This window comes from Hyperoodon ampullatus (genome assembly GCF_949752795.1).
Source record: "Hyperoodon ampullatus genome assembly, chromosome: 1".
In the NCBI taxonomy this organism is placed as follows: Eukaryota; Metazoa; Chordata; class Mammalia; order Artiodactyla; family Ziphiidae; genus Hyperoodon; species Hyperoodon ampullatus.
Genome location: NC_136914.1, coordinates 154,958,950 through 155,087,679, shown reverse-complemented (window position 1 = coordinate 155,087,679; position 128,730 = coordinate 154,958,950). Strand labels below are relative to the sequence as shown.

The following is a 128,730-nucleotide window of genomic DNA, read 5'->3' as shown; positions in this document are numbered from 1 at the left end:
TAGGAGAGTGAGAGATCCGACTGACCAGTCAAGCAGCACCGAGGGCCCTTCTTGCGATGTGAGCCATGAACTTCAAGTGAACCCGGTTAGCATGCCTCTTCCTTCTAGCCACATTCACTGCCTGGTGGAAAGTTGGATTTAAGTTGGAACAGAAGAGCAAGGGAATTGAGGATGTATACAAGGAAGATACTCTGTCATTTAAGTGAAAGGGGTACATACTGAGTGATGGATAGAACAAGGTCATGGGCTTAGCAGTTTGGAGGTCCTGTTGAGGGCAGAGAGCTGTTAGGGTATGGATACCAGAGGGAATGAGCTGGAAAGATAGGAAGTGGTGGTCAGGATATGGGATGCTTGAAATTGAGATTTGAGGGAAGTTTCATCTGGATGTCTACAAATGAGGAGCAGAGGGATGCCTCCCTGGGGTTTGAGATCAGAAACAGCCACCTTGAAAGGCCTTGTCCTCTGAAGACGGCCAGACTCCAGTTAGAGAATGTGAAGACTGACATCAGCAAGAACATAGGCATGAGGAAATTGGTCCTCCTGGGGAGTAGACAGATAATCATCCTCATCACCTCCTGTGCAGCAAGTCTCTGGCCATTTGTTTTGTGAGGCAGGAAGTTGACAAGAGGAAGGGGCATGCTTACCAGGAGCTCTCGGAGCCCCTTTTCAACTAATTGAAACTGTCATTAAAGTCGGCAGTTTAAGAGTATCCCAGGTGATGTGAAAATCTCCTAATCCCTTACTAGAACCATTGTTTAATAGGAACATTCAATTTGATTTATAGTTTACATACTGCTCTTAAAGAATATATCCATAGCACAAATCAAGTGCATTGATGGAAAAAGAATTCTATTTTTTATTCATACATTAATATATATTTGTGTGCTAAAACCTATTTGAAAGCCATTTATAGCTTGAATCTGTTGTAGTCAACCCATGAGGCTATAAAATACACATATTAGCAAAGTGTTGTTAAGAAAACTATGAGTCCTCTATTCAAAGTAACTTTTGAAGACACTAAAAATTCTTATAAAGGTCAAAAGAAGATGAAAACTAACAAAGCTGAAAACAACACTGAAGATGTTTAGGTGGAATTGCTAATCACTGAAATAAGACAGTTTAAGATTTAAAAAAAAAAAACACCTTATTCTTTGGCACATGAAACAGAGACCTCCTGAAAAATAAAAATAGTAGGTAGATATTTTATGAATCACTCATCTTTTATCTCTAAACTCAGAGATGGAATCTGCATCAACCAAAAAATTGGGTATCCTCTTCCTCCTGCCTTCTTGTAATACCTATGAGCAGCAGAGAAGTTAGTCTCGATTAGGAGACACAGAGGCTGTTAACGCGTTGCCTTCTCATGGGTCATAAGCTGATCCAAAAATGAAAGCCCTTTCTTTAGTTCCCATTAGTAAACAATGCACAGTTTTGTAGATTTTCATGTCAATTTTGGGGCCAAAAAGCATTGCTTACCAGTAACCCACTAAATGAGTTGTTACAGATTGCTAAATTGGTAGTCACAAATGAAAATCACTGTTTTATTAAAGATCACTTGACACTCTACTTCTGTTCTCCTAAGAAACCTGGTTCCTGTGCAAGTTTGTAATTTTGCAAAAACTCCCCAAAGTGCGTGTGTACAGATAATTGGGTCGCCACCTCCTCGGGAGCTTCTTGGGTGAAATCTGAAACATGTCTCCACATATGCAGAGGGCAGGGAGAGGCCGAAGAAAGAGGCAGCCACTCCAGATTGGTAGGTGGCAGTTTTAATAAGCAAGGGAACTTACTTACAAGGCTTGCCTTGGGTGGCAGCAAAACCAGTAGGACTCCACACCTACCTGCCAGAATCTTAAAAGTTTATATAGAGACCTTAACTGGCTTCAGTCACGTACACGGTCCAGGGAGCCTCAACACCGCATTTGTGTTTCAAGACTGGATCCTTGGAGCAGCTGCTGGGAGCAGGGAAAGCAAGCAGAATACAGAATCCAAGGATAGGGGAGCTGGTGGGGAGCCTCCAGGTGCCAGGGTCAACTGGCAGTCACGTCTTTTTGATGGCCTCCTCCAGCGACAGGTGCTATGCCACAGACAGTCTGTCAGACAACGGACAGAAACTACCCTACAGCTGGTGATCAGTCAGTTTCTTATGAGTGCATCGTCGCTGCTCGGACATGTTCATGGTTTTTGTGACTATTTTTGTTTTTCAGGTACCTATTATTTTAGCTCAGTAGCCAATTAATTTGTTGATAATTTGATTAGGGTGTAGTGATGTATATGCTTATTTTTATACTATAATTGTCTAAAACTAGATTCTAAACTATACTTTCTGGTAGACGTAAAATGATTATACTCTCATTGTTAAAACAAATATGTATAACCTACCCTTCTACCTTGCTTATACACTCACTTTTAAAATATATATATATATATTTTATTTATTTATTTGGCTGCACCAGGTCTAAGTCACAGCACGTGGGCTCCTTAGTTGTGGCATGCAAACTCTTAGTTGTGGCATGCATGTGGGATCTAGTTACCCGACAAGGGATCGTACCTGGGCCCCTTGCAATGGGAGCGTGGTGCCTTATCCACTGCGCCACCAGGAAGCCCCTCTACCTTGCTTGTAACACTTTATTGATGATGTGGCTGGTTCATGTGTGCTAGTTTAAGTAATTTGTAAATATAATTATTAGGTTCTTTTAAAATTAATAGGCTATGGCTTTATAATATTAAATCATGGTTAAGCCTATTCTTTAGAAATAAATAAAAAGCAATTTGTATATGTTTCTCTCAATTCTTTATTACATTGAAATTTACTTTAGGTCAGGGATTTTACCTTGAGTCTTTTTATTACTTCTTGTCTCCCAACTCACATATCGCCAAGCTCCTGTCCTTATATAGCTACGTAATAGAAACACGTTAAGTTAGTTTAGTGGAAAACTTATTAGCCTTTCTTACAATGGAGTCATTTCAGAATGACCCTTGGGAAAGCTGTAAAACACTGTACTAGTTTGGAAAGCCTGTCCCATTTTTTAATGAAATTTTTATGGAATTTTTTCTATATTCCAATTTCTTTCAAATCCTGCTCTTTGGGGACTTAACGTTTTATGACTTGCAGAGTAACAATAGGAAAGACCTATTAATATGTGCGTCCTATTGAAACCTGAGTGATTTTACTAGAATGAAAGATACTGTGCCTCTAGACTATCTCTTATTATCAGAAACTGATAGGTAATTATTTGCAGAGTAAAGAATAACAGGGAGGCGGAGAGATGAAGGAATAAGATGTTTAAGCAAGAAAGGTCAAAGCTTAAAGCTGAGTTATTTAATTAGGACCCTGAGTACTGTGTCCCCAAGCAAATAAGGGGTCTGAAAAGGTGTTTTTCCCCCAAATCTAGTGAACCTAAGTTGTCTTCATAGAACTTACCACAATCTTTTGAGTGATAGTTTAGGAAGGAATGGGAACCAAAGTGGGATGAAGAATGGGTAGGAACCAGAAGGGTAACTGAAAGTAAAAGAAGATTGATTGTACGTCACTATAGGGGCTGCCCTTCTTCATGTCCAAGCTTTGCGTGTGCAGCTCCCCTTACTTGAAAACCTGTTCGATCCCTTCCTGGCTTCACTGACTGAACTCCACTCTTCCTTAGAACTCACCCTAAAGATCACCTCCTCCTGGCAGCCTTTCCTGACCACTACTCCCCCTCCTGTGTGTTTCCATAACACCTTCCGCTTTTCTCTGCCATAGCCCTTGTCAGCGTTACGTTGACATTCTCCTTTAACACAGGAACTATGTTCTCTCTTAAACTAAGGCAAGTGCCTCCCACCCCCATGCCTGGCACATAATAGACATTCAGCAAATGTTTGTTGATTCCGTTTTAAATGATTCTAAGTTAGAGATAAAATGAGTTGAAGATCTGGAAACAGAAGTAAAGAAACAGTCTCTTTTGGATGAAAGAAGAAACATACTATACCATGCTAGATGGAAATTGAAAGAAAACCAGATGGATGGAATGGGAATAGTGCCAGAAGGTGGATATAAACCCCATGAAAATTCAGTGGTTTCTGAAAATCCAGAAACCACCTCTCAGGTTTCTGGAGCTTCAGGCATCTGGAGCATGTTGCAAGATAGCCTCCAAAATGAAAGACAAGTCACTCCCCCCAGGTCACCTTCCACAACACCTCGCACAATGCTTGGTGACTTTTTGGGGTCTTAGAAGCTACATACGCCCCATTTCAATGTGCCACTCTGACCCATTTACCAAGTAACTGGTAAGGCTGCCAATTTGCAGTGCAGTTAGAGCAAGAGAAGGCTCTACAGCAAGGAAGGCTGTGGTGCAAACCGCTCTGCCCCTTGGGCTCTTTTGACCCAGCAAATCTAACTGGAGTGTCTGTGGCAAATGCGAATGCCATGTGGGGCTCAACTGGAAATTACAGACCTCTCTAGGGTTTGGGAGCACAGCCATATCTTCTTCAAAAAAAACTTTTATCTCTTTGAGAACAGCTCCTGGACTGCTACTGAGCTGTGCACTGCAAGACATTGGATGCCCGAAGCGAGTAATAAGATTGCGCATGCCCAGAAGCAGTCTATCACTAAATGTGAACAGGATATAAGGTACCAGACTCAGCTGTCCTGAAGCAAGTTGCATGAGCAGGTGGCTCAGATTCTTACGGCCACTCCTGCTGCATGGCCACCTTCCCTCAGTTCACATCCATGGCCTCATGAGCTATTTCCCTATGATCAGTTAAAGAAGGAAGAAAAAACCAGAGCCTGCTTTTAAGACAAAATTATGGCACCAACTGGACTGCTGTAGGACTAGTCTAGTGGTGAAGGGAAATCTTTGTGGGCAGAACTTCAAGCCATACATTTGTCTAGACAATGAGACTCCTAAGAGATATAGGCCTATACAGCTTCATAGGCAAGTAGCTAACGGCTAGTTAAATGACCAGGGACTTGGAAGGAAAAGGATTGGAAACTGGTGACAAAGGTTTAGAGAACAGGTATTCGGATGGATTTCACAGAGTGACACTGTGAAGATATTTGTATTCCATGTGAATGTACACCACAGGGCATCTGCAGTGAAAATTGTCCACCTGATTCAAGTGAGCCATCTGTGAATGTCAGCCTGTTTCCTTAGTCACCCCAGTGTTTGCTCAATGCCTGTGAACAGATGTGCTATACTTGCGAGGATAGAAGCTATGCTTGGGCTAAATACTATGGGCAACCCCTCGCCAAGGCTGAAATGGCTACACTACTGTATTCCTAACCTGTCCTCAGCTGAGACCTACTTTGATTTCTCAATATGGCATTATTCCTTGGGGAAACAAGGCGCCACATGATAGCAGGTTAATTACATTGGACCCTTCCATCATGGAGCAGTTTTTCCTCAGTGGAATAGACACACAGTCTGGGTATGGATTTGCCTACCCTGCCTGTAGCATTTCTGCTAACACCACCATCTATGGGCTTACAGAATTACCATGGGATTTCCACATTGTTTCTGATCAAATAACTCATTTCACGGCAAAAGAAGTGTGGCAGTGGGAATTCACTGGTCTTACCACGACCTGTCACCCCCAAAAGCAGCTGGCCTGACAGAAAGGTGAAGATACAGAGTGACTTTTGATGTACTGTCCTACAGGATGCAACATATGCTTTGATTCCGAAACCAGCATTTTTCTCCCATAGCCAAAGCACAGGCCTGAAAATCAAGATGGGATCAGCATTCCCTCTTAACCTATTCACAGAATTTTAGGGTCTTACTCCCCAAAGGAGCATGCTTCCACCGAGGGACACAATATTGTTCCTACTGAATTGGAAGTTATGACTACCAGCTGACTACTTGGGGCTCCTTACGCAAGAGTCAGAAAGGGATTTATCCTGAATGTGAATAGGAATTAATTTGCTGCTATATAATGGGGTAGGGAGGACTATATCTGGAACCTATAGAATTTTCCAGAGTGCCTCTTAATACGTCTACATTCAAAATTAATGGAATACTGGGAATTCCCTGGTGGTCCAGTGGTTAGGACTCCATGCTTCCACTGCAGGGGGCATGGGTTCGATCCCTGCTTGGGGAACTAAGATCCCACAAGCTGCACCATGTGGCCATAAATAAATAAATAAATAAAACAAGAAAAGAATGTCAACTTAAAAAAAAAAATTAACGAAATACTACAGGAACCCAGTAAAAGAAGTGGTCACTGATGACATGACTCAAACTCTTCAAAAAATTAAGATTTCTGTCTCCCACTAGGTAAAGAATGCCAACCAACATCCTGTACTGTGCTAAATAGAGATTGGTAAATGATCTGAGAGGTACAATGTGAACAAATTTGAGAGTGAAAAGGAAGAATTCGATTCTAGCCCTGTATCTGTCATGTTATATTAGACCAACTCCAGTAGAAAGAAGTGTTTGAGAGCCAAACAGAACACAATTTGAGCTCTAGTCCCTCTGCTAGCTGTGTGACCTGGGCCAAGTCCCTAAACTCTTCTGAGCCTTAACAGTCCTACTAGAGATGATAATTTTTTTTCTTTAATTAAAAAAAATATTTATTTATTAGGCTATGCTGGGTCTTAGTTGTGGTGCACGGGTTTAGTTGTGGTATGTGGGATCTTAGTTCCCTGACCAGGGATTGAACCTGAGCCCCCGGCATTGGGAGCTCGGAGTCTTAACCGCTGGACCACCAGGGAAGTCCCTAGAGATGATAGTTCTGTGGTAAGAGTTTTGTGAGAATTATATGGAACAAATGTCTAAAGTTGTACATGTAACAACTGACATAGAGTAAGTACTCAGTAAACGTCAGCCAATGTCTTGGCAGAATCGCAGCACAACAGTAATCGTAGCAATGATCTGCCCATGTTGAGCCTGCTCTCTGCCCTCGTATCACCAGTGTCAGTTTGCCTCATACCTACCAGTTTCTGCCTTCACTGAAATTCCTCCCTGCTTGAGACTAAGGACCAAAAGTTTTAGTGCTGGCTACTGCCACCTTAACTCCCTTTTTCCTAGGATTCATTTGTTAACCACACTTGTATTTGCTTCAGACCACCCAGTACTGCTGGATATACAGAAGCAAGCAGTCTTTGTCCATTACATCCATCTACCACCAGACTTCAAAATTTGATGCTCACCAGAGAACCAAAATTGTTATGCTGTTTTCTTTGATATCAAGTTTTAACTTTCTACCTGATAATCTCTTTATTAGGAGAGAGTTATGAATTCTTATGCCTCTGGGCCTTTGAACATGCCGGAGCCTCTGCTAGAAACACATCCTCACCGCTTCATTTGACTAGCTCCCATTCCTCTTCCCGTTATTCATGTGCACTGATGTCAGCCTGACCCCCACCCCGAGCCTACCTGGACCTCCCCGCTAATTGGGACCTTGGGCCCTGGTCTTTTTCCATTTATTGCGCTCTAATTTCTTGTTCTGTTAACTTCCCCACTATGTTCTATGTGGGCAGGAAACTCATCTTTTTCATTCATCACTCTATCATCAGAGCCTTGAACAATATCTGACACACCCTTGTGCACGTATAACCAGAAGTATGTGTGATTTTGTTCTTCTTAAAGTGGTTGAAGTTTTAAACTTACAAGTCCTGTTTTATTTTTCATCCTTTCATTCATTCATGAAATATTTAAGAACCTACTTTGTGACAGGCTCTGTTAGGTGATGAGTTTAGAGCAGTGAACAAAACAGACAAGGTCCCTTCCATCATGGAGCTTGCATTCTAGTTGGGGGAGACAGATAAAAAATAAATATAGGTGATGATGAAATGCTAAGAAGAAAAATAAAGCAGAGTGAGGGCTACAGGCAACGAGTAGGAGGTAGTGCGGCCAGACTTATCTTTTAGGGCCTCGCAGGCTATGGTGAAGCCTTTGGGTTTCATTCTGAAAGGTGTAATGCCTTCAAAGGGCTTTGAACAGAAGGGTGATGTGAACAGGAGACAGCCAGCCAGCCTACCGTAGGAGGCGGAAGAGAACAATTCATGAATAAAGCAGCCCCCAGCATAGTTCAGATGGGACGTGTTTGGATTAAGAGAATGTGAAATTTAGGAATTGACCCTGGCAGCTTGGATCAATTTTTACTTGATCATTCTTTTATTAAACTACTGGTTCCATTTGCTAACACTTCATTTAAGATCTGTTTCATTTACTTTATAAGTAAGATTGGTCTGTGACCTGCTTTTATCATGTTTACTTGTTTCATTTTGATATCAGCATTATGCTAGTTTTGTTAAATGAATTGGATAGCTTCCCATCTGTTTTGATGCTTTGGAACAATTCATATCAGTTAACTAAAGTTTAGGTATATAAGATAGGTATTATCTATTCTGGAAGTTTTGGTTGAACTGGCCCAGTAAGCTCTGGGCTTGGGACATTTTTCCAGGTAGATCATTAAACACTGTTTCAATCTATGACTACTGGTCTCTTCAGGTTCTCTTTGTTGAGCCAAGTTTGGTTTTTATAGTTTTAAATTGATTGATATAAGTAATTACTGGGGGTTAGTTTTTCTATCCTTTCTGTTATGTATATGTATTCCTTCTTTTTTCTTCATCATTCTTGTGTCAGGTTTGTCAGTCTTGGTGCCTTTAAAAAAAAAACAACTTTTGGTTTTATTGACTCAGTCTATTTTGGGGAGAGGTTGCTTTAGAAAAAAGGGCAGAGGAAGTCTGATTCATTTTCTGCTTTTACCTTTATCACTTTCTTCCCACTACATCCTTTAGGCTTATTTTTGCTATTTTTATAGCTTCTTAGATTGTAATCTTAGTTTACTTTCAGACTTTCTTGTTTTCTAATAAATGCATTTAAGACTATACATTTTCCTGAGTAGTGAACGTTTTGATATTAAGTGTTTTCATTGTTATGCAGTTTTAAAATAGTTCTCAATTTCCACTTATTTCCTACTTAATCCATGAATATTTTTAATAAGTGTGTTATTCAAATTCCAATAGTAGTGATGCTTTACCTTCTAATTTCATGAATAAATCTTATATGTTAGGAAGTTAAAAAACTATTTTTGACATTTCCTCTGAGGCCTGACATATGGTCATTATATTATGAATCTTCCCTACGAGTTTGAAAATAATATGTATTTTCATTTGGGTACTAAGTTCTTTATGACTCTGTTAAAAATGAAAGCCTAGGAATATTCTTCTCTAGTTACCTCTAGAATTCAATCAGTGTAGGGACCTCCAAGCAGGATGCTCGAGGGGACCCCTCAGCCAGTCTGCCTCTCCACTCTGCAATCCAGTGCTGCTGGCATCTGCAGAGGATATATGAGAAGTTGCTGGATTCAGATGATTTTACAAGTAAGACCAGGTGACGTAAATATAAAACTTTTTTCGTAAATAAACTTTCCTTCTACCTTGACTGAATCTAGCCCTGTTGCCAATGGTAGGCAAGTGATACCAATGGTAGATAATCCAGTATCGTTACTGGTCAGCCTATCTGTGAAAAACTAAGTTCTCAAATGATAGTTTGAAGACATAAGTGAATAACGTCTGCAAAGGCCAGTTGTATGAAAGTCAATTGGGAAATTTGGGGACCACCTTTATTAGAAGTTAAAGCACAAATCTGGATATTCATGTCCTCATTAAGGATCTGATGCCAGGCTAAAACTAGGGTGAGGCAACTGAGGTACTTGCCTTGGGCACCAAATTTAAAGGGGCACAAAAAAACTCAGTCATTGAGATAATATTTAAATGTAATATTTTTAAAAATCGAAATTAATGCAAAATATATATGATGAACAGAGTATCAAAATTGAAAATAAAGAAAGGATTTGACCCTGTAATTGATTCACCTCCCTTCACCACACCCTAATCCCAGCTGTGGCTATGAGAAGGTCAGGTGGTTAAGCGATGTCAGAAGAGACAGGCAATGTAAGGTCAAGGTTATCTTGGGCTCTTGGAGTTGAAAAATCTTGGCATCATAGTTATACAATTCCAGGCTTGAGTTCTGACTATATGACCTTAGATAAGTTACTTACTTAACCTACTAGTTTCTTCATCTGTGATAGGGAGCTAATAACACTAATTTGTAAGGTTTTTATAATAATTAAATAAAGTGCTTATGCCTGACCCACAGAGGCAGATCCAAGTTTCGTGGAGCCTGAGGTTATATAATTTGGGAGACCGTCTTTAAGAAAAATAATAAAAAATTAGGAATGCAAAATTGGCATGGTAATGAATATTTAGAGTGAGAAAATAAGTCATAAATAACAAAATTTTTTAAAGCACAAAACCCCCCAAAATAAAACATTAAAAAAAATTAGTTGCCCCTCACCTCACTGTCATACGTTTTTTCCCCCGACAGTTTTTTGGCTACATTCCTTTTGACTGCCTTTTCATAGGGCAGCAATTTTGCAATACTTTCTACAGAGAGAATAGGAAAGAGAATAGAAAAGATAATTTTCTCTCGCATGTTGTTTTGTTTCATATCATTATAGTTTAGAAAAGTGTCTCTAAGCTTTACAACTCACTATTGGCAATGTCTTGTCAATTCTTAAAGTGTTTTTCATATATGAGCTGTAATATTTGGAAGAATATGCCACAGACCAGCTGCTTGGCATTCATTTCACATGTCGCTTCTTTTTACTAGACCCACACTCTAGTAATTTGGGGGGTCAGCAAAGTGAGAGAGCTCTGGACACTGCAGATGGAAAGACTACTGGGGCTGCCCTGTCCACGTGGTGACTCAGCACACGTGGATCACTTTGGTGCACAACACACTTCACCACAATGTGTGGGAATCTTGGTGAGACAGAACAGTTACTCCGAGCTAGTTCATTAATATACTTACATATTAGAACCTCTTCACATTTGAATCTCTGCTTTCCCTTTTTCAGAAAAAACAAACAAACAAACCATAAACAGCTTTATTGGTGTCACTTATATACCACAAATTTCACTCAAAGTGTACAAATGATTTTTAGCAAATTTACAGACTTATGCAATAATCATCACAAATTTCACTCAAAATGTACAAATGATTTTCAGCAAATTTACAGACTTATGCAATAATCTCCACGATCCAGTCAATTTAGGATATTTCCATCACCCCAAAAAGGATTCCTCATGCTTGTTTGCCTCACTCCCAATTCCACCTCCAGCCCCAGGCAACTACTAATCTACTTTCCATCTCTATAGATTTGCCCTTTCTGGACATCTTATATAAATGGAATCACATTGGTTGTTTTAAAGGCCCTTCCTGTACCTGTTTTCCATCTCTTTAGTCCTGAGGTCTCTGATCCTTGTCCTCCAGCCCTGGTGGGGCTCTTCCTTCTCTACATATTGTTATCCTTCCCATCTGGAGCCACAGCTCCCAGAATTTTCTTCGGTCGCATTGGTTTTAAGTTGTTCTTGCAATATCTCTTCCTGTCTATTGGCATAGTTTCATCTATTCATTGTTGATGGAGTCTCTAATTTAAAGCAGGTCTTGTGCTAGGCACTCTGACACAGCACCTGCCCCTGAATTTATAATTGAGCTGGAGAGCCAGATATGAATGTAAATAAAAAGTGTGATAAGATCTACAAAATAGGCAGGCACTAAGTGTTATGGAATGGTTTGGAGTAATAGTAATAGCATGTATTGATGACTTAGGTGTCAGCAAATTTGATTTAGCTTAAGCTTTCAGGGGTCTTCACTTGCACAAGCCTTTCCCAAGGCACCTGGTGAGGCATTGGTCCCTAGCAATGCATTCACTTGGTGAGATGTTTTTGTAATATTTCTAAAAGTAAAATATTTTAACTGGAATCGATTAAGACCACTCACTGTCTCCTTCCTCTCCAACCACCCCTCTGTCACATGTCCCCTTGTGTCAGGTGGCTGAGTGGCCATGGCCTTTTCAAGATCCAACAAAAAGTAAGTTGAGTTGGAGATACATTTATTTCGGGTTTAGTGGGATAACTGTATGTGGCTCACAGTGATTTCCATGTATTATTAAGTATTGTTAACCATGTCCATGTAGGAATGACTTCCAAGAATACTCCTCTCACTTACTGCTGTGACAGAAGTGCAGGGCCAGAGATTGCACTGCAGTATGAATGTGCCCTGCACTGCCAAGTGACCAGAGTGTGTGGCTAGTAAACAGAAATGATGCCAAAAAAGCAAACAAAAATAACACACAAAAACAAAAAATCAAAAACAAAAAACCCCTAAAACAACAAAAAAGAAATGATGCTTGGAATGAATGACTCAGAAGCTACTTGTGGACTATTCTTCCAAATGTTACAGCTCAGGTAAGAAAAACACTTGATAGAACTTTTGCCAAATTTAAGAGCAATCATAAGAATTGACATGACATTACCAATAGTGAGTTTTAATGCTTAAAAACACTTTTCTAAACTCTCAATGATATGTAAAAACAAATCAGCATGCTAGAGAGAAGACATTAATTTTTTCTATTCTCTCCATAGAAAGTATTACAAAATTGTTGTCCTATGAAAAGGCAATTGAAGGGAATGTAGCTCCCAAAAAAACCTGTTGGAAAAAGAGTATTAGAGCGATATAGCAGCAGATTCTGTGCTCAAAATGGACATTTTCTCCTCCTGTTCTCCATTTCTCTCCAAATAAAACTTTTCTTTCTCCAACCCCCCTCCCAGCTCTATTGAGGTATAATTAACTGACATAAAAAGTGTATATATTTAAATGTACAATGCGATGGTTTGATATATGTATACATTGTGAATGAACACAATCAAGTTGATAAACACAACTATCACTCATAGAGTTACCTTTTTTTTTTTTTTTTGGTGTGGTTAGTCCAGTTAAGATCTACTCTCTTGGCAAATTTCAAGTGTATGATACAGTACTATTAACTATAGTCACCATGCTGTACATTAGGTTGTTAGAACTGATTCATCTTGTAACTGAAAGTTTGTACTTTTTGACCAACATCTCCCCATTTTCCCCACCTTCCTGCCCCTGGAAATCACTGTTCTACTCTCTGGTTCTATGGATTTGACTTTTTTAGCTTCCACATATAAGGGAGATCATATAGTATTTGTCTTTCTGACTTATTTCACTTAGCATAATGTCCTTCAGGTTTATCTATATTGTCAAAATGGCAGGGTTTCCTTCTATTTTATTGGTGAATAATATCCCATTATATATATAAACAACATCTATATATCATTTTTTTTGTCCATTCATCCTTTGATGACACTTGGGTTGTTTCCATATTATGGCTACCGGAGAAAAGGGGACTCTTTTACACTGTTGGTGGGAATGTAAATTGGTGCAGCCATTATGGAAAGCAGTATAATGGTTCCTCAAAAAATTAAAATAGAACTACCATATAGATCCAACAATCCCACTACTAGATATATATCCAAAAGAAATGAAATAAGTATCTCAAAAAGATACGTGCATTCCCATGTTTATTGCAGCTTTATTCACGGTAGACAAATCTCTTTCATTTGGAGCACTAGCAGATAGAAGGAAAGGACTCAGGTAAGGTAAATTACTTCCCATGTGGACTTAATGTTTAATGCGTCACTATCTGTGCAGGGCAACAGTATTTTGAAACACAGATGCTCATTAACACATATGAATCAGCCTTAAGAGGTGACAAAGTTTTTGCTATCATAGAAACTTACATCTTTTTTCCAATAAAGAAAGGAGATCATCATCAGGTGAGATTTGCCACTTGTTGCATTGTTTGCCAGCTTTGATTCATTAACTCAAGCCTCTTGCAGATTTAGCAAATAACAATATGGGATGCCCAGGTAAATGTGAATAACAGATAATCAATAAATAATTTAGTATAAGTATATCCCAAGTATTTCATAGAAAAGTATAAGTGTGACCCATGCAATATTTGGGACATACTTATGCTAAAAATATTATTTGTTGTTTATCTGAAAATCAAATTTAACTGGGCATTCTGTATTTTATCTAGCAACTCTGTTGTAAGTAAGCTATTTGAAAGTTGGACTAGGTTGCTCTTAAATGGTTTGTGTTTGTTTTCACAAACAATAAGTCTCCAAGACAAAACATTAGATTTCCCAGCTGTCGAGAAGACAGTTCCTGTTCCTTAGCTCCTTCAGTTAAAAACGTGCTTCAAAGGAGAAGCCAATTCGACTGTGGGAGAGATCGTCCCAAAGAGCTCTGGGTGGGTCACCGCAAATGTCTGGCAGAGGTAGGTCTGGGGTGACCGTCACAGCGCTCAACAATGAGCAGCGCAGCCCGCAGCCGGCACTGAGCCAACTGAGAGGTGGCGCCTTGGTGGACCTGCTTCTCTCCCTCCTTTCCTCTCAGTCCAGGAGGGAAACTTCCAGAGAGACCCTGCCTCTCTCCAGATGGCCACTCAGGCCCGCGCCTTCCTGCCGGCGGGGTGGAAGGCAGCAGACGGCCCCAAGGGCACTCAGTACCCAGAATTACTCGCGAGTTTTGAAATCAACAGCCCGCAAGGTGCGAGGGGCCCGCTCTCGTTCATTTCAGAAGGGGCTTACACTGGAAGAAGGGAGGCCGTCCCAGCGTCCGCGCTGCCCCTGGAAACCCGAGATGCGGAGGGCGGTTCCCCCGCGCTCTCTTTGGGTCCCCCTTCCCTTTTAAAATTTTGGTCGGAGGAAAGAAAACAGTCTGGCGCCCAGTTGCGTGCGAAGACGAGAAGAGAGTGACACACCCTCCCTTTAGCCCGCCCCGCGCTGCGCTGCGCTGGGAGGCGGGGTCCCGGCGAGGCTGCGCCCACCGGGAACGCCCTCTCCCAGTCGTCCGGCTCGGAGGATGGCCCGCTGACTGGGGCGGGAGCGCCGCGCCGGGCGGAATGATGCTCCGGAGGGGCCCCTGGCCCTGGCGCGCGCGGCTGCTGCAGACCCCAGGAACCCAAGGCCGAACGCATCCGCGACCGCCGATGCCCCAGGTTATGCCCGAACCCGGTGCCGTGGTCGTGGGGGGAGCTGGAGGGAGGCGGCTGGAAAAGTTTGCGTGGGGCAACTTCCGCGGGAGCGAAAGCCCAGCGGCCGGGACGTTCACTGCGTTTTGCTGGCTCCCCGGCTTCGCGCGCGGGAGGCCCCCGACAGGTGCTCGCCCGGGCCGCGGAAGTGGGCCCCGGGGCCACCCCCAGGGGCCGAGGGAAGGGAAAGGCCAGGAAGGAAAGGACGTTGCGCCGGCGCATCACCTCGGTTAAGTTGGGGTGCGGGAACCATGGGGCTGCGGCCCGGGGAGCAGCACAGTTACCCCGGCAGGCAGTTTCTCCGCGTCCAAACTACGGTCTTGAATAAGTTTTCAGAGCCGTTTTGCTGTCGGCTCGATCGTCGGTGCCGAAATGTCCGAAAAGGGCTAAGAAAACGGTAGCGCGAGCAGAGTGAGTGCCCCGAGTGTGCACTGTCGTAGGAGAGTGGAATTTCCATCCTGAAAACCGCGAGCACCTCCCTTTCAAAGAGGGAAGAAAAATTCGCGTTTTGTTCCGAGACTCGAGAGACGGGGGAATCATGAGTGTGTGCTGGTGAGTAACGGTTGGCCTGACACAGTTGTATTGTGGTCTGTGAAGAGCCGTCGCTTGGGAGGAGGGAGGAGAGTGGATGTGCACTAAAAAAGACACAGGAAGACGGGGGAAAGTACTGATTGTGACTGGGATTGTGATGGAGCCTGACAGGCGCCCAGGAGCCCTGACTCTGAGCCTGATGAGGAAAGACAGCCTTTAAACTAGAGCCTTCCAGGTGTGCGCGGTTGCGGAGGGCGTGTTTTGCGTTTTAGTTCCCAGCACCGGCTCCCCACCCTCATAAATCAGTTTCAGATTGTTAACCGGGAAAAGATTTATTTTTTCTTCTAGTTGTGCAGTTTGAAAGAAAAGCAGAAAGTAAGCGATGTCATTACCAGTATCTTGTCACTTTCACGTCCTGTTCATTTTTTCTCTTTTTTTTCCCCCTCCAGCTCTCTCAGGGCTTCAGAGTTTGGAATGGTGGAAGAAATGTTTAAGTGCATTTTTTAAATGCCTTCCCTGAATGTTAGAAAGGGGATGAGGAAGGGCATTTTGTTCCTTATAACTAGGACAGGGGCAAACTTCTTAAAATGTAAAAGGGTAGACTTAATAGACTAATGGGAGAGTGAGGCTTTTTTCATTTTGTGAAATTTGTGTTTTTATTATAAATGTTGCACTTTACAGCCAAAGATACACCAAACAGTAAAACAACCCAATACAAGGAACCCCCTTCACTGTACACCATTTAAACTTAAATGATTGATTCACTTTTCTGTTAAATCTATTTAACATTTTGAGTAGAATGTTTATGGATCCTAAGACTGGCTGCTCTTTCTCAGATTATCAACTCTAAACTCTTCTGCATGTTTCCCACCTGATGCTATCCAGGGTAGTGCCATTACATGCCCCAGCAGGAATTGGATACTCTTTTAAAAGAGGTCGAAAATGATACAGTGGGGCTTATTAGGCTTAATCATAGGGGAATCTTCTTAAGAAGCCTTATGTTTGACTGTTTCTAATTTGCAGATTTTTGTTTTAGGTCTTGACTGTCCATGCTATTAAGTCAATTTGCTGAACCTTAGAAATAGAAATGTTTCCATCATTTCACTTGTCTGATTAAAGACCCCCAAAGAATAAAGAGAAGCTTTGAGTGTGCTTCTTTATATGCTCTTTGAAATTGTACCATAAAGAAACTGACAGAAATATCCTGGCTGCCTAGGAGTTTTAGCTAGGGCTACTAAACCATTTTCTGCAAATCAAATTAACTGGTTGTAGGGACATCTTTCATTCTAAGGTCTCACTGTTTTGTGATTGCCCCATTTGATATGAAAAGTCCTGTGGCTAAAGACAGGTGTTATTTCCATACATTTTTGCTGTAAACATTCAGATCCCTAGAGCCTCTGAAAGCAGCAGGAAAACAAGAAGTGATACATGTGACCTGACAGCTCATAAAATCCTAGCTTGAAAGGACTTGTCATTAACAGTATCTCAAGTAAGCATTCCCAATTATATTTGGCCTCTTCTGAAAGTAGGAGTGTGCCTTACAGGAGCAATTAGTGATTTTGAAAAATAGACAGTTTTTATGCTTCACATGGTAGGTGAGTAATTGCCAGTGTTTTGGGGTAGAAAAGAAGTTTGTCAACATGGGTATGTTTACTATAGCAGAATTGCTTTTTTTTTCTCTTTTAATATTTATTTATTTATTTATTTATTATTTTTGGCTGTGTTGGGTCTTCGTTTCTGTGCGAGCGCTTTCTCTAGTTGCGGCGAGTGGGGGCCACTCTTCATTGTGGTGCGCGGGCCTCTCATTGTCACAGCCTCTCTTGTTGCGGAGCACAGGCTCCAGACGCGCAGGCTCAGTAGTTGTGGCTCACGGGTCCAGTTGCTCCGCCGCATGTGGGATCTTCCCAGACCAGGGCTCAAACCCGTGTCCCCTGCATTGGCAGGCAGATTCTCAACCACTGCGCCACAAGGGAAGCCCAGAATTGCTTTTTAAAGGACATATGTCTGAAGGATAAGTCTTAGTCTGAAGCATAAGAAAGCCAGAGCACGCCATATTACCTTTGGCCAAGGCATGGCCTGTTGTCCATGGTTACATTCCAGTCGCAGCATCTCTGCTTGTCCGCAGGGCTGTGGCTGAGTGGTTGTCCCAGCAATCCACAGCTCCTGCTGCCTGCCTTGTTCTCCAGGACGCAGCTTTGAGTGATCATGGTGCCTGATAAATTATCACTAAACAGAAAGCTCTTGCCTGGTTGTGCCTTTCTTAATTGGGTTCTTCTGCTACTTAGTTGGAGAGACTCCCTGATGTGATTTCAAGCCTCCAGTACAGTATTTGTGTCCCTACATTGGCTATGTTTAAAATTTTTTAAAAATCAGGTGTACTTTGCAGAGAAGTTTAAGTATTGAGTGTGCTTTTTTTTTTAAACTCATAGAAACAAAGCATATACATGTTATAATGCCACCACCAAATGTTAATTTAGAAGTTGTTTTCATCTTTTGAATTTAATAAACATGTCATCCTCGTTTGACACGTTCCTATGATTCTACCTCATGTGTTTGTAACTGGTACGTTGTATACTATAATCCTCGTTTCAGAGCTCTCTCCTGAGGACAGTGATTGTATTGGTGATTGTACTTACATTGTAGAAAAGACATGGATGCTTTGGTCTCAAAGTAATTTTAGACCGGTTTGTCTATTAAATGTTAAACATTACTACCTTCCCAGCAGGTAGGTATTGGGGCTGGGTTTTTTGTTTGCTTATTTTTGTTTTTGTTTTACTTTACTGTTTATTGCAATTTAACAGTATCCTGTTTTACAGCAAGCTCTAAGCTGGGAAATCATTTTGTGGCTTGGCAGATAAATATTTATTGAATGAGGTCCCTATGAAGCTACGGTAGAAAACCAGAGGCTAAATATTGGTTAATCTAATAGCTATATAAACCAGATGTATTTACTTCATAGAATAGAAATGAGCAGCTAATTCAGTTGGTATTAGGCAACTGGGACATCTGAGGGCTAACCCGGCCCTGCCACCACTTAGCTCCTGAACTTAGCCAAGTCATTCAGTCTACTTTGAGCCTGTTTTACTCCCTTTTAAAAACAAGATTTGTCTAAGTGGTCTCAAAAGCCCTTTCCATCTCTAAAATTGCCATTTTGTTATTTTACCGCGGGTTGTAAATATTATAAAATAATAAAATATTGTCAGTGTCAGAATGTTTGTCTTAATGGCTGAAAATCCTCTTTTATGATCTTAGGCAGCCAGTAAAGTGGCAGTTGTAACTAATGATTGTAATAACTTTTCCCCTTTAAAAAGAAATTGGAATTTATTTGACATGGAGCGAGCATGGCATAATAGTATTCTCTTAGGAATTATGCATTGTCTTGTTCTAATACTTAATTCTGTCATTGCCAGTGATTTCAACTGTGAATTGTCGCTTATTCAAGAGAATCTAGCATTAGAACTCTAAAGCCATTATATAGTAGACATCTTGGCCTAACGTATAGGCTATAAACCAATAGATAATAAAATAGCATTATCTTAGCTATATTCTAGAAGTATCTAATTTTTGATCCCATTTAACTTACCACAGTATTAATTGTCCTGGTTTTTAAAACAAATACCAACTCTGTTCTCTGAGCTAGGTATTTAGACTGTGTGGTATGGGATCCCTCACCCAAATGTTTTACTAAACTTTCCTCATTGGCATACCTTTTAAGAAACAGGCCTATGAAACTTGGTAGGCAGTTAAGAGGTACTCTTTACGAGGACCCATGAAAGAAACTGCTGTCTAGTCTTAGTCCTAGAATTGGGTTTCTCCTGAACTGATTTGGGGTTTATTATGCAGTGAGGTATACAGCCACGGGTGTTCTCTCTACGCACTGGCTGCCAGAAAGCTTACGGTCAGATTTTCAACCCACCTTCTAACAAATGTTTAAGACCTTGTGACATGCCTTTTATGTGTTTACCATACTTATGGTTTCATCCTCTCTGCCTTCATTTTTCCCTCCACTCATATCCTCACTCATTCTTCTGTGATCTCTTTTAATGGGAAAAAGTGGTGCATAAGTAAGATTTTATTAAATTTCAAAAATCAGCTCTTTGGTGTTCGAACAAATATGTTCTAAGTAGTTAATGGTGGAAGCGCGGCAAACCAGGCTTCTTGTTCATGGTATCCTTGGTGCTTCACTCACAGAAAGTGCTCCACACATACTGGCTGCACTGAATTGAGTTGCTCTAAGAATCTACTTTTGATGCTATGGTTCTCTTTTTGTTTTAATTGAGATTTAATTGACAAATATTGTTGTCTCTTAAAGGTGGTGGTTACTCTCCTCTCACCTTTTTTCTTCTTACCACCCTCACCTGTTCTAAATCTTCCTATTTCCTTGCTACCTCCACTTTCCTCACCTGGGTAAAAATCGAATTTGGGTCAACTACTAAGTCCTGTTAAATCTCTTAATTCTGAGTTTCCTATGTAAATTAACTCATAAATGATGTTATTTGATTTTACATCATTTTAACCTTAGTTTGCAGGAATGGAGAGCATGCAGTGCAGGTTTTTGTTTGGCAGCTCTTTTGAGGATAACTAGAGCTCAATGTAGGATTCACAATACTGGTGAGAAATGATATGTGAAATCTGCACTATCAACAAAGTCCATTGAAGAGAATATCTCTCATTTGAGGGCCAGAAATAGGGAGCAGTGAAAAGAGAGGCGAGAGATGGAGCTCGAGTTGAAATTGTTATAGCCTGTGAGCAGAAACAAGAAGTAACATAAAACATTGCACCTCATATTAAGAAACTGACAGGTGCACAAGGTTTTATTGTGGCAGACTTAGGGGAGGAAAAAGTCTTCAAGATTGACAAGGGTCACACCATGAATCTGGGTTCTGTCTGAGGGTCTTACGGTATTTACCAGGTTGAGAAGGCAGTTTGGTTTATAAAAGTGCTGTGGACACGGGTGGTAATCCTAAAATATTTAACTCCACTGGGAACTCTCAATTATTTTGCTGTAGTAGGAGTGTTTTTATAATGAATGCATTGCTCAAATCTCATTTCTGGGACCAAAAGATGGATTTGCTTATTTTCAACCTCTTAGGCATAATAATAAATAATAAATGCCCTGAACCTGTTTGGAGGAAAGAAGTTATCATTCTTCTTGATGAATTCTTGTTGTTTTTCTGACTGTGTGTGTGTTGGTGTGTGTGTGTGTTCATGTGTGGCTGTCCCTTTTGTTAAATATTTTGTTTTGGTATATGAGCTTCCCTAGTAAGGGAGTGGGCTATTTGAAGAGGGGATTTTAAAAGCTGTTGATGAATAACTGCTTTTTCCGCCAGTAATGCAACTGGAATACAAGTGTGCATTTTTATTAGAGAGACTGACAGTAATGTGGCCATAAACCTGAAAAAAAATTTTTTTTAGAAAATGTGTGCAAACAGATCAGCATAGCATTCATTGGCTGTCTAAGCCCTTGCTAGAGGATATTTGTTGTGACATTTTATAGTCTGATAACTCATTTCTGCAACTCTGCTTTGGGAATGTTTCAGATAACGCATCATGAAGCAATTTTCGTTTTTCAGGAGAAAGTATGGTTTCTTTTGACCTTGTAAATACGCTTTTGTGGGTTTGTTATTACCGAAACCAAGGTAAGCCAGCTGTAAAACATAAGCAACAGTTGATCCAGAAATCGTGTGGCTTCATCCCTCCAGTCCCACCTGCTACTCCATGCCCTGCTAGGCCCACATCTGGCCACGATGGACTAATACCTCTCCTTGTGGCTTGTCCCTGGTGGCGGTTATGATGTTCCCTGGGCAGCATTGCCCCCGCCCCCATCACCCTCCCTCTTCACCTTCCTGAATTCTCATCCCCAAGGCTGAGTTCCAATACCTACCCACCCCCACCTCACCCCAGTTTTTATGTGGTTTCTGCAGGTCTCTGCCTGCAGAATTAATTACACCTTCCTTTTCACTCCCACGGTAACTGCAGTACTTCATCTCACCCTGTATTATAGTTAGTTGGGTTCATATGATTTTCCCACCTGGATTCTCTCAGCCCTTTGGTTTTTTGTTTGTTTTTTAATTTTTATTTTATATTGGCATATAGTTGATTAACAATGTTGTGTTAGTTTCAGGTGTACAGCAAAGTGATTCAGTTATATATATACATGTATCTGTTCTTTTTCAAATTCTTTTCCCATTTAGGTTATTACAGAATATTGAGCAGAGTTCCCTGTGCTATACAGTAAGTCCTTGTTGGTTATCTATTTTAACTATAGCAGTGTACACATGTCAATCCCAAATTTCTCCTTATCTCTGATGGCTTCTGCCCCGTCACAGTAGGTGCGTAATAAATGCTTGTTGGGTAGAAGAATGAAGGAATAGATGATAAAGAGCTAAATATCATATAGACTCCTTAATGGTGTATTCTCTTCAGGTCTGAACTTCTCAATTTCCTCTTCCCCACTGACTCTAGCCAGGGAGGGCACCTAAATCGTTATTATTCACCTTTTGTGATATGAGGCTTGAATATTGAAGATTTTTTAAAGTTAATCAAAGTAATCTTTGTATGTATTGTATTTTCTAGTGAAAGAAAGCAGCAATCTTCAATTATATTTTGGTTAATTGTTTTGTTGTAGATATGCTTTCACATCAGGATTTTTAAAGGACATAATCAACATAGTTTAGTGAAACATAAATTCTGTAAGGACAACCTGGTGTATAAGTGTTTTCTTGGCTGTTCTGAAAGTGTGGTGGTGATTTAGCATGATTGTTTATATGTGGAGAAGGCAGCGCTTTTCTCCACTGACGAGGACTTTCCTAAATGGGATTCTCAGAGTGTTAGATCATATTGGGTTTTGTTTTGTGACATGCTGTTTTGTGATTGCCAAAAATTATGTGTTGGTACTAAAAGCTCAGTCATGAAAACGTAAATAATTTAGAATGGTAATTTTATTTTATTTATTTATTTATGGCTGTGTTGGGTCTTTGTCGCTGCGAGCAGGCTTTCTCCAGTTGCAGCGAGTGGGGGCTACTCTTCGTTGCTGTGCACGGGCTTCTCATTGTGGTGGCTTCTCTTGTTGTGGAGCACGGGCTCTAGGCACGTGGGCTTCAGTAGTTGTGGCCCGTGAGCTCAGTAGTTGTGGCTCGCGGGCGCCAGAGCACAGGCTCAGTAGTTGTAGTGCACGAGCTAGAATGGTAATTTTAAAATCAATTATAAAACTTTTTATTTGTAAGATACAATTTTATATTTTCCTGGGCAAAATATAAAATTAACCTTTTGGAAACCGCCCCCCACCAAAAAGAATATAATTTTTGACATTAAGAAACATGCAGACCTTTACCTATTACAAGGCCCCCATTACCACTGCAGAAGCGGGGCATGTTCCTCTAGAGCATGGAATTGCCATGAGTAAGATTATCATCCATTGGCCTTCCAGAACTTGGGGGCTGGTTAAGGGAGTGCCTTCAGGGTACATAGCAAAATGTATTGAATACTGTTGAATGTTCAAATATTGGATCAGTAAACCTGTATAGTGCTTGCCATTCATCTCTTTTACTGTACAGCCTAGAATCTGAGGTCTTTAAATAGGAACTTTTGATAAATCCAGAAGATTCATGCCACTGTCCCAGCATTTCTGGACTTTGGGGACAGAGGGGGTAAACAGGATGGCAGTGGAGGTTCCAGCTGCTACCTGAACTTGTGCTGCCGTCACCCTCACGAGCTCCAAGAGCTGGTTCTGGCTTGATTCCTCAAAATGTTTTAGCTGAAAGTTTGGCTTCTATTTCCCCCATCCTGGTGTTAGGTTCGTCTACTCTGAGATGTAGGTGCCACTTCTCATGCTTTTGGTCTTTCAGAGCCAAGCCCTGGTCTGTCGCATTTTAATTGCTCATATTTCCCTTGTGTCTAAAGTGGGTTTCGACTCTTATCTAAGCCCTGAGATCTCAGTGGAGGAGTTGCGGTGCTTCATGCTAGGTCTGAAAGCTTGCAGAGAAGATCCTTAAAAGTTATGTGGAAGACAAGACACGTAAAAGAGATACATACATGTTCATTCACCAGTTGGCTCATGAGAGTCAAATATCAGAGACAATAAATACTAAAAGAATTCAGAGAAGAAACATCATTAGAAATTGGAGAGATGAAAAGAGGTGAGATTTCGACTAAGCTCTGAGAGCAGGGTAAGGGAGGGTTTAGCAGACATATTTGGAGTAGGAAGAGTGGGCATAAGCACAGAGGGTGGAATCTGAAAAGAGTTGGGGGTCTAGTAAGCACTCTGATGAGGCAGCAGGAAGTGTTCTCTGGGAAGTATGGTCCTTGATTTAACTTGTATTAGAGTTTTAGACACCATATTAAAACCTTATAGGAATTATGTTTATTAAATTAAACTCTGTATCACAAACTGATATCCTGTAGGACATTGACTCCTAGGATGTTAATAGATGTTTCAGAAAAACAAATTCCCTGTTCTTATAAGTTTGAAGAATTCTGGGTTAAGCCATACCAAGTTAGATGTGTTCCTTTACTACATACTTTTGCTAATGGGCATTGGGACGATCTGAGAGCAGGAAGGAGGTTGATCACAGATCTCTATTACTCCACAGCATTCCTAGTAACTTCTCCCAAGAGAGTGGTCTACAGGATACAGTTTGGGGAGCACTGCATTAAAAAATTAGATTGGGGATGGATTATGTTGAAAAATACAAGAAATCCTCTTACTTCCGAGCCTATTTCCTCAGGTATAACTAATCTTGCCACTCCAGCTCTAGTGTATTGGACCATTCCTAGATACTACATTCTTCAGCCTTCTTTGCAGCTAGCATGTGACCAAGTTCTGGATATCTCATGTGACATAGAAGTGTAATTTCTCTTCACATCCTGAATTAGGAAACTGATTTCTCTCTTCTACCTTTTACTCTCTCCCATGGGCTGCATTGTAGATGTGGAAGGGGTGAGCCAGCCTGGACCCTGTGGAGGCATATAACCCTCTAGATGATGGTGGGACAACTAGATAGAAGGGACCTGCATCCCTGGATGGCATTAATGTCCTCTTACCCTCAACTGCCTACCTACCAGAAAAACAAAGATCTCTCTTGAGTCCCGTGTGCTTTTATGTCTCTTTGTTACACAAGCTTAGCTTGTGCCTCATCTTGTCCAGTGGAAGAGCAGCCCAACCAGAAGTCTCTGAATGGAAGGATTAAAGCAGAAGAGCAGGAAAAGAAAAAAAAAAAGGAGAAAAGCCAGAGGCATTATGAGACCGATGCTATTGGAGGCTCACAGAAAGCAGCACTACAAAAGCCCAAAGTATGGTTACTGATGGTTGAAACCTGAAGTTGAAAAACAACCAATTCGTGGATGGAATATGTTTTATAGAGCATAAATAACAGTTTACCTTGTGCTGTCTCCACCTGCCATGCCCATGTTCTATTCCTGGTTAGAAGTCTGACCTTGGCTTCACCATTTTCATAAATAAAACATGTCTTGATTACTAGATGGAAATCATCTTTCCTTCTTTTTTTTTTTTTGAAATTGAGATAGAATTGACATATAACATTACATTAGTTTTAGGTGTATAGTATAATAATTTGATATTTGTATGTGTTATGAAAAGATAATCACAATAAGTCCAGTTAACATCCATAACCATACATAGTTACAATTTTTTTCATGTGATAAGAATTTTTAGGATTTACTCTTAGCAACTTTCAAATATACAGTGCAGTATTATTAAGTATAGTCACCATGCTGTGTATTACATCCCCAGGACTTATTTATTTTATAACTACAAGTTTGTACCTTTTGACCTCCTTCATCCATTTCACCCACCCCTCAAATGGCAGGATTTCCTTCTTTTTATGGCTGAATAATATTCCACTGTGTATATGTACACCATATTTTCTCTATCCATTCATCCATTGATGGACACTAAGGTTGTTTTCATGTTTTGGCTATTGTAAATGATGCTGCAGTGAACATGGGGGTGCAGACATCTTTTCCAGTTAGTGTTTTCATTTCCACTTCCCAGAAATAGAATTACTGGATCATATGATAGTTCTATTTTTAATTTTTTGAGGAACCTCCATACTGTTCTCCATAGTGGCTGCACCAATTTACATTCCCACCAACAGTGCACAAGGGTTCCCTTTTCCCTACCTCCTCACCATCACTTGTTATTTCTTGTCTTTTTGAATGGAGCCATTCTAACAGGTATGAGGAGATACTTCATTGTGGTTTTGATTTTCATTTCTCTGACGATTAGTGATGCTGAGCACCTTTTCCTGTACATATTGCCATTTGTATATCTTCTTTGGAAAAATGTATACTCAGACCCTCTGCCCGTTTTCTTTTCTCGTCTTTCCTTCTTGTGTCTGCCTAGTTGACTCATTTTACTACTCGTTTGGTACTTGTACACTCCCTTACATCAGGGCTTTTTGTGTCTGTATCTTACCAGCACGCCTGCTCCCCCTCATGAATATTCTTTTTCTCTGTACACTAGTAATTGCTGAAGAGTAAGCACCATATCTTTTAAATTTTGGCACCATATATATATATTTATATATCTTGGTTTTTCTTATTCTGCTAGTACAGGTGCTTGTAGTGGTGCTAAATGAATGAGGTATAAGAAGATAGCTGCCATTGTCTTTCTGAGAAATGATGTTGGTCTATACCAGGTGTTGGTAAACGTTTCCTATAAAGGTCCAGATGGTAAACATTTTAGGCTTTGCAGCCTATGAGCTGTCACAGCTCCTCAGTGTTGCCGTTGCAGTGCACAAGCTGCCATGCAGGGCATGGCTGTGTTCCAATAAACTTTATTTACAAAAATGGCAACGGACCAGATTCAGCCCGTTTGCCAGCTGTAGTTTGCCAGCCCCTGATCTGTAGACTCTATACCAAGATTTTGGCAGTAGTAATAGAAATGTTATTTTAGAAGATGAATTTGGATTTAGTACTTCGGTGTATGTATAGTGGGATGAGGCAAGTGAGTACATTAATGAGGACCAGTCACGAAGTCATGGTCACTGTACATGGAGCTGAAATAACGGGAACTGGTACACTGGGCAAACAAGAGGAAGAATGTGAAGACGTGTAGGAATTCCAGCAGTTTTCCACTATTAGGCTTACATCTAACCGTGAGGCCACAGTGCCTGGCACGTGAGAGAAGGAAGAGAATGGACAGCTGGGACTAAGATAATGAGCTGCTGTCTGAAATCAGGGGGAGAGTCAGAGTCCCGTGGTGAGTTCTTATTCCTGTGGGAGAGGTGACGTGATGGGTGAAGAGGTGAAGACTTGGCTGAGCAATCTTCAAGAGGCCGTGCATTGGCCCAGGCATTTATTCCAGTAGGTTATTTCTCTTTGGAATTATTTAACCACGGGCACCGTTTGTCTTTCATGTGAACCCAGCATTAGAGGTTACAGTCATTATGTATGGTTTTCCTCCATTTTCTTTCCCCAAACCTTTTTTTTTTAAATGAGTTTTCTATTATCTCTGTTGATTAGCATAAGCTGTGCTGCTGAAACAAAAGACTCAATAGTACTTGAACTTCTGTATTCTTTAAGTCAGTTTTCTCTCTCAGGAAATGGTTCTGAGGTAGCTTTTCAGGTCAGCAGTAGGTCTGCTCCACAGTCATTCAGGGACCCTAAGCTGACCAGTTCCTCTGTCGTCTTCAACACATGGCTTCCAAACTCAAAAGAGCATGGAAGGGTTTTTTTAGCCTTGCAAGGGGTTTCGGGCTAGGCCTGGAGATGTCACATAACGCTTATGTTCATGTTCCATTGAATATTTCATTGAACGGGTCAGATGGCCATATTGAGCTGCAAGGGGGCTGAGAGATGTAGAATGTGGCTGGGAGCCACATTCCAGTGAACACTTGGTAACCATGGAAGAAGGGAGATAGGATTTTAGTGGACATTTAGATGTTCTGCTGCATTCCCCTTGACTAGAAACAGGACAGTTTTGCTTTTTGTGAGCACTGAATTTTCAAGGCTCTACTGTGCTTCGTTTGTATGAGTTCTTCAGCAGTAGATATTTACGGGGAAACTATTTCTCCCTGGAAAACTTAAAAAGGAAATGGTGGAAATTCAGCATTTTTAATTTAGGTTAGAACAGGAACATTTGACACTTCGTTGGCTTCATTATAAGCTGCCCTTGGGGCTGTAACTTAATAGGAAAGGGTGTAGTCTCACTTGTACACTCTAAGCTAAGGAAGAGAGAGAAATAAATTCTAATGGTTCAATTAGGATTTGAAGCCAGAATTCAAGTTTGTGTACTGACACCTGATAAGGAGGAAAAGAAGTATAGTTGAGAGAAGATGCTGACAATATAGTCTTAGGGAAGGACTTCCTTTAGAGGAATTGTGATTAATAGATAAAGGAGCAATAGTGAAAGTTATAAAAGATCATGCATATCTAGTATATGAATTTAGTGGCATTTTGTACGCTAGCCTGTTATAAATATGGTCTAAAAAAAGGGAAATCTTAAGCAGATGCTTAGGATGGTTGAAAGATGCTGAGTCTTTGAATTAAATGTATCTTAGTATATAACATAATAGTGAGACTAATCTACTATAGTTCAGGGCATATTCAGAAAGAGATTTATTAGTAGGACCTTGTATATTGTCTCCTCACCACATTATTTACTTAATCACATCTTTTTAATCACAGGCTTTTTAATTTTAATTTTTCAGGCTTGGATATCACTATTGATCAGTCTTAAATATGTAACTTTGACTTTGGAATATTAGAAACGTTTTCCTTTCTCATTGCTTTTCATGCACTTCAACATAGTTATTGTTTTATATAATGAAATGGCTAGATTGTCATAGATTCCTCTACATTTCTTGAACTTGGACACTATATTGTCTATGAAACATTAAATGAGCCTTCAATGAAAGAGTTGTCCAAAGGGCTGTGTGTGTGCGTGTGTGTATGTATATATATAATATTATGTAATATATATAAGATATATATAATTGGAAATATTATCACCAAAATGAACATATTACAATATTTTGAACTGTGCCTGGGCCTGGCCTGGCAGTATCCAAACATAAAAGATCATCCTAGGTCGTATGGAATTGTCTTTTACTGGAGGCTTCTTATTCTCATTCCATACTGCAGCAGATTAATCTGGGCTATTGCTTTAAGAATAGTAGGGAAAAAAACAATTTAGCAGTGCAAGAAGAAGGCAGTCTCTCTTGATGGAGGAAAAAAGTATAGGATGAGTAAATCCTGCTTGGTAGTTAGTTGTGTGCAGGGGATCTGGGAGTTTCAGTTCACCCACAAGCCACCTCTGAATGTTGAATTTCTAGAACTCTAGTTTGGCTCCTAACTGATTGAAGGGAGGTGCAGAGTCCTAATCATTACGTGAGCGATAGTCCCATTACATTGCACCAGGCTTGTCAGACTGCATCGGGGCCTTATGTTTTGTTACTGGGGCGGTGCTTTAGAAGGGACGCTGACAAGCTGGTGGGAGGGAAGTGCATCCAGAGGCAGTTAAGATGTTAAGGATTTATATCAGAGATGATTTCAGGGAATGGATATTTTTAATCTGGTGAAAAAGAAGGCAAAGAAGAAGGAAAATCTGTTTTCAAACATCTGAGAAGGTATTATGTGAAAGATTTGTCATTCTGTGTTGCTTCAGAGCAAGGAAATTACCCCTAAGATTGGACAGAATAGGAGGGCAGAGTTCAGCTTAGTTTAAGAAACTAGATATATTCTGCCTGTCCACCAATGCATAGAATGCTTTTTTTTTTTAATTGAGGTATAGTTGATTTACAGTCTTATATTAGTTTCAGGTTTACAACATAGTGATTTGATATTTTTATAGATTATACTCCATTTAAAGTTATTATAAAATATTGGGAAAAATAAAATGTATTCCCTGTTCTGTAGTTTACATCTTTGTATCTTGTTTTATTTTTTAAATAATTTATTTATATTTTACTTTTGGCTGCGTTGGATCTTCGTTGCTGCACGCGGGCTTTCTTTAGTTGTGGAGAGCGGGGGCTACTCTTTGTTGCAGTGCGCGGGCTTCTCATTGTGGTGGCTTCTCTTGTTGCGGAGCACGGGCTCTAGGTGAGTGGGCTTCAGTAGTTGCGGCACGTGGGCTCAGTAGTTGCAGCGTGTGGGCTCTAGGGTGTGCGGGCATCAGTAGTTGTGGCACATGGGCTCAGTAGCTGTGGCTCATGGCCTCTAGAGCGCAGGCTCAGTAGTTGTGGCGCACGGGCTTAGTTGCTCCACAGCATGTGGGCTCTTCCTGGACCAGGTCTCGAACCTGTGTCCCCTGCATTGACAGGTGGATTCTTAGCCACTGCACCACCAGGAGAGTCCGTGTTTCTTATTTTAGACCTACTAGTTTATACCTCTTAATCCCCTTTCCTTATCTTGCCCCTCTCCCAACCCCTCTCCCCACTGATAACCACTATTTTGTTCTCTGTATCTGCAAGTCTGTTTCAGTTTTGTTATATTCATTTGTTTGTTTTATTTTTTAGATTTCACATATAAGTGAAAAAGTACAGTATTTGTTTTTCTCTGTCTGACATAACTTCACTAAGCATAATACCCTCCAGGTCCATCCATCTTGTTGCAAGTGAAATTTTTCATTCTTTTTTATGGCAGAGTAATATTCCATTGTGTATATATATGCCAAATCTTCTTTATCCATTCATCTGTTGATGGACTCTTAGTTTGCTTCCATATCTTGGCAATTGTAAATAATGTTGCATGAACATTGGAGTGCATATGTTTTCGAATTAGTGTTTTCATTTTCTTCTGATTTATACCCAGGATTGGAATTGCTGGATCATGTGATAGTTCTATTTTTAATTTTTTGAAGACCTTCCATACTGTTTTCCATAGTGGCCGTACCAATTTACATTCTCACCAACAGTGTACTAGGGTTTCCTTTTTTCCATATTCTTGCCAACTTTTATTATTTGTTGTCTTTTTGATGATAGCCATTCTGACAGGCATGAGATGATAGCTCATTGTGGTTTTGATTTTCATTTCTCAGATGACTAGTGATGATGAACATCTTTTCATGTGCCTGTTGGCCATTTGTTTGTCTTCTTTGGAAAAATGTCCATTCAGGTCTTCTGCCCATTTTTTTAATCAGATTGTTTTTTTGATATTGAGTTGTATGAGCTCTTTGTATAGTTTAGATGTTAACCCCTTATCAGAAATATCATTTTCACATATCTTCTCCCATTCAGTAGGTTGTCTTTTCATTTTGCTGATGGTTTCCTTTGCTGTGCAAAAGCATTTATGTTTGATTAGGTCCCATTTGTTTATTTTTGCTTTTGTTTCCCTTGCTTGAAGAGACAGATCCAAAAAATACTGGTAAGACTTATGTCAAAGAATGTGCTGGGTACGTTTTCTTCTGAGAGTTTTATGGTTTCCCGTCTTACACTTAGGTCTTTAATCTATTTTGAGTTTATTTTTGTATATGGAATGAGAAAATTTCGTTCTTTTACATGTTCCAGTTTTCCCAGCATCTCTTATTGAAGAGACTGGATAGACTGTCCTTAAATACAGGACTCTTAAGTTACTAGAGGAACTCAAGCAGAAGCCAAAGAAGCACTGGAGAATCCTGTGGTGCTGCAGGAGCCTTCCCTGCTGCAGGAGCCTGCTCAGTGAGGACACCAGAAACAGGAAGCAAACCCCCTTTTCCTCCTTCAGTGTCTCTTCAGCACCCCTACGGACAAGACTTTAGTGCCAACCAGCAAGGGAAAAATATCTGAAGAACCCAGATTCATTTTCACAGAGCAGTGAAAAAGGGTGAATTTGGAGCTTACAGGCAGTAAGTTGATAAGCCTCACAGGAGGGGTGAGGTAACACCTGTGCAGTACTTGGAAGTGGCAGCTGCACTCACAGGTCAGGCCAAGGTGGGATGGGAGACAGAGGCCAGGCTGTGGTTGAGGCACTGGTAAAGGAGTGGTCATTTTGAATACAACGCTGTAGTCTAGACCAGGGATCAGGGAACTTGACTGTTCTAGGAACAGAGAATGCAACCCAAATGAGAACAGATAAAGCAGAGAGAGAGACTTAAAAAATGAAGTGTGAGACCTATAAGTGCATGAGGAAGTTAGACTGAGTAGATAGGATGGTGAGGCGTGGATTATCGAGAAGCCAAGAAGTAGGCTTAAGTAGGCGTGGTTGGAACCTGGGTGGGGTCCAGGTCAAAATGGGAGGGCAGCAGAGGTGAACTCTGAGGTTCCTTTCATCTCTATGAGGTCCCTCAGGTATACAGCCTTTGATATCCATCACAGAGTCAGAAACTGCTGCAGTCTGAGGATTGATACACCCAAACAGCTAGCTCAGAATTGATCCACTGCTGTACCTCCCTTGCTGACCACCTGTTACCGTCTGCCTTCCCCACCAAGAAAAGGCTTTGGATTGTTCATAGTGTATTAACTATTTAGGTGGGGTGGTTTGTGTTTTGGCCTTTTATTTGTATGATATTATCAATCTTTCTGTGAAGGTTTACAGGTTTAGAATGTTTGCTATGAGGTTTTGCCTGGAAGTGACCCAGGCGTGCTGCTCATAACTGGTGTCCATTTGAGCTTTAAGCACCAGTGCTCTTTTAATAGGCTGTAGCCCTTCTTCACATATGAAAGTCACTTTGTAATGAACCCAGGCAGTTTCATTTAAGTAGTTTATTTAGTGGGATTGTGCCTCCATTTAATTAGTGAAGTCTGAATTCGTGCCAGTGACTAAGTTTTGTAATCGACAGTTGTGATGCCTGCAATTATGTGGGAACATCCAAGTCTAACCTCTCTTACAGAGTAATTATATTACCTGAATGTACCTTTGTAACTGAATTAGAGTGAAATACCTTAATATTAATAATTATCCTGCTTACTTAAAGCTATAGGATCTTAGAAAAGGTCTTTGTAGGCACAGCAGTGACCATTAAAACTATTATTATTATAGTTTAGCATGGTAATGCTCTTGGTTTTGAAACTTTAGAAAACATCTTTGTGGTCTCTGCTAGTCCTCTTGCTTTCTCTGGAAACTTCTTTGCTCTTAAATACACAGTTATAACAGAATTGGCCATCTTAGTAGGACATGACTTTCATTCAACTGGTCACCTGACCGAGGAACTTGGAATTGGGTATAGGATTGCCATCTCTGCTGGCTGCCCTTTTGAATAGTGGAGTTATACACTTGGAGCTGTTGGGTAATGATCATTTTCTACCCCGTGGACCAGGAAGCAGTGCGAATCATTTTGTAGTGATAAAGCAGAATGACACTGACATGCAGAGAAAAGGAGAAATGAACTATGGATCAAGAGGACTTCCCAATCTGACTATGACCCTCCAGTCCCTAGTTCTAGTCCATTCCCAACACTCAGCTGAATCCTTCATTTAGGCTCCATGAGAGATACCCCTCTGTCCTTAAACTCCCATTCTTGCTTAAGCTAAGTCAAGTACATGTTTATTCCTTTCATCCAAATGACAGATATATTTGAAGATCATTCAAACTTATTAAAAAAAAATCTAAGATCTTATAGAGAAATGGGCAAAGGGCATAAGTGATTTTCAGAAAAAGGAAATTTAAAATGCCTAATAAGCATATGAAAAATAGTAAACATCACTGATAGTCAAAAAATACAAAAACAACAAATAGCAAAGAAAACCAAAGATAATACTCAAAGCATAAAGCATGTCATGATGTGGGAACTCCTCTGGACTGTTAGAGTGTGAAGCCATTGTATGATGCAGAGTCCCAACAGGAAACCGATGACCCAGTCAGATAAGGGTAATTAGAGGAGAGGTTATACGCAAAGGACTATTCACAGAGTTGTGGGTACAGGGGAACTGCCAGGGATGGTGCAGTAACCCTGCGCTGGTGGTGGCGAGTTGGGGTGAGACGGACCCAAGGCCACCTCGAGGGGAGTACTGGCCCTGAGTTGAAGGACCCGGCCAGATAGTCACTCAGAAATTATTTTCTTATTGTTCCTTTAAATATTAACATTCATTAAAACTGAAATTACAAAACTCGCAGTCTTACTGGTCCAGTTTAAGATTTCAGTTGCTTTATTAACTCATTTTTAATGAAGTTAATTTGTTCAAAGTCAGGCCTCTAGGTATTGTTTTCCCTCTTACACCAGCGGCAATTGAAGTCAGCACTGCTTTTGTTTGATTCATACTATACGTGATGCTAGCTCAGACAGAGCAGGGCCTGGACACTGACGTCAGCTCTCTCCCTGTGTTATCTCACAGCCCCCTCACCGAAGTCCTGGGAGACGGGTTCCCAGATTGCCCCCCATTTACTGATCATCTAAGGAAGCAACTAAGGCACCAACTCGGCTGGCCCCTCTCAGGCCTCCACTCCCAACAGCTAGTCTGCTTTATGGTTGCCAGTCTGCTTTACAGTGGCCTTATCTCCTCTCCTACTTTGAAAAAAAATTATAAAATGATATCTTTTCAGGCTTTGAGTATGCAGATTCATTTGAAGAAGAGCTTTCAACCCCACTAAAACTTGATTGTTTCATAGTCTGAAATGGATACTTGAGTTCTGTAAGAGCCATGGGATTAAATTTTAAAGTGTACCACAAAGATGACCTCGCTGTACCAGTTTCATGTGGAAATTTGTTTATGATGTAAAAGTATAGGTATAAAGTTTCCTAAAACCATTTAAAAATGTTTCTAAATAAGTAAATAAATTGTTGAATAAAGTTCCAAATAAACTTTTTCTCCCAAAGAAGCAGTTGGCTTTCAAAAGAGAAAATTAAGTTAATTAACATGAATTAATTAAAATAGAATTCTTTGCAGAGTCAGTCAGTGTCATGTGTGAATTCAGACAGTCCAAGAATATTGGGCAAGGAACTGCAAAAGACAGTTTGGGTCAGCATCATATTTTGTAGCAAGATTATAGCAAAATTATAGATAAACTAGCACATAGCCATCTCCTGTCACCTAAAATCAGTCATTCAATTAATCTCTTTCTCCCCCACCTTCTCCACGCTCTCTCTTGCTATCTCTCTCTCTCTCTCTCTCTCCCCCTCTCCCTCTCCCCCCACCCCGCTCTCGCTCTCTCTCTCCCTCTCCGCCTTCCCTCTCCCCCGCCACAAAGAAAGTAGTCCAGTGTCTTATATTTTTGACTTATTCTCTTAAGTGCTCATGAAGTAATACATAGTAATATAGTTCTTGAAATCTGAATTTCAAGACTGTTGATGGATGAAAATTTGATTACTCACTAAGAATAACTTACTACCTAAAAGTTTAAAAGATATTTTCTGTACACGTGATCTCAGATCTCATGTAACTTCTATACAGCCTTGTCATACAGGTATTACTCTTTTATAAATGGGAACACTGAGGCCCAGAAAGGTTAATTAAATTATTCACACAGTCATTGGTGGAGCCGAACTTAAATCCAGGTCCTCTGATGATGAATCCCACATAGACTTTCAGTAAACTACACTGCCCCAGTTTTCTCCTCTCCCTTTTGGGGCACAAAAATAATACCTAGACTTGGGCAAACCCCAGATTACCCATAAAGAGGAAATTATCTTAATTCCTGGATGATCAAAATGAGTAAGACAAGTAGCAAGAAAAAGCAGCTTGATGTTTGAAGGTGCCCTGACTTTCATATCCACTTCCATCTTTTTGATATCCGGGTCTTGCCCATTGGAGTCCCGCCTCCAACCTTCTGTTCTCTTCACACGCCTTAGCTCTGGGTGGTGGATTGCCACTGATGCTTGATTCCACTGTTTGTGTCGTCATTGAGTCTATTATACAGTGGGTTGATTTTCCCCATGTTTTGTACTTGTTAATTCAGTTAGCCTAGATGTTCTCTGAGATCAGGGACTGTATGTGAGACTTCTGTTTTGTACTTTGAAGTGTATAATTCAGCATATTTTATTGTTGGGACTCTGATTAAACCTCACATTTAAAGAAAAGCAGGACCACCATGTAAAGTTGTACAGGCTTTGTGTTACTCAAGGGCACACATCGAAGTGGGGACATTTTATCATAGACATTGTGGATAGGTCAGTTTATGATGCTTTTCTGATAAATGGCCATAAATGTATGTGAGGAAGGAGAGCTGACTTTTAAATTCATTCATAGGCAACTATGAGTCAGTGCAAAAGCCCTGACCACTGCCACGTAGAAGAGATTTATGTATTATAGTCAACTTGAAGTTTACCAAACTTATGGTTTCACAACTTTATAAATTTACTGCAAATCATTGATTGTTTCATACTTGAAATTAATGAATTTTATGGCATGTAAATTAAGCCTCAATAAAGCTGTTGAAAATTTTAAAAAAACAACAAAAAATAAACCCCAAACAAACAAAAAACTTTATCCAGAGATTGAGTCAAAACAAAAATATTTGAAGACTGGCTGAAAATGACAATTAGATGGGCAGAGAAATGACCAAATCCCTGTAACAGAACAAAAAACTTTTTTTTTTTTTTTTTAAATTTATTTATTTATTTTTGGCTGTGTTGGGTCTTCGTTTCTGTGCGAGGGCTTTCTCCAGTTGCCGCGAGCGGGGGCCACTCTTCATCGCGGTGCGTGGGCCTCTCACTGTCATGGCCTCTCCCGTTGCGGAGCACAGGCTCCAGACGCGCAGGCTCAGTAGTTGTGGCGCACGGGCTTAGTTGCTCCGCGACATGTGGGATCTTCCCAGACCAGGGCTCGAACCCGTGTCCCCTGCATTGGCAGGCAGATTCTTAACCACTGCGCCACCAGGGAAGCCCCAAAAAACTTTTGAAAATTACTTTCACAACAACCTTGAAACAAAAGTTTATGGAACTCAGCTTCTTCCTTTAAAAGATAGAGTTCTAGATTTTAGTAAGAAACAGTGACTAAATTACTAAATTTAAAGCTGTGTTTTAAGTATTGCATCATTATTGAGATCATAATGTTTTTCTAAAACTTAGGCACATATAAAAACACATATAAGCCTATGCTGGAAGCTTTATAAATGAATTAAATTCAGAAGTATTTATTTCTTTTCTCAGACATTATAAGTAGTAATTTTGCTGCCTTTGTTGTACTGGAAAATGAACACAGTAGAAATGAAAACTTGTTAGCTGTTTCAGTTGATATGTTTGAAATAGTTAGAAGCAAAATCCCAAGTGGTTAATGGCTATAATATGATCTAAAATACAGAAACTTTAAAGAGCTACATCCAGTATCTAAGGGACAGATCTGAAAAGGTTAATTTGTTTGTAATGTAAGAAGTTAGTTTTTCAAAACTAAGTTGAGCCGTAACCTTCACCTTATGGTCATAGAAGCCAAATCACAGCTTTCACCTTAATGCCCCAGCTGAAGGGCCAGGTAGAATTGTGATGGAACTGGTAAGAATACGTCTTGAAAAATGTATCACCTATTTCTCATCTTTAAAAATATTCATGCTAACAGGTGACATATCAAAGGGAGGGTGAAATTTTGCAGCCGATAGATGTGTGTTTGCTGTCTTGCTGTTGTGATGCAAACCGTCAGGTAACTTGTTCTGTTTCCTTGGGCAGCAGCCTAGAAATTGCGTGTGACTGCAGTGAGAATGAACTAAACATTTGAGTCAGTAAACTCAGTTGTGTTTTACTCCGTGACAGCTGAACTGACATTTCTGTTTTCTGCTGAGTTTTTGGTAGTTGCCTCTGATGCTGAAATCATAGCTTTTAGCAGCATTTGATGCTGGAAATGGCCAAGTGAAAGAAAATCTTGTTTTACCCTCACCCCCAAATTGAGGATTCCATCTGCTATTTTTATCCCTTAGGAAGGGTTACATTTCCTAGTTCAGGACTAGCAAAAATTCCTTTCCTGACAAACTGCTTCCTTTTCTGTTGGGTCATAAGAGTGAAGTAAGTCAGTCTGACCTTTCTTCCTGCCATGCCTATCATAGACAAGGGCCAAGTTTTATGCCTCACTGTGATAGCTTTCATTGGCCAAACATCACCAATTCTTGGCTTTTATTTTTTAACACCTGTTTTAAATTATGTCTGTCATTTTTGGTAATTCCATATTTTGTGGGAACTGAGTGGGGTCATAAATAATGATTGATAAATCATCCTGTAATGTCAGTGCAGTAAGATTTTCATGGAACCTGATAAACTAATTTTGAAACTCGTTTGAAAAAAATAGTCAAAATTTTGCAAAAGAAAAATGAGAGGGACTTTCCTAACAGATGTCATCTAAGACTATCATAATTAAGTGTAGTATTGGTTCAGGAATATCTAAACGGATGAGGGAATAGAAGAATGAGTAAAGAAACAGACTATATACTAATGGGAATTTAGTATATTATAAAAGTGGCATTTCAGACCAGTAAGAGAAGGGTAGATTATTCAGTCAGTGATTTGGGGATAATTGATTATCCATTTGAAGAAATAAAGAAGTGTAAGTTTGTACTTAATACATTCACAAGATAGACTTCATATGATTTGAAAAACTCAATATGAGAAACTTTGGAAGCACTAGAAGAAAATCTAGGAGAATACTTAAAATCTTAAAAATGAGATATAAGTGAAAATATTGATAAATTTCATTTTAAACTAATTACACCAAAGTAATAAAATTTGTAATAAGATTTGTGCAGTTACTAGTATATTAGTAAAACTCTTAACCATAATTTTTAAAGGCTGCATAATATTCCATAGTACAGCTGTACCATAACAGTTCTCAGTTGCATTTCAAGTTCTCATATAAAATTCCTGACATCCTTGAGTGAATTTATGTTTTCTAAAAGATGATACTCTGAACTGGTTCAGATAATCCAGGAAAAACACTAAACTAGAAGCACCTCTTGGTCCAGATACTTTCTTTCTTAACATTTCACATTTGACTTTCTGATTAACTTAAAAAGTGCCCTTTTACATTTGTTCTTTTAATTTTTTTAATTTATTTTTTATTTTTTAAAATTATTATTATTATTTTTGGCCACTCTGTGTGGTGTGCAGAATCTTAATTCCCCAACCAGGGATTGAACCCAGGCCCTGGCAGTAAAAGAGCCAAATCCTAACCACTGGACCCCCAGGGAAGTCCCTGTTCTTTTTAAAAAGTGACTTTTTAAGTTGCATTTTAACATTTTTCTTTTAAAGTTAGTTTTTAGACGTATTTTATTCTTACCAATTTATTTGTTCCCCTATTGTATTTATGACTACCTGGTAAACCATTAGGAATCTAACAAGGTATAAACAACCTAGAATTAAAAGATTTTCAAATTTAAGTACTGGAATCTTGTTTTCAAGGGCTGTGTTTGGATGAAACCCCCAATACATATTTTTTTTCAATTTATTTTATTGACGGATAGTTGATTTACAATGTTGTGTTCATTTCTACTGTACAGCAAAGTGATTCAGTTATATGTACGTTCTTTCATTTATTTATTTATTTATTTATTTTTTTGGCTGTGTTGGGTCTTCGTCGCTGCGCGTGGGCTCTCTCTAGCTGCAATGAGCAGGGACTGCTCTTTGTTGCGGTGGGCGGCCTTCTCACTGTGGTGGCTTCTCTTGTTGCAGAGCACAGGCTCTAGGTACGTGGGCTTCAGTAGCTGTGGCTTGCGGTCTCTAGAGCTCAAGCTCAGTAGTTGTGGTGCATGGGCTTAGTTGCTCCATGGCATGTGGGATCTTCCCAGACCAGGACTCGAACCCATGTCCCCTGCATTGGCAGGCGGATTCTTAACCACTGCGCCACCAGGGAAGTCCCTATGTATACATTCTTTTTTGTATTCTTTTCCATTATGGTTTAACATGTAATGAATATAGTTCCCTGTGCTATACAGTAGGACTTTGTTGTTTATCTATTCTCTGTATAATAGTTTGCATCTGCTAATCCCAAACTCCCAATCCATCCCTGCCCCACTCTCTCCCCCTTGGTAACCTCAAGTCTGTTCTCTATGTCTGTGAGTCTGTTTCTGAAACCCCAAATATAAAACAGATGAATTGGACACCTGTGGTGAATGGCGCTGGGGTTCCAGACTCTGATGTGTCTGGTCTTTCCATCTGGTCATCCCTCCAGGTTTGTGGGGCACCTCTGCAGATTTCTTGGGACATGCTTTGAAAACCATTGATTGACAGTAAGAGTGCCTGGGTAAAAAAAGGAGAAAGGTGTAGTGAACAGGCTAACGGACTAGTGAGGTTCCCGGGATTTAAGTGCCAGTCTTCTTTAAAGTGAATGTATTATGCTTTTGGAAGTTATTTTTGTGTAGCCTTGTTGGCGTTCTTCTAGTAGTCCTCCAAATGACAGCCACTGTTGCTCTCATAAATTTCTTTGGAAGGTGGAGCCTAAAGTATATGGTCTTTAGCCACTCCTTTTGCTTCAAGGTGAATTCCATGCCTGGCCCAACAAGTCCTGCCTTGTGTGGATGAGTAGGGCTGACGTACCAGAGCAGCGGTCCCCAACTTCTTTGGCACCAGGGACTGGTTTCATGGAAGGCAGTTTTTCGACGGGCGGGGGATGGGGGGGCAGTGTGCAGGCGGTAAGGCGAGCGACGGGCAGCGATGGGGAGCGGCAGATGAAGCTTTGCTCGCCTGCCGCTCACCTGCTCTGCGGCCCGGTTCCTAACAGGCTGCGGACTGGTATCGGTCCATGGCCCGGGGGTTGGGGACCCCTGTTCCAGAGAACCCTGTTTGTCAGAAGGCAGGGCGGAGGGGTTTGACTCCTTGGTCTGACTCAGTATCTACACGCTGGCATTTATCTCCCCTGTAGGAGTAACTTTCAAGGCGGTCTGTCTGCAGTCTGTCTTCTTGGTTCTTAGTTATTCTGTAGGAATAACATTCAAGTACTTGGAGCTTCAGTGTTTTCCCTCTCTCTTCAGACATGGATGCTGTGCTCGATACCTTAGCTTTCACCCCGCTTGCTTTAGTTCAAAGCAATAGAGAGAGCCGTTCGGTATAGGCATCTTGGCCAAAGTTCTACAAATAATCTTCATTTCAGTCACTACCTCCTGTTCTGGGATATGGAAACTAAGATGTAGACAGGTTTTCTTTTATGGAATTGTCTTTTCACTGGTGTTGCTTAAGATTAACTCCTGGGTGAACTTTAATCACATTTCTCATGGTGTCTTTCTTTCTTTCAACTCTGCTGATCAGTAGGTTTTATGAGGGCAGGGATCATGTCCCTTTCGTATCCCCAGGGCCTGGAATAGTACCTGGCACCTTGTAGGTGCTCAGTACATGTTACTTCCCTGTCTGACTTTTGTCCATCTGCCTGAGCAGGTAGGAATCCTACTATTTCTTTCCTAGACACGACCTGTATTCAGAGCTGCTTTATCGTAAGAATGTTAGGAACATTTTGTGTTTCTTCCCTCTAGTTGATACAAATCCAAAAAAATTACCATTGACAATTCATCTGGTGGTAGGCTCCCTACGGTGTTTCTTTTTTTTGCGGTACACGGGCCTCTCACTGTTGTGGCCTCTCCCGTTGTGGAGCACAGGCTCCGGACGCGCAGGCCCAGCGGTCATGGCTCACGGGCCCAGCTGCTCCGCGGCATGTGGGGTCTTCCCGGACCGGGGCATGAACGCGAGTCCCCTGCATCGGCAGGCGGACTCTCCACCACTGCGCCACCAGGGAAGCCCGGTGTTTCGTTTGTTAACTAGGGAGAAGTTCCCTTCAACAAATTCTTATCAGTTATCTGTTTTGTTTTTGTCATTTTATGAGGAGGGAATATTCTTTTTTTTTTTTTTTTTTTGCGGTACGCGGGCCTGTCACTGTTGTGGCCTCTCCCGTTGTGGAGCACAGGCTCCGGACGCGCAGGCTCAGTGGCCATGGCTCACGGGCCCAGCCGCTCCGCAGCATGTGGGATCTTCCCAGACCGGGGCACGAACCTGCGTCCCCTGCATTGGCAGGCGGACTCTCAACCACTGCGCCACCAGGGAAGCCCCAGGAGGGAATATTCTTAAAAATTTTTCTACTGGACGGCTGTTAGAATTATGCTAAGAGTAATATCATAAGTCTGTTTTCTCTTAATTCTTACAGTAAGTTAGTAACCTTCTGATCCCCAGTTTCTCCACCTTTGGGAATTTTTATGGATTAGGGGTACGTTTGGAAGTATTTTGTGAACAGTAAGGTGCTTACGATGTTGTCGTTGCTCTATACCTGGCTTCCTTTTGCTTTTGTTTGCTTATAGTTTACGTCCTTTCTAATCCAGTTTTAAAATATCGTTTGATTAAAATAGTGAAAACTACATCTAATGCAGTTTCCATCTTATCTAGCTGTTTTATGGAATTTTAAAATTGAACTTCTTTTTTATTGGAAGGGCTGTGAAAGAGAGTAAAGGGCAAAAAACCAATTGAGTTTTTAAAATTTAGTTTTTATTTTTATTGGATCTATACGTGCAATCATTAGGAGTCAAATAGTTATACAATTTGCTGTGAAAACATCATTTTCTAAAAACAGGCACTTCCTCTTTTTAGCTGATAGGCTTGATTTACCATCATGGCTCTAAATGATATGCTTGTATTGCTATCCTTTGACATTTCAGTTTTAGGCACTTTCTGTTGACTTGTGCGGAAGATGAGGATTCAGCTATCTTCACTCTGGCCCCATACTTCTGTCTCCAATTCTCCCTGTAAAGTTTTAATCTTAGCTCAGTGTTCAGGGTTTACTTTTCCTTTTCTGTCCAAGATTTGTCTTGCCCAGAGTTAAAAACTGTTGTTCCGTATCCAGGTGTGCACACACACTTGCACTGAATTTTCTTCCTACTACTCAGTAATTCAGTCTTAGACCTCCCTTCGGTTGGGTAAATCTCCTCTCAATATGTTGAAAGTCATTAGAAATGCTTTCAATTGTATCTTCCCGAGGAGCTCTTTCTGGAGGCTTCTCCCTGCAGCTGTCCCTTCTGATCTCTCCCTTTGCCATCGTCCTCTGACGTGTTGGATCCTGATCCCTGGAGAGCTTTCTTGGTTTATTCAGTCAATTTGCTAGAGCAGCTCTTCCAGTGGATTTGGCGGGGGCAAGGGTGAGGGTCGTGGGGGTTTACATACACGAATGATAAATGTTTTAAAGACTTTACATTGAGTAGTTTGCTTGCATTAGCCGTGTATTGAACTCTGGATAGAAAAGCATTTTCCTCGGAATTTTGGAGGCATTTCTCCATTATATTTTAGCTTCCAGTGTTAAATCCATGCCTTTCTGCTTCTTGGTTCTTCGTATGCAATTTTTTTTTTTTTTTTTAATTTCTGGAAGCTTATGGAGCCTTTGCCCTACAGAGAAATTTGACATTCAGAAGTTTCATAAGGATGGGCCCGAGGCAAATATCTTTATTGTTGTGCTGGCTGTTGGTAGGCTGTTTGAATCTGGAAACCACGTCCTTTAGCTCGGGGAATTTTTCTGTTTAATTGGTGAGTTCTCACATTCTCTGAGTGCTCCCTTACTTTGTGGTGCAACAAGATGTTCTAGGCTCATTTTGTGTTTTTGCTGCCATAACCTTGGACTTAGCTTTTCCTCCAAAGAATCCAGGTTTCTTTTAGTGCCTAATGGTGATTTAAAAACCAAGATCTGGTGGCTTTGTGTGTTCCTGGCTACCAGTTGTAGCCGTTGCTACCAGTTGAAGACCAAGCTAGTTAGAAAAATAAATAATAAATAAATATATGTATACTATTCCTGTATAACACAGTATGTATATTTTATGAAACACACACCCACACACCACACACACACACACACACACACACATATACCATGAGTTCATATTTGATACCAACAATTCCAGTCTAACACCAAAGGTGCATATCTAACAGTGAGGAACCTTTCTGTATTATTTCAATTTATTTAATTTGGTCAAGCCTTGAATATGCATAAAATAGAAGTTTTCAAATAAGCATTTTGTGCCACTGCTTAGAAAAGCTACTCCCTAGAGTTCAATATCTGTTTATAGTTCTTTTTTACGTAAAATTTATATACAACGAAACACACACATCCTGTGTGCACAACTTATGAGTTTTGACAGGACATAGACCTGTGTAACCTATCCCTCTATAAAGCTGTAGAATATTTCCATCACACCAGAAAGTTCCCTTATGCTTTTTCTCCATCAGTCATGGGAAGAATTTAAAAGTAGTAACGTACATGTGGAGATATTGAAAGTAAGAGAGCCAGGAAAAAACATTAAGATATGTTCTGTGTTATAAATTCAGTCCTTTGTAGGCACTTACTTGGGAGACTCCACTCATGGTTTAGTGTTTTCTTCATTTTTCCAGGCAGCAGACTAATGTTTCTTTCAGTGCCAAAAGTGCCAGTACTCACTTCAAGGCTAGAGCACGTATGTGTGTGCAAGTATAAACACACACATCTTATTTCATGTCAATCAATATTTTTCTACATAATTGAGGAAAACCAGGAGCTTTCCCTCAAGACTGGGGACAATGTGCAGGGAATCACTAGAGTGTTAAGAACTGCTGTAGTCCTAGGAATTCCCTGGAGGTCCAGTGGTTAGGACTCCATGCTTTCATTGCCAAGGGCCTGGGTTCTATCCCTGGTTGGGGAACTAAGATCCCACAAGCTGTACCAAAAAAAGAAAAAGAAAGGAAGAAAGGAAGGAGGAAAGCAAGAAGGAAAGGGAGGAAGGAAGGGGGAGGGAAGAGAGGGAGAGAGGGAGGGGGAGAGAGAGAGAGAGAAAGAAAGAAACACTGTAGTCCAGTCTTCTGTTGAAAAGCAAACTTGGGGAAAATACCAAACACTCTTTATTTCCAGTTTTGTCACAAAGTTGGGTAAAGCAACTATTGGAACTTGAAGACCCACCTGGTGCAGCCCTGTTGCCTTTCAAGTGTATGTAAGATGGAGACTGAATGATTATTTGAGGTCACTTCTGGGCCTTCTGAGAAGTACATGTGTCCCATTCCTTTCTGTGTTTGCATGTAATACTGATCAGATAAAGCATCCAAAGCATGAAATGATGACTGTTAGTAGAATTTATTTAGAACACCAAAGTGAATGTTCTTATTCAGAATGATGGAAAAGATTTATTTGTAAACAGCCCCTATAATTGAGAGAACTTGATTATAAGATTGTCAGTGCAATATACACTTATATCTCCTACCTTGGATCTAGACATGAAGTGAGCTAATGATGCCACATTAGAAGTTTTAGCCATTTTGAATTTTTCTGTAATCATCACCTTCAGTAATATATGACAGTAAGTATACTTTCTAGATCATTTAGCTCAATTACTCCCTAGCATTTTATCGGAGAGGTACAGTCAGGCAGGCACAATTTAAGTTTGTGCAAATTTCCCTGGTGCTGCCTCTCTGCTTTTTGAACGTGTAGCCATTCCAGGGGTAGTGTCAGCCCTCCAGAAGTACTTGTCAACTTATTGGCAGACACAGTAATTGGCCAGGTGTTGCTCCTCTCACCGGAGCAGAAAAGCCTGGGGGAAGAGGTGTAGCCTTACTTCTTCCATTTACATTTAATGACACCTGCTGCCTTGCAGGCTGCCACTTCTAAATTTAGCAGATCTCTGAGAGAATGTCTACAACAGGGCATTTACCATGGCATACAATCTGTATGGATTTCGGGCACTTAGTAAATATCTGCCTTAGAAATCACTTCTTAGATTCCCTGCAGGTTGCTGAAAAGTGTGGTTCTGTTGTGAGGGTTACAGTGGGGTCCAGTTTGCAGGTATCCTTCAGGAATGTCGCAGCAGTCTACCTGGTGACCTATTTGCATGAGATTCCTCAGCTTTCCAGGAGCACCGTGAGGGGCAGCATGGGGGCATATTGTCAGGGCTAGACACTGGCATTAAAAAGAGGGAGAGAGGGACTTCCCTGGCAGTGGTTAAGACTCTGTGCTTCCAATGCAGAAGGTGCGGGTTTGATCCCTGGTCAGGGAACTAGGATCCCACATGCCGTGCCACGTGGCCAAAAAACTAAAAAAAAAAAAAAAAAAAAAGAGGGCAGGAAAGGCAGCCCCCTGACTAGCCCCTGGAGAGAACTCCTCACAAAGACATGGCAGCTCAGCCTGCAGTTCGGATGGAAGGGGGCGACCACCAGAAGTGTCCCAAATTGGGACAGAGAGACAGTGGGGAGGACCTGCTACTGCAGTAACTATGAACGAGGGTCTTCTGGAGTGAGTTTAGATCTCAGGAACATTGGATCACCTTCTCTTTTACTTTTGATCTGGGCCCTTGATTTTTCATATTGCCAGTGAGGCCTGATTAAAAAGGATTTGTTCAGGGACTTCCCTGGCGGTCCAGTGGTTAAGCCTTCGCGTTCCAATGCAGGGGTTGCGGGTTCGATCCCTGGTCGGGGAGCTAGGATCCCACATGCCCCGCGGCCAAAAAACCAAAACATAAAACAGAAGCAATATTGTAACAAATTCAATGAAGACTTTAAAAATGGTCCACATCAAAAATATCTCAAAAAAATAAATAAAAAGGATTTGTTTAAGAACGTAAAAACTAAGACTTCTCTCACTGTATTCCTTTTACTTTTAAAGTACATACATGCAGTTGTCTTTCCACAGTCAAATGGTTTATGTTGTTTTGTTCCCTGAACTGGCATCAAAAGAAATAAATTGTGAACGTATTTCAGTAGACCAATCTGTATTCAGCTGTTCAAAATATAGTCAGTCAGCCATTCTACATCAGCCAAGTGTTGTGTCAGAATAAATAGGGTGGACATTTATCATCTCTGAAGAATGCTTATATTTTAACTTTGGGATGAAAAGGCATTGACTGTCCTTGACATTTAATATGTTAAAAAACAACAACAACAAAAAAAAACCCCAGCCAGCTATCACTTCATTTGGAGAAAAAAGGTGAAAGTGGAGAAGGTAGAAGGCACTTTTAATGCTGGATATTCAATTAAGCCCTGTGGTCCAAGAACAGAATTGGATATCATGGCTTACTGTGGAATTTGAAGCCTTAATTAAGTGCTGAGCTTTGCTGGGGATTGAATGTCAAATCAGGTGAAACTCATAATACCTCATTTCCATTAAAAACCCCTTTCCATCCCTCCCAGGGTTGTCTGATCCTCTTGGACCTTTCTTGGCTGTATGTCTTACATGACAGAATAAGTCTTGGGAGCTATGGAAAACATCAGAGCTACTGGAAACAACTTTGCAGTCTTTACTCTTTTTTTCTGGAGTTAAGTATTTTTAGCCCCAGAGCATGCGTTTAGAGTATCTAGGGTCTTTATACTGTATTAGTGTTGAGGAAAGGCTGTCTAGAAGGTCCTTGGAGGCAGCTCTACCTTAGAATGTTCTTCTCTGCTGGATCCTCTGAGTGGTCTCTTGGATTCAAAAATCTTGGTTTTATGGGTTCACTGGACTGGTCCAGCCCCAGTGAGAGCTGAGCTGTGCTGGCCAAATTTAGACCTCTTATTAAAACCATGTGAACATGAATTGGTAGTTAGAAATATTGTATGTCAGATGTGGGACAGTATTTTCCTTGTATTGGGGTACCTTGGAGATGCCAGTCAATCAGAAGGTTGCTCCCTGGACAAAGGCTTAAGGGATGTATTGTCCAGGCTGTGATGAACAACCCATTTCCGCTATAGGAAATGCAGATTTTTAGTGATTAAATAGCAAAAGTACTTTATCGTGATTCAAGAGTCCTGGGTTCTAGTTCTAGTTCTGCCACTACCTGTATGACCTTAGCAGTCCTTTTACCTCTTGGGGCCCTGGTGCCCTTGTCTAAAAAAGAAGGGATGGAATTAGGTGGCCTAGAGTCTGAGCCTTAGTAACTCAGATGCAGCATTTGTCTCGCCTTACTAGTGTTCAATGCCTGTAATAAATTCCACCTCTTATCCAGATACCAGGAGTAGCCTACATTTTCCTCCTCCTCCTTTTTTGGTGCTATTGTAGTAAAATGGTCGACGCATAGATTCAAAGCTATTTTAAAGATCAGTCCAACACAATCATCCATCTGATGCTTGGGGGAGCCCACACTGATTTAAAAGCTATCAGCTCTTTGGGACTAAAACATTGCATTAGGTATTTAGACATCCCTGGGGCCCTACTAGCTAGTGGTCGGAGTAGGTCTGAGAGGGGGCTGGGAAAACCCCTGATTCCTGAACTTAGCTTGGAGAACAGGGTGTACTTAGAATGGGCTAGAATTGAGAGCCCCATGGCCCCTCCATGGGGGATCTTGAGGGGTTTTGAGACATGTTTTTATTATATCTTTTAATTCCATGATCCTGTATGAATCTCTCACCTCTGCAAAGGGTTTTCCTGTTAGACTTAATCTAAAATATATTGAGGGAGTCTCGTTTGCTTCCTAGTGGATGTTCCTTTTCTAACTTGCTTGTTTGCTCTTAGGTCTGCTAATCTGGACTGTTTTGTTAGGAACTTTGAAGGGTTTGAGATGCTAGCCTACTGGTGTAGTTATGTGATTGATATGTTTGTGTGTGTGTGTGTGTACTGTAGAAAGATGTGGCATCTGGGTCAGGGAAAAGAGTTCTTTATTCATACAACCAGATCCACAGCCAGAGTACCATCGCAGTGTTGGGCCCCTATACCGGGGCCCACAGGCATCACATGAAAGCTCATGGAATTTCTCTATGGAGGTGGCAGGTTTCACCCCACTGATGAGAGACAGAGAACAGTGTATTTTCTTCTTTTAGAGACAGTCCCTCCCCTCCCCTCACAAAAGGAGGGAGGAAAACCTTTGCTCCTTTGAGATAAGATGGAAAGTGACCTGGGTTCTGACCCTAACCTTTAAGAATGTAAATGCATCTCTGTGAGGGCAGGTTAAGCATTCCTGAAGGTTCTTAAGCCAGGAGATGTCTTCAAGGCCTGGGTTTCTGTAAATACCTAGAGAGGTAGACGTATCTATCTGGAGATAGTTCTCCAGTCTTCCTGGCACTTTGGGAACTCAGCCAGTGGGCCTAGTCTGGACTGTCACTATTTGGCTTCTTATGGAGATAAGAAAGTTTTATCATCCCTTTTAGATCAGAGCAATTAACTAGACAGATGGCTATAGATCTAATCCTTAGGGTATGTGAAAAGTCAAATGCATATAAGCGATGTGAAAGCAAACATTCATTATCTTTATATTATATATATTTCCGTGTCTCAAAGGGCTAGGGCTTTTTACAGGAGCACTGAGAAATCCAGGGAAGTTTTATTTCTCCATCTACCAAGGATGCTTACACAATTCTGACATTCCCTTTTTTTTTTTTTCTTAAATAGAAACTTAATAGAGAAGTAAAAGGAGTAATTCAGTTGCTTCTATATCATATGAGTGCAGATTTCTGGAAATTAGGGCCAAATCTCACTGTGATTCAAATAGAACCCATAGTCTAGGCATGTATTTCTTTTCCTCTGTTAAAAAAAAAAAAAAGGCTGACGTTTGAAGGCTATTTCTTTTTATTGGTATTGCTCATGCTGGTGAAAATGAAGCAGATGGCAAACTGGGGCATTTTAAATTCCATTGCTAGCTAAGGCTATAAGAAAATAAAGCCCTCTGATTACGCTACATTGATCAAGTGATTAAAATGAAAAGTGTCATTTTGTAGCAGAATTCTCCTCATCTTCTGGACTAGACCCATGATGTGAAAATTTTAGAATAAAATGACTGTCATTTAAAAGAGACTGCTTGTTAATTTGTTTTTCTCATTAATTTTGTTGGCCTTATGGTATATTAGTCATTTCAGGCTGTTATAACACAGTACCATTGACTGGGTGATCTAAGCAACAGACATTTATTTCTCACAGTCCTGAAGGCTGGGAAGTCCAAGATCAAGGTGCTGACAGATTTAGTTCTGGTAAGAACCCTTTTCCTGGGTAGCTGACAGCTGTCTTCTCACCATATCCTCACGTGGCAGAGAAGGAGAGAGAGCTCTGGTGTCTCTTCCTCTTCTTCTAAGAGCACTGGTGCCATCATGGAGACTCCACCCTTAAGATCTCATCTAAACCTAATTACCTCCCGAAGGCCCCACCTCCTAATATATTACATTTGGGGTTAGGACTTCAACATATGAATTTGGGGTGGGAGGGGGGGACACAAACAATTTGTCCCTAACAGAAGATTTGAGAGTGACTTCCAGTAAAAAATGGCAGGTTCAACAAATACATAATGGTTTCCTTCCTGAAACCCTAAGAAAGGAAGACTACAGGAATAAAAAAGATATATAAGCCCACAAGGATGAAGGTGGTTTCTCTCGTTGCGGAGCACAGGCTCTAGGCACACGGGCTTCAGTAGTTGTGGCGTGCAGGCTCAGTCGTTGTGGCTCGCGGGCTCTAAAGCACAGGCTCAGTGGTTGTGGCACACGGGCTTAGCTGCTCTGCGGCATGTGGGATCTTCCCGGACCAGGGCTCGAACCCGTGTCCCCTGCATTGGCAGGTGGATTCCCAACCACTGCCACCAGGGAAGTCCCTGTGAAAGACTCTTTTTTTCTTCCAAGGGCACATCTGAGAAGGGTCACTCTATGTAGTGCTGAGGGAGAGGACACTCTTGACTAGTGACACGTGTCCTTCATATCAGTTCCCAAGCTCAGTGAGCGACAGGTGTCATCACTTATGCACCATCATGTCCACTTAGGCAAGAAAAGGAAGTACCTTCAACATGGCGAGTAGAAACTTATGAAACGGAGGGCATAGACCAAAAGTTTAAGTTCAAAAAGTATACAAGTAAAACGAGGAGTGATAGATGCATGGTGCTTTGGGGTTCTCACTCAGCAAACATTTGATAAAGGAATAAATGACTGAATATTTTGATACTTGTTTTCCCCCTTTAGTGCATATTTCTAAATTATCTTTCTAATTATTTCCTTTCCCAGTAATCAGCTTTCCTTAAATTGTAACTACCTCCTGCTAGAGAATTTTATGTTCTACTTTTACTGCTTTATCTTAGTAGTAGAACAAACTTCAGGTCTTCATTATGTGTACTATCCTGACTAATGTACCTTTTGCTTGTATGAATCTTAAAAGTCTTGCCAGTGAGTTTTTTTTTTTAATTAATTAATTTTTATTTTTGGCTGTGTTGGGTCTTTGTTGCTGCACGCGGGCTTTCTCTAGTTGCAGTGAGCCGGGGCTACACTTCATTGCAGTGTGCAGGCTTCTCATTGCCGTGGCTTCTCTTGTTGCGGAGCACAGGCTCTAGGCACGCGGGCTTCAGTAGTTGTGGCATATGGGCTCAGTAGTTGTGGCTCACGGGCTCTAGAGCACAGGCTCAGTAGTTGTGGCACACAGGCTTAGTTGCTCCGCGGCATGTGGGATCTTCCTGGGCCAGGGCTCAAACCTGTGTCCCCTGCATTGGCAGGTGGATTCTTAACCGCTGCGCCACCAGGGAAGTCCCTTGCCAGTGAGTTTTGATAGTACCTTACCTCTAGTAGAGAATACACAGTGGGGCTGTATTGTCCATGGTCTGAGCCACTTATTGCCCAGCAGATAACCAGCTATGAGGACGTAGCTCAGCTCTGAATCTTGTCATCCTTGCTTTCACCGAGCTTATTTTGCTTTCATCTGGACTTGACACTAACCTTAAACATGTGTAACTTAGCCTGTTTTGCTGACTTTTGGATTTTCTTGAGGGCGTTGCAGACTTACGTTTTTCATTTAAACTTTCAGTAAAGAAAAAATGAAAACCTCTGATAATTCCACCACTAAGGAATAACCGTACTAATATTTTGCTATTTTCCTTACAGCCTTTCTCTGTACACAGTCATGTTTGTACATAATATGTTCTTAAAAACATGTACTGAAGTCAAAAGTACAAATGGTGTATAATATGCTTTATGTGGATCTGTTCTCTTCCAAGAAAGTAAGAACATGTTATAAAATTGCAAACAGTACCTCATCTGTTGGACACAATTTGTGATTATGAATTTCTATATTTGGAACATGGGGTTTAATTTTGTTCTTTTGATTTGCAACTGAATATATGCATGTTCAGTTGGCAGAAGCCTAAACATGCAATTTCATGTTAAAAAGTCACCACTCTTTGCACCTCTCTTGATTTCCTTCTTTGTCCCAACCATGTTGTTGTAGTCTCTCTGCTTTGTAACACTAGTATTAGCATTTTGAGGTACCCATCTCCACTCAGTTTAATAAAATAGTAGTGATAGATGCAAATTGTAGTCCAAATTTGCTTCAACCTTCTGGCACAGATGCTTGCGAAACTGAGCTGTTGTCTGGCATAGGATCATTCTAAGTGTTTATTCCTTAGCTCATGGGTTTTACTGTTGGTGTTTTGGTAAGGCGGGTTTTTGTTCTCTTTAGTTTATTGCAGAATGTTTAGCGTCTCTGTTTAGCTATCATGTTTGTAGCACCCGCCAGTCGATATGGCAACTGAGAAAGGCTCCCCACACATTTCCACATGTGCTTGGGCTGCCAGGGGGTGGGGGCAACAAACCACAGTTGGTTAGCTGATGCATTGGAGTCCAAATTTGGTGTAAAGGAAGTGAAAATGTATAGTTATGAAAGTGCTGGTTTTGAAACACAAAAAATTTTATTTATAAATAAACAAATTTATTCATACTTTTATACAAATGCATTAACATTATATGTAGTTTTGGATCGAACTTCTTTCAGATATCATTATCATGTGTCTTTCCTCGTGTGGTAAATACTTTCTTGAAAGCAGTTTTCTTTTTTTAATAAATTTATTTATTTTATTTTTATTTATTTTTGGCTGCGTTGGGTCTTCGTTGCTGGGCACGGGCTTTCTCTAGCTGCGGCGAGCGGGGGCTACTCTTCGTTGCGGTGTGCAGGCTTCTCATTGTAGTGGCTTCTCTTGTTGCGGAGCTCGGGCTCTAGGAGCACGGGCTCAGTAGTTGTGGCTCGCGGGCTCCAGAGTGCAGGCTCAGTAGTTGTGGCGCACGGACTTAGTTGCTCCACGGCATGTGGGATCTTCCCGGACCAGGGCTTGAATCCGTGTCCCCTGCATTGGCGGGTAGATTCTTAACCACTGCGCCACCAGGGAAGCCCTTGAAAACAGTTTTAACGGATGCATAATAATTGTATTTTATAGATTAATAATTTATTTAACGCTTCCATTATTATTGGATAGTTGGGTTGCTTCATGTTTTTTTGTTTTGGTTTGCTGTTGTAAATAATATTGCAGTTAACCTCTTTGTGGAGATAAAATCTAATTAGATACTTAAGCCCACAATAAGGAATATGCAAAGATTTTATTTTCCTGCTTGATCTCTTTTAAAACCTACTTTAGGTAATGATGCTCTCAAAACTATTTGGGGAAGGTCAAAATAAGAGTACCTTCCCTTTATTCCTTGAAAGAGCCTGGGAAGTCTTGTTTTCACATGTAGCTTTTTGGTATTTTATGTCCAGCGGATGCCCCTGGTTCTTGCGCACATCCACTTTGTCGCCCTCTGATTTCGGTTGTGGCTGTGATGGATGGTGTCTTGAAAATTTAGACTCACCTTCCACTGCGGGTGTTCCACCTCAAACTCATATACACCCTGTCTTTCTGCAAGCTCAGCCTGGAAGGGCAGTGGAGTTAGTGCCCCTCCCCCAGGGGGCAGTCCTCAACCAGGCTGAGTCAACACTCTGGCCTCCTGTCTTCCAGATCGACAATCCTGGGAGATAGTTAAAATGCTTCTCGTGGGTACTGGCAGAGTTCATCCCCTATTGTCTCTAGCAGTGACCTCAGTAATGCTCGTAGATTTAGCTTTTTTTCCTTCCCTGTCTCATGCCTCCCATCTCTCACTCTTGTTTCATAGGATCACCTCCAAAATACATTACTGCATCCACATCCTTGTCTTAGGCTCTACTTTGGGAGAAACCCAAACTGAGACTCATATAATAATTAACTTTTTTGGTTACTATATATATATATATTTTTTTGCGATACGCGGGCCTTTCACTGTTGTGGCCTCTCCCGTTGTGGAGCAAGGCCCCGAACGCACAGGCTCAGCGGCCATGGCTCATGGACCCAGCCGCTCTGCGGCATGTGGGATCCTCCTGGACCAGGGCATGAACCCGTGTCCCCTGCATCGGCAGGCAGACTCCCAATCACTGCACCACCAGGGAAGCCCTATTTCTTATTAAATTAATATATTGCATTTTTACCTAACCAAATGGTAAGTGAGGAAACAGCCTAATAACAAATTATGGTTAGCAAAGATACAGAACAACTGCACCAAAGTCAAGTAGGAACCGTAGTAGAAATAAAATATCATATGACCTGAGGGTATGATTTTTCTAGTAAACATCATTAGTCTTTAAATAGTTACATTGTCTAAAGTGTACTTTAAGTAATGGTCTTTTTCCATAGGCTCTTTCTTGTTTATGACTTACATGCAGCAAAGAACATTGTCAACTTAACTATAAGCTTCTTAGAGGATGCACTTACTACCTTCCCCAAACTGGTGTCCTATATATTATACCAGCCATCCCAGTTAGTTCATTCCATTATTGAATATTGAATCTCTTTCTATGTTGTGCTGTTCTTCAAGAAATTAACAAAGCTTTTAGGTTATCCGTGGAGTTAGTCTATAATTGTGTTTTGGAGTCATGTTGCTTCTGCCTAGAAATTACAATAATCATAATAGTAGAGTAATAGTAATGTTGGACTGTTAAGGTACTTTACACACCTGCTCAACTTCAACGCTTATGCGAACTCTGAGAGGTAGCACTGTGATCCCCGTTGTGTAGATGAGCACACTTTAGGTTGAGAGAAGTTAATGTACCCAGATCACATAGCTGCTGAGTGACAGTTTGGATGCTCATTCCTGTCTGCCTAACTTAACTCTGCCTTTAAATACTTTATCCTTTCTCATCAGATAGTTTCTGAGGCCTTTGGGGACTGACATGATGTCCCTGAGACAGGGGTAGAGGCATTACCTACCAAGCCTTCTGTTCTTCCACTTTTTGTGCACAGGCCCTGCAGATGCCAGGCAGATGCCTTGATAACCTCTAACACCAGGGTCAATTTAAATTCTGGAACCCCACAGCAGAGGTTTACAGCGACTCCTTCTGGCTCACCAACCCCAGTGACAGGACAGGAGTGAGGCCTGCCCTTATCTCTTACTGATTTCTTTCTTTATTGCATATTGTGTGCAGGAAACAGTTCATCACTGGACAGTATTAATTCCAAATTATTGCATCACAATTATCTTCCTTTTCCAGCCTTACTATTCAAACTTATACCATAGAGGGATTTTAGTTGGTCCCATTCACTGCTATAATTTATTGTACATGTGCCCTAAATAGTTCTTTATGAGGAAACTTCAAGTAACTTATTAGATGTAACAAGAATATGAGGTTAAGGAAAGGAATGTTTGTTGAGAGCCTCCCAAATGCCAGATGTTGTAATCTCACACATGCATACATTAATGTTCAGTTTTTATCATAATTGATTCTATATAGGCACCAATGATTTGATGGCAATAATTTGTATGTTTTTTCTCTTTGTTATTGATATAAAGAGATAGGCAGTTGATTAAGAATAAAGAGCAATTAACCAAAAATCAGGCCCTCGAACGGGTGCATGGCATAGTGAGTTTAGTTTATTTCTTGTATTTGGTTGTAATAACAATGTTCATTAGAATATTTATGGCCATGTTTGTACTAGACATGTTTTTCGAGTTGGTTTTAAATTTTTACCTTACTATGGGATACTTTTCATATATACAGAATACCATACTTCAAATTGTATGTTGATATAATAAATATTTTTAAACAAGCAAAAAAAGGTAAAGAGCATTTACTATATTAACAACACATTGTCTTTATGATGCTTGATAAATTTACAGACCCCCTTCCTGTGCTGTTAAGCACCTCCAGGTGGTAAAGAGGCAACTTGATCCCCATTTACAGGTGATGAGACTGAGGCTCAGAGGGACTAGATAATTTGCTCAAGAAGCCACAGCATCGACATCTTCCAGCTGTAAGCTATAGTAAACCTCGCTAGTTTGGTTGAATTTATTTCTTTGATTTTCCGTAACTATTAATAGAGTGGATTGGTTAGAAAGAAAAAATGGGTTGAAGAGAAAAGGTTAAGAGACTAGAAAGAGTGGTTTTGGCTCTAAATTTTACAATTGAAGGCTCAGAGTCTGGGTCATAGGAAGAGTTTGTATACTCCTTCTGCATCTTTTTCCTACACATTTGAGAGAAGTTAGTGATTACCCTAGTTATTTCTAATATACCATGCAGAAATGTTGCACCATAGATGGAGTGAAGGCTGTCTAACACTTTGAAATGCTTAGAAGAAAAACCATGTGAATCCGAGTTGGCAGTATTGAATTATAATACCCTGAGAGAAAGGAACACAGTGTTCTATAGTAGCTGCACACAGAGGTAAATTTTATCCCTCAAGATTTTATAGAATATACTATAATAAAGTAAGGGACAGAGCACATAAAATAGAGCAGGGTTTTTTTGGGGTTTTTTTTGCCGTACGCGGGCCTCTCACCGTTGTGGCCTCTCCCGTTGCGGAGCACAGGCTCCGGACGCGCAGGCTCAGTGGCCATGGCTCACAGGCCCAGCCGCTCCGTGGCATGCGGGATCTTCCCAGACTGGGGCACGAACCCGTGTACCCTGCATCAGCAGGCGGACTCTCAACCACTGCGCCACCAGGGAAGCCCAAAATAGAGCAGTTTTTTACTTGTTTCTGCTTAATGCCAAGTCACAAAATTATAATGTCACTACCAGAGTTATTATCCAAGAATAATTAAATCACAATGAAATGACTTTAGTGTACTTGCATCTCTGTAGTTGATCCATAGAAAACATGCACATCAAACAGTGTGTGGATTTTGTGGCATTATGTACATGTTTGTCAGTTACAAAAGGAGCATGTGCTTATTGTAAGCAACTTAAAGAATCCATTCTCTACATTCCCTTTCCCTTCCCACACCCAGTGGTAATATGTAATAATGCATGTTTGTTTATTTTAAACAAAAAGATGGAATAAGGAATATAAAATCTAATGTTTCTGAAATTTGGGATGAAATATGTAAAATAGCCAAATTATTTATTGGCAAAGAGTTTTGAATGGGTGGAAACCTTTCCTATAGGAAAGGTTTTAACTACAAAGTTAAAACTTATAGGAAAGATCTTAAAGGATTTTCAGGATTTTGGAAAGTAATTCTGTGACTTCAAGGCTGTTTTATTTTTAATAGAAACGTCAGTATGATTTAAAATCGAGGACCATCTGAGGCATTTAAAAAAACAGTTATTTAATTTTGTTAAAATATGCTCTAATTACTTCAAGATTGAATCCTATAGGTGTCTCTGTGGATGGACTCAGAGCACCCTAACCCATCATAGATCTATCACACAGTATTACAACTGTTTATTTACTCATTTGTCTCACAGTGTAGGGATTATACCTTGTTTACCAGTATATTTCCAGGGTACATTATATAGCAGATACAGTAAGTGCTCACTAAATGGTTTTGGCTGAAAGGGAAAGAGGATGCAGGATGAGATAAGGCACCTCGTCATTCTGAATGGAATACAATTTTTCCAGTGGGTATACTCAGAAATATCTTCATTTAGGTTATCTGCCCTAGTCATTTCCTTCATGATCTTTCCAGAATGCATTGGTCCTCAGTGTTACAGCTCAGAAGGGATTGAGTTTTAATCTTTTCTGTTGTTATTTCAATTACAAATGAGTGTCCTAGATTAGGGTTCTTTTTAGCCAGTGTCCTACATTCTGAGGCAGCACCCCAACTGTAGTGTAGATGTCTGAGACTCTGCCAATACTGACTTGTCAGCACTGTTTACTCTTAGCACTAGATTCTCTCTTCCTCACTTCCTTCCTAATTTTACAGTTCTCGCCCATTCCAAATTCCTCCTAGAAGTTTCTTACAGAAAATAGATAAAGTTTGAAGATTTTTCTAGCAGAGAAAATTTAAAAGAAAAAAGTTTTAATCACAATTTTCTTTTTCTTTTAAAAAGAAACTAGTCTGAAGAAGAATACAAAGGCTTTACAGAAGAGATTTAGTTCAGAAATTTAATATTCAGAATCATGGCTCTAGTACATAAGTGATGTCATATCAACTGCCACATGGATAAGTAATTATAATTCTGAATACTCAGATTTATGAAAAGTCCTTTGAAAGCCAGGGGGGTTTGAAAATAAAAATAATAATAGTAAAGGCAATGTGGCCTGGTGACTTTGAAGTCAGACCAGCCTGCATGTGAACTTGGACCCTGTGATTTGGGCCCTGCAAGCTACTTAACCCTTAGAGTCCCCTTAGGGAAACAGGAAGAAGAACACCTACCTCATGGGGTTTACTTGAGGATTAAATCATGTAACACAAAGTGCTGCTATATAAACTTTCAGTAGATGGTAGCTCCTGTCTCAACAGTAGTGTTACAGTTAAAGCAATACAGCACATTTGTATTGTCCTGTACCTTCCCTATATTAATTACAATTAATCTTGGTGAAAACAACAGAATCCTACTCTGACTTTCTTAAATGACAAGAAATCTATTGGAAGAACATTTTAGTAGTTTCTAGAAGGAATAGCTGGATACCTGTTTTCTGCAGGGATGGGAACCAGAGCAAGTCCGTGAACTTTGCATCGGGGAATCATCTGTCTCTCCAGGGCACTTCTATATGATGCTCCAGCAACCTCGGTCACTTCCTGCTTGTTCAGGTTTTCACATTTCCAGGAGAAGGTGGTGGCCTGGCTCAGGTCTGTAGCCCTGGTCAGCTAAAAAGGCTAAAGAGAGTCTGGCCATTGGAAAATCATTCTAGACAGGCCAGCTGCCCAACTGCCTCTCCTCTGTTTGAGTATTTGAAGTATTTTTGAATTTTTTTTCATTTTAATTTGTAAAACTTAGGTTCTTGAGGTAAGAAGCAAAACCGCGTATGTATTTGTCCAAATTTAAATGAATACATTTATTCATTTAACAAATTTTTTTGAGTGCTTACTATGTGCCAGTCCCTGTGCCTAATTTCACAAATGACTACGAATTTATTTCTGACTAGCCTAAGACATGGAGTTAGCGGCAGTCTGATTTTTCTGCAGTTTACTTCAGAGACAAAATGAGAGTAACTTTGAAATTTGATCGCCAGTCGGCGCCCGACATAATCTGTTCTTCACTCCCCCCACCATCCTCCGTCCCCGTTTCCTTGCGAGAACACTACATCTCTTTTTTTAGGAAGTTATGGTTTTATTGATTGACATTTGTGTTTTCTGCATCTATTTGTAGTATTAATTGTTGTAATTATTTATGATTTTTCACAAGGACAGAATTTCAAAGATGATGGTAATGTAGAAATCACCTCATCCCATTCCATCTTTTTCAGATGAATAAATAGGGGTTAGGTAGCTTGTCAGTCATGCATCTTGTCACAGAATCAGGATTGGTGCTCCAACTGTTATTCATTTCAGTCCAGGCTGTTTCAGAAATCCAGTCTTCCCTGCATGTATGAAAATTTTCAAGTAGTTTGGGATAAAGGTATATGGAGCAGAGGTGAGAGACCTCTGAAATAGGAAGGTATAGCAGATACTAAGTTTCTCTGGGAAAATGCTTATACCATACTTACCTGTTATCATTAAATGCTCACCTCTTTTTTTTTTTTAAACTGATACAAACTTTGATCTTAATACCTGATATTTTCTTTAAGAAATCATGACTGTAATACATAAGTGACGTTACGTTACTTACCAAACAGATGCCTAGCTACCAGTTCAGCTGTTTAGACCTAATTATGCTCTCAAGGTGGTGTCCGAGTGTTTTGACTAATTTGTTTTCATATTGTTAAGCTAGATTTGTAATCTAGCTCAAAGAAAGAGCTAGAATTTTAAAAGGCTGGATGCTGTTGTCTACAGCTTTTGGAAGTTAAAGCTGGGTTGTTTTTGTTTCTTTCTTTTTTTTTTTTTTTTTGCGGTACGCGGGCCTCTCACTGTTGTGGCCTCTCCCGTTGCGGAGCACAGACTCCGGACGCGCAGGCTCAGCGGCCATGGCTCATGGGCCCAGCCGCTCCGCGGCATGTGGGATCTTCCCGGACCGGGGCACGAACCCGCTTCCGCTGTATCGGCAGGCAGACTCTCAACCACTGCGCCACCAGGGAAGCCCAAAGCTGGGTTTTAAGATAAATGGGAGCTGGCAGAAGTGTTAGGAATTTGCTGTTAATTGTTTGTGTTTCTAAGAAGAATTCTATTTTAAGGAAGCCTGGATAACATTCTTACTTGCAGGACTGAACTGAATAAGTTGAGGTGTATTTGCTGTGTTTTATTATATTATGATTAAAACAGGCTCCTTTTTTTTTTTTTTCTTCATCACACAACAGTTTTTTATTTGTAGATATTTGTTAAACATTGAAGGGGAGAGATGAGAAAAGGAAGAATCGTGGAGATTAATATGTGAAAAATAATGCTAGTATTACATGTTAGAGTAATGGATAAATTATTCCATTATGCACTTTTGCTAGGGAGATTAGTTTTTTTTTTAATTTCTAATAAAATTAACATAGCTCAAGGTGCATCACAGCTTTCAATTGTAATCTTCTGACCATTATCGTTATTTCTAAATTTAGTTTCTTGAGATTTAAAAAAATTTCCTCCAAAGATACTAAGCTTATCCCCAAGTAGATCTTAATCCTTCAAGTTTTTCTGTGACCAGTAGAAGATGACTGATGTTTACTGGCATGTATCTGGAAGCATTTTGGAAGGAATGACAAAAGAAGTTGAATTTTTTATTGAAATATTTAGAGTAACCGACAAAGCCTAAGGGTACTCAGGAAGAATTAAATTCATCTCAGTAATTATTTGAGTATAAGGTGAGGTGCTGCATGATTTAGGGGAATTAAAGGGTCCGGGCTTTGCCTCCTCAAACGGAATCCATGAAGTAATTTAGGAAGTGAATAACTTTTGATGAGGTTTGGGATACGTGACCCCAGAATATGGCTCCTTGACAAGAGAACATGAGTCAAGATCCCTGTTCTCTTGAAGTTTTAGTGGGGAGAGGTGAGTGAAAAGTGAACATGTAACTGATTTGATTGCAGGTCAAGATAAGAATTAGGAAGAAGATAAAACAGGGATAGGTGAGGGACAGGGAGTCCTGCAGCAGGAACAGCATTGGACAGGGCGATGGGAGGTCCACTTGAGGAGGCAACATTTGAGTGAGAGCTGAACGATAGGGGTCAGTGGTACACAGACTGAATGGAAGGGTGTTCCAGGCAGAGGAAGTGGCAAGCGCAAAGTCCCGGAGCAAGAATGAAATGGATGAATTTCAGGAACAGAGAGGAGGCCAGTAGCCTCGAGAGGACAGAGTGAAGGGAGGAGAAATAGAGGGGGACAGAGGCCAGACAGTGGAGGAATTCAAATTTTATTCTAAGTGCAATTGGTGGGCTACTGAGTTTTTAGCAAGGGAGTAACAAGATTTAATTTATGCTTTTAGAAGATCATTTTGGCTCTTGTATGGAGGATAGATTGAAGAGGGCAAGAATAGAGGCTGGAAAACCAGTTAAGAGGTACTTAGAGGAGCTCTGGAGAGGCGCTGGTGGCTTGGAGAAGGTTGGCAACAGTGGAAATAGGAAGAGTTTGGTCAATTTGGAGTTCGTTTTGGAAGGAGAGCGATAGCACTTGCTGAGGGATTGTATGTGTGAAAAGAAAGGGCAGTGAAGAAGGACTCCTTGGTTTTGAGCAGCTGAGTAGATGGTGGTAGCCTTTACTGAGATGGGGAGAGTCAGCAGTGGCTGATGTGGGAGAGAAAACTTAACCTTTCTGCTTAGTTGGGGTTTTCTTGAGGGAGAGGAAAGTGAGGACCAGAAAGGTTAGGACCCTGGGCATAGGTCCTGCAGCTAGAACCAGGACTCAAATTCAAGCAGTCTGGCTTTGACCCTTGCACCCTTGTTTGGCTTCATGTTTGGCTAGAGTTTTAAGGATAGAGTCGAGGAAGGGAGGGCATTTAAGGCAGAGGAGACTGTGGGCAACAAAGTGTGAAGCCTTGGAGCAGCAATTTGGGACTTGTTGCTGGAGAACTGTTCTTTGTGGGTCCTGGCTGGTAGGTCTCAGAGAAACCTACATCTGGTTTCCTTCTTGATCTCCCTAAGTTAAAATTCAGGCCATCCTCAGGACTTCCCTGGCGGTACAGTGGTAAAGACTTCGCCTTCCAGTGCAGGGGGTGCCGGTTCGATCCCTGGTCAGGGAGCTAAGATCCCACATGCCTCGTGGCCAAAAACCCAAAACATAAAACAGAAACAATATTGTAGCAAGTTCAATAAAGATGTTAAAAATGGTCCACATCAAAAAAAAATCTTAAAATTCAGTCCATCCTCTTGAGAACTTTTAAGAGCTGAAGCTAGAGCATTTCTCCAGGCTAGATGGTTTACTAGAAATTTGATTTGGGAAATATGGCTTCTTTTTTCTTTTATCGGATTAAAAAAGAATCCTCTAAAATTCTTCTGAGGGGTTATTTTTAGCTGCAAAAGTCCTCTTTTTCCCTTGAATTATATGAACTGCCTTCCCTGGACTCTCATGTTATATGAGCTGACTTGTTATTTGATGAGTTCCTGAGCTTTGCCATTTCACAGATTTCAGAGCGTTTAGAATTCCCTTTAATTCTTTATGTAATAGTTTGCTCTCATCTTCATCTTTTCTGCCTAAATATCAATCTCCAGGTGAGGTCAATGACATCACAGATGTGACCAAGCTAGGGTAATTTGCTGTGGAGGATATTCTTTCAGAGGAAGCAAGTTGTATAAATAATTTCTGCTCAGGAAACAACTGAGTACCCATCCAGTCTCTATAGTTCTGTTTAGTGTAGTATTTAACACCCACCACACACAGCTAGGCAGCTGACTTGTAGCTTTCGATGATGAAGAACACATTTCTAGTTTAGGAGTATTACCCAATCTCTTATGCTTTGGGACTTACAAATTTGTTTTTCAGCTATCACACTTCCTTTTTTGCTTTTGTTTTTTCCCCCCAACATTGGATAACTAGATAGGAATGTGAAACTCCTCCAATTCACTAGAGGTCTTTTTAACTCTGAAAATAAGTTATATAATAGAATGAAGTTGAGTGCCTGTGGCTTGTTTTACTAAATACAGTGAGAAATATTGAATCTCACAATATATGCTAACATGTTTTTCCTTAAAAAAAAAAAAAGAAGGCAGGACAAAGTAGATGAGAAAAAAGAGGAAGTATGGTGTCAGTTATCAATTTATTATCCCTCAGCTTCAAATCACCCCTTCTTTGCTTTGTGATATTGGAATTGGACCCTGTAAACCTTTCCCTTTTGCCAGCCGGTGCAGTGTTAGGCTTTGTCAGTAGAGGGACTGGAGAGACACTGCAAGGTGCATGGTCAGGCCACTCAAGATGGCTGCTCTCTTGCTCTCTGTACTGGCCCTGCTCAACCAGTGCCTGTTTCACCTACACCCTACTCACATGACTGAACTTCCTACATACTGGCCCCAGCCCCAGCTAGCGATTGTTCTTATCAAAGGGGTGGTGAGGAACGTGCCCCTTTGCTAGTTTCCCTGCTAACCGATGAGCCAACCTGACACCAGTTCCCCCTATGACTGGCAATCTCCCCTTCCCCGGGAGTGAAGCCTGCCAACGTGTCCTGCCCACTGTAGGCCACACACAGTGGGTTGTTGCTCCAGGACCTTGCTTCAGATGTGTAAGCTGTCCCATCCATTAAACCATTGACGTCTCTGTTGCGGACTCTGGGCTCTTTCTTCGGTCTTAAAGCTGAGCAAGTGCAAGCCTTGTAGATCTGCAGGGTACAGCCCAATACAAGGTGAGAGTAGCAGGAAGTACAGCTGACCCTTGAACAACAGGGGTTTGAACTGTGTGGGTCCAAATATATGTGGATGCTTTTCAATAGTAAGTACTACAGTACTATATGATCTGCAATTGGTAGAACCCATGGATGCGGAGGACCTGAGGATGGTGTGGAAGGCTGACTGTAAGTTATGTGTGGATTTTCCTCTGTGCAGAGGGGTCCCCTAACCCACACGCGTTGTTCAGAGGTCAACAGTGCTTCTCTTCCCAGGTCTGAATCTCCATTCTTTAGTGCAAGAGCTCAGGGGTCCTCACAGACCAATCTAAGCAACACCCTGGAGCCTTTGTCTCCTCACCTGCCAGCTGTTTCTTCAGCAGCTTCAGCTGTATCTGAGGCTGCTTTCTTCCCACTGAGAGAGCTGGTCTTGACAAACGGCAGGTCCCTTGCACAGCCCAGCTCTGGCTGGTGCTCTCCTGGAAGTTACTGTGCCACCAGCAGCTGCATGTTTCTCACGTAGCCAATAGCCACAGCCTCTTCGAAGGTGTCTGAATCTCAGCCTTGGGGAAAGAAGCCTCTCCTGAGTCCTCCACTCTTCATCAGCCTAGATGAGTGTTATTAGAGCCCACTAGGATGCAGACGATGAACTCAAAGCAGTACTTCCCTCCATTATTGGAGTTTATAGCAGAGGTCAGCACTCTTTTTTGGTAAAAGGCCAAATAGTAAATATTTCAGACTTTGTGGGCCACATATGGCGTCTGTTGCACATTCTTCTTCATTTTTTTAAAACAACCTTTAAAATTAAAAAGAAATAAAGGCTCAGGGGCAATAGTTTGCTGACCCCTAAGTTTAGAGGATGAATAGATTCTCACTTTTTTAAACTAGATAAGTTTAACCTAAAAAGACCTAAAACAGTGAGAATTTTAGATTTATCATAGACTTGCATAACAATTCACCCCAAAACTAAGTAGCTTAAAACGAAAATAATTTGTTAACTTTCCTGGTTTCTGTGTGGCAGGAATTGAGGAGCAGTTTGGACTGGCAGTTCTAGCCCAGTGTCTCCTGTGAGGTTGCAGGTCTGCTGGAGCTGCCGTCACCTGAATGCTCACGTGGCTGGCTGTTGGCTGGAGGCCCCAGTTCCTTTTCACATTGGCCTCTCCGCTGGGTTTCTTGGACATTCTCATCATGTGCTGCTGGCTTCCCCCAGAGAGAGTGATCCAAGAGACTAGGCAGAAGCTACAGTGCCTTTTATGCCTCAGAATTCACACACCATCACTTCTGTGGTATTGCGTTGGCCACTCAGGTCAGCCCTAATTCAGTGCAGGAGGGCATTACACAAGGGTGTGAATGCTAGGTTGTAGGGATTGGGGGGGACCATTTTGGAAGCTGGCTACCACAAGACTTTTACATGTAATTGTTTTTAAGTGTATTCAGTAATGCTTACTAAGTTAATGGTGTTGACAAGTAGAGAATCTTGCAAACCCAACTCTTTATTTAGCAATTCAATTAATGAAATAATGTATAATTAACACACAATTACATATAAACAGCAGCTTCTAAAATGCTTAATTTTGATAGACTTATGCACAGTAAAAATGCTCTCTACTATCCATTTAATCATATTCCTCTTAACCAAATCCCACTTATACTTATTTCTTCCATCTGTAAAACATACAGGCATGCTTAATTCTTAAGGCTGTTCCCATCAATTGAATTGCTGACTTACTAAGAATTAACTGTTGGTTCCCAAGCATGTTTATTAGTTGTATTTGTTATTGTAATTATGTACTTTAAATGTATATAAACCAAAGAAATATGACTATAAGGGTTACCTCTATGAAAATTAAGTGAAATACTTTGGACAATTTGATGAATATGAGTTACTCAAATCTGTTGTTGAGTTAGACGTTGGCAAGCCAACAGTGAAAGCCTAGGAACAAAAATCATGAAAATCTAGAAAAACTCTGAACTCAGATTGCTTCTGAGGGGTCTTAAAGGTCTTTCTCTAAAGAACCAGAAACTGGAGGTGTCAGATGGTACCTTATGGATATGGTTTTTGCCGAATACAATCAATGGATTGCCTCTCAAAGAAAAGAATTTAACCTTACAACAAAATATTGGCAAATGATTGAACACTTATTTGGTTTGGGTTAAAATTAAAATGTTTAAGGTATGTTTGTATTATTTAACATCTTTCCTCTCTACCAACTAACTACTATTTGTGATTGCACTCGGTAAGAGGAACAACCCCCCAGCCTCCCCATCTTAAACTAGAAAGGCCTCTGGAAATGTGTAGTGTGGAGACTTATAACTTATGTTCCAGAGGGACCTACGGGCTTGGAAAATATCTCTGGGGCTACACATTACGGGAGGCAAAAGTGGTGGGATGGGTTAGGGAGAGTCACAGGGTCGTCCGGTCACTGGGGCTGTGGTCTTCCAGAGCAGTTTCTCATGTGTCTATTTTATATATTCCTCCTGGGTAGAAATAGATTTGGACGTTCAAGGGTTTCACATTTAAAAAAAAATTTGAAACCACTTATCTGTTTAACTTATTAATTATACCCTTGAACAGGTCTTGGAAGAAGTTTTGGGATTTGCCCAAGAGAACACAGCTAGAGTGAATCAGTGAAAGAACCAACCAGATAAAAGCCTTAGTGAGCTGATGCCTCTACATTACTTTCCTGCTTCACTACACTCTGTCTCCTTAATAGATTAAGCAGTTTCTGAGAGAATTCTTTTTTTTTTTTTTTGCCATTCTTTCCTTTACAAGCCTCTTAACCTTATATTGCATTTAAATAAACTTTAACTGCATCTTGCTAAATTCAAAATGTAAGAAATCTAAGTCTAACGAGCTTTTATATACTGAAATAGTGAACTTTTATTGTTAAAAACGATGCTGTTTTGACCTATGACAGATCAAAAGGAAACTCAATTCTATTTTATTAAATACTTTATTTCATCTTTTCCTGCATCAAATCCATCAGTTCTCTGTTCTCCATTCCCTCACTGTGAGTGTCTGCTTCCCATTTCTTGCCTCTGCTGATCCTCCACTTAGGTACCTTCTCCCAGGCCTTTCCTCCTTTACACTTCTACCTGTCTTCTAGGCCTAGCATATTCAATGAATGTTTTTCTCCTCTGAAAGACTGTTGCACGTGTAATCTGCCCCATGCCCCTTAGCAACCAGTTACACACTGTTTTTTCCTTCTGAGGTTATGTTGTCTTCACAGCCAGAGGGCTGGCTTCTTGAGGGCACAGACAGTGTTCTGTCCCTACTGTGGTCCTAAACTCATATTCACTCTGCCATTATGTGTTGGGCTAATTGTCATTGGATTGCATATTATGGTTTCACTGAACCACCTTAAAAAATAATCATCTTTTCTAGATTTAATTAGATCTTTCTGTCGGTTTCCTTTCTGTTTTCTTTCTTTCCTAAAATAAATTACTAGGTGCCAGTAGACCTAAAAGAGCATCTTGCCATAAGATGTGTTCTGCTGTATAGTTATTTTCAGGGGTGACTGACTAAGTAGTGATGATATTTTTAGTTGTTTTTATTTTTGATCCCCTTGGAGTCTTCTGTCATTGCCAGTTTCTGTTTCAGCACCATCTTGATAAGTGTCAGTGTGTGGTGGCCAAGTGAATGTCAGGCCCTGAGGCTGAATCTCCAAACTAATGATGGAGGCAGTAAGATGTGAGGTTAGAAAGCAGAGCTGTACGAGGCAGACATAAGATAGAAATGCATACATTGTATTTTAGGAAGGAGTCCAAAATGAAATATATAATTATAAATTCATAACATTAGAAATGACAGAAGCAAAGAAATACCTGTTAAAGTTTAAATCATCCTGGCTTTCAGTTGAAGTCTTTTGTTTTGCATTTATTTGAATAGAACATAATATTTTACAAGAAATTTTTAAAAGAAACTGTAACTCTGTCATTAAATACACCTGCAGTGGAATAGATTGAAAGCATCTTGTGTGTTGGTTTGCAGGACTTGAGTGGAGTTGCCAGCAGTGCTACCCCATGGGGCCCTCAGCCTTCTATCATTTCAGACACCCATCAAAGCCAGGAAGACGACTTGATTAGCTCCATCTGGCTAGACCTCTCAAGTCTTGATTCTCTTCCTTTGAGAGAATTCTTGACAATAATTAGCCTAGATAAGGAGCAAAAAATCTGTAAATGTTCTTATCTGAAAGGCACCTCCCATGTAAAGTTTTTCTTCCTAAATGATTTCTTTCTCTGGGGCTCTATTATACTTTATTTGTTCTCTCCATTACTATACTTACTCTCATTATTCCTGTACTAAATCTGTTACTGTAAAGACTTATCACAAAGGAGAATTTAAATCTCAGTTCAGGAGTCCAGTTTAGATTTAGCTGAGAATCTTGAACAATAACATGCATATAGGAAGTGCATTGTGCATAAATTAAATGCATTTTCACAGAGTGAACATACCTCTGCTATTAAAACTGGATCAAGAAACAGAATATTACCAGCACCCTAGAAGCCCCCTTACACTCCCTTTTAGTCACTGCATAAACCCTGAGTTATAACCACCATCCTGCCTTCTAACACCATAGATTATTTTTCCCTGTTTTTGAAATTTATATAAACGGAATCTTAGAGCATATACTCTTTTGTACCATTTTGCTTAGAATATTTGTGAGATTCATCCATGTTGTTGCATTGCTATAATATTCCATCTGATGAATATACCTTCATTTATTCATTTTACTGATGATGGAGATTTCTGTAGTTTCCAGTGTTTGCTTATTATAGAGAGTGCTTCTATGAATGTTCTTATGTTTGTCTTTTGAGCACATATGCGATTATTTCTCTTGGTTTATATCTAGGAGTGGAATTGCTGGGTCATTAGGTATGTATGTATTTGGGGATACTGCCAGTTTTCAAAGTTGTAGTTTACACACTCACCAGCAGTGTTTGAGAATTCCAGTTTGAACACAGATTTAGCCTCAGTCAGATTGCTGGCATGGGAATCTGATCGGCCCAACTTGGAGCAGATGCCTATTCAGTTGTGATGAAGGGACTGGGGCTCACATATTACAGACCTGGTTTTGGGCATCCTATCATTGCTACACTCTAGGTAGAATGAGAGGCAGTTTTTAGAAAATGGGAGATTGTATGAGCTAGGTAGATATCCTAAAAGATTTCATCATGTATACAAATTAAATTCATGAAGAGAGGCTCTGAATTTGGGATACATATAGCTTTGAGTCATCAGGAAAATATTGTAGTTGAAGCCATGTGACTAGGCGAGACTCCCCAAAGATAATTCATAGAGTGAGGTGAGAGAGGGTAGCATATAGTGGAACTCTGGGAAGCGCCAGCATTTAAAGGATGACAAGACAAAGACGCTCTAAAGGAGGCTGACTGAGAGGATGTGACCAGAGATCCAAGGGAACATGGTATCACGGAAGCCAAAAAAGAGAATGTTTCAAGGAGTGATCAAGAGTGACGATTGCTTCTGTGAAGTCAGTGACTAAGGAGTTTTCATTTGCTTCAGAGACAAGGAGAGCAGTAGACTTCTGTAATAATTTCAGTGGAACGATGAAACAAAAGCCAGGTTGCAGTAGGTAGAGAATGAGTGAAAGCTGAAGAAGTAAGACAGCAAATGTGACCAACCCTTTCGAGTCACTCAGCTAAGAAGGGAAAAGGCGAATGGAGATGGAGGGAAGACAGTCAGAAGGTAGGAGAGGCTTGAGCAGGCTTATCTGCTGATGATCTAATTGGGAAAATATTCAGAAAAGTGAGGTCTCTAGTTTAGCAGGAAGGGATGGAATCCCAAGCTTAGGGGAAATGTGTTAGCCTTAGGGGGACACAGAAAGACTTCATCCCTGTCACACTAAGAAGGCAGGGAAGGATGGCTGGATTGGTGCAGAAGTTTGAAAGAGTTTGGTCACTCAGCACATAGCAGATACTCAGTAAATATTTGTTGAATTAACTGTTGACTGGAAGACTCTATACTTTCAGATATTATATACTGAGGTTTCATTTATCAGTTTCCTAAACATCCAGATCTCTGGTGCAAAGAGGTCTGCTGCACAGCTTCTGTCACTCAGGGGAGCAGTCACTTCCATGTCCCCCACAGCAGAGTGTGTAATAGACTGGAATTCTGTGCTTGCTAAAGAAATCCTGATATGTTCCCTTTATATAGCGCCTGTTTGTTTCCCATTATGGAACTATCACTTTTGTCATAGAGAGATCTTCAAGTACTTTTGCAATATATGAAGTTGTGACTATAAACAAATATGTGTGTATATGTATTCATTCTAATATGTATATAAATATATACATATTACATATATACTCTATAAATATACATAAATCTATAATATAAGTATATACATATTAGACCATATGTATCTAAATAAATCTTTTTAGTTTGGGAAAATAGAGAATGATTACATTGACTTGGTAAAATACTATGGCTCATTTCTGGAATTGTTTATAGACCTCGAGCCATGTTATTTTGAATATCTTTAAAGGTGATAAGAGCTCACCATTGATAGTTTCGAACAGCCAAATGTTAGGAACCAAGTCTGTTGCTTTTTCTTATCCAGTTTCCAGCTTCTGTCTTAAATATTTTTAAAGTAAATTACAGGATCTACTGATATCTATGGGATACAATTGAGCAATCCCTGAAAAGAAGCAATAATAACAGAATTTACACTTGTGGATATGGAAAGGGCAAATCGTAGCACTGCATTATTGTTGAAAGCCTCATACTGAGACTAGTGTCACATGGAGTGCTTTTGTAGTAGAGTAATTAAAGTCCTTCTAAAAATGCTTATATTTGGAAGCACTCTGATTTTGTTTTTCTGTATCGGTGTATCACTGTTGCCTTTCAGCTAAGAAATTTAAATATAAACTGCTACTCCCTGATTTATATTCATTATGCAAATTAGGCTAGTTCCTGCTGTTGTCCATTATACATCAGTATCTCTTCTTCACCCCACGTCAAAAAGTTGTTTCCTTTTATCATAAATGGGTGTTGAATTTTGTCAAAAGCTTTTTCTGCATCTATTGCGATGATCATATGGTTTTTATCCTTCAGTTTGTTAATAGGGTGTATCACATTGATTGATTTGCATATTGGAGAATCAACACTGTGACAATGACTATACTACCCAAAGCAATCTACAGATTCAATGCAATCCCTATCAAACGACCAATGGCATTTTTCATAGAACTAGAACAAAAAAATTCACAATTTGTATGGAAACAAAAAAGACCCCAAATAGCCAGAGCAATCTTGAGAAAGAAAAAAAAAACTTCAGACTGTGCTACAAAGCTACAGTATTCGAGACAGTATGGTACTGGCACAAAAACAAAAATATAGATCAATGGAACAGGATAGAAAGCCCAGAGATAAACCCATACAATATGGTCACCTTATCTTTGATAAAGGAAGCAAGAATATACAATGGAGAAAAGGCAGCCTCTTCAATAAGTGGTGCTGGGAAAACTGGACAGCTACATGTAAAAGAATGAAATTAGAACACTCCCTAACACCATACACAAAAATAAACTCAAAATGGGGCTTCCCTGGTGGCGCAGTGGTTGAGAGTCCACCTGCCAGTGCAGGGGACACGGGTTCGTGCCCCGGTCCGGGAAGATCCCACATGCCGCGGAGCGGTTAGGCCCGTGAGCCATGGCCGCTGAGCCTGCGCATCTGGAGCCTGTGCTCCGCAACAGGAGAGGCCACAACAGTGAAAGGCCCGCATGCCGCAAAAAAAACAAAAACAACAAAAACAAACTCAAAATGGATTAAAGACCTAAATTTAAGGCCAGACACTATAAAACTCTTAGAGGAAAACATAGGCAGAACACTCTATGACATACATCACGGAAAGATCCTTTTTGACCCACCTCCTAGAGAAATGCAAATAAAAACAAAAATAAACAAGTGAGACCTAATGAAACTTACTTTTTTTTTTTTTTTTTTTTGTCTACCAGACTTCTTCCCTTTGCAGTTACTGTTTTTCCTTTGGTATTAATGCTTTTGTGTGGAGGCATATTAAAACTTTGTAAACATCTTGTTCCTTATCAAACTTTAAATTCATTTATTTACTTAATTATATCAGAATGGGCTCATGGTTTCCTATTTTCTTCAATGGATTATAATCTGTTACTATCAGTATTTGTTTTAATGCCCAAATCGTTCCAGATTTGATCATTGAGACTCCCTTCAAGCTGACTGGTGTGTCCTTTTGCTATGTCTCCCATCATTCATTGAGCACTTCCTTGCTTTCCAAGCTCATCTTGTCCTTTCCGTGCCCCAGCCCTGGAATTAGCCATTTCTTCAAGGAGCTCTGGTTCCCTTTGGATAAGAATTGTATTTAGAAGCCAAGAACTGGATGCCACATATGCTCATTATTGGGAGTGTTACTGTTCACAGTCCCCTTCAAAATTTTTTTTATATATTTTTATTTATATAAAAATATAAATATATAAAATTTAAATCTTTTTCATTTATATACACATGTGCATTCAGTCTTTTTTGAAGTACTATATTTATTTTGTTGGGTTTATTTATTTATATTTTTACGTATTAAAAACCATGAATTCATACCAATACTTCCAATTTCATTCCAGTACTACAGGGTTCATTCCAGTTTTCTCACTTTCTATAGTGTAGCTCCCTTCTTTGACAGAATAAATCTGGCTTCCATTATTCTTGATATTTTTGCTTATTTGGTTAAGTTTTCCAGTATGTGACAGCCTCTCATCTCTGCCACTAGTCCTTTCCTGCATAGATGCCTTCCACACCCAATTTGGGCTCCAACACCTGGTTCTGAGCCTACGTTCCATGTGGATGCCCTCTTCACTCCCATTCAGGTTCTGCTACCCCCCCACTAATCCCCCTTACACTATGTGGACAGCCTCCTTGCCATGCTTAAGTTCCAACACACCCCTGCCAGCTGCCCCTCTGCGTGGACACCCTCTAGCCACGCTTGGATTCAGACTCCCCACTTCGGGCCACTCCTCTCCCCATGAGGACCCTTCTCAGAATGAATCTTTAAATTAAATAGAGTGAATCCCAAGCAGGAAAATGAAATTAGATCTGTACCTGACACACTTTCGGGAAACTGTAGAACCCCAGAAGTAGAAAGATGGAAGAAAATCTTTCAGAAAGTCTTAAATTTGCAGAAGATGTGATAATAGAGGGCAGAAGGCAAAGGAATATCTTCAAAGTTCTGAGGGGAAGTAACAACTTGGAATTTTATATCCAGTAAACTGTTATTTTCAACAGCATTAAGTTTAAGAGATTATAAGATTCTTACTGAAAGTTCTTCTCAGGAAGCATGAAATTGAACACATCAACAAACAGGATGTAAGAAGAAATGGAGAGCAAAATAGTTGGAAAACTTACAGATGAATCTAAGAAACAATCACTATATAAAACAACAAGAGATGCTAATTTGGGTGTTCTAAAAAAGTAAGGTCAAAATAATTCATTCTTAATTGTGATTGATACTGTCTAAGATCCTGTTGTTGTTCAGCCGTAGGGTAGAGAAATTAACTTTACACACTAAGCCAAGTAAGAATGTCTCAGAATATAAAGGGCAAACACTAAAAGGATAGAAGAAAAAAACAAAACCCATATACTTCCAAGCCAATAAAGAGAGATAAAGGAGTCTAAAGAAACAGTTAAATTATTAGGAGATAAGAAAGAAGAAGGAAGCAAAAGAAAATCAGGGTAAACAGAAAGCACAAAATAAGGTGACAGATATCCAAATTTATCTGAACTAACAATAAATGTAAACAGATTAAACTCAATAGGAAAAGGACAGAAATTGAATTTATAACATAGACTGAGGGTTTACTACTCATACATAGGCTCTCAGTGAAAGCACTAATCAAAGCTCTAGTGAGCAAAATTTAACATGGAAGGAATAAGAATGCAGAAGAAATGTTGAACAAGGAAATGGGTGAAATACAAGCATAAAAAAGGAATGAAACTCAGTCATTTTAAACCATATTTTATGTGCCACCTACAGTGGAGTTCTGTGGAATGTTTGAAGCAAGCAGATAAACTCCTTGGTTACATAATTGTTTTGTTTTGAAGCTTATCCTTGGGTTCATTAGTTTTCCACCCTGTGGTGCATCATGATTTTTTGTAAAACCTCACACTGAGCTTCAAGCTTTCATGATTTCTTTTTGCTTCTCTGGACAAAAACAAAACTCAAACTCCTATATAGCAACTCTCTTTTGATGTTCTCTTCTGACTTGTCTCTAGATTTATATTTTAAATCTGCCCAACAAAAATTGCATTTTGTAGCACACACTAGGCAGTTGTCTTAATTAATACTCCAGTCTCTTTCAGGTACTACATGAATCATCACTGTTAAAATAATGTTTTCTTTTTGATCTGAGCAGACCGAGAAGAGTAGTTAATATGCAGCATGATTGAAACAAAAGAAACAGGAATAACAGCATATAGCACTTGGCTAGCAACCAATAGTAACTTTCACTTACTGACTGTAGATTTTCAGCCAGGCCACATTTATATCCCTCTAACCATTTGGCATTTAAGCCAGTGATCCTTCGTTTTCTGGACTGACCTCAGCAGGACCCCTGAAATTACATTCGTGTGTGTGTGTGTGTGTGTGTGTGTATGTATATGTATATGTATATGTATCCCTCCCTCCCTCCCTCCCTCCTTCTTTCCTCCTTTCTTCGTTCAACAAAGATGCTTTTGAGAGCAAAATTCTAAAGAAGGATTACAACCCAGAGAGAAGATACTAGACTAATTTGCTTGTCCTACTCTAGTCTGTTACAAAACGTATTGAAATAGTAGGGTATACTGGCTGAAAAATAAATTATTTACAATTAATAAATTGGTTTCAACATCATTGCATGGATGCAGTTTCTTAAGATTTGTTTGTAATAGAAGTACCTAGTATTTTATCCTTCTGGTTCAGATCGCTTGTACCTGGAAGCCTTCTTTGCATGGGTTTCAACAGTGTGGAGCTGGTTTTAACAGGTGTTTCTATCTTCCCAGGATCCCTTCTTTACTCTTCATCTGGAAATAGAGCCCATTGCTCCCCACAGGTGTGGGCACAGCGTGTGATAACCTGAACCAGGATCCCTTTTCCCACAGGGTGACAGTACAGCGAAGCAGTTTAAAGAGTCGGGGCTCCTAACAGCTTGACAGTGTGCTCACTTATTAGCTATGTGACTTTAGACAGAGTACTTAATCTCCCTGTGTTCAGTATTCTGATAATTGAAATATGGGAAATAACCTGCACACAAATGTTTATAGAAGCTTTATTCATAATTGCCAAATTCATAATTGGAAGCATTCAAGTTAAGTTAGTCAATAGATAAATTGTGGTACATCCAGACAAAGGAATATTAAAGCACTAAAAAGAAATGAGCAATATAGACAATAATGTGTTATAATCATTGAACTTGCTAGGAGACTAGATCTTAATTATTCCCACCACAAAAAAGAAATGATACTTATGTGATGTGATAGAGATGCTAACTATCGCTACAGTGGCAATCATATTACAATGTATAAATGCGTCAAATCAACATGCTGTACACTTAAATTTACAGAATGTTGTATGCCAAATATATTTAAATAAAAAATTATAAAGAACAAATAAATGAGCCATCAAGCTTTGAAAGGACATGGAACAATCTTAAATGCGTATTACTAAGTGAAAGCCAATCTGAAAAGGCTACATGCTGTATGATTCCAGCTACGTGACATTCTCGAAAACTATGGAGACAGTAAAGGGATCGGTGGTGGCCAGGGGTTAGAGAGGAGAGAGGGATGAGATGAATAGGCAGAGCAGAGGATTTTTAGGGCAGTGAAGCTACTCCCTGTGATACTACGATGGTGGATGTGTCAAAACCCATAGAATGTACAACACCAAGAGTGAACCCTAATATAAACTATGAACTTTGAGTGATAAAGGTGTTCAGTGTAGGTTCATGGATTGTAACAGATGTACCACTCTGGTGCTGGATGAAAGGCCAGGAGTATATGAGAACTCTGTACTCTCTGCTCAATTTTACTGTTCTAAAGCTGAGCTAAAAAAAAGGGTGGGGGGGAGAGGCATGCTGGATTAGCCCCACAGGCTCTCGTTTACCAACTCCAGTTCTCCAGTGACTTCCTATTATATCAATGTTCAGTTAAGTGATAAGTGAGCAATAAATACATTTGAATGGAAAAAAGATGGGAAGTAATAGTATGTAGCTCATGCGGTTTCTATAAAGATTAAACAAGACACTGCATGTAAAACATTTAGTTATACAAAATGGGGGAGAAGAGCATCCTAAACACAGAACAGCGTGTTATGCCCCTGAGGTTTGAGAAACTTGTCATGTTCTAGGAATCGAGGGATGACAGTAGGATCAGAGTAAGGAAAGCCAGGAAGAAGGGGGGAATGAGATGAGATTGACAAGACAAGCAGTGTCTAGGTCATGTAGCATCTCATTGGCTGTGATAAGCTTTTATTCTGTTGAAGTGTGAATCCATTGAATAATTTTAAGCAGAGGAATGTGGTGATACTATTTACATCTTAAGAAGATCACTTTTGATGCGTTGAGGAGGGTAGCATGGAGGAGAGCAAGGGTAGAAGCAAATAAACAAGTTTGGAAACTGCTGCAGTAGATAATGGTGGCCTGGACTGGAGCATTAACAATAAAAATGGAGAGAAATGGATGAACTATGTAGGTAGAATGGATGGGTGGATGGAATTGATGGACTCAAGAATGACTCCTGGCTTTGACTCCTGGCTTCAACAGCCAGGGAGGTGATGGGTCAGTTATTACAGGGAAAGATGAACCAGAGGAAGGGGTTTCAGGGGGAAATCAAGAGTTTTGTTCTGGATAAATTCACTTTCAGATGTATGTGATTATGTGAGGGGAGGTGTTAGTCAAGTATTGGATGTCCTAGTCTGGACCTCAGGAGGGGTCTGGCTACGTGGTTGAGGGGCTGGAGATAGAAGCCTGTTGGTAGTATGTTGGTTTTTTTTTTTTAATTGAGGTATAGTTGTACAATATTATGTAAGTTTCAGGTGTACAACATAGTGATTCAAAATTTTTAAAGGTTATACTCTGGTTATAGTTATTATCAAATATTGGCTATATTTCCTGTGCTGTACAACACATCTTTGTAACTTATTTATTTTATACATAATAGTTTGTACGTCTTAAGATAGGTTGTTACCCCTGTCTTGCCTGCCCCACCCCCGTTGGTAGTTTGTTTGACTGAATGGGAACCTTAAACTTGTACGGTGCTGTAAGTCTCAATAAAACTGGAAGAAAAACAGTTTTTTAAAGAGTGAATGGGAGTTGAAGATGAACCAGCGTAGACAAAATGAAAAGTTTGGCCAAGGAGAACATACAAATGGGCCAGAAGCTGGAGGGATATGTGGTTATTAGAAGGTTTGGAACTTTTTAAAGATGAGAGATATTATAGCATATTTGCTGATTGTATTGAACCTGTAGAGTGTGAGAGGCAGTGATTAAGAGGGAGTTAGGATTCTGAGAAAGCTTTGCCAGGTATAAGATGGAGAACACCTGAGGAGAGATTGACCTTTGAAAATGAAGGTCACTTGACTGCAGTAGGAGGGAAGGAAGCAATGGTGGGAACAGATGGGAGTTCTGTAGGTTTTATGGTGGGAAAATGAGAGCACTAAGTGTAAGAGTTGGCCACACAGGGTGGGTACACTGGGCAGGGCTTTCCAGGCAGGGATGGGAATAAGTGTGAAGGCAAGGAAGCATGAACAGTGTGCCATATTCGAGAAACGGCAATACGCTCTGCATATCTGAAATAGAGGGTTGGGAGGGGGCCAGTGCTGGTCATGATAAGGGGAGGCGGGATAAGCGGACAAGAATCGGTTTGTGGAAAGCTTTCTTTGGAGTTGTTTCCCTTTGCAGTAGAGAACAAATAGAGGTTTTTAAATCTAGAAATAGTTTGACTTTATGTAATTTTAGAAAATTGGAGTAGATCTTAATCTGGAACGGATTGGTGGGAGAGGCCAGTTAGGAAGCTGTTACAGTGATCTGGGTGAGATGATGAGGATCTGAACTAGGGCAGGGAGGTGGGGACAGACGGGAGAGGATGGGTTTGAGAGCACTGATCCAAAAAAAGAAAAAAAAATTGATTACGGTGTAAAAAAGCATGTTAGTTTTAAAATCTATTTATAAATGCAGCTTTTTAGAAACAAATGATTATGGAAACAAAAGAGCTCTTTGTGTTTGGTTGTACACACCTGGAAAATTCCTTAGGTTTCTGTGTACAGGTGAATTCAAATGTTCATAAAAAAAAAAAAAAAAAAAAAAGAAGTAGAACCAGTAGGCCTTAGTGACAGTTCAGTTGTAGCTACTGGTCTACCAGCTATTTTATGGAATATTAGTTGCTTAGGATAACTCTCTAGTTATCTACGCCTCTAGTCTAATGACTAGTAATTAGTGGTGTGAGTCCCTGAAGGAGAAGATCAGGCCCATGGAGAAACAACAAAGAGCTTTGTTCAGGAGGTACTGAGCTTGAGGTACCTGTGGGCTGTCCCAGTGAAGATGTCTGGTAAGCCTGTCTGAGGATGAGCCTGTTCTATTCTTTTCCCTTTTCTACCACTGTAGAAACTGTACTTTGAATGGTTTCCTTTAAGTGTTTAGTATACACATACTCAATTATAACTTTCCTAACAAAGTCTTAGGTTTCTCACCATCTTTGCCCTCCTCTGAACGTGACGAGGGTCTTCACATGTTCTAAGAATCCACTGAATATAGCATGCCACATCTTGTTTAGCTTTCCACTCATTTTAACACAAAAAAATGGTTTAAAATTTCTTACAATAAGTAGTTTATTTACCAACATATTTTACAGCTTTGGCTTTGTATTAGTTTCCTAGGGCTTCCATAGCAAGAGTTCCTCAGATTCAGTAGCTTAAACAACAGATTTATTTTCTCACAATTCTGGAAGCCAGAAGTCCGAGGTAAAGGTGTTGGCAGGGTTGGTTTCTTCTGAGGCCTCTCTCCTTGGCTTGTGGACGGCTGCCTTCTCATTGTGTCCTCACAGGGTTTTCCTCTGTGTGCTCACATGTCTGTGTCCAAATCTCCTCTTTTTATAAGGACAACAGTCACATTGGATTAGGGCCCACACTCATGACCTCATTTTAACTTAATTACCTCCTTAAAATACAGTCACATTCTGAGGTCTTGGGGATTAGGACTCCAGCATATGAATTTGGTGGGGAGTTGGGGACACAACTCAGCCTGTAACTGTGTTCTCCTGCATCTGGGTTTAGTTCCCTTATCTCTAGGAGGTTCCTTAGCAAAGATGTGTGGGAAAGAAGCTATGATCTCTGTACATCTGAAAATCTCTTCATTTCCTTCAACCTTAAGTAATGTTCCTAAATATAATGTTTTAGGTTGATAGTTATTTTCCCTTAGCACCTTGAAGATATTCATACATTCATTTACCATGTATTTATTGAGCCCCTATAGTATGTCCAGTACTATACTATTCCAGGTGCTGGAACTACAGTAGTCAGCCAGAGAGTATGCTCTCTAGGGGGACAAAATGAAATAGCATTTGTACAGTTATATGAAGATAAGTTTTCATTTCTCTTGGGTAAACAGCTAGGAGTGGTATTGCTGTGTCACATGGAAGTGTGTGTTTAACTTTATAAGAAACTGCTAAAGGTTTTCCAGAATGGTTGTACCATTTTACATTCTTGCCAGCAGTATGAGATTGATTGCTTTTTAAAGGTATAAAGTTTCTGTATCTTTCTGTGTTGTACCTGGGTGAAATATTGTCTAATTCACTAGTTTTCTTTTCTATTGACTTTATCTAGTCTAGAATTTATTTAGTTCATTAAAGCTGGGTTTTTTACATGTATATAGATTTTCTCCATTTTTGCCTTAGAAATCCCTAATTAGTTGATCCAAGTTACTAATTTTTGTTTTATATCTACCAGTTTAGTATCATAATTTTTTATTGATTTTCTGGAGGCTAATTCTCCTTTTTATCTCTTTGAAGACTCTAAATATAATTTGTGTTAAAGTCAGTTTTGGATGACTCTCTTATTTTTATTTTCCCTAAGTGGAATTAAGGGAAATCGTCTAAATAAATTTGTTGGTTCCTTCTTAGCATTTAATGTCTCATATAGTAAAATTCTGGATTACAGACTCTAAGTAGGAGTTTATTTTTCATTCTGTACTCACTCCTTTCTGGCTAGTAACTTTATATTGCCTCCAACCGGGCTTTTGTGGCCAGAGTTCAGAATTGGTTCTTAAAGTGCCACCTTAAGGTCCCTGTCCGGGGAGGTTGCTGTGATATTGGTGATATCACAGATCAAGTCATGAGATCACTGGAAAGCTTGGCTTGATCTTGCCATGGGCTACTTTAGTCTGTCCTACCCAAAAAGAGTCAAACTCTTAGTTACTTCTTCTGTTCTGGACTATTAATAGATAATTTTTGGGAAAAGGTAAAAATACGACTCTCATACAGTTATAAGAATGAACATTCATTAAAGAAGTTATTTTACTCTTATGATATGAAGGAAACCAGGCAGTTATAATATCCAGTTAAAAGGAAAAATCAAAACAGCACAAATTTATATGGAGAAAAGAATGTTAAGATGAATGCAGATAGAGATAAAACCAGTGTTTGGGTTAGTGTGGGGTGTCAATTACTGCCAGATTGGACAAAGGTGACATACCTGTCAATTACCTACAGCTCACAAGTAGTTCCAAAATGGCTTCAAACCAGTGAACAGGACTAGAACATGATAACTTGAAAAAGTGTGCTGTGCACTATGTACAACAGTCCAAGACATGGAGACAACCTGAGTGTCCATCGACAGAGGAGTGGATAAAGATGTGGTACATATATACAGTGGAATATTACTCAGACATTTCTCCAAAGAAGACATACAGATGGCCAAGAGGCACATGAAAAGATGCTTAACATCACTAGTTATTAGAGAAATGCAAGTCAAAACTACAGTGAGATATCACCTCACACCAGTCAGAATGGCCATCATCAAAAAAGCTGCAAACAGTAAATGCTGGAGAGGGCATGGAGAAAAGGGAACCCTCCTACACTGTTGTAATGTAAATTGGTACAGCCACTATGGAGAACAGTATGGAGGTTCCTTAAAAAACTAAAAATAGAGCCAGCATATGATCCAGCAATCCCAGTCTTGGGTATACGTCCGGAGGAAAGCATGATTCGGAAGGATACATGCACTCCAATGTTCATCGCCACTGTTTACAACAGCCAAGACATGGAAGCAACCTGAATGTCCACTGACAGATGAGTAGGTACATATATACAATGAAATATTACTCAGCCATTAAAAAGAATGAAATAATGCCATTTGCAGCAAAATGGATGGACCTGGAGATTATCATACTAAGTGAAGTAAGTCAGAGAAAGACAAATATCACAAGATATCGCTTATATGTGGAATCTAATAAAGAAAAGATACAAATGAACTTATCTACAAAACAGAAACAGACTCACAGACTTAGAGAATGAATTATCAAATCTATCATTACCAGGGGAAGGGGTGAGGAAGGGATAGATGGAGAGTTTGGGATTGACATGTACACACTGCTGTATTTAAAACAAAATGCCTTTCCTGAAAAGAAGAAAGTCTACAAATAACAAATGCTGGAGAGGGTGTGGAGAAAAGGGAGCCCTCCTACACTGGTGGTGGGAATGTAAGTTGGTAAAGCCACTGTGGAGAACAGTATGGAGGTTCCTCAGAAAACTAAAAATAGAATTAACATATGATCCAGCAATCCCACTCCTGGGCATATATCCAGATGAAATTATAACTCAAAAAGATACATGCACCCCTATGTTCATAGCAGCACTATTTACAATAGCCAAGACATGGAAACAACCTAAATGTCCATCAACAGATGAATGGATAAAGAAGATGTGGTACATATGCACAGTGGAATACTACTCAGCCATAAAAAATGAAATAATGCCGTTTGCAGAAACAATGGATTATCATAGAGATTATCATACTAAGTGAAGTAAGTCAGAAAGAGAAAGACAAATACCGTATGATATCACTTATATGTAGAATGAACCTATCTGTGAAATAGAAACAGAATCCGGACATAGAGAATAGATTGGTGGTTGCCAAGGGGGAGGGGGTTGGGGGAGGGAGGGAGTGGGAGTTTGGGGTTAGCAGATGTGAGGTATTATATATAGAATGGATAAACAACAGGGTCCTACTGTATAGCATAGAGAACTATATTCAATATCCTATGATAAACCATAATAGAAAATAATTTTTAATAAAGGAATGTATATATATATATATGTATAACTGGATCGCTTTGCTGTACAGCAGAAATTAAAACAACATTGTAAATCAACTAGACTTCAATTTAAAAAGTTGATTAAAAAAAGAAAGATAAATAAATAAAAACATTGCCACCCCCCAACTCCAACCCAAAGAAAGTGTGCTGTAAACAGTACATCATTTTCCATTGAGACACTTTCCCTGCAGGACCCAGAACCTTAGCAGACTCTCTACTTGCTTGAGCCTTGCTTATCACATTGTTTCTGTCTTGGTTTTGGTACAGGGAGATAGATACATATGTTGTTGCTGAGCATGGAGCAGAGTTGTCACTTAAGTGTTAACTTACACATCTTGAATGTTAATTACATCTTTGTTTTGTTAATAATAATAAAGATATATACTATAAAATACGACATAGCTCTAGAAGCAATCGGATCTTGTTAAGTGGCCCCAACACGTGATCATTATACATCTCCTTTCTGCCTCCCTATTACTTTGAAGCTCAAACAGATCTCGTATTAATGACATTTTCCTTCTTTTAACTATAGTCCTGGCTTCTTTTTCTTTCCTTTCCCTTTCCCTTTCCTTTCTGCCAAACTCGTCCCCTTCTTTTTCTCACAACCCGTTTCTTCCCGAACCATCTGCCTGTCAAAGATCATGGCAGCTGGTATGTCTTGAAGCTGGGATTCCAGCTTGGTTCTGATGGCAAAGCCTGTGCCCTTTGCACCCGACCATCATGACCCTGCAGGAAGACTTAGGAAATGGCCTTTGAGCTGGGCCTGGAGGGAATGACAAGGTTTGTTAGGCAGAAGTGGATAAAGAAGGCGGCACTTTAATACATCGGTGGCACACAGCTCGTCTGCCTGGGGCCTAAGCTCCTGCTGTAAGAGAACAGTAAGTGATGGAGCTGTGGAGGGGAGGTGGCCTATACTGCTCATGTGAGGTGTGTAGACCATACCTTATACTTGCTTGACGCTTTGTTTCTTTAATTTTTATATCTGCTCTGCAAGATAGATGTTGTTATCCCCACCTAACCCTTCAGAGAACAAAAGCACAGTCCTGTGACTTACCTGTGATCTCCAGCTATTAAGTGGCTAAACTGAGTTTAGAACTCTGGGGTCACTGTTCTTTCTATTTTATATAAACTGTTGAAGTCCCTGGGGTTTTAAGCAGGGTGTGAAGTGATTAGAATTGTATTTAGGAAAAAGATGTGATAAAAGAGAAGCCTGAGTCATCTTTTGACCTGATACTGAATATCATTTGAAGGCAGTAACCCTTGTCCCAGCACTAAAATTTAGAGTTCAAGATGATTCTATGCAGAAGATTAGAAATAGTGCCCTGAAGGCCTCAGAGGGTCTGCTAGAACCCAGCTACTCAAAAGGGTGACCTTCACACCTGTAACTTCAGTATAACCCTGGGGCTTATTAAAAATGCAAATTCTCATACCCCTACCTCAGACTTACTAGATCAAAAATCTAGTAAAGGTGGAGTCCAGGAAGCTGTGTTTTTAACAAGCCCTGTCTGTTTAGCAGTGGACAGTATTATAGTAGCCACGTGATTCTTAGGTATGCAAAAGTTTGAGAAAGCTTTAATATTCTTCCCTGGCCACTCTGCCTTCTTTCAGCATTTCCTGGTTGTCAAGTGGTTGCCTCTAAAATGATAATAGTAGTAGAGAAACTTCATCAGCACTTTAAATGATAAGTACTTTATGAGCAGGAATTATCATCTTTGGCATCTAGGAATTTGACTTATAAACTGTCTTTAGCATTATATAAACTCTAGCATAAAATTTAACTCAACGTGTAAAGGTGGCAGTGTATGGAAAAAAGTTTGGAAGGATACACACCAAACCACTGTTAAAGAAGAAGTTATTCATGACACTTGTTAAGGAAAGTGAGGTAGACTTTATTCAGGGGGACTGATACAGTGGGGTTTTGTAATAGGGGAGAGAGATTGGGCTCATCCCTTTCACAACTGGGAACAGTGGGGATTTATATCCAACGAGCAGAGTTGGAGGGGCAGTGGATGGGAATACTAAGAGGATGGAGTAATTCTTTGCTCACCTGACCTAGCAGGATTCTTGTTGAAGACAGACTGGGGTGATCAGATAATACCTGGGGAATGGTGGAGGATGAGGAATTTGATCAGATACTGAGGATTGGGGGGTTCTGGCTAAACTAACTCGCCAACATTCTTGCTAAAGCTGGCCTCCTGGAGGACATGCACAAGGATGGGGCTTAGTCAGGCTTAGAGGACCCTGACTAAAGTTTGGTTGAGGAGGGAGTCTTTGTCACCACCGCCATGATTATCTAATACAGGGCTTCTCTGGTGGAGCAGTGGTTAACAATCCGCCTGCCAGTGCAGGGGACAGGCGTTTGAGCCCTGGTCTGGGACGATCCCACATGCCGCGGAGCAACTTAAGCCCGTGCGCCACAACTACTGAGCCTGCGCTCTAGAGTCCGTGAGCCACAACTACTGAGCCTGTGCGCCTAGAGCCCATGCTCCGCAACAAGAAGCCCGCGCACCGCAACGAAGAGTAGCCCCTGCTCGCCACAACTAGACAAAGCCCGTGCTCAGCGGCAAAGACCCAGCACAACCCAAATAAATAAATAAATAAATAAATATTTTTTAAAAAACCCACCAATACAAACCCTAAAAATACATCCCATAGTAAGGTAGCCATTCAGATATTCTAGACCCAGCAGTGCCGTCCAGTAGAACTTTCTGTGATGATGGAAATGATCTATTTCTGTGCTAATACGGTAGCTACTAGACCCAGAGCTATAGAGCAGTTGAAATGTGGCAAAGGTGACTGACTGTGAGAAACTGAATTTTTAGTGTTATTTAATTTTAATTGATTTAACTTTAAATGGCTGCATGTGACTAGTGGCTCCCGTATGGGACAACACAGTCAGAAAGGTGTAGTGAGCTTCTCTAAGGGCTTACCTGGGTATGTGGGGGACGCTGAAGTTTGCGTCATGCTTGCCATACAACATTAAAACAGTCTTCAAGTACAGACACTTATTTCAGCTTTCCCACTTTTCCTAAACGAAAAAAAATCATTTTTTTTCTTACAGGTTTTGTGTGTGAAACTGTGTGGAAATCTGAAGTTCTATCAATCAAATCTTTATAGTACAGTGGTGCCATCTGACGGTAAGTTTTCTTATCACTTCTTTGATTCCCCATGCTAATTTATATCCAGTCTTCCAAATAAAGTGAGAAGTGTGAGTTTTGAGCAAAACAGACTTTTCTTGTATTGCCCCTCCCACCCCCCCTCAGAGTTCAGTTCCTTCCTTTTCTGCTCCCATAAGATCTCTGATGTCTTTTGGCAAACTCCCACTCCAACAATCAAAGGAGTTACATTACAGATGACTTAGAAGCAGTTTCTGCCCTCAATAAATTTTTACCTGGGAAGACTCTAAGCAGATAATTATAATAAAGTGTGATACATGCTTAATAAAATGTTATAGAATGGTGGGGAATATGTAAACTAGTATAATGAAGGCACTGTAGGCATGATGTAAATTATTATAGGCATTCAGAGGGTTATGAATTCTATATTTAGGCATCCCTTCTCGGATTTTTGTAGTTAATAATCTTTTAATAATAATTTAAAAAGTTATTTTTTAAGGAAATTTTATCCATCCTCTATTACCATCTCTTTTTTTCTTAACAGAAATCACAATTAATTATAAACATGGCCTTCCCTTGATAACACTTACTTTGCCATCCAGAAAAGAGCGCTGTCAATTTGCAGTCAAACCAATGTTATCAACAGTTGGTTCATTCCTTCAGGACCTACAAAATGAAGATAAAGGTATCAAAACGGCTGCCATCTTCACAGCAGGTATATATATGTTTTCTTCAACTTTGTCTTTCTCTTCTTCTGAACCTTTGTTTTGGTTCTTTACTTTTCTAGAAAATTGATTCTTTCATTCATTATATAATAAATGGTTGGCAGTTACTGAGTCCTTCACTTTTGAACATGCAGTAATATTAAAAAAAAATTAACCCTATTGAATAAAAAAGAAATGGAATACGTTTAATGCATGTTTTGGTTACTTATTTCATAAACTTAGCCCCCAGATTTTTCTCTGAGAAAATTTTAATGACACAGTCATTATTAGTGTCTAATTTTCTGTAAGAAATTTGAATAATTAGAAAATGAAATGCAGCCTCAATGCTTGAAATAGCCAGTGAATAACTAAGATACACAAATAGTTCATTAACCTTTGTTATAAAGCAATTATGGTCTAGCGTGTTTTTTGACGAATTAGTTCTCAGGAAAGTATATGTGTGTGTGTGTGTATATGTGTGTGTGTGTGTGTGTGTGTGTGTGTGTGTGTGTGTGTGTATATATATATATATATATATATATATATAGTTTAATACCAGCAGAGGTGGTTAATCACATAGACATTTAAAATTTAGGATATAGCTTTTATGTTTTCATGGTCTGAGGACATAAAAGGAGGTCCTCCTGCCCCTAAAAGAGAACAAAGAATTCTTTACCCCAGTCCAATATACAGAGGCTACTATAAATATAAATAAGTGAATAAATTTGCACTGTTATTTTATTGTAGTATTACATACTTAGAATAAACTTATTTAAAAGTTAATGATTACTATTGCAGTTTTGAAAAGGAAATTAACATTCTTCTTCCCTATCCAAGTTCAGAACCAATTAAGAGGTAGACATGGATGTTGGAAAAATAGAGATTAAAGAATTTATTTACTCAACAAATATTGAGCACCTAACAAATGTTGACCTGAAACAGAGACTGCCAGATATTTCTCCAGCAAAGATGGATTTATTGCAGATCAGCAGAGAATTGCAATTCAGGGTCTGCAACCAGGGTGAGCCACATGTGAGGACTTGCAGGACAAGGGAAGGAGACTGCTTTTATAGAGGAAAAGGAAGTGAGTAGGGCTATAGTAAACAAACAGTCCATGGCTTTTTGTTGGCTGAGTCCTTGCTGGGAAAGAAGAGGAGTCTTCTTCCTGTTGGGCTCTGCTGTCCTCACAGGGTGTGAGAGCTCCCCCTTCTGGTCTCTGGACTCTATTTAATTGAGGTTTCTGTGTATTAATTTTTTTACACTAACATATGCCAGGCACTATTCTAGATACTAGAGACAGAGCAAAGGACAACAGAGATTAAAACTCCTGTTCTTAGGGAGCTTACATTTTAAGAGGAGAAAGAAACAAGGTAAAGAAATAAAATCTATAATATGTTAGATAATTAGTGTTACAGTCAAAAATAAAGCAGAGTGATGGGGGGTGGGAGTTGGGTGTGTTGGTGGGAGGTGCTCACTCAGGTCACATTTGGGTGGAGACCCGGAAGAGATGAGAGAAGATATAGATGGGAGAAGGGCTCTCCAGGCAGAGGCCCCGAGGTGGGAGCTAACTCCACCCTCAACTGAAAAGGGAGGGAGCTGGGTCCAAGTAGGAGGGGAAGGGCAGGTTAGGGAAAGCCTTGTTGTAGGTTATTGTAAGGACTTTGGATTTAACCAGAAGGGGAGTTTCTTCCTGCTAAAACCAGGATCAGAGAAAGAAGGTTTTAGTCCTGTGACCACAGTGGCCTAATACTTCATCCCTGACTGGACTGACATTCCCCCCCCCACCCCCCAGTCACAGGAACACTGAACCCCCTGGGCCTTCCCTGCAGGTCAGGGCCTGCCTTCCTCAGAGCAGGCAAGTGCAAACCCAGAACTCAGAAGGGCACTGAGCACAGTGCTTGCCTGAAATTAGGTTAAAACATTGATGTGTACCCTGCTTGTTTCTAAAAAATAATTTGAGTAGCTTTGAAACATAAAACACAGAGAAAACCCCTAGAAATCATAGACTAAAGGGGCTCTTTGGACTGAGTGAAAACGCTGTGTTGGGGTTCATATCAGTACTTGCCCAAGAATAGGTGAAAAATTCATCACTGTATCGTTACCTCCTTAAAAGTGTTTCACATCAATCTCTTGCTGTTCCTATAATAGCATAAAGGATAATGTAGTACTTCAACTGAGAAATCATACTCAGTTGATTTCTTTTTATAATAATATTTTAAGGAGCAGGTGTGAAGTCATTTAAATGTAAATTTTTAAATGACACTTGCAAAGTCAGATAAAAGGATTTGGTGTGTTGCTGATCTTTTTAAAAAGAGGCTCTGTGGGTGGAATTTGCCTGCATTTAATTTGGGCTTGAAAAGAGTGTTCTAAGCTTGTCACAGTTTTGCCCACAGTGTGGGCTGAGTTATTTGGCAATTCCTGGGAAGATGATCTCACCCCAGCTGATGAACAGGAACCCAAACAGCCAAATTCTAGGAACAGCCCCAGGTGCAGACTTGACTTGCTGCCTTCTGGAACAAAAGAACTGCTGAGAGCCAGACAGGAGGCAGGCAAGCAGGTTCTTCCTGATTTTACTAGCAATTTTACTAGCAGTATTACTGTTGTCATGCATATCCGGTTGAATGCAGCCAAGCGATGCCAGGCCAGGCGAAAATATACATCCTGGACTCTATATCACATAATTATATGTAGACCGTTCCAAAAGAAGAATGATAGAGAAGCCCCTACCAGCGCCAGTTTTTTGCTTATTGTTCAGTGAGTTTGAATCTTAACACCTGGGTTACATGAAAGTTCAAAAATATAGCAGCAAAAGCTGGACTATATAAGAAGCTGTGCAAAGCACGCTGACTCTGACATTCTCCTAGAGATTTTTTTTTTTTTTTCTGAACTGTTCCTGGGATATTTGAAATCACAATCTCTCCACCTCTAGGAAATACACTGCACAAGTGCAGATTTATTCCTTCGGTTCAGCTATGTTTGTTGCTCTCCCTGCCACCCCAGCCACTTGCAGTTTTGCCTCTTGTCGTCTGTGCTCGGCTAGAAAGGGAGGGAGCCCTGTGTGGCTGTGGTTGCGGTGCTACCAAGTTTCAGTCAATGCACATCAATCCCCCTTAGCGGCTAAAAGTAAGAGAGAGGCGGGCTTCCACAAACGTTCCTGCCCGCATGCCTCCACAGAGCGGTTAGGTGTTAGGCTGCAAGCCGCCGAAATGAGCTCTGGCTAAACAGGGGTGTGTGTCAGCAGGCTCTCTGACTGGAACTGACAGAAAGCCAGGCCCAGAAGAGGGCAGGAGGGTTCCCCTGGCGGCACAGCGGTTAGGAATCCGCCTGCCAATGCAGGGGATGCAGATTCGAGCCCCGGTCCGGGAAGATCCCACATGCCGCGGAGCAACTAAGCCCGTGCGCCACAACTACTGAGCCCGCACTCTAGAGCCCATAAGCCACAACTACTGAGCCCACGTGCCACAGCTACTGAAGCCCACGCGCCTAGAGTCCGTGCTCCGCAACAAGAGAAGCCATGACAATGAGAAGCCCACGCACCGCAACGAAGAGTAGCCCCCGCTCGCTGCAACTAGAGAAAGCCGGCCTGCAGCAACGCAGCCAAAAATAAATAAATAAATAAATAAATTTTTAAAAAGAAGAAGAAGAAGAAGAAGAGGGCAGGAGCCGAAGAAGGACATGAGTAGAGAGGTTAGGCTGGGAACGGCCTGATGGGCTTTGCTGCGGACACCCACAGCCCCTCTGCCACCACCTGCACTGCTCTGGCCTTGCATGACCGTCTGCAGGTACAGTCTCACGAGGGACGTCAGCCTGGGTCCCAGCGCCGCCGACAAAGTGGGAGACGGGGTGCCTGCCTGTTCTTCTTGGTCCACTGTAATGGGCAGTAGAGCAGCAAGAGAGGATTCCCTCCCGGTGGGAACAGTATCGGGTATTCGAAAGCCCCCACCATGGAACAGACAGATGTCCACTACTGTATTGTAGAGACCTGGATTAGCAAGTGTTTTTCCATATGTTGAAACATGGTTCTTACTATTGTAAAACAAGGACTTATTTTTGCATTTTCAGATGGCAGTGAAATTGCAGCTTCAACCTTGATGGAAATCTTGCTAATGAATGATTTTAGACTTGTCATTAATAAAATCACATACGATGTACAGTGCCCTAAGAAAGGTAAGAAACACGGCTATGCAAGTATCTTAACACTTCCCTTTCGCTGTGGGCCTTTTTCAGGGAGCAGGCTTATCCTAAGAATTTGTTTTAGTTAACCAAATGACCAGGAAGGCTTTGGAGAGCCAATGTTTAAGCTTTTCTAGCAATGGTAGAAATGATTGGTAGAAGTAGTCTGTCAGGGCTTTTAGTCTCATATACTCTTTTTAGACTTTTAAGGCTTCATTTTAGGATCTTGAATGCTTAATCTGACATTACTGGGTTAAGAAGAAGTCGACCTGAAAATCAGGGACTCAAGCGTATACCGTTGTACAGCTCTTAACTTTTATTTTATTTTTAAGTAGGTTTTCTTTTTTCTAGGGCAGTTTCAGGTTCACAGCGTGGTGGAGCAGAGAGCACAGAGTTCCAATAGCTCCACCCCTTCCCCACAGTCTCCCCCACTATCAAGCGCTGGAGTGAAACATTTTCTGTTGGCTGGGCCAAAACGTTCGGTTTTTTCTGTTCGATGACTCCAGTAGCACTTAGCTGTCTCTCATTCATTCAGAACAATTTTGTTAGATTGTATTGTGACAGCTGTCATGTCAGCATGCATTTAAAAAAAGATATCAAAATTGGTGAATTTTAATATGGAAGATGGAAGGAAAAAAGCAACATTTTCAGCATATTATGCTTTATTATTTCAAGAAAGGTAAAAACGCAACTGAAATGCAAAAAAAGATGTGTGCAGTGTATGGAGAAGGTGCTGTGACTGATCGAACGTGTCAAAAGTGGTTTGTGAAGTTTCATGCTGGAGATATCTCTCTGGACAATGCTCCATGGTTGGGTAGGCCAGTTGAAGTTGATAGCGATCAAATTGAAACAATAATTGAGAACAGTCAACGTTATACCACTCGGGAGATAGCCGACATACTCAAAATATCCAAATCAAGCGCTGAAAATCATCTGCACCATCTTGGTTACGTTAATTGCTTTGATGTTTGGGTTCCACATAAGTTAAGCGAAAAAAACCTTCTTGACCATATTTCCACATGTGATTCTCCACTGAAACATGATGAAAACGTTCCATTTTTATATTTTTTAAAAATTTTTTAAATTTAATTTTATTTATTTTTTTATACAGCAGGTTCTTATTAGTTATCCATTTTATACATATTAGTGTATATATGTCAATACCAATCTCCCAATTCATCCCACCACCACCATCCCCCACCCGGCCGCTTCCCCACTTGGTGTCCATACGTTTGTTCTCTAATCTGTGTCTCAATATCTGCCCTGCAAACCAGTTCATCTGTACCATTTTTCTAGATTCCACATATATGCATTAATATACGATATTTGCTTTTCTCTTTCTGACTTACTTCACTCTGTATGATGGTCTCTAGATTCATCCACATCTCTACAAATGACCCAATATCATTCCTTTTTATGCTGAGTAATATTCCATTGTATATATGTACCACATCTTCTTTATCCATTCGTCTGTCGCTGGGCATTTAGGTTGCTTCCATGACCTGGCTATTGTAAATAGTGCTGCAGTGAACATTGAGGTGCATGTGTCTTTTTGAATTATGGTTTTCTCTGGGTATATGCCCAGTAGTGGGATTGCTGGGTCATATGGTAATTCTATTTTTAGTTTTTTAAGGAATCTCCATACTGTTCTCCATAGTGGCTGTATCAATTTACATTCCCACCAAGAGTGCAAGAGGGTTCCCTTTTCTCCACACCCTCTCCAGCATTTGTTGTTTGTAGATTTTCTGGAGATGCCCATTCTAACTGATGTGAGGTGATACCTCATTGTAGTTTTGATTTGCATTTCTCTAATCATTAGTGGTGTTGAGCAGCTTTTCATGTGCCTCTTGGCCATCTGTATGTCTTCTTTGGAGAAATGTCTATTGAGGACTTCTGCCCATTTTTGTACTGAGTTGTTTGTTTTTTTCATATTGAGCTGCATGAGCTGTTTATATATTTTGGAGATTAACCCTTTGTCCATTGATTCATTTGCAAATATTTTCTCCCATTCTGTGGGTTGCCTTTTTGTCTTGTTTGTAGTTTCCTTTGCTTTGCAAAAGCTTTTAAGTTTCATTAGGTCCCATTTGTTTATTTTTGTTTTTATTTCCATTACTCTAGGAGGTGGATCAAAAAAGATCTTGCTGTGATTTATGTCAGAGTGTTCTTCCTATGTTTTCCTCTAAGAGTTTTATAGTGTCTGGTCTTACATGTAGATCTCATCCATTTTGAGTTTATTTTTGTGTATGGTCTAATTTCATTCTTTTACATGTAGCTGTCCAGTTTTTGCAGCACGACTTATTGAAGAGACTGTCTTTTCTCCATTGTAATTCCTTGCCTCCTTTGTCATAGATTAGTTGACCATAGGTGCGTGGGTTTCTCTCTGGGCTTTCTATCTTGTTCAATTGATCTGTATTTCTGTTTTTCTGCCAGTACCATATTGTCTCGATTACTGTAGCTTTGTAGTATAGACTGAAGTCAGGGACTCTGATTCCTCCAGCTCCGTTTTTTTCCCTCAATACTGCTTTGGCTATTTGGGGTCTTTTGTGTCTCCATAGAAATTTTAAGATTTTTTGTTCTAATGCTGTAAAAAAAAATGCCATTGGTAATTTGATAGCGATTGCATTGAATCTGTAGATTGCTTTGGGTAGTATAGTCATTTTCACAGTGTTGATTCTTCCAATCCAAGAACATGGTGTATCTCTCCATCTGTTGGTATCATCTTTAATTTCTTTCATCAGTATCTTATAGTTTTCTTCATGGAGGTCTTTTGTCACCCTAGGTAGGTTTATTCCTAGGTATTTTATTCTTTTTGTTGCAGCGGTAAATGGGAGTGTTTCCTGAATTTCTCTTTCAGATTTTTCATCATTAGTGTATAGGAATGCAAGAGATTTCTGTGCATTAATGTTATATCCTGCAACTTTACAGATTCATTGATTAGCTCTAGTAGTTTTCTGGTGGTATCTTTAGGATTCTCTATGTATAGTATAATGTCATCTGCAGACAGTGACAGTTTTACTTCTTCTCTTCCAATTTGTATTCCTTTTATTTCTTTTTCTTCTCTGATTGCTGTGGCTAGGACTTCCAAAACTATGTTGAATAATAGTGGTGAGAGTGGACATCCTTGTCTTGTTCCTGATCTTAGAGGAAATGCTTTCAGTTTTTCACCATTGAGAATGATGTTTGCTGTGGGTTTGTCGTATATGGCCTTTATTATGTTGAGGCAGTTTCCCTCTATGTACGCTTTCTGGAGAGTTTTTATCATAAATTGGTGTTGAATTTTGTCAGAAGCTTTTTCTGCATCTATTGAGCTGATCATATGGTTTTTATTATTCAGTTTGTTAATATGGTGTATCACATTGATTGATTTGCATATATTGAAGAATCCTTGCATCCCTGGGATAAATCCCACTTGATCACGGTGTGTAATCCTTTTAATGTGTTGTTGGATTCTGTTTGCTACTATTTTGTTGAGGATTTTTGCATCTATATTCATCAGTGATATTGGTCTATAATTTTCTTTTTTTGTAGTATCTTTGTCTGGTTTTGTTATCAGGGTGATGGTGGTCTCATAGAAGGCGTTTTGGAGTATTCCTTCCTCTGGAATTTTTTGGAAGAGTTTGAGAAGAATGGGTGTTAGCTCTTCTCTAAATGTTTGATAGAATTCACCTGTGAAGCCATCTGGTCCTGGACTTTTGTTTGTTGGAAGACTTTTAATCACAGTTTCAATTTCATTACTTGTGATTGGTCTGTTCATATTTTCTATTTCTTCCTGGTTCATTCTTGGAAGGTTATACCTTTCTAAGAATTTGTCCATTTCTTCCAGATTGTCCATTTCATTGGCATAGAGTTACTTGTGGTAGTCTCTTAGGATACTTTGTATTTCTGTGGTGTCTGTTGTAACTTCTGCTTTTTCATTTCTAATTTTATTGATTTGAGTCCTCTCCCTCTTTTTCTTGATAAGTCTGGCTAAAGGTTTATCAATTTTGTTTATCTTCTCAAAGAACCAGCTTTTAGTTTTATTGATCTTTGCTATTGTCTTCTTTGTTTCTATTTCATTTATTTCTGCTCTGATCTTTATGATTTCTTTCCTTCTGCTAACTTTGGGTTTTGTTTGTTCTTCTTTCTCTAGTTCCTTTAGGTCTAAAGTTAGGTTGTTTATTTGAGATGTTTGTTGTTTCTTGAGGTAGGATTGTACTGCTATAAACTTCCCTCTTAGTACTGCTTTTGCTGCATCCCATAGGTTTTGGATCATCGTGTTTCATTGTCATTTTCTCTAGGTATTTTTTGATTTCCTCTTTGATTTCTTCAGTGATCTCTTGGTTATTTAGTAACATATTGTTTAGCCTCCATGTTGTTTGTGTTTTGACGTTTTTTCCCCTGTAATTGATTTCTAACTCATAGTGTTGTGGTCAGAAAAGATGCCTGATATGATTTCAGTTTTCTTAAATTTACTGAGGCTTGATTTGTGACCCAAGGTGTGATCTATCCTGGAGAATGTTCCATGCACACTTGAGAAGAAAGTGTAATCTGCTGTTTCTGGATGGAATGTCCTATAAATCTCAATTAAATCTATCTGGTCTATTGTGTCATTTAAAGCTTGTGTTTCCTTATTAATTTTCTGTTTGGATGATCTGTCCATTGGTGTAAATGAGGTGTTAAAGTCCCCCAATATTATTGTGTTACTTTTGTTATCCTCTTTTATAGCTGTTAGCAGTTACCTTATGTATTGAGGTGCTCCTATGTTGGGTGCATATATATTTACAATTGTTATATCTTCTTCTTGGATTAATCCCTTGATCATTATTTAGTGTCCTTCCTTGTCTCTTGTAACATTCTTTATTTTAAAGTCCATTTTATCTGATATGAGTATTGCTACTCCAGCTTTCTTTAGATTTCCATTTGCATGGAATATCTTTTTCCATCCCCTCACTTTCAGTCTCTATGTGTCCCTAGGTCTGAAGTGGGTCTGTTTTAGACAGCCTATGTATGGGTCTTGTTTTTGTATCCATTCAGTGAGCCTGTGTCTTTTGGTTGGAGCATTTAATCCATTCATGTTTAAGGTAATTATTGATATGTATGTTCCTATGACCATTTTCTTAATTGTTTTGGGTTTGTCTTGTAGGTCCTTCTCTTGTGTTTCCCACTTAGAGTAGTTCCTTTAGCATTTGTTGTAGTGCTCATTTGGTGGTGCTGAATTCTCTTAGCTTTTGCTTGTCTGTAAAGCTTTTGATTTCTCCATTGAATCTGAATGAGATCCTTGCTGGGTAGAGTAATCTTGGTTGTAGTTTCTCCCCTTTCATCACTTTAAATATGTCATGCCACTCCCTTCTGGCTTGTAGAGTTTCTGCTGAGAAATCAGCTGTTAACCTTATGGGATTTCTCTTGTATGTTATTTGTCTTTTTTCCCTTGCTGCCTTCAAGAATTTTTCTTTGTCTTTAATTTTTGCCAATTTGATTACTATGTGTCTTGGCGTGTTTCTCCTTGGGTTTATCCTGTATGGGACTCACTGAGCTTCCTGGATTTGGGTGGCTATTTCCTTTCCCATGTTAGGGAAGTTTTTGACTATAATCTCTTCAGATATTTTCTCGGGTCCTTTCTCTCTCTCTTCTCCTTCTGGGACCTGTATAATTTGAATGTTTTTGCGTTTAATGCTGTCCCAGAAGTCTCTTAGGCCGTCTTCATTTCTTTTCATTCTTTTTTATTTATTCTGTTCCACAGCAGTGGACTCCAAGAGTGGAGTCTTTGTTTTCCCCAGGTCTGTCAAAGTCCTGCAGTCAAATCCTGCTAGCCTTCAAAGTCTGATTCTCTAGAAATTCTTCCCCCTGTTGCCTGGCCGTCAGGTTGGGAAGCCTGACGTGGGGCTCAGAATCTTCACTCCAGTGGGTGGACTTCTGTGGTATAAGTGTTCTCCAGTTTGTGAGTCACCCACCAGCAGTTATGGGATTTGATCTGATTGTGATTGCACCTCTCCTCCCATCTCATTGCAGCTTCTCTTTTGTCTTTGGATGTGGGTATCACCATGATCAGCCTGACTGATTCTTTCCCCCTCTGTGTCTAGTTTACTGGTGAGCCTGTCAAAGGCATTCTTCCTTTCTATTAAAGTGTTTTTGATTTCTGGCAATTCTTTTTGATTCTTTGTTACAATGTTCATCTCTCTGTTTACATTACTCATCTGTTCTTGCATGTTGTCAACTTTTTCCATCACAGTCCTTACCATATTAATCATATTTGTCTTAATTTCCTGGTCTGAAAATTCCAAAATCTCTGCCATATCAGATTCTGATTCTGATGCTTGCTTTGTCTCTTTAGATTGTTTTTTTCTTGCCTTGTAATTTTTTGTTGAAAGCTAGACATGATATTATTAAAAATAGAAACTGAAGCAAGTAGGTCTTTAGTTTGAGGTTTTATGTGTATCTGACCAGGAGCTCAGCTGTTTACTGTTTGCTATAGCTGTAGGTATCAGAGGCTTCAGTTTTTTCTAGTGTCCCTGTTTCTCTACACTGTTGTATTTGAGTTTCCCTAGAAATTCTTTCTTGAATAGGGTCTGTGTCTTGCACAGAACTGGAGCCCTGTTGATGTGGTGTTAAGGTTTTGGGGGGGAGAAGCATTCTATAATTTTATGATTAAATCTCAAAGATTTTATTGGGCCAGGATTACTGTGCTGTAACCTTCAGAAGAGTTTCTTAGCCATTTTTTCCCTCCCCTATATGAGACAGGAAGGCTAGAGGGGCCTGGAGTTGGCTAATTGCCCTTTCTCCAGGCCAGACTAGGTTCTGGTAAAGTACAGTTAACCCTTGAACAACATAGGTTTGAACTGCATGGGTCCACTTTACATGCAGATTTGTTTCAATAAACACTGTAGTACTAAGTGGTCCACAGTTGGTTTAGTCCATGGAATCATGAATACACAGGGCCAACTATAAAGTTATACATGGATTTTTGACTGCATGTGGGGTTGGTGCCCCTATCCCCCATATTGTTTGAGGGTCAACTGTAATTTCCTTGGTATGGAGAAAATAATGCTCAGGACTGTTTCAAAATGGTTACTTTTCTCCTTTCTCTGCTGGAAGCAGGGAGATATTTTTCTCTGATCTCTGACCTTCACTGTGAGAACCTGGTGGGACTCCTGGAGGTAAAACTCATGAATGTGTGACTGTTTTTATTTCTCAAACTAGTCAGCACTGAGCCTTCAGCAATTCAAAGATTATAGTTTAGTGTTCCTATCAGTATTGGCTCCAGAGGTTTCTGCTCTCAGCAAGCTGTGGTTGTGGACTATTGGGGTTAAGATAAAGTAATACTGAGTCTATGCCTTAATAAATAGATGGTAAGATAAATAAATCAGTAAATAAGGGAAGGTTCATGTTTTTAGTTGGAATGCCAAGTTCTGACTGGTAAATATGGGAGGAGGGCTGTTGTAGTTCAAAAATCATTATATTGCAGCCAAATTCAGACAGGAATCATCAGTAGATGCCAAGGGGATGGGGAGAGGTGGTGGGGGGAGGTGATTTAGATACAGAAAATAAAACAGAGAAGAACTACGAAAACAACTAAAAAAAGTTAATAAAATGGCAATAAGTACATACATATCAATAATTACTTTAAATGTCAGTGGACTAAATGCTCCACTCAAAAGACATAGGGGGGCTTCCCTGGTGGCACAGTGGTTGGGGGTCCGCCTGCTGATGCAGGGGACACAGGTTCGTGCCCCGGTCTGGGAGGGTCCCACGTGCCACGGAGCGGCTGGGCCCGTGGGCCATGGCCGCTGGGCCTGCGCGTCCAGAGCCTGTGCTCTGCAACGAGAGAGGCCACAACGGTGAGGGGCCCGCGTACCACAAAAAATAAATAAATAAATAAATAAATAAATAAAAGACATAGGGGCAGCTGATTGGATAAAAAAAACAAGAAACTTCTGTATGCTGGCCTACAAGAGACTCACTTCAGAGCTAAAGACATACACAGACTGAAAACGAGGGGATGGAAAAAGATATTTCATGCAAATGGAAACTGGGCGGAAGACCTGAACAGACATTTTTCCAAAGAAGACATACAGATAGCTAACAGACCCATGAAAAGATGTTCAGCATCGCTAATTATTAGAGAGATGCAAATCAAAACAATGAGATATCACCTCACAACTGTTAGAGTAGCTATCATCGAAACATCCACAAATAACAAATGTTGGTGAGGATGCGGAGGAAAGGAAACCCTTGCACACTGCTGGTGGGAATGTAAATCAGTGCAGCCAGTATGGAAAACAGTGTGGAGGTTCCTCAAAAAAACTAGAAATAGGACTACCATATGATCCAGCAATTCCAATCCTGGTATGCATATAGAAAAAGATGAAAACACTAATTTGAAAAGATACATGCACCCCAGTGTTCATAGCAACACTGTTTACAGTAGTTAACCCAAGTGTCCATCAACAGACGATTGGCTTAAGAAGATGTTGTATGTACACACACACACACACACACACACACACACACTAGAATATTACTCAGCCATAAAAAAGAATGAAATTCTGCCATTTGCAGCAAGCTGGATGGACCTAGAAAATATTATGCTTAGTCAGACAAAAACAAATACTGTATGATATCACTTATGTGTAGAATCTAAAAAATAAAATGAATGTATATAGCAAAACAGAAACAGACTCACAGATATAGAAAACAAGCTAGTGGTTACCGGCTGGGGAGAGGCAAGATAGGGGTAGGGGATTAAGAGATACAAACTATAAAATAATAACAAGGAGATATTATACAGCACAGGAAATTATAGCCATTATTTTGTAATAACTTTTAATGGAGTATAATATGTAAAAATACTCAATTACTATGCTGTACACCTGAAACTAATATAATATTGTAAGTCAACTATACTTCAATAAAAGAAAAATTAAGGAAATACTAACAAAAAATGGGAGTAAGTCACAAGGACACAGGAGCCAGCTTAAGGGGCTCCTGCTAACCATATCTGGTACAATTTTTTTTTAAAATAAATTTATTTATTTATATATTTATTTTTGGCTGTATTAGGTCTTCGTTTCTGTACGAGGGCTTTCTCCAGTTGTGGCAAGCGGGGGCCACTCTTCATCGCGGTGCACGGGCCTCACTGTCGCGGCCTCTCTTGTTGCGGAGCACAGGCTCCAGATACTCAGGCTCAGTAGTTGTGGCTCATGGGCCCAGTTGCTCCACGGCATGTGGGATCCTCCCAGACCAGGGCTCGAACCCATATCCCCTGCATTGGCAGGCAGATTCTCAACCACTGCGCCACCAGGGAAGCCCTCTGGTACAATTTGAAGATCATTGGCTCCCATGTCCTTATGACTTGCCCCCATTTTTATTTTAAGCATTTTCTTACTTTCTGGTATAACTAGACGATCCAGCTGATCTCATGCTCCAGCACTGATATCAGCAATTACTCTGAAGATCCCTTGAGGAAAAATATTTTTAAAAATTTTCAAACACAAATTAAGTATAGAGAAATTAAAACAAATCCATCATTTCAACAATTATGAACATTCTTCTATTCTTGATTCTTTTTAAAAATCAGGACAGTATTTAACCCCAAAGACAGAAGGATGGGAGAAATTGAGAAAAATGAAAGTGAAAATCCATGATGGGATAGAAATTTCATGTCCAGTGAGTTCCCAGCTCTCTGCAAGGTCTTCTACTTCTTATTTAGCATTTGAGGGAATAAGTGGAGATAAACATTTTCAGGGCACCTCATTGTTCTACTTGATCTTCCTCTTCTGGACAAGCGCCAGTTAACAGACCCAAATGGCCTGGTCACATTAAGCAACTTCCATTCCCACTTTTTGTAAATTTCCACTTCCCTGACTCTGCTTAAGCCCCTTGATGTTCTCCTCCCTCCCTGAAAACGCCCCTCCACCTCTGCACAAATAGAAGCTGAGTTCAGTTCATGCCAGATCCCCTTCCCTAGTACAGTAGTTACTGAATAAAATCTATCCTTACCACTTGAACTAGTGTCTGGCTTTGTTTATCTTTGTTATGTTCCACAGCTTTGGACAAAATCATGCCCCATCTCTGCCATTTTTCTGTATGTAGACCTTTTATGTATCCATACATTTTCATCACAGCAAAAGGGCTCTGACTGTTCTGCAAATCTCAAAAGGCTAAAAGGGAACTTCTCGTTTCTACCTCTTTGTGGAGTTTTAACCTAGAATGTGGAAGGGATTAAAGACCACAATAAAGTCTTGAAGAAGGGGGTGGAGATAGAGGAAAATTAACTTCAGTCTGTAACAGACTGGTTAACTGCTGTCACAGACTGGAAAACCGCTGGATAATACTGGCACTGGGATCATAAATCTCCCTTATCTGCAGTTGTTTCTGCTGCCTGGCAGGAAGGTCTGTCTTCTCTCCCCTCACTTTGTCCCCCTATCTCAAATTCTCTTACAGTGGTGGGGAACAGTTATAACCCTCAGAAAGGCATCATTACAGCACAGTTTTATGTAGATCTATAGATCCACTGAAGTGGTAGTATGAGAGAAATCCAGAATCAAAAGAACTCTGTGTTAAAAGCTCAGAAACTGATTCCCTTTCGTCAGTATGAACCTCCCTTCAGATCTATACCTTGTTGAAAAGAACTTACACTTGAATTGCTTTTCAAATGTATATTATACTTTTGTTTACATGTTTGTACACCAGTTTCCCTCCCCAGGGGATCCTAAAATGATTTTGGATACATAGTTGAGGGTGAAGAAGGATCTGAGGTTAACTCAGGTATAAAAGTGAACCTGTAACTAATGTGTTACAAACTCAGGTGAGGTATTCACCTGGGTTCTGGTAGATGGATACTTCCTTTTCCTGTATTATTCTTCTTTTTTTTAAAAAAACAGCACTAGTCATATTACAAAAGAAAAAAGACAAAAACATAATGAATTTTAAACCTACTGTCTGGTTATTTATTATTCCAGAGAGAGATGAATGGAATCACCTGAGACAGGAATACAGGCCGGTACCAAATGCCCCCCGAGGAGTGGGGAGCGTCCAAGTGGCCAGCCAGGGGAGCTCAGATTTGGTTCCCTAGAGTTACAAACCCTGGAGGAAAAGATGTGTTAACTGCCTTATGTTTCCCTTGTGTCTTCTTTTCTCAGAAAAACTGAGTAGTGAGCACACTACTGAGATGGAAAACATGAAATCCTTGGTTCACAGGATGTTCACAGCCTTGCATTTAGAAGAGTTTCAGAAAAAGAGAGAGCACCATCTGCTGGAGAAAATTGACCACCTGAAGGGACAGCTGCAGCCCCTCGAACAGGTTCGGAAGCATCACCTGTTGAGTCTGTTTGTAAATAATACCCAATATTTATTGGTATTATTGCTCCATGTGAGTGTTTTTCTGAACGCTTTACATAGGCTTGTTTTCTCCTTTAATCCTCACAATGAGCCTCTGAGTTTGGTATTGTTATCGTCCTCATTCTTCAGATGAGGAAACTAAGGCAGCAAAGGTATATAAGCTAATACTTATTAGAGCCAGAACTTGAACTCTGGTGGTCTGACTCCAGGCTGCTGTCTTAAACTCTGTGCCGTGCATCCTTTCCATGGATTGGCCATAGTATCTTGGTAACTGAGTATAAGATGAGCTGGGATGCACTAGCTGGAGCACTACCGCTGTTTGTTTTTCAGGGAATAGGCCCATGGCTCCCACTCTGCTCAACAGAATTACAGCTGGAAAGTTAGCAGTGGCTTCCTAACATCTGAAGTTAATCAGTGGTGGAGGAAAAAAAAAAAATTTCTGGGGAGGAGGGGCAGGAGTCTGTTTTGATTTAAGGGAAAAATGCATTTTTTAAACCTCTGATCCCACTTGTGATTTTTAAAAATGGGTAGGTGTATGTGTATCCTTGTGTATGAATAAAAAGTTTCTAGAGGTAGAAGAAACTTGTTTTGTTGTTGTTTTATGAAAGTATAGTTGTTTTAAATTCTGCTGTACAGCAGTGATTTAGTTATACATACATATACACACATTCTTTTTTATATTCTTTTCCATTATGGTTTATCACAGGGTATTGAATATAGATCCCTGTGCTATATACAGTCGGACCTTGTTGTTAAAAGAAACTTTTTTTGCGGGGGGCTGCGTCAGGTCTTCCTTGAGGCATGCGGGCTTCAGAGCACTTGGGCTCTGTAGTTGTGACGTGTGTGCTCTCTAGTTGAGGTGGGCTCAGTAGTTGGTGGCGCACGGGCTTAGTTGCCCCGCAGCATGTGGGATCTAAGTTCCCTGACCAGGGATCAAACCTGCATCCCCTGCATTGGAAGGCTAATTCTTTACCCCTGGACCTCCAGGGAAGTCCCTAAAAGAAAGTTTTGATAGTGATTACCTCTAAGAATACTTAGGGGATGCCAGAGAGAGGGACTTTTCTATTTGTTGGATGGTACGTTTTAATTTTTTCTTTACTTTTTAAAAAGTTGGTGATATTTACTTGTGTTAAGATTTAAAAACCTAAAAAGGTGGCCAATGGAAAGTTTTCCTCCTACTGTCCTCCCAGTACCATATCCCTGAACCTGTGAATCATTTCAGATTTTCTTTTTTTTTTTTTTTTTTTTTTTTTTTTTTGCGGTACGCGGGCCTCCCACTGTTGTGGCCCCTCCCATTGCGGAGCACAGGCCCCGGACGCGCAAGCTCAGTGGCCATGGCTCACGGGCCTAGCCGCTCCGCGGCATGTGGGATCCTCCCAGACCAGGGCACGAACCCGTGTCCCCTGCATCGGCAGGCGGACTCCCAACCACTGCGCCACCAGGGAAGCCCCTCAGATTTTCTTTATCTATGTGCAAACAAATGCAAATATATTATTATTTTGTTCCCTTTTCCAGGAAACAGTATATGCTGTTATACACTTTTCTCACCTTTTTTCACTAACAGTAGATCCTGGAAAGATCTCCGTATTGGTACATAGAGAGCCTCCTCACTATAGCTGCATGATACCTTGATGAAAAATTGGATAATTTATGGTCTTTTACTCTTAAGAATGAACCTATGATGAATCACACGTGTGCAAGTGTACCTGTAGGATGAATTCCCAGAAGTGAAACTGCTGAGTCAAAGAAAATAGGCATGTAATTTTTAGTTAGGTTTCAGAGGATGACTTCTGAATTTTTCATTGTATACCCTTCTATACTATTTAAATTTTTTTCCATGGGCAGGTATTGCCTTTATAATTTAACAAATGGTTTATTAATGAACTGATTTGGAAATAAGTGATCACTCATGAATGTATATGTTTTATACATTCTATTTTTTCATAAATCAGACCTCTTTAAATAAAGTAATACAGATGTGCATTACTTTAGTTTTCTTCCTTTTCTGTTTTTTTTTTTTTTTAAGTTGGTGCACTGTAAACTGAACTAACAGTCACTTTTTCTCCCCTCAGATGAAAGCGAGAATTGAAGCTCGCTCAGAAGTCAAAACCAATGGACTTCTGTGGGCTGGATTAGCATTGCTGTCCATTCAGGGCGGGGCAATGGCCTGGCTCACTTGGTGGGTGTACTCCTGGGATATCATGGAGCCAGTTACATACTTCATCACATTTTCAAATTCCATGGTCTTTTTTGCATACTTTATAGTCACTCGACAGGTGAGTAGTTTGTTAAGAAAATGGTAAGTTATAGCATCTTTTATAAATAATTTCTTATCCAAGTAATGAGCAATAAAGCCTTTTTATTTATTGACTTACTGCTATCTGGGTTTTTATCAGCTATTAAATTTTGTTGTTTTCCAGAGGATGGAGATTTATATATACCACAGAGAAACTGTGTATAACCTCTATAGAGAAATAAATAGTACAAGTTAACAAATTCCTCCATTGAGATAAACACATCAAATTTGTGTACTCTGTGTCCCGTTTATAAATAAAATTGAATTTGTATTGCAAACCACCCAGTAACTTTAGCTTATCTCGTGATTATTTTGCCAAAAATCTGCATTTTCCTTTTTCTCTTTTCTTTCCCTATATGTGTGATTTCTCTTCCAAGCTTGCTTGCTTTTGAAAGGAGCAGCAGCAGATGAGACTAAATGTTTTACTTGTGTTGCCTTATGCTTGCTCTGATGGCCACTGCACATATTTTACTCATCTGCCTTCCTTTGCTTTGTTGTTGCTAAGGCACGTTTCTTGCAGAGGTATTATGTTCATTTAAAGCATGTTCGGTTCTGGTTTTTTGTCTTTTTTTTTTTCCAGGATTATACTTACTCAGCTATTAAGAGTAGGCAGTTTCTTCACTTCTTCCATAAGAAATCAAAGCAACAGCATTTTGATGTGGTGCAGTACAACAAGTTAAAAGAAGATCTTGCTAAGGTACCTTATTGCAAATACCACATCTTATAGCTGGTCTTGTTTGGGAGCCAGAATTTAGTGTCAGGGAAATACAATCGGTGGCTCATCCTCATGGGTTAAATCTTGGTCCTGCACAGGCTTCTCTGTATTGTGGTTTTGTTCAGTGAAATAGCTGACACGTCCTGATACTAATTTCCTACAGTTTTATTCTTGTTATCTGTATTCTACATTGGCATAGCTTTAAATGTATATGGAAAAATGTCTTAAATGACTTTGAGATAGTAAAATAACAGTTTTCAATAGAAATCTATCTCTAAGTGAATATGTGTTTTTAAAGAACAAAGTCCAATATCAAGCTCAATTGCAGATTCTGTAACTATTAAGAACTAAAAGAAAGTAAAATTTTAGGAAGATGAGCACTCTGATAAACAATTTTATTAAGCTCTCGAAAGGTTTTTACAAGTTTCTTCTCCTTAAAAATAGAATCAATATGGTATTCCTCCTTTCATCATTTCCTTCTTTCAGATGCGAAAACAGAGGTTATACACGGTTAGAAAGTGGGGAAACCAAGGTATGAAGCTCAAAGTTTGGATCCTGTGCTCTGGAGCACTTCCCTATAATCTCTTTCCTAGGCAGCTTTTACCTCTGACCTCCCAGTGGACTCACTAGCTTTTTAAATTTTTCTTAGTAATTTTATAAGAAAAAAGTTTTGGTAGAAATATCTTTTACTGCTCAATCCATGATCAATTAATAGCCAGTAATCATCATATCTTTTGTTACCCGTAACTTCTAAACTACCCATCCCTGAAATTTAAAAAAAGGAAGTATGTAACAAGAATTTGTAGTCCAAAAATTGGAGATAAAGAGCCTTTAAAAAATATGTTTAAATTCCATATAATCATTACTTAGGAAAAATATAATGATCCTTTTTTTTTTTTAATTTAGTGGATACTTTTGCATTTAAAAGATCCAATCCGTGAAGGCTAAGGAATGTTCTTTCAACTAGTTTATAGCACTGGGCATTGAAGATTTAGAGTAGCAAACTGTAAAGTTGTTGTTTTTTTTAAGGTAATAAAGTTGAGGGAAAAAAAGGGAAACTGATAGGTCAGAGTAATGGTTTTTTATAAACTGGAAAAACCACTGTAAAGGGGAAAACTAACATTACAAGAACTATAAGGATGAACTAGAAACTCTAAACTCATCTTTTACAAAAGGATCCACATAAATTGAAATATTGTAGACAGTTTCCACTTATAGTTTAGATCTATATATTGACCTAAGGAGACGTTAAAGGTATAGAATTCCTTGTGAACAGTAATCTGATACGTTTGTGGTCCTCTTTGATCAGTGCCTCCTCTTCTTCCCATGGACAGGCTACTGAAGCCCTGAGACGGGTGCGCCACTCTATCTGCGATGCAAGTAGAGGAATTCGGTGAAAAGAAGTAATCTTACATTTTTAAATGTCAATTAATTTTTCCATTATGTGTTCATTTTGCAACTTAGCAACTGGAACTTTCATCCCATAGTTCATTTGAATTTGACTGTTTCAATCTCTTGTTAATAAAAAAAAAATGCTTGCAAAACACAGGTATTCTTTGATGTTCTCATTTGAGATTTTCAGTTTGTGGATTTTCACGGCTTGTTGAGGTTTACTGCTGGAAGGAGCTTGGATGCATCTGTCAAAATCAAAGCTGCTGCTATTACAGTTCAGCATTTAAGAAGCTTTGTCAACCTGTCCTGTGTCATTCCCGTACGGAGGTGAAATGGTCAGTGTTCTTGGCTTCACTTTGATTCTTAGGCTTCATTTAGAATCATCTGGTCATTAATTTCTTTTTAAATTCACAGTAGTTGTAAGATTTTTATCATTAAATATAGTTAAAATTATTATAAAATGTCATTTGAAATGTTTCATCGTAACTAATATTTACTTAGATACCGTTTATCATTTGTTGTCAGGTACTGTTCTAGGCACTTCACATATATATTATTTGTAATCCTATAATCCTAGGAGGTAGCTGTTTTTAATCCCAATTTAATAATAAGGAAACAGGTTCAGAGAGGTTAATTTGCCCAAGTGCACACAGCTAGAAAAGACTTTTCTTTTAATTGATTAATTATTTATTTTTGGCTGCATCAGGTCTTTGTTGCTGTGCGCGGGCTTCCTCTAGTTGGGGCGAGCGGGGGCTACTCTTCATTGCGGCGCGCGGGCTTCTCATTGCGGTGGCTTCTCTTGTTGCGGAGCATGAGCTCTAGGTGCACAGGCTTCAGTAGTTGCGGCACACGGGCTTAGTTGCTTCGCGGCATGTGGGATCTTCCCCGGACCAGGGATCGAACCTGTGTCCCCTGCATTGACAGGCAGACTCCCAACCACTGCGCCACCAGGGAAGTCCCTAGAAAAGATTTAAGCATCTACTCATAGTAGATCATAAATCTTTATAAATGTACAACTCATGGTATTTAATCCATCATCCAGGATGTCACCTTTTACATGTTTGACTATGGGACAGAAAGGGTAATGATGACACCCTGATATTAAGAGATTTGCTTAAAAAAGATACCAGTGTTTTCAGGGTATATCTTTCAACCTAATCAGATTCAAACTTCCTACATCTTAAGTAGAGCAACACACTGTGATCACCTGCTGGTTTGTATCAGTATCTCTGAAACCTGGAGATGCTGAATTAGCAGTATATTAGTGTGTTTTATTAACAAGCTAAGAATATGCACTCATATGTTTTTATAATGAGTATCACCAGGTTAAGTATTATGACAAATTCTTAGGACATGTTCTGCGTTTGAGAAACTCTATTCCCAGGAAGACAAGACTGTCAATATAATGAAAGAACAGGGAGTGTTGTTTGCTTTATTCACTGATGCATCCATCCCAAGTGCCAAGAATACCTGGCTCCTATGAGGTACCCAAGAGAGACAGGTTTAAGGTCTGTGGAAATTTCATGTATAGTGCTGGGGAAAAGCTGAGACTAGGAAAGTAGAAAGGATGGCTTCTGAATTCTCAAACTGTCTAAAGGAAAACCTGGGGAAAAAGGGTAGACTGGAGCCTGTTTTTGTATATAAAGTTTTATTGGAACACAACTATGCCCACTGATGCACTGACTGTGGCTTTTCTCACACTATAGCAGCAGGGTTAACTGCAGCAGAGACAGCAGGCCTGCAAAGCCCAGCATAGTTACTCTCTGGCTCTTTACAGAAAAATTTTACTGACCCCTGAACTAGAATGTGAAAGACAATTCTCAAAGAACACTTCTGTGTTTTTAGGGCTTCAGAAAATTGGTCATGCGAAAAACGAATTAATTCTTAGTAAAGATAGCTCCCTTTGACTTGGATCTTCCCACTTGACAAAGTAAAATAAAGTTTAATTCTTCAGAGAAGGAGCTACATGTAGGTCACATTGTACTTACTTTATGACAGGTGAAACTGATTTCTGAGTACCCAGGGGATGACAGCTCAGTGATCAGAGGCAAGACTCTCTGACCTTTTTAGTATTTAAACTGTAGTTTCTCAAATGAGACACGTCATTTATGTTAAACCTTTATAGATCAGTTATTAACATAAACAGAGTATGAAATTTCTACTCAAGTTCCAAGTTGTAAGTTAAACAGATTGGAACTAAAACTAAAGGAATCCAAATTACGCGTTAGTTTTATTACAAAAGGATTGTTTTATCCTGAGACAACTGTTAAAAACGAAATTCAACTGTGTCCCTATGGCTTCCACAGCTCAAATCTGATGGCATTTTGATGCCCAGATACGTAGGTACCAATGTCACTGCATCTGTACAAGAGGATTTTATTCAGATAAACCTTTGATCACATTCAAGGGAAAAAAAAATGTGTGTGTGTGTGTGTGTGTGTGTGTGTGAGAGGGGGGTTTGTTGAGCTTTTTAATAACATGAGCTAAATTCTCTTAAGTAACCAAAGCTGTATATTCTTTGCCTAGAGGGCCAGGCCCGTGTTCACTGGATGAACTGAGGAGAGTTTCTGTAGTCATTTGCTCTTGCAAGAAGAGCCGGCAGCACCTGTGGGTCGGGGGTTAAAGGAAAGGTACAATGTTCAACTGACAGTGAAGTCCCTGTCATGACCACAAAAAAAGGTATAAATGTCCCACTGACCTTAGCATATAGTTGGCACGTGTTTTGAACTACAACTGAAACAGCACAGGCAAACTACTGCTTCTGAACTAGCAACTCACAAGTTTGCTATCAAAGCCCAAACTTTTAATCATATTCAGCCTCTGGCAGGTTATTAACAAAACATATTACTCAAAATTTACATATCATATTAGTAAGAACTGAATCTTAAAAGTAACATCTGGGAATTTCCTGGTGGTCCAGTGGTTAAGACTCCGAGCTTCCACTGCAGGGGGCACGGGTCCATTCGCTGGTCGGGGAACTTAAGATCCTGCATGCCACATGCCGTGTGGCACAGCCAAAAAAAAAAAAAGGTAACATCTATTATTCCATGAACATGATGATGGTCTGTGAGTGGGACTGCCGGACAGTGCATAGTAACTAACATGCAAGATACTGACAGAATCAAACTTTGCAAGTGTGTAGCCTCTACTGACTAAGAATTAACTGTGTTTTATATTTCTTCCTCAAAATGCCATGTAATAGTTCTTGAAGGCTCATTTTCTTTTTTTAAGTGAGAGTTAAAGTCCTATATAAAAAGTGATAATTCATATGTAGATTAATTTATATGACCAAGTAAAACAAGTCATCTATAAATTACACAAATGAGTAAGAATGTGAATTCGAAAAATTTAATAAAGAATGAATTTCAGATATTAAAGGAAAACAATGAATTACTAGGTTCAAAAACTTTTAAAAACATTATAAAGTTTTATAAAAAGTCACAAAATACAAGTTAAATCAGTCAGGTATTTTGAGTAACCTTGCAATTTACTACAAAAGTCAAGTATTACAAATGCTTGTGGATTTTTATTTATAGGAATTCCCTGAGGATTTCATTTCTATGTATGTCAAACCCCTTCACCGTGTCCAATATGAGCTATTTTTTTGTAAAGTTCTCTCATTAAAGCTTAAGACATTTAAAATTGCTGCACCATTTAACTTGCTTCAACCTAGTGATATTTCTTTATATAAAAATACAGATACATAAAACAAAATAGCACCTATCAATCATTTAGATTTTGGAAAGAAATGCAGCTTTTTAGTTAGCATTGAGGCAAAGCAGGGCACCTGCTTCTTTCCAATTGCACTTGGGTCTCTGCAGATGTCCACTCGGCGCTGAGAAACTTTCCTGTTCACCAGCGTGAGGAGTTCTGTGAACTCTAAGGAGGACCCGAATTTTCCCAGCATCTCGCACAAATCTTGAATGTACCATGAGCCATTCACGGTTTCCCGATGAGAATAATAGCCTAAAAAAGATAGACAGGAGAGCCACTGAAGTTTTCTGGTCACTTACTGTGACAGAAAAACACCTTTAAAAAGTCTGAGTTCTTAAAAATCCTTGGAGAAGACTAAGATGTGCCGTGATACAGTTTTAAAAGTTTTCTCTGTTGACTATTCTCATGTGGGAAAAATGATTAATTCCATACAGTTCTATAAAAATAGGGTTAATGCTATGTAATTTTCTCCCTTTCCTAAAAATTCCCAAGATAGTAGTAAGCAGGCAATGATTTCTGAGACAAGCGATTAGAAAAAAGAAAAACATAAAATTATTTACTGCAAGAGCAGAGAACAACTGTCATCAGAATATTTTTCAATGTTTTCCGTGTTACCACAAAAGCAGTGTCACCATCAGTAATTGACATATTCTGCTGCTAATATTCAATATAATTAGCCTTGTAGCTTTATTTAACATAGTTCTCAGGAAGGATTTTTCTATAAGGTATTTTATACTTTTAGATATCACTCTGGTCACATGGCACAAAGACCATTAAGCCTCTGAGCTTCACGACCAAATCACATGCCCCATTAGAAAGACCTCAGCTAAATCAAGCCAACGTGAAACTTACAGGAACTTAGCCAAGAAAGCCAATTATACATTTGTATTAAACACCCACACACCTTCTGCCACAGAGTAACACATGAGGAAGTCTGCTCCAGCAGGAAGTGTATAAACTGAGGCTGCATCCACCTGGGTTATGTTGACATTCAGCTTGTTTGTCTGATGATCCACTGCATCCAAAGGGATGACTGGCACATCGTGCTGGTTTCCCCGACATGCCTACGAGACAAGGAGGAAAATCCCCTCCTTTACTTAGCTATTCTTCCCAATGCTTCATGTTCACAGTGAATGTGTGATTCAGTACGCCTCCACTGCAACATCAACAGAAGCCACTTTATAGGCACTTCAGAAACTATGCATTCAGGTTTAGAGCAGGCCAAAGCTGACAGGTTTTTTTCCTACTTACGTTTTCCTATAGTTAATGTTGATTGAATGGTACACTGTAAAAGGGAAAGCATCTGTGGTTTTACAGTTTCTTAGGGATTACCCACACCATAGCACCAAGAGTCACCCTTTCTTTTAAAAGCTATAGTATGTCCCTAAGTGTTTCTATATAATCAGGTAATATATTCCCAGATTGGGTTTTCCTTGCCAAGCGGCCGCCATAAATTGTTAAGGGTCAAAATGACACCACATGACCTGAGAGGACATCTATTAATGTGCCTCCTGCCTTTTGCTCCTACTTTAAAGTGAGGGCTCAAATTCTTACTAATTCTGACTCACACAAGGGCTAACATTAATTTCCACTCAAATAACTATTATGGGCTGCATTTTGTCCCTCGCCGATTTATACACTAAGGACTTCAATATATAACATATAACCCCCAGTATTTCAAATGTGACTGTATTTGCTGATATGGCCTTTAAAGAGATAATTAAGGTAAAATGAGGTCCTGTTGGTGCGCCCTAACCCACTATGACTGGTATCCTTATAAAAAGAGACCAGGACACAGACATGCACAGAGGAAAGACCATGTGAACAGAAGCCACCTCCCAGGCAAGGAGAGAGCCCGCAGAAGAAATCAACCCTGCTGACACCTTGATCTCAGACTTCTAACCTCCAGAACCGCAAGAAAATAAATTTCTCTTGTCTAAACTACCCAGTTTGTGTACAGGCAGACCTCAGAGAGATTGCAGATTCGGTTCCAGACTACAGCAACACAGTGAGTATTGCAATAAAGTGAGTCACATGAATTTTCTCGTTTCCCAGTGCATATAAAAGTTATGTTTACACTATACTGTAGTCTATTAAGTGTGCAATAGCATTATGTCTAAAAGTACAGACCTTAATTAAAAAATACTTTATTGCTAAAAAATGCTAACCATCACCTGAGTCTTCAGCTAGTCATAATCTTTTTGCAATAGTAATGTCAAAATCACAATCATAACAAATATAATAATGAAAAAGTTTGAAATATGAAAATTACCGAAATATGAAAATTACCAAAATATGACACAGAAATGAAGTGAGCAAATGCTGTTGGAAAAATGACATCAAAACAGGGTTGCTACAAACCTTCAATTTGTTAAAAAAAAAAAAAAAGCACTATCTGCAAAGTGCAATAAAGTGAGGTTATGCCTGTACTTTGTTCTGGGAGCCCCAGTAAACTGAATACAGTGCTCTAACAGGATTCTGCTGTAGTATTATAAATGCATTCATCAATTCTGAAATGGCTGAAGAATTAGAAGCTTTAAAAGAAACAGTTCGGATGGATCTCAGAGTTATCATATAAATAGAAGATCCCTAACATCCTATTTTTTACAGGGAGATTTTGATCTTATATAGTATTACCAGGCTTATTTTCAGACCTTATTTTCAACTGTCTTCCTAAATGGAATGTAGAACACATAGAACTCAGTGCCATCACTTGCCAAATCAGCTGCGGCAAGAATAAGAGCCAGCCTTTACCGGGGGCCTGCCATGTGCCAGGCACTGTTCGAAGTGTTTTTCATGTTAGGCCAGATTGTTTTATCCTCTCAACCACCCCATGAGCCAGTGCTATTTTATCCCTGTGTCACAGATGAAGAACCTGAGGCATAGAGAAATGAAATAAATAACTTGGCAAAACATTTTCCTCCTTTGTGGCCCATGAGTTATTTCCAATTCTCCTGTCTGACAGTGCTGGCCACTCCCTTTTTCATGAGCAGTCTCACCTGTCATTTTTTTTTTTTTTAATATTTATTTACTTTTTGGCTGCGTTGGGTCTTCGTTGCTGTGCGCAGGCGGGCTTTTCTCTCTAGTTTTGGCGAGCGGGGGCTACTCTTTGTTGTGGTGCGCGGGCTTCTCATTGCCGTGGCTTCTCTTGCCGTGGAGCACGGGCTCTAGGCGCGCGGGCTTCTGTAGCTGTGGCTCGTGGCTCTAGAGTGCAGGCTCAGTAGTTGTGGTACACCGGCTTAGTTGCTCCGCGACTTGCAGGATCTTAGTTCCCCGACCAGGGATTGAACTCGGGGCCCTGGCAGTGAGAGCACTGAGTCCTAACCTCTGGACTGCCACGGAATTCCCTCTACACCCATTTTCCAGGCTTTACTTGACATGGGGAAACTCATCTACTCCGATGCCTTCCAGTACCACCCACCCATCCCCTCATTACTCCCAAACTTATTTCTCTAATCCAGCTGCCTTTCTCAAGTTCTAGACCTGTATCTCCAACGACATGTCCCACAGACACCCCAGTGCAGCTGTCCAAACATGAAACCAGGGAGCCATCCTTGACTTTTTTTTTTTTTTTTATAGCCCCCCTACTCCCTTCCTCAGGGTACGGCAGGGTGTGAAACGTGGCTGTGTCCTCCATGCCGTTCATGGAAATAGAGGATTGCAGCCCTGGAACGTGAGGAGTTCTCTTTTTTGTTCAGAATCCTTATTGAGGTACCAAATGATGTTATTCAAGCCCCCAAATATTTTTATCCCTGATACCAGTTTGGCAGTGGGTAACCGCATCTTGGCCTAAGGGAAAATGTGAAAGGACGATGAAAGGATGAAGCAACTAGGACTAGAAGTCTTTATGCCCACATTCTTCCCACCGGCTAGCACGCTCTCCAGCCCCCAAACCAAACCTGGTCTGAACAGGTGGCCCTGCACTGCACTTGCCCACCAGCAGATGCTCGTCCAGCGGCTCTGCCTTGACACTGGGCTGGGCCAGGGAGCAGCACATTCGTTATTTTGAGTCATTTCCAACATCAATCCAAGTAATAAAGATACTGAGAATCTTTATGTTAAGAAAGAATACTAACAGCTCAAACTGTGACTCTGGCTAGGATTCAAAAAGAGCCTATCCGATTACTGGAGAAAGTTACTTCCGAAATCAGCTTTAGTTCTTTCTAGTCACACGTACGGAACCACGACCTTGATAATTAAGACTATAACATAATCAGTCATACCTGAATGATAAATATCTTGGGTTTTCCAACCAGGCTCTGACACCTGTCTCCTTTGAACAAGCCAGTCAGTGTCTGAATTTCAATCTTGGTATCATATGCATAGATGTGGTTCCCTTCACCATGACTCAGGAAAACACACAAAAAGCAATCAGCGTCTGCGTGGCTAGCGGTTGATGCTAAAAAGGCCCCCAAAAGTTATTTAGAAATGAAAATAAGGTGCTTATTATCTACATCTAAAAATTTAATTTACTAATATTAGAATAAAGTTACATACATACAATTGAAGGAGGGGAAAATATGTTATTATAATATAAAATGTCTGTAATGAAACACAACTTATTTTAGTATTTAATCAAGCAATAATTTATACCATACTGTATCTGATTTTTTAAAAATCCAAATCATTACAGTTCAAAGTAATAGAGGTGAACAGATTTTGTTAGCTCTCCTAAAACACAGAATAATGACATGGAAAACCTAAAGGGATTATTGTGGGGAACGCCCTTAAAAGATCCAAGTCATTTTGGCAATATAAGTTTCTTTGAGTCAGCAGAGACCTTCTGGAAAGACCCAAAAACTACTACATAACACCTCCCTATGTGTCGCTGCACCTCCAAGGAGTGCAGCACCTTCACTATATGTCCGCGGCGCTCAGAGCTTCCGAAAGAGTATTAAGACAGGAGAGTGATGTCCTCCAAAGCTGAGGAGCAAGCAAAGTAGAAAACCTAGTAAGCAGCCAGTTGAAATTATTTACAGGTTAAAGAAGAACTCTGGTATAATGTTCCTCAAAAAATTAAAAATAGAACTACTGTATCCTGCACTTCCACTTCTGGGTATTTATCCGAAGACAACAAAAACGCTCATTTGAAAAGATATATGAACCCTCATATTCATTGCACAATTATTACAACAGCCAAGATATGGAAGCAACCTAAATGTCCAACAATGGATGAATGGATTAAAAAAAGTGTGTATATACAGTGGCTTACCATTCAGCCATTAAGAAAAGAAATCTCGCCATTTGCAACAACATGACTGAATCCTGAGAGCATTATGCTAAGTAAGAGAAGGCAGAGAAAGACGTGGTCTCACTATATGTGGAATCCAAAACACCAGCCAGCAAGCAGGCGACCAACCTCAAAGATGCTGAGAACAGACTGGTGGCTGCTGGGGCAGAGGCTGGGGTGGGGTGGGTGTGGCAAAGTGGGGGAGGGGGCAGAAGGTACTAACTTCCAGTTACACAAATACGTTAAGTCCCGGGGATGTAATGGACAGCATGATGACTGTAGTTAACAATACGGTATCGCATACTGGAAAGCTGCCGAGAGAGGAGATCTTCAAAAGTCCTCATCACAAGAAAGGACAGTCTTTGTAAGTACGTATGGTGACAGATGGTCACTAGACTTCCTGTGGTGATCGTTTCCCAATGTATGCAAATATCAAATCATTATGCTGTATACCTGAAACTAATGTTATATGTCAATTATACCTCAATTTAAAAAAAAGCTCGGAAGAAAGTTTAATTATGTAAATGTTGTAATAGTCCATTGACAAATTACTTAAAAATCCACGACATGTAGTGATTATTACAAACGTAAGTTGTTAATTTACCTACTACTGCATAGTGATGTAGAAATTAAGAGATAATGTATATAAATCAACAGTATTATGAAGCCAGTAAAAAACTTGGGTATGGAAGGAGTCAATTAAAAAATGACTACCCGGCATCTGTAGTATTTGCATTTTCGGCTTTTAATTGCCAAATGAAAAGATCATTTCATTCATTTTTAGAGTAATAGACTGTAACTAGTGGTATAGAGACTGTAACTTTGGAGGCATAATACTTTGCAAAGGTCTCTAAATCTGGTAGGTAACACAATCAGAGAAGCGCAACCAAAACCTATAACCCATGCTCAATTAATTGACAAGCCTTTTTCACAGTACGGTTAACTATTTGGACCTGTCTTTACACATAGGATAATTGAAAACTACTCAATCCCATTGGAGGAATATGAATAAGAAAACTATTGATACCTACCCTCGTGAATTTTGAGCAGTAGTTCTTCTGCTTTAAGATCATCAAAGCATTTCACTTCAAATCCTAGATCTGAAAACCTGGAGATGATAAATTAAATTGGATGTTAGCTTATGAGCTATTCAAAGCTGTCACATACCCCTAATTATTTGAAGAATCTGTACACATTTTTATGACATATAAATTGAGTTTTCTTTAGAGAGAAAGAAAAATCAAATATGACAATGATGGTTTTCCTTGATAACCCACGGTAGGAAGGGATTTATTCATGATAACTGATTTAAGTTACAATACTGCCATCTACTATGCAGACAGATTTATAACAATGCAAAGAATGTTAACATTTAATAGAACAGGATTAGGGGGGAAATTCAGGCAAGTTCTTAAGGGAGGCTGTGCCCAAATGAGGTTCATCCTCAAATACTCTTGCTCTGTCTGTTACTTCATCAGTGTGGACAAGTTTTGATAAGTAGTTATCACTTAAATATCTCACCATCTTGACATATAGATCAAACCATACTACCTGCGCTTAAGATTGTCTCTGTCGGTGCTGGTGCCCTGCCTGTCTGGTAGGGTTAAGTGCCAGAAGAACCTCTCATGATTGAAGATTAAAGCAATTCCTCTCCTCTTGTGGTCCATTTTGTACGTTTCTGCCGGATCAAACACTTCTCTGTTTATGAAAAGTTTTAAAAACAATCACTTAAGTCATATTAAATAACGAGCTCCTCCAAGCCCAAGGTCAACATATAGAGTAGATAGAGGTCTGCTGCATCCTCCTCCTCTGCCAGGCGGACAGACCACTGGTGTGCCCGAGGGAAGCCTCCCAGCCACACTGGCAAGGAAAGTCCTGAAATATTGGGTGGGCCAAAAAGTTCCTTCGGAATTTTAGTAAAAGACAGACACATTTTCCATCTTCACCAAGAACTTTATTGAACAACATATTCACCATTTTGTTACACTACCTTCTGCCATTTTTCAGGCAACTTCAATTCCATCTTCTCAAAACTTTTAATCTTTTTGAGCAAAGAACTGTTCCAGGTGCCTTTTACAGTCTACCAGGGAATTGAAATTTTTTCCATTAAGAGAATTTTGTAAAGACTGAAATAAATGGAGATCTGAAGGTGCAATGTCTGGTGAATACGGCAGATGAATCAGAACTTCCCAGCCAAGCTGTAACAGTATTTGCCTGGTCATCAGAGGAACATGCAGTCTTGCGTTATCCTGATGGAAGATTATGAATTTTCTGTTGACTAATTCTAGACGCTTTCATCGAGTTCTGCTTTCAGTTGGTCTAACTGGGAGCAGTACTTGTTGGAATGAATCGTTTGGTTTTCCGGAAGGAGCTCATAATACAGAACTCCCTTCCAATCCCACCATAGACACAACATCACCTTCTTTGGAATGAAGACCGGCCTTTGGTGTGGTTGATGGTGGCTCATTTTGCTTGCCCCACGATCTCTTCCGTTCCACATTATTGCACAGTATCCACTTTTTGTCGCCTGTCACAATTTGTTTTAAAAATGGAACGTTTTAATTACATAAAGAATCGCATGCAGAAATACGGTCAAGAAGGTTTTTTTCACTTGACTTATGTGGAACCCAAACATCAAAGTGACTGACATAACCAAGCTGGTGCAGATGATTTTCAGTGCTTGATTTGGGTATTTTGAGTATGTCAGCTATCTCCCGAGTGGTATAACGTTGACTGTCCTCAATTAATGTCTCGATTTGATCGCTATCAACTTCAACTGGTCTACGTGACCGTGCAGCATCGTCCAGCGAGCAATCTCCAGCACGAAACTTCGCAAACCACTTCTGACACGTTCGATCAGCCACAACACCTTCTCCATACGCTGCACAAATCTTTGTGTTTCGGTTGCATTTTTACCTTTCTTGAAATAATAAAGCATAATATGTTGGAAATGTTGCTTTTTTCCTTCCATCTTCAGTATTAAAATGGCTACACAAAGATTCACCAATTTTGATAAGTTTTTTTTCAAATGCATGCTGATATGACAGCTGTCACAATACAATCTAACAAAATTGTTTTGAATGAAGTTAAAGACAACTAAGTGCTACGAGAGCCATTGAATGGAAAAAAGCGAACAAGCTTTTTGGCCCACCCAATATTCCTGTACCAATGGGTAACAGCAGCCATCCTGAGCACCCCTACACCCAACCCAATCCCTCTGCATGGGTGTCTTTCCCCCAGGTCTCCAGGAGTCAGTGACCAAGGACAACGGCCTGGCCCAGGCCTAGCCCCAGGGCCCATGCCATCCCAACTGTTCAGTATTTTGAACCTCAGTCTAGGTCCCTTCACAGCCAGGGGCAGCACACCTACACTAACCTGCACATCTACAAACCAACCCTCCAAATGCTAAAACCTGACATTCTCAGTTCTGCTTTCTAGCTCCCAGGTCCCTTTCTTGCTTTGATTTCTGTAGGCTGATCATGATCACCAAAGAAAAAGACCTTTACTGGTAAAGAGCACATTTTTACCTCATAGGGAAGGCATCTGTTTCTGTCATGTTTTGTTCACCTATTAAAAAAAAGTTGGGTTTTGTTAATATACTGTTTGACTTACGGTCATAAAACACATCAGGAACTCCCAGCTGCCTTGACTCCTATACTCTTAAGCCCCTTCTGTCTTGGTTAGTTTAAAGGTCAAAGTATGTGAGAAGGAGTAAGGGGGAAGGAAGGGAAAGTGCTATTAATAATAAACAAATTAGAGTGGCACGGACTTATATATACATTACCAAATGTAAAATAGATAGCTAGTGGGAAGCAGCCGCATAGCACAGGGAGATCAGCTCAGTGCTTTGTGACCACCTAGAGGGGTGGGATAGGGAGGGTGGGAGGGAGGGAGACGCAAGAGGGAAGAGATATGGGGATATATGTATACGTATAGCTGATTCACTTTGTTGTAAAGCAGAAACTAACACACCATTTTAAAGCAATTATACTCCAATAAAGATGTTAAAAAAAATAAATAACTATAAATTAACAGCTCAATTTTTTCTCACCCCCAACTCTTACGTGCAAAATAAAACAGATTAGAAATGGAGAAAATTAAAAAAAAATTTTTTTAATGGAGAAAATATTACTCAAACACATTTGTTGCAAAATGTCTAAAGTAACAAATGTAGCTCTGTGATTATGCAGCTCAAATGAAATATGAAATTGCTTGATATTACAGAAAATGTTTTTGCAAATATTCTCTGAAACAGAGAAGGGATTAAGTGAAGCAAGAGAACTGAACAGAGCGTGGTTAATACTGGATTACCCTGCCACCTGGAAGAGGTCGACATTTGGTGGAGGAAGGGAAGGGGCAAAGGCTCAGACTTTGATCTCCTGAATGACACACGTGCACTTACGACCCTGTAATCGACCCTGTAATCGGGACCCTCTGCTCCTGACCCACGAACAGACTTCCCCACCCCCAAGACAGCCTCTCACTGGATCCCTCTCTACTCCTGGGAACAGTGCTGTGCAACAGAGCTCTCTGCAATGACAGAATTCCCTACACCAGAGCTGTCCCATAGGGCAGCCACTGGCCACATGTGGTCTTGAGTGCTTGAAATGTGGCTAGTGTAACTGAGGAACTCAACTAAATTAATTTAAACGTGTGGCCAGGGGCTTCTGTACTGGACAGCACAGTCAGTCTAAGCATCTTCTACAAGAAGGGCCCATAAGCTCATAAATCTGTTTTTACCTGATAAACTTAAGAGCTTAAGAGGGGAGGGGAGAGAAGGTAATACAATATCAACAGTATAGCAAGATGCACCTCTCAGTTGAGGTCTTTGAAGGAAGCGCAACAGACCCTAAGGGTAGACTCCTACCCATCAACTCGTAGTCAAGAGGGTGGGGTCCCCTTCTCTCCTTGGAGTCTCTCCCTGACGCCTGACTGTTCTAACCTCACGTCTCCTCACTGACAAAAATCCGCCCAGGGAGGGAGGATGAGGTGAGATGGGGAATTCAGCTCCAGGGCCCTTTACCAGTCACTCTCAGCCGGTTCCTCCCGTAATGCACCCAGCGTTCCAGCCAAGACCCCACGGCGGCCTTCCCCTTCCCCTGTGCCATAGGCCCCAATCAGTTTTTTCTTAACCTTTTGCATCAGTTCCTGGCCTGGGTGATAAAATGCAGATTCCTGGATCCTAACCCTGACTTACAGAACCAGAATCCTGAGAACGGTGACAATCAGCATTTTTACCAAGGTGATTTTTACTCACACCAAAGATGAGGAGTCAAAAGCAGCCTCTAATGCATCCTCCCCTCGCTCCCGAAGTTTCCGTGCTACTCCACATCCTGCTCTAAGGTGGATACTTCATATTCCACACCCTGCTTTACTGGGAATACTTCCTACCAAGCACTCCTCTATCCAGGGGGACTTTCCTACTGTACAGCTGCTCTACTGGGGGATTTCCTACTCTACGCAGTGTTCTAAAAGGGATCCCACCGACCCCACCCACTGTTCTACTAAGGTTACACGGTAGCTCATACACGGTTCCACCAGAACTCTTCCTCCTCCACACACTGATGCTGGGGATACTTCCTGCTGTACACACTGTCCTCCCAGGGACAGTACTTACTGCACACACTTCTCTACTAGAACACTTGCTGCTCTGCACACTCGACACTGGGGATACTTCCTACCACGCACAGTGCTCTCCAGGGATCCACCAACTCCTCTACCCAGAATGCTTCCTGTACCACACACCAGTCTACCATGAAACCTCCAGCCGTACTCCGCTCCCAGGGCACTTCCTTCTCCACACACTGCTCTACTGGGGACACGTCCTACCCCACACACTGCTGTACAGCTGATGCTTCCTAATAAGACACCCCTCTGCTTGGGATGCTGACCCAGTGAGCACACGGCTCTCTGGGGGATACTTCCGATTCCACAGTTATGCCCAGGATACCTCCTCCTACACACCCCGTTCTACCGGGGTTACTTCCTGTGCCACACAGTGTTCTACCCGGGATACAGAAACTGCTCTACTCAGAATACTTCCGACTCCACACAATGATAAACTGGGATGCTTCGTGGTCCACACACTGCTCTGCTACGGATACTTCGACTCCACGTACTGCCCTACCTAGGACACATCCCATTGCACACCATGCTCTATCCTGGAGACTTCCTACTTCACACCCTGATCTACCAAGGTTACCTGGAAACACCCGCACACCGCTCTCCCCGGGACACGTCCTACTCTTCTTACTCTACAGATCACTGTACCCAGAATTCTCCCCACTCCACACACTGCTCTACGGAGGGCACTTCCTTCTCCACACACTTTCCACCGGCGATACTTCCGGCTCCACTCAGTGCTCGCCCGAGGATACATCCTACCTTTCCTACTGCACACACTGCTCTCTGTGACATACTGCTTACTAGGACGGGGCTCCACCGGAGCAGAGTTCCTTAATAGAGACCTCTTTACCTGGATACCTCCTCCTCAACAGCGCTGTGCCCAGGGACACTTCCCTCCTGCGCTCAGTGCTCACCTAGGACACCTCCTGCCCCACGCACGGCTCCACTGAATGTACATCCTACGCTTCCCACTCCACAAACAGCCATACCCAGGATGCTTCCTACTCCACACGCTGTTCTCCTGGGATGCTTCCCACTCCACACGGCTCTATGGGGCATGCTTCCCACTAAGACTCCCCGCTACTCAGGGATGCTGCCCTTGTGAACACACTGCTCTTCTAGCGCATAAACTCCTCCACCCAGAAGACTTCCTACAACACACTGATACATCATGATACTTTCTAGTCCACACACTGCTCCCCCTGGGACACTTCCCACTTCTGACAATGCTCCACTGGGGATACTTCCACACCCTGCTCTTCCTGGGCTACGTCCTACTCACACACTGTTCTAACTGGGATGCCTCCTGCCCCACAATTGCTCTTCCCTGAAGAGCTCCACACCCTGTCTACCGGGGTAACTTCCTGCTCCCCACACTGCCCTACCAGAGCAGTGCAGGGTTTTCTCTCCTTCCATTTAAAGCTTCTGTTCCAGGATCCTTTTAATAACCTCACGTGCTTATCCTTAAACCAATTATACAATAAAGAAATAGAACCACTCAAACTAAACACATTAAATCCATATCTGAAAGCCAATCACCTCCTTCACCGGCCAAGAACCCACACAGGCTGGAGAGCACCTGAGTCTCTTCCGTGATGCCCAGAGTAGTAGCAGACCCAGCAGTTCACCTCTCCCAGCTTTTGCACCTTGTTGGCTAGTGAGCCTAAGGCAGCTTGAAGTGTCCCTGGCGGAAGCTGTGCCAACTGGCCGGTCAACAAACTAACTCAAGTCCTTGAGGGTGAAAGCACTGGAGAGGTACACTCGACTGGGTCTTTAAAGTCCCTTTTTCACAGTCTGAGGAAGGAGCTTCCCAATTCTCCTGGGCTGGATGTAATTTATGCTGTGCATTTGGGTCATCTCAAATACTGCCCTCAGCTTGCAGACTTAGGAAAGATGGCCAGTTTTAAGCAACTCAAGATTAATTTGTTTAAAATGACATTCAATTTCAAAGTTAACAGATAGGGCAATCTCAGTGAGGCATTTTTTAAAGTTTTTTTTTGTTGTCACTGTTAACATGATAGATGTAGAAAGACACTGGGCTGTGAAAACTTTAGTTCTGATCTTCACAGGCTCTAACCTTCACTCTGCTATAAACAGGCACCCTGTATCCTGCAATACCAATTACTGACCAAGTCCAGCTGCCACTCTGTTCTAGCAGTTTGTTGAATCAGAACAGAAAGCTATGAAGACAGACATTAGAACTGAGGTTCCAATACTTTTCCTGGAGTTGATCAATTTTACCCTGCTTCCAGAGAACATACAATGCGACTCTGTCGCAGTCACTTTAAACTGCATGTACCCAGCAGACCAGCTTTCAGGAAGGGTGTGCTTTAACAAGTATCATCGTACTGCATGAATATAAACAAACTGGCTTTGTTGACATAGGGAAAATAAATCTTAATGAGGGAGATACCCTATATAACATTTACAAATTCCTGTTCATCTGCGATCTATTCATCAAAAATGGGTCCGCCACTAAACCTGACTCTTGACCTCTTCTCCCCTCTCCTAGCCTCTGATTTAAGCAATTTTCCTCTCCACCATAATGCAACCACGACTTCTTTGCTCCTTAAACGTTTAATTTTTACAAAACCAATCAATCATTCCTTTTTCCTCCACACCTTAATCTGTTAATGCCCCCAGCTACCATTTGTTGATGGCGTGGCACTTTAGATAACTTTATCTCACTCTGTTCCACAGGCCCTGTGAGACAGAGAAAGTGCAAGAGATTTGTCCAAGGTCAGTGCCCTGGAGTTGGTACTGAAGACCCCGTTCTGACTGTAGATTCCAAAGTCCCTACACTCCCTGTCACCATGTTAAAACCACTCCCACCAGAGAGAGACCAAAAACCTTTCTAAACTAAGTTTTCATTTCTCCCAACTTCTTCAGCATCTACGGTTGTCATCTTCATTCGCTGCAGTATCTATGAAAATCTACCCATATTCCCTATCAACAATTGGTTTATTAATCCTACTTTGAGTGACTCATGTCAGGCCTGGAACACACTGGAAAAGGGGTGGGGTGGAGACTGAAAAGGGAGCAAGTAGGAAAAGGAAAGAAGCCATAAAAAGAATGGTGGGCGACATGCGGTGACTAGCGGTCCCTCAAGCATCCTGGACCCCTGCCCCTGCTTCCCACCCCTCACCACTGGTTCCAAAAGGGAAATGGCCACTGGACCTCGCACTGTCCATCAGGGTAGTGCCACTTCCTCCTGAACAACCATGGTGACTTTTACAACTTGCCTCTGGGGCAAAAGGCTTGTTTTGTGCGGCGAAGAATAAAAAGCTCTGAAATAAAGGCGCTCTGCATCGACTGACTGCCAGCGCTTCAAACCACCCCCCACTTTTTTTTTTTTTTTTACTATGGCCAGAATTTCTAAACCTTATCAGTAAAACAATAAGTGACAGGGAAGAACGTTCTAAAGCATGCGTTTAGCAGTTGATCGTTTTGTAGAGAATAGTTACTGTGGCTTTAACTTAAATTCACGAACAACTTCAGGTTTCCTGGAGGCTGGAGAGCCATGGCGGCTGTGCAGCCGCCGACGCCTGGATTTTGTCTCTAGGTTCAGAGTGGGCAAGCCCGGGGACCTCTCTGCCCGGGGACTGCCTCGGGCCGGTCACGCTCCATTGTTACTGCAGGCAACCACTTCTTTTGACTGAGAATTGAGAAAACAAAACAAGATCCAACCTCCAAAAGTTAACTTTCTTATGACCAGGCGCAGTTAAAGTTTAAATAGCCCCGATGGCTAGAAAGAGATCAGCGCCCGGAGGACAAAAGCGGCCAGGGCACGCCCCAGCGCTCGGCGCCGCCACCAGGGACCGAAAGGAGGCGGCGGCTAGGTTCCCGAGTTGTTTTTCTGAGCCCAGAAGCTAAGCTGCGCCCACCAGAGCTGAGCGCTTCCCTCCAAGACCCTCAGTTTCTTCCGGCCGCCGAGCAAAGCCGGAGGAGCCCGCGTCCCCGCCCCCGCCTGCGCGCCCCGCCCTGCACCCGCCGCCTACCTGCACCGCGAGCCCCGCGGATCGCCGGCACCGAGCTCATCGCGGCAGACAGCGCAGCACCGACGCCCCGACGGCCTCCGCTTCCTGCAGCCGGGCTGCAGCCCCCGCCCCTTCCTCCCCCCCTACCCCGCCCCCGCCCGCCCCGCGCCCGCCCCGCGCCCGCCCCGCGCCCGCCCCGCGCCCGCCCCGCGCCCGCCCCGCGCCCGCGCTCCCTGCCCGCCGCCTGCCGGAGGGTGGGACGGAGTCGGTGGTGGCAGTGCCCCCCGCAGAGTTAAGGCCCCTTTCCCTCACACGGAGTTCGCCGAGGCAAGAGCGCCCGGGCAGGGCAGGGGACCCGGTCTCGTCCGCCTGGCGCCTTGGAGAGCCGAACCCTGCCGTGGGGAGACGTCAGATTCTATCCCGAGCACGAGCGGCGGTCCCGGGGTGGGAGGCTCCAGGCAACTGCAGATGACCTGCGGCGAGCTCCACGCTCAAGCCCCGCCCCAAGCGTTTGCTCCTCCTCACTCCCTCAAAGGTGCAGGCTGTTGTGTTCCTGTTTCCCTAGTAGTCCTTTCTCCAGTACGAGTTATTTATAGGATTTGTAAGAATATGCAGTATTTTAAAACGCTCTTTGTTTGTATAGAGGATTCGGGCCAAAGTAAACTAGATGGCACTCCAGGATTCTCAAGGGTGGCTTTTATAAGTAGAGGTAATTCGGGGAAGGAATCATGCAGAAATTAGGAGACCGGACTCTGAAGTCTGTAGACTATGGCTTTTAACGACCCAGATCATGTCTGTTGCATTTAATTGAGCTCCTCTTCGGGTGGTTGGCTAGTGTGTAAATTTGCTTCAACGAACAACTCTGAGATCGGAAGAAAAGGTGGCTTCCTCTTTCCCAACCTCTCTGGGTCTTGCCATTTAACAAGTAACCGACATCAGACTGGGGGAAAAAATGTGTTAAGGAACCATTTCTAATACATTAAAATAAGTATAAGGGATCCGTCTCCTATAAGCATCACCCTTTATTGGGGAGGGAAAAATAAAATCTAACTTGGTAACTTTTCCTGCATGTACTTGTGGTTCAAAAGTCTTGCTTGGTCATTGAATAGAATATGAAATCAAAGGATTTTACTCATCCCACGCCACTTACTGTTCAGTTCCTTGTAGGCATACAATATTTCAGGAGTCACTAGCTTTGTTCCTTATTCTGCGGTGAAGACATGGAGTATCGGTATCTCCCTCGTATGGTGGTTGTTAACAACTGAGTTAAATCACTGTATTGAGAACAGTGCCTGGCTTGTGAAGAGCTCAATACATTTTTACTGCCACCAGCTTAAGCTTATTGAAAGTAAAATTGGCCTTCTCACGGTTTCCCCATTACGAAGCAGTTGCTTAGTATGTAGGAGGCGCTCAATAAATATTTATCCATTGAATGAGATTCAGGGTTTCAGCATTTGCACTCTGGACTTTACCCAGTTTGAATGAGTTATCTGACCACCAGAGCTTCCTGTCCTTCTGCCTGGTTTTCAGGGTCTCCTCTGCTTGAGCCCTGAAAACACTCCTTATATAGAAGCGGAACTCCAATTGGCTGACCTTCCATTTATCTGAAAGGAGCAGATGAAAGGAATTTGTTTTATCCCCCTAAGTGTCTTGTTATCTCAGAATATTGTATTGCTTTTATAGTATGTGGTTATATATTGTCTACCTTAAGAGATATAAATACAAAGCATTAGGATACTTATTTCACAATTATAAATGCTAAATTCTAGCTTTTTAAAGCAATAGCTATCCCCCCAGTAAAAAGGGTAAGTGCCTGGGATTGGGAAATGGGCTGCCTAGGTTCTAATCCTGACCCCACCATTTTATTGGCTGTGAGACCATGGGCAGTTTAACCTCTCCCAGCTTCAAATTCTTCTGTGTAAAATGGGGATCAAATTTACTCAATAGCTGAGAGAGTAACTGCCGAAGTCCCAGAATAGTACCCAGCCCACAATAAGTTTTCAGTACATGTTATTTTTAGCTACTGAAGATTACCTACACCAGTTCTCAAACCGTAGTCTGAACCAGCAGGATCAACATCATCTGGGAACATACTAGAAATGCAAACTCTTGGGACCTACACAATCAGACCTACTGGATGAGAAACTGGGGGTGGCGTCCAGCAGCTCATTTTAACAAGCCCTCCAGTGATTCTGCTGCAGGGTCACGTTTGAGACATAGACTAATTAGAATCCTACCAAGGAATCTCTTCCTTCTCAAAGAAGAAAAGAACCCAAAGCATTTCCATATTATTAAAATAATTAAGATATACTGAAGACCAAAAGTTAACGGACAGGATGGCTTGATTCTTGCCATTATAGTGACCTTTAGTGACTTTAATTTTTAGTGACTTTTAGAAGTCACTTTTATGGAATTTTCTGAAACTGAGGCTCTTAGCCAACTGTTACCTATTCAAGGAATGAAATAAATGGAATAAAGTTAAATTCAGAGATAATTCTAAAACTTAAATTTTGGCCTTTTTTCAGTGTTTACCCCACTAAACCTTGTTTTTTCCCTATATAAATCATAGGAATACCAAATTTCTATAATTCTGATTACTACACTTAAGAAAACTTGAGAGCCAACAAAGACATATTTGTAAAGTAGGCAGCAGGGAGACTCTGAAGGATGTTTTGGAAACCTAATAAGCCCGAGACAAAAAAAAAGCAGAACATCACGGTGACCTGTATGCAAATATGACACTGCTGATCTGGTTTTATTTTAATTGATTTTTTTTTTTTTTTTTTTTTTTTTTGCGGTACGTGGGCCTCTCACTGTTGTGGCCTCTCCCGTTGCGGAGCACAGGCTCAGTGGCCATGGCTCACAGGCCCAGCCGCTCCGCGGCATGTGGGATCTTCCCGGACCGGGGCACGAACCCGTGTCCCCTGCATCGGCAGGCAGACTCTCAACCACTGCGCCACCAGGGAAGACCTACTGATAACTATTCATTTAGTTATTTTTCATATACTGGCTGTACACAATTCTGTGAAGAAAAACAGCAAACTAAAGGGGCTATTTCAATCATCAGAGCCAGGTGTTACACAAGACTTGAATATACTGCAGGGAGTATCTGTGATTTTGACCAATGCAATGTAATCTACGTGGAAGGATCCTTACCTAATAGGTTTCAGTCTACTCCCCAAAGTTACTAAAGTCAGTCTACTAAAAAGAGTTGTTTTTATAGAAGGACTCCATTGTCTTCATTTTGTTAGATGTTATTCCTGTTTTGTACCAGGATAAAATAATGACCATTTTGACCTCCTGCCAACCTTGTACTTCTATAAATACTGACAGAAATATCACTTTTTCATTTTAGGGGGAAGTAGTTATAAGCTAACAAAACAACTTTTTAATTAGTACTACTAGTCTAGACTAGTCTAGGGGGTCACTGAAGGAAATCCTGCTCGAGAAGATGTGTTTGCCCTCATATTTCAATTCTGTCTTCCTTACAACTTCTTTGTGCCCAGTTTCTCCACCTATGAAATGCATACAGCCATATCTGTCCCTGGAAGAGGTGTGCCAAAAGACTTTAAAAAGACAGGCATTATTTGAAGGCAATATAGTTTTATTATTTTAAAATATCAATGTATGTCTTGCAAACAGCTGCTAAAAGCTAGTTTTTTGGAGGTGATTTTTTAAATTTATTCTGTGGATAAGGAAAATACCATCCTTAAAGCTTAAATATATGCCCTGTCATACAGAATTCAAGTGAAGACAGTACAAACTTATCTTCAGCTTAATATATATACACATAAATAATTACAGATATGTACATGTACATGGGTTAATATACACATATTTCCTAGCTCTGTTTGCTGGGAGGGTCCAGAAGCAGTGATACCCCAGTAGAAACAAGCTATCCAGTGTCCAGATCCTGGTTTCTAAGTTCCACTGTAAACCATTCTTCAATAAAAGGAACCTTTGAAAAGAGGCTGATTCTAGGGCTGGGGCTGGGAATATATAAGATGAGCCTGAAGCAACTTTCCTACTTTCTTACCAGAAAGGATGGAGATGCTCAAAAGTCAAAAGGATGGTGCAGGTCAAAGACACACAGAGTCAACCTGACGTAACTCCCAATGGCCAAGCTGGAACAATTTGTAAATATTACCCACAGTACAAAAGAAATAGGCATGAATCCATATTGACACAAATAACTGAATAATAAACGGGTGTGGGAAGGGGCGGATGGTGACAAGAATTTCAAATACTACGATAGATACACCCCCCTCCCAGGAGGCGGAATATAATCTTGCCCACCCCTCGCCTCCCACAGACTGGACTTGGTGACTGGTTTCCAAAGAACAAAAGCATGGAAAGGGAAAAACAGTAGCTTTACAGTGGAGGAAACTAACAGACACTACCTTAACCAAATGTCTAGAGTTTACACAACATCAAGTTGACAGCAGTCAACTACCGATATGATTTGATGAGAAGAACCACTCACCTCTTCGTTTTCTTCCTAAAAATCCATAACCCTAGTCCAAACATGAGGAAAACATTAAGACTAACCCAAATTGAGGGACATTCTACAAGACACCTGACCAGTACTCCTCAAAACTGTCAAGGTTATGAAAAACAAGGAAAGACGAGGAACCGTCACAGACTAGAGGCTAATTAGACATGGTATATCCTAAAGTGGATCCTGGAAAAGAAAAATGACATTAGTGGAAAAACTAGTGTAATCCTAATAAAGTCTAGAGTTTCGTTAATAGTAATTACCAATGTTGGTTTCTTAACAAATGTTTCGTGTTTATGTAAAATGTTAACATTAGGGGTAAGGAGTATAACAAGAAGCCTCTATACTATCCCTGCAACTCTTCTGTAAACCTAAAATTATTCCTAGATAAGTTTTTAAAATTTGAACATAAAAACTGCTTCTGATTTTTGTACATAATTTATGACCATGAATTAAATATTTTACAAAGACATTCTGACCTTGTCATCTTGAGAAAGCCAATGCTGCCAAGAAAATCCATGAATTTATTACAAGTTTAAAGTTACCTGGTCAAGCAATGCAACTGGAGCCCAGTTTGCTTACTTAGCCCTGAGGGATACACTTGCCTTGTCTAATAGAGGACACATCTATTAGCAGAATAGCTGCCACCATCTCAGTTTGGAAAGCCATCAGGTTCTCAGCAATAACATATATTCAAAGTTAGGAATG

At 40.5% G+C, this 128,730-nt stretch overlaps 2 protein-coding genes across 3 annotated transcripts; one reads left to right on the top strand and one right to left on the bottom strand.

The window, feature by feature from the left end:
• Positions 1 to 14,760: 14,760 nt before the first annotated feature.
• On the top strand, positions 14,761 to 105,103 carry MCUB (mitochondrial calcium uniporter dominant negative subunit beta; the record flags this gene model as incomplete). Of its 2 annotated transcripts, XM_079723949.1 has the most annotated exons (9): positions 14,764 to 14,856; positions 84,331 to 84,406; positions 84,930 to 85,100; positions 89,152 to 89,256; positions 100,380 to 100,540; positions 102,651 to 102,854; positions 103,455 to 103,571; positions 104,076 to 104,121; positions 104,924 to 105,047. In XM_079723949.1, 9 exons carry the CDS (start codon positions 14,764 to 14,766, stop codon positions 104,929 to 104,931), a joined length of 981 nt encoding a protein of 326 aa, XP_079580075.1. In that variant the 3' UTR covers positions 104,932 to 105,047. The 2 variants fall into 2 exon arrangements, with proteins under 2 accessions (XP_079580074.1, XP_079580075.1); XM_079723948.1 differs by lacking the exon at positions 104,076 to 104,121 and having other exon boundaries at positions 14,761 to 14,856; positions 104,924 to 105,103.
• A 3,605-nt stretch (positions 105,104 to 108,708) lies between these two features.
• Positions 108,709 to 122,741, bottom strand: CASP6 (caspase 6; the record flags this gene model as incomplete). The annotated part of the gene is made up of 7 exons (XM_079700430.1): positions 108,709 to 108,947; positions 109,600 to 109,759; positions 112,919 to 113,094; positions 114,957 to 115,033; positions 115,477 to 115,623; positions 117,453 to 117,492; positions 122,696 to 122,741. The coding sequence occupies 7 exons, from the start codon at positions 122,739 to 122,741 to the stop codon at positions 108,709 to 108,711; spliced, it is 885 nt and encodes a 294-aa protein (XP_079556556.1).
• Positions 122,742 to 128,730: the final 5,989 nt, after the last annotated feature.